This window comes from Schistocerca gregaria, chromosome 2, assembly GCF_023897955.1.
Source record: "Schistocerca gregaria isolate iqSchGreg1 chromosome 2, iqSchGreg1.2, whole genome shotgun sequence".
NCBI lineage: Eukaryota > Metazoa > Arthropoda > Insecta > Orthoptera > Acrididae > Schistocerca > Schistocerca gregaria.
The window spans coordinates 977,786,323-977,930,501 of NC_064921.1; positions in this window are offsets into that span (position 1 = coordinate 977,786,323).

The following is a 144,179-nucleotide window of genomic DNA, read 5'->3' on the forward strand; positions in this document are numbered from 1 at the left end:
CAATGTCAAGCTATATTATTTCGTGACGTACGCTGATGCTATATTGCTTTAGATCCTTACGTGACCAGAAGCAGTGGCTAGTCGTAATAAATCCAGGTCAAGTGAGCAGTAGTGTTTCTAGTAGTATTCTACCACCAGCTGCTGTATACGCTTGGACTTATTCCACAACCTTCAGTGATCCCATGTGGACCACTCACATGCATCTCCACCTAGCTGCATCACCCATTTGCTACTGTGCCGGTCTGTGGGGCACTGCTGGCCCCAATATTACCTGGGCCCGAGCAGCGGCCAACGAGTGATGGCCATCCCTTGAGTGACCCCATGCGGCTCCTAGATCCCCAAGCGGTTTTGGCACCTCCCGTCTGACCCACTGCCTGAGCTTCTGGCGATGCACTGGACGCGCTTCCTGCTGCCGGAGGAACGCCAGCGTGCTACTTAGCAAAGGCCACTTGCCTGGCCAGCGACTAAGTACTTCCTAGCATTCTGCCTTGTTTTATATGGAGTGAACTCTGCTGCACAGAGCCAACACACACTATAGAGACGCCACCTGCGGCTGCTGTGCGAGTATCTTGTTACGTAAAGCAAGATGTAATACTTTTTTAAGCTAGGCTCTAGGTTGAGGCTTCCTGAAGAACAGTGGCCAGACCAGACGACTCGCAGACGTCGAAATCAGACCGCGTTCAGAGTAAAAACGCTTCGATTATCAAAATTTTATCAGTCAATTCTCGAAGTATTCGTAACAAAGTTCCCGAATTTACTGATTTACAGGAAACTTCTCGTGATCAAATTACTCTCGGGACCAAGGGCTGACTGAAACCCAAACTACAAAGCTCCGAAATATTTGGCGATTCATGGAACATATATCGAAAAGACAGTTGAAAGGCTACAGTTGATGGTGCGATTACTGCAGCTGACAAAAATATTGTCTCTACTGGGGTCGAATTTCAGTGTCACAGTGAAGTTATCTGGTCGCGTGCCGCGCGGGATTAGCCGAGCGGTCTAGGGGGCTGCGGTCTTGGACTGTGCGGCTGGTCCCGGCGGAGGTTCGACTCCTCCCTCGGGCATGGGTGTGTGTGTTTGTCCTTAGGATAATTTAAGCTAAGTAGTCTGTTAGCTTAGGGACTGATGCTCTTAGCAGTTAAGTCCCATATGATTTCACACACATTACCATTTTCCATTTCCATCTGGTCACGTGTAACAGGTCTAGGTGAAAGCAAGTTAATTGTTCGTTTTTACCGGCCACCCCATTCCGCTGTGACGGTTTTAGAGACATTGGCCGAGAGTCTAGGGAAATACCCAGATCGAACAGTACTCATGGGTCCAGCGCGGCAAATTTCTAACCAAAGGGACCCGAGTTGGACTCCAGGCCGGGTCCCCTCGGAGGCTGGGTATTGTGTGTCCTTGTTTTCGTATCCTCGTTAGTCACACGAGAATCGCACACAGGGCGTCACGTGACAAGATTAAGCCTGTTTAGCGTCGTACCAGGGTACGGTTTGGCCCTAATGATTGTTCTGAATCGTCAAAAATACACTGTCATTTCGTCTTTCCACTGCTTATATGACTGTTTGAGCACGTATCGATATTTAATCCGAGTGGGACGTCTATGTGTTCATTGCAGGGGGTAGAGACGGACAGTCTTCGGAAGTTCTTTTGAATTCGTTCTCCAAAAATTGTCTTGAGCAACTCGTTCGACAGTCAACACGCATATGGAAATATTTTAGATCTCGTAGCTACAAATAGGTCTGACGTGGGATTAGTGATCATGACGTGATTATAGCGACTTTGGTTACTAAAGTAAATAAAACAATCCAAAACGCTAAGACAGTATTTCTGCTAGACAGAGCAGATAGACAGTTGTCCCATTTAAGCCATAAATTGGCATCATTTAGCTCCAGTCGGCGAGTGTAAAGGTATTACGGTGGCCGACCGGTGTGTCCGAGCGGTTCTAGGCGCTTCAGTCTGGAACCACACGACCACTACGGTCGCAGGTTCGAATCCTGCCTCGAGCATGGATGTGTGTGATGTCCTTAGGTTAGTAAGGTTTACGTAGTTCTAAGTTCTAGGGGCTGATGACCTCAGATGTTAAGTCACATAGTGTTCAGAGCCATTTGAACCATTTGAATTACGGGGAAAGTTTAAACGGATTGTAAATCATACTCCGGAGATATGTATTGCGAGTTAGACTAAAGACGGAAAAGTCCCACTAATTACGAAGAATGATGAGGAAACAAAGGCCATTGCACTTTCGCTTCAAAAGAGAACTCGTAAGTGACAACAGGCGAAAGTTAACAGAAATTCGTGCGTCATTGAACAAACTGATGCGCGCAGCTTACTACAACTAGAACCGTCATACCTTATCAAAAGATCTTTCCGAAAACCCGAGAAAGCTCTGGTAAAGTCACTAAGAGAGTCTAAAGATTCTGTCCAGTCACTCGTTGACCAGTCTGGTGTGGCGTAAGACCCAAGTTTGAAACTTTGCATTTAAGAAATCGTTCGCGCAAAAAATTTATACAAACATACCGTAATCTGACCATCGGCCAGACTCCCGCGTGGAGGACATAGTATTAAACACCGCTGGTGTTGAGAAACAAATGAAAGAGTTGAAAGCAAATAAGTATCTAGGTACTGACTGAATCCAGATTCGGTTTTACAAAAAGGAGTCTACAGCATTGGATACTTGCTTAACTTGCATTTATAGCGAATCTCTGGCGCAACGTGAAATCCAAGGCGACTGGAAAAAAGCTCAGGTGACTCCTGCATATAGCAAAAGTAAAAGGACGGATCCACTAAATTACGAACCTACGTCTTTAACATCGGTTTGCTGAAGATTCCTTGGAGATGTTCTCAGTTCGAACACAATAAATTTCCTTGTAAGGGAAAAGTTTCTGTCCAAAAATCAGCACGGTTTTAGAAAGCGTGCCTCGTGTAAAACAGCCTGCCCTTTACTAACCTGAAATCCTGCGAACTATGGATGAAGGGCAACAGGTGGATTCCATACGGGTAGATATCCTTAGAGCATTTAACACGGTGCCGCACTGCTGACTGTTAACGAAGGTACATGTTAACGTATTATGTTCCAAGGTAGTGGCTCGAAGACATTTTAAGCAACAGAACCCAGTACGTTGTCGTCAACGGCGAGTGTTCACAAGAAACAAGTGTATTGTCAGGAGAACCCCAGGGAAGTATTGTATGACCGCTGTTATTTTTTATATTTATATATGATCTGGTACACAGGGTGGGAAGCAATCTGAGGCCTTCGCTCATTATGCTTTTTACGGGAAGATGTCATTGTGAAACGTCCCCTTTGAAAAGTTGTACATGACTGTGCTTAAACAGACACACAATATTTTTTAGCGCAACACAATCTGACTTCCAATAATCCCTACAAAAGAATGGCCCTGACTAACATTAACCTATATGTTTCACAAATCGCTTACCTCACAAAAATCTTTGTTACTCAAACTACTGCAATACAGCAAGCGCCACTACTGCCAGCTAAATAAAAGATTCAAACTACTGAAGGCACTAACTACTGACAGGCATTGTTAGCAAAACAAAGATTTTAATACAGAACAAACAATGTATTTACCTTAATAGTAATAATATATATAGCAGTTCATGACATCCAGTCTTACAAATTTCAAAGCTCAGCCATCTCTCTCCCCACGTCCACCACTGCTGGCGGCTGACCTCCAACTGCGCAACCCTACACGCTGTTAACGTCCAGCTGCCCAACACTACAATGGCGAGTATTACAACAATGCCAACCAGCCACTGACTGCACACAGCATAGCCAGTGATTTTCATATGGAACGCTACGTGCCGTTAACAATAAGAAAACCTAAACAGCCTACTTACATAGCCCCCATGCTCCCCACAAAAAATTTTACAAATTGTTTTGGGCAGTGGACAATAATGATTTGATAAAATTTTTCATAATTACAATAACAAAGATATCAAGTGCACACACTTATCGATGTAATGTTGGTCAAAAGCTAAAATTTTCTTACAGTCCATAAAGACAGTCCTGATCATTCATCAAAGTAAAATTGCAGTGTTTTTCTCAAAGTCTGAGTAGTAAAAGAAAATGCACACGGAAGTAGTGGATTTCCATGCAGTCTTGATGAAGTAGTGTTGTCCTTCCAATGGAAAGTCGGTGCTGACTCTTGACATGCTGACAGGTAATAGGCCACAACAGAGCAAACCCACAGCAGAGTCAGTCGAAGTTTTGAAGAATATTGCTAGGTTGGTCATCACAGAGCAGACCCAATGTAGTCCTGGTAGAGATTATGTTATTGGTGGGCCACCGAAGGTGCAGACCCACTGCAGTCCTTGTGAAAATAATGGTATTGGTGGGTCATCAAAGGTGCAGACCCACTGAAATACTTGTAGAGACTGCCAGCAGCCATCTGTTGCGATTGTGCAGGTGTACAATCACCATCAAAGAGTCTTGTGGACAATATAGCAAGTCCATAAACCACTACTTGTCCACGCACAAAGAATTTGTCTGAATTGTCCTTAGAACCAGCAATGCTGTTAACCAGTCCCTTGCTGAATTATCAACACACTTGCAAACACTAACAGTCCTTACTTCTCACATATTGTCCATATACTATGACCAAAGGTACAAAATACGTCATTAAAGAACATAACAATGCAGATAACATTTGTAGTAAAATGGGCTTTACAAAAGAATAGAAATAAACATATACATCATTGTTACAGGAATTATGACATAAGTAAATACATAAAAGATCAGAATAACTTTTGAAACATCAACTTCACATATGAGCATTAAAACAAAACAGAATAAATAATGTCTAGGAATATTTACAAAGAAAATAACACAGTATTTGAAAAATTCTAAAACATAAATCTTATTAGCTAAACATATAAAGACAGGAAAAAGACAAATACTCAAGGGTACATAAACACATAGAAGAATAACACAGGAGGAAAGGACAGGGTTTGTTTTCAGTGTAACATTTGGTACTGCAGTCCAACCCAAAACTTCATTCCGTAGATGTTTCGTCTTATTTCAACATTTGTTCCGAGCAAAACAATTCTCTCCAAACATGCTTTCTGTATTTATATGTTCACATATTTCTTACCTCATTATTTATTTTCCATTATCTTACCTCATCATTTATTTCCAAGAAAAGCCTACCTAAACCTGTCGTCCCTAAACCCTACTTACTTTTATTCTTATCCTCTTTCAAAATACTTTTTTTTGGCCAAACCATTTTCTTACAGCTTCTCAATGCATTTCTTCCAATTCATCGCAACTCGTACTGAGCTCAGATGCTTAAACTAAGGGACGAGGCAATGCAGCAGCACAAAACAATTAATACAAACAGCAATGACAAAAAAATACAAGGAAGCAAAGCAAGTAGCAATAAATGTAATAACTTATTTCTAAACATGACTAAGCTGAAGCAGAAAAAATATTACAGTAAAAATGTTTAATACCTATGTCACATCTTAACACTAGAGTGATGCATCACGAGAACATACGCTAGCAGATAAGTTATCAAATCGTAAAAACATTATTTTTGCAGTTCCTGTGAAGGGAAATGTCTATTTGTGCTCTCTTTTCCAAGAAAGTACATCATAAAATGATTCTTTACTGGGTCTGTAGACAGAAAATAGTGATATTAGTACACCTATTAAATTTTATTTTAACCAATGCCGTAGTGCAGATACAAACTGGATATTAAACAACATGAGCAATCACTCAGCTAGAAAGACAATAGATATAAAATGTTTCTCATCATTTCATTTCAGTAAATATCATAAATTAAGAACTCTACAGTGTAATCATGTTTTCAAGTTTGAGGGTGTCGTATTTACGATGCTTTCTACAAAGGAATGTCAATAGCGAGGATAATGGCCTCTTTTTTTTCTCCACCTGTGCCTCTGACAGGGTCACACTAATGGCTTTCTTTTGTTAGGTGGTTGTCGCGCAGCTGGGTGCCCACGAAGCATTACGTGCAGGTGGTCACTTAACTGTCTTATCGAAATATTTACGACACCACTTTCCGCTACAGTGGCAGTCTCATATAAAAAAATTCACAGGTCAAGAATTTGCGTTACAAATCTGTAGAAATAAAATCATTTAAATATAATAGTGTCCAAAAAATTTTCGCCAGCATAGTGATACATTCATGCATATACACACATTTCATAACTCTTAAAGTACGATTCTTGGTTTCCAAGAACCTTTTTCACAAACCAGAGTCCCTAACCACTATTCATCATTCATTACCTTATTCGTCGAACTTCTTCAATATTTCATCATAACAGATATGTAGCATAATCAAATAACTCATATAGCATCAGCTTATTGATCATAAACATACCGCAACAGCATAATACACATAGTCATCGTAATAATAACATCATAACACCTCTGTCAAATTCTCAAAATCGTCGTAGCTTCCTCCAATAATTTGCAAACCTAAAAAAATTCTCTGCTCATGTCAAAAGTGTCATCTACCTCAAACATACTTTAAAAATCATGATTCCATACCAAATACATCATTCAAAGCTCTCATAGTATCACAGTGGTTATGAAAAAAATATGAACAGTTCACAAAGTACAGACAAAATACAATTTCGTAAATGTGAAGTTATCCAACTGTATAATTACGTAAACATCTGTCACTGATGTAGTAAAATAAATGTTTGTCTCTCCCAGTTAGATGATCAGATAGCTGTGTAATTCAGTGTTAGAGAAATATGGTACCGATGTGTAAAGTTGTATAAGCAAATACTATATTAGCTAGGGCTCCTTGTGCTTGCCATACACATGGTACACAAAGTAAGCGTGTACCCCCCTGAGGATTAATGTAATTATATCCTCAGATGTTACAGATGACAGCAATGGAATGAAATGTATCACGGAAAAGCTTTGTATCATTGTACTTCAAATATCTTTAAAAATAAATGTTTTAAGTACAAAATTAATCACTCAAATACACGTACTGTAGCGCTAAACTGTGCGTCGTGTTGTAAGATAATCTCTGTGGAAGTGTAGTAGTTATCGTCCTCCGAAAGCTAGGTTCTACAGAAGTCAATGTACTTACCTCATGATAAACAAAAGTGAAATACTTTTCGTATAGATATCGTAGTTACTACGCTTATTGCTGTGATGAAGTAAGTACTGTACTGTAACGTATTGTTGTGCTACAGAAAAGGCTGTCTCATTGTAGCTATACCACATAGTTACTACTAAAACATGTTTTACTTTCCAGAAGAATTCAGAAAAACTGTGCAGATATAAAACAGATACACCGCAAAAGCACAATGTAAATTGTGTCACACATTAGTAGCATCGTGATATAATCGTGTAGCTATCAAAGAAACCAAATGTTAAGTCATCTTTAATCTCACAGAAAGTACTTCAAATAAAAAATATCTTTTCAACTAAACCAAAATTTTGCATTAAATTCTCATTAACAGTATATATGTTCTAAGTATGTAAGCCTTATAGTCGTTACGTAATCATGCAACTAACAAGCAAGAATGTACAAATAACAACACTGTGTCGTCTGTTCACTATAACAATGCATTCGTAGCTTCTGTTTAAATATGTTCCCTAGGTTCTAGACTGCATAGTTAACTTCAAACATTGTTGCATGTTAACAATTTCTTAAGTCTGACAAAGCATACTAGTAATGTAAAGTGAAAAGTTATATGGCAAAGACAAAGTTAAAAAGCAGATTATCTTTCAATAAACGGTTTTACATGTGAAATGTGGTGTAAACCTTTACTCTTCCTAGTAAGTTTCAACTTCAACGCAATTATCATGTGGTATATGTCGGCAAAGAATACTGGAAGTTTTTCTCAAGGTTAGCGTCTAACTTATTTTTCTGTGATCCAGCCGGAGCACGCGGCTGCCTGCGGTGCGAGTCATTGTCTGTTTCTTTGTTGGCGTGCGCCGTTAATGGGATTTGGAGACCTAACTTCTACAAATTCACCTTGACGAGAAAGCCCTGCCCTGTTTGAATCCCGCCAGTTCTGATCAAATTCAGGTCTGTCGTTACGATCATACCGTCTGTCGTAATGTCGGTAATTTCTGTAATTTCTTACTTGTCGGTCACGTGGTGGAGAATTTCTCCCTGAATCGTAACTGCGTGCTGGACCGTTGCGTCTGAAGTTATTCTGTCTCTCTTGATAATAACTATTTTGGTTGCCATATTGTCTGTTTCTCTGATTGTCTCTGTGATAGTCATTACCGCGGAGAGACGACCTTTCCCTGTAATTATTAATACTCTGCCAACGGTTCTCACACGAGTGGTGTCTGTTTTGGTCACGATTTACGTTGTACGAATAGCCTTGTCGTGTATTATTTCTGTCATCGCGGAATTGTAACAGGTGTGACCTGTAATTCTTGTGCTCCTGTTTCCGCGTTCCGCGATTGTCAGTGTCAATTCCCAGTTCTTGTAACAGTCCCTGAAAAGCTTCAATGTCGTCTTTGCATCGTCCTGCTAAAATAATCTGTCGTAAATGTTCAGGTAATTTGATTAAGCAAATGCGGATGAGTTCTGAGGGGCTGTATGGGTTTGAAAGATACTGATTCTTATGTAACATGTCTTCGAAATATTTGACAAGACTGGAAAATTCAGATTGTTCGAAATGTTTCATCATTATGATGCTATGTTTTACTCGGTCTTGTGTAGATTGAGATCAATATGCTGAGAGCAAGGAATGATAAAATTCTCCTTCACTTTGACAATCGTGAATGACCGATCGCATTCTTACAGTTGGTTCATGCTCCAAGTAGCCGCACATACATTCTAATCTGTGCTCTAATGACCAGTTGGGAGGAAAACAATGAGAGAATTGATGGAGCCACGCTTGTGGATGAATGTCGTTGCCAGAATTCTTAAATGTTTTGAATTTACGTGCAGTAATGAACAGCTTATAGTCAAAATCATCGTGTCGGCGAGTAGCATATCGGTCATTGTTACGTCGTGTCGGCGGTTCCATCTCAAAATTCGGTGCACGTTGCCAATTTATTTCATGATTTCAGAAATGTCCTGTGTTATTATTTTGTGGTTGTTCTGTATTTCTAAGTTCCTCTTCCCGCGTTGGAGCGCGAGTGTCGTCTGCAATTGTAATTTTTGTATTACCTGCGTCAACTGATCTTGTACTTCCCGGATTTCTCTTTTGTATTGCGTATTAATTTGATTCTGATTTTGTTTGAATTTCTTAATTTGTTCATACTCTTCTGTGTCAGTGATGGCTACAGGTCTTGTGTCATTCAGATCATCATCTACCTTTGCAGATAAATTAGTGAACTGATCCGAAAGTTCGGCTACTTTCTCTGATAGTGAACGCATTTCCTCAGTGTGTTTTTCTGAACCAAGTTTCAGAGTGTCCATTCGTTTTGAAATTGAATCTACTGTGTCCTTTAAGTTTTCCTGAGTTCTTGCAAGTTGTGTAACCGAATCGGTGGATGCAACTGAGTCCATTTTAGCTTGCGAGGTGCCGTGATTTTCACGAACAATAGTTTGCAATTCTTTTATGGCTGCTTCGTGATTCTGTAAGGCGTTTTCATGCCGCGAAAAAATAGATTGAAAATGCTCACAAATTTGTGTTTTTACGTCATTACAGATTTTTTGACATTTCGATTCAATGTTATGTAACTCAGTAGTTAAAACTTCATGTGTTTGTTCAAGTGTGGTGTCTAACTTCCGAAGATTTTGTTCCATAGTGTCTAACTTTTGAAGATTATGTTCCATTGTGTCCAACTGTTGCTGTGTTTGTCTCTGATGTTGTTCCATTGTGTCTAACTTTCGAAGATTTTGTTCCATTGTGTCTAACTTTTGAAGCTTTTGCTGTGTTTGTCTCTCTCTGATTTTGTTCCTTTGTGTCTAACTTTTGAAGCTTTTGTCCCATTTCTTACATTAATTGTAATAACAATGCACTGGTGTCTGAAACATGTTCCTCAGTGCTATTCAGCAATGCATTTGAACCGACAATATTCGCAGTTTGAAAAACAGAAAATGTGTCTTGACTTATTTGAGAAAACGGTTAGGACGCAAAACCTGAATCTACAGTATTTGCAAGATTATGTTCTGTCATTCCCGATTCCTGAGCCGAGCTGTTCCCGACCGATCGATCGATAATGCTTCCCTGTTCACTACCTGTTTCACTGTCTACACCATTATTTGACGCCTGCTCCATTTCCCTATGCACTATTACCAAATTACTACTTTGAACATTAGTGAATTCATTAGATTGTGGCGCTAACACACTGCTTTCGTCTTCACTGTCATTTCTCAATTTACTTTGGAGCCTAGTATTACGTTTTTCACACGCCATTATTGTCACAATATTTCACACGACAACATAGAAAAGCACAATTTGAAGAGCAAAAATAAGAGAACACATTAACGTAGCAATGAAAATAATATCTAGTTAATTGCAAGCGCAGCTGCGAAATAATTCGTGCAAAACTACATGCATGCCACAATTATTTTACTGTGCAACAATGAAAGACTGCAACTACAAAGGAAATTCTCTCTACAATTACGCGCTAGCAATAAACAAAATCTACACTAATTACACAAACTACAAGAAAAAATCAGAAGATTCCAATGAGGTATCCTCGGCTAAGGGTCGACATATGAAACGTCCCCTTTGAAAAATTGTACATGACTGTGCTTAAACAGACACACAATATTTTTTAGCGCAACACAATCTGACTTCCAATAATCCCTACAAAAGAATGGCCCTGACTAACATTAACCTATACGTTTCACAAATCGCTTACCTCACAAAAATCTTCGTTACTCAAGCTACTGCCAGCTAAATAAAAGATTCAAACTACTGAAGGACTAACTACTGATAGGCATAGTTTGCAAATGAAAGATTTTAATACAGAACAAACAATGTATTTACCTTAATAGTCATAATATATATATAGCAGTTCATGACATCCAGTCTTACAAATTTCAAAACTCCGCCATCTCTCTCCCCACGTCCACCACTGCTGGCGGCTGACCTCAAACTGCGCAACGCTACGCGCTGTTAACGTCCAGCTGCCCAACACTACAATGGCGAGTATTACAACAATGCCAAACAGCCACTGACTGCACACAGCACAGCCAGTGATTTTCATACAGAGCGCTACGTGGCGTTACCAATAAGAAAACCTAAACAGCTACTTACAATCGTTAAGTGACTGTAGGGGCATACAAAACAACTTACATCAAATTTTTAATTTATGTGATGAATGGCAGCTAGTTGTAAAGAAATAAAAATGAAAGTTAATGCAGGTGAGCAGGGAACATGACCCGACAATGTTCAAGCACAGATTAGTAGTGTTGTAACTTCAATACCCAGTAGTATTTATTGAACTACTTTGTAGTACGTCTCGTAGCTTTGGAGCCGTTGGCGGTGATAGAGACAGCCGCTTGCATCTTAGCATAACTCATTCGCACTTGTCGCTAGCCCAGCCGTGGGAAGCGGTACATGTGTCAATTCGAGCGACAGAATATTCAAGCTCCTGAGAATCTAAATAAACTATATTAAATATTATTGAATTTAGTAAAAAGTCAATATACTGCCCTTTGTTATTAAAAAGAAGATTGAGTAAAAATATCAGCTTTCTAGGTGGCATACTTTCAGAGTTAGGGAAAATTACCTAAAACACCCATAACCGACACTCAGTTAGTAATGATAACAGTTTGTCTTTTAGTACCATGTGGAATCATTATTGAAGCTCACAGAACGTTGGTCAATTTTTTTAGAGTTTCGTAATTAAAAACGTTAACTATTTGTCATTTTCGTAATATAAAATTCAGGAAAGATAAGTATTTATTTAATTTCCTGTTGTGTGAGTAAATGAGTGGGAGTGTGTATGTGAGACATACGTAAAGATTCGACATTATATGATGTACAGCATTACGTAACTGTGTCATGAGAAAGCTGTGTTTTCACCACTTTTCTCATGACGTATGTCCAAGGGTACCTGACTTTGTAAGAAGGCAGTCAGGATAGTCGTTTGTAGAGTAATAGCTTTCTACAGTTATTTCAAGATTAGTTTTCTTTCCGTTTGGTTTTGTTGAACATTTTATTAATATTTTCATGATGAAGTGACGTAAAAGCATTTGTGAATAATGATTGGCGTAGGACAGTTTAAGTGCGAAAATGATCGGGAAGGATTGTTTTGATAGGCTGGTCATTTTGAACAACCAATCAGAGTTAAGCATTTGTCGCGCATAGGGGGTACTTATAGGCTATGGGAAGAACGGTATTAGTCAGTCGGTAGTCAGCTATCAGACGTGCAGGTCATGTTGATCGCTTCCATCTTTATCACTTCTAAAATAAAGAAATAATTGGTTTCTCGCATGCAGATTGTGTGGCCGTAATAGCAGTGACATTTACGGACAGTTTTGTGAAGTTTGGAAGTTTTTAGATTTTTATGTTGGAAAGAGAACCGGGTGTGAACTTTCGGCCTTCGTAAAATTTTGTGGCACGTTTCATATTAGTCTATGGAATATCTGGCGAGAAATTTCTTTATTAGATAAACTAAACTAAACTCCTCCCGAACAGGCCAAGAAGGCCCAACCAGCCGCCGTGTCATCCTCACCCCACAGGCGTCACAGGATGCGGATATAGAGGGGCATGAGGTCAGCACACCGCTCTCCCGGCCGTACGTCACTTTCCGAGACCGGAGCCGCTACTTATCAGTCAAGTAGCTCCTCAGTTTGCCTCACAAGGGCGGAGTGCAGCCCGCTTGCCAACAGCGCTCGGCAGACCGTATGGTCACCCACCCAAGTGCTAGCCCAGCTCGACAGCGCCTAACTTCGGTGATCTGACGGGAATCGGTGTTACCACTGCAGCAAGGCCGTTGGCACTTCTTTATTAGATAGCCACTGAAAATGGACCGAATGTGAAACTCGTAAATTGTGGCAGTGTAATGACTGTAAACCGCGTGAAAATTTGGGTTGGACTTAAGTACATTCCTGGCTGCCTGGGTTGTCTGAACTGTGAGCTGAGGACAGTGAGATTATTCGTTAATGTGGGCTGATGGCAAGTTTTATTTTGAACCTAAAGAAATAAAACAACTTGTTGAAGAATTTTGATATTTTTCTAAAGAGATGAAGCAATCGCCCTAGACCCGAGAATTGTTATAAGATATTACAGGGTAGCTTGCCACCAAAGTTTAGGTGGACTTATCAAACGTAAGTATTGACGGTGTTTATATTCAACGCTGCTTTTAACATCGTCTGTGTGGTGTCACTGCCAGACACCACACCTGCTAGGTGGTAGCTTTTAAATCGGCCGCGGTCCGTTAGTATACGTCGGACCCGCGTGTCGCCACTATCAGTGATTGCAGACCGAGCGCCGCCACATGTCTAGAGAGACTTCCTAGCACTCGCCCCAGTTATACAGCCGACTTTGCTAGCGATTGTTCACTGACTAAATACGCTCTCATTTGCCGAGACGATAGTTATCATAGCCTTCAGCTACGTCATTTGCTAAGACCTAGCAAGGCGCCATATTCAGTTACTATTGATATTGATATTGTGAATGATGTACCGTCATCATTAATGGATTAAAGTTAAGCATTAAACTAATTACGTCCACTTTCTGAATTCTAATTCCTTGTCATATTCCAGACCTCACGTCAGTATAGTTCTTCCCTCCTCACGCCAGCCTGCGTGAGCTAAAATGCGAGCATTTCGGCCTCCTCTAGTAACACGGTGTTGTCTCTTCAGCCAACACAACAGTCTGGACAGTGTCTACGTATGCATAGAAACGCGCTGGTGACCAGACGCCGTACTGAGGTAGGTGGAACTTGTGTACTGCACAGCACGACGAGAGACAGTGATCAAACAATTACACCACAATCCAAACCCCTCCCCTCCGCAGTCTGCTGCTTAACAGTCACTTCTAGGGGTTTCAGATGGAATGAGGATGTCAGGAATGTATTAGGGAAGGTGAATGGTCTTCGGTTTATTGGGATAATTTTTAGGGAACTGTTTTAATATTTTTGTGGGATCTAAAATTTAAAAATCTCTGTTACAACGGCCTGATTTAGCTTCACTGATCAGGATAGTAAAAAACATGCGTATATTAAGGGAATTTCCTTTCACAAAGCAGGCTTATCACATCCACACAGTTCAATACTGTTCTATACTGATTAAATTGAGCTTAACTTAAATTCCATAAGACAGTGAAGCAATTTCGAAGTCTCGGTGCGACGAAAATTGTCAGTCGATCTCCTAAAAACATTTGTAATAATTATTAACTTTCGGTGGTCACATGAGGAAGACCGGAGATCTGCTCGTAAGTCCGTGTTAGCCTATTTATTTGAAGTAATAAGCTGGATATCTTGAGCATACAAAACGACAGGTTCGTCCAGAGTAAATCAGACGTTCCCCACTGATCCTGTGCAACACAGGGTCGTAAGCAGACACTGTCAATAATAATCAGTTAAATAATACGCGAACACACTTACTTTAGTTTAGTTGATGTATTAAATTCCTTCTCAAACAGAATCGCATCAAGATGGCGACTAGCTCAACAATACATACATATACATCCTCCTTCATTCACGGCTAATCGGCAAGCACTCCTTCATTCTTTTCATAAGAGAAAACAGATATCAGAGAAGCTATTCCGTGGAGTAAATGGACGCTCCAAGGAATAATAGGGCTTGAAACTACTTTGCGTTGATAATCATCGTATATTAAAGTTTAGGAATCGGCAAGATGAGAAGAGATATTACGAGATATGTACCGAGTTATATAATTTATAGTTTCTAGAAACTAGTGCAATCTATTGTTGATTACTGTTCGAGTGTTTGATATCGGCACCAGGTCGGATTAAAGGAAGACATCGAAGCAATTCAGAGTCGGGCTGCTAGATCTATTGTCGGTATGTTCGAACGACACGCAAGTATTACGGAGATGCGTCTGCAACCCTAGTGGGAATCACTGGGATGGTCGCTAAATAAGGACTCGCTGTTGTCACCCTCGTGCTGCCGATGTCATGACGAGCCAGGCAGCCTCAGCGCTTCGGTTGCAGAGCTCTGGAATATCCAGTGCTGCTGCGAGGCGTGGGTCGCCGGCGTGCCGTGCAGCCGGAGTGCTGCGAGACGAGCGCGACGCCGCACCCGCCACGCTGCCTCCACCTGCTGTCAGCCGGGCCCACGCGCTGTCCGTCACGCTTCCTTTCGCATACGTGACGCCGCCCGAGCCTGGCTTACGCCGTGCGTGAGTGCAGTCACTCGGCCCTGGCGCCTGCCTGCCCGCTCTCCCTTCCCACGCCGCCGGCCGCAGTGGCCGTGCGGTTCCAGGCGCTACAGCCTGGAACCGAGCGACCGCTACGGCCGCAGGTTCGAATCCTGCCTCGGGCATGGATGTGTATGATGTCCTTAGGTTAGTTAGGTTTAAGTAGGTCTAAGTTGTAGGGGACTGATGACCTCAGAAGTTAAGTCGCATAGTGCTCAGGGCCATTTGAAACATTTGATCCTTCCCACGCCAGCCGTCCGTTAACCCTCCCACAGCATCCTATGCGGCTGGGTCAGCTAGTCCAAGAAAACGTACTAAAAATACTGACCGGTGGGTTGAGCATGGGAATTGTGGCGGGGGGTGACGGGTGCGGGTGCCTTAAAGGCTAACACTTTTAATAACATGAATACTGCAGCTTCTAACAAAAATGTTTCCCAGTGCAAAATTACACTACAATTAAATTTACTAGAAAAAATATCCTATTCATTCTATGTCCAGGACTTATAATTTTCGCATTGCAGGGGGTGGATGAATCTCAGACTATTAAGAATAGTGTTCTAATGATATACACTACTGGCCCTTAAAATCACTACACCACGAAGATGACATGCTACAGACGCGAAATTTAACCGACACGAAGAAGATGCTGTGATATGCAAATGATTAGCTTTTCAGAGCAATCACACAAGTTGGCGCCGGTGGCGACACCTACAACGTGCTGACATGAGGAAAGTTTCCAACACATTTCTCATGCACAAACGGCAGTTGACCGGCGTTGCCTGGTGAAACGTTGTTGCGATGCCTCGTGTAAGGAGGAGAAATACGTACCATCACGTTTCCAACTTTGATAAAGGTCGGGTTGTAGCCTATCGCGATTGAGGTTTCTCGTATCACGACATTGCTGCTCGCGTTGTTCGAGATCCAATGACTGTTAGCAGAATATGCAGGAGGGTAATACGGAACGCCATGCTGAATCCCAACGGCCCCCTATCACTAGCAGTCGACATGACAGTCATCTTATCCGATGTCTGTAATGGATCGTGCAGCCACGTCTCGATCTCTGAGTCAACAGATGGGGACGTTTACAAGACAACAACCATCTGCACGAACAGTTCGACGACATTTGCAGCAACATGGACTATCAGCTCGGAGACCATGGCTGTGCTTACCCTTGCGCTGCATCACAGACAGGAGCGCCGGCCCTAGTGGCCGTGCGGTTCTAGGCGCTACAGTCTGGAACCGCGCGACCCCTACAGTCGTAGGTTGGAATCCTGCTTCGGGCATGGATGTGTGTGCTGTTCTTAGGTTAGTTAGGTTTAAATAGGTCTATTTTCTAGGGGACTAATGACCTCAGAAGTTAAGTCCCATAGGTCTCAGAGACATTTTAACCATTTTGAACTCAACGACGAACCTGAGTGCACTAATGGCGAAACGTCATTTTTTTCTGATAAATCCAGTTTCTGTGTTTGGCGACATCGCGCTGCACATACATTGGAAGCGTGTATTCGTAATCGCCATACTGGCGTATCACCCGGCGTGATGGTATGGGGTGCCATTGGTCACACGTCTCGGACACCTGTTGTTCGCATTGACGGCACTTTGAACAGTGGACGCTACATTTAAGATGTGTTACGACCCGTGGCTCTACCCTTCATTCGATCCCTGCGAAAGCCTACATTTCAGCACGATAATGCACGACCGCATGTTGAAGGTCCTGTACGGGCCTTTCTGGATACAGAAAATGTTCGACTGCTTCCATGACTATCACATTCTCCAAATCTCTCACCAATTGAAAACGTCTGGTCAATGGTAGCCGAACAACTGGCTCGTCACAATACGCCAGTCACTACTCTTGATGAACCGTGGCATCGTGTTGAAGCTGCCTGGGCAGCTGTACCTGTATACACCATCCTAGCTCTGTTTGACTCAATGCCCAGGCGTATAAAGGCCGTTATTATGGCCAGAGGTGATTGTTCTGGGTACTGATTTCTCAGGATGTATGCACCCAAACTGCGTGAAAATGCAATCACATGTCAGTTCTAGCATAATATATTTGTCCAATGAATACCCGTGTATCATCTGCATTTCCTCTTGGTGTAGCAATTTTAATGGCCAGTAGCGTGCAATGAATGTTTATTGTTAAATGAATTGGTTAAGAACAAATATTACGTGTGTACCAAATCAATGCGCAACTGATTCATCAGTCTCATGACTGGTTTGATGTGGCCCGCCAAGAATTTCTCTCCTGTGCCAACCTCTTTACCTTAGAGTAGCACTATCAACCTACGTCCTCAGTTATCTGCTGAATGTATTTCAATCATTGTCTTCCGCTACAGCTTTTGTCCTCCACAGCACCCTCTAGTACTGGACAGCGATGACCAATACCTTAAGTCATAAATTTTTTATAATTTTTTCACAATATAACCTAGAACTTCGAGACAACACAGAGGAAGGGCATTTTGTAGACTTATTTAACAAAGGAATTTTGTCATCATTAGGTAGCAGTGTCGGTTTTTATATAAGATACGTTGCAAAGGAGCTTGGAGGTTCCAGAGTCCGATGGAGTTCTCTACAGAATATGCACGTGAAATAACTCCACTCTTGACCATGATTCACCAAAACTCCCTTGAGTAACGTTCCCCGTGAGTGTGATAGAATACCAGTCACTCCGGTCTAAGAGAAAAAATTTAGTTAATGCTTAGAACTACCGTCCTAAGTGACTCACATCTGTTCCTAGCAGCATATCGAAACAAATTCTAAGAGGAAACTTTATGACCTACCCGTACCAAAACATTGTTCTCTATGGAAAACAGCATGAATTCCAGAAATGTCGATCATATATTCGTTCTCTTGCCACTTGTTTTCTTTGGCGCCATGGATAGAGAAAACTTTCAAAATGGAATGCCTACAAACAAAAATACGTCCTGTCCAGCTAGGGAACGATCGAAAATTTCCTGACAGACAAAACGCAGCTCATTATCTTGGATGGACAGTTAATTCTTGAAGTAATGTCTAATGTGCCCCAGGAAAGTGTATTGGGTATTTTGCAATTTGTTTCATACATTAATGGGGTACAGGAAACCTGTAAATAGCAATCTCGCCCTTTTTATAAGTTACGCAGTTGCTTATCCGAGAGACGTTCAGTAATATATTTTTTTTTATCTTCACAAAGAAGCGACCTCATACAAAGAGTTGTAACTGTCTCTTAAAACTGAAACTAAACTCCGTCCTAACAGGCCTTGAAGGGCTAACGGTACCGACCGGCCGCCGTGTCATCCTCAGCCCACAGGCGTCACTGGATACGGATGTGGATTGACATGTGGTCAGCACACGGCTCTCTCGGCCGTATGTCAGTTTATGAGACTGGGGACGCCGCTACTTCTCAATCAAGTAGCTCATCAGTTTGCTCACAAGGATTGAGTGCACTCGGCTTGTCAACAGCGCTCGGCAGACCAGTTGGTCACCCATCCAAGTGCTAGCCAGCCTGACAGAGCTTAACTTTGGCTATGTGACGGGAACCGGTGTTGCCACTACGGCAATAACTGGCTCTTAGTGCAAGGAAATGCAAAGTAGTGTACTTCGGAAGGCTTAAAAGGTGACGTTTGGAAGGTAGGAGACGACGTATTGGCGGAAGTAAAGTTGTGAGGGGGAGTCCTGAACCGTACTTGGGTAGCCCAGTTGGTGGAGCACTTTCTTCCTAAAGGCAAAGGTCCCGTGTTCGAATCGCGCAATTTTAATCTGCCAGGAAGTTTCATTCTCAAAAGGTGTCGTTTGACAAAGGGTTATTGAATGACGGACTGATCATGTCATACAAATATTTGGAAGTAACAGTATGTAGAAGTACGAAGTGGAACGACCACCCTGCTCAACTATAGCTAAGCAAATGGAAGAGCACGATTCATTGGTAGGATACTGGTAAATTTCATTTCACGTTGAGAGGGAATGCCTATTATGTCAATAAATTGGTGCAGGTGTGAAGTGAACGTGTCAGAGGATGGAGTAGTGAAGGGTGAGCCGGAAAACACGTCAGTCGTCTACTAGAGACAAAAAAAATTGCTCTAAGCACTATGGGACTTAACATCTGAGGTCATCAGTCCCATAGACTTAGAACTACTTAAACCTAACTAACCTAAGGCCCGCATCTCGTCGTCGTGCAGTGGCGTTCTCGCTTCCCACGCCCGGGTTCCCGGGTTCGATTCCCGGCGGGGTCAGGGATTTTCTCTGCCTCTTGATGGCTGTGAGTTGTGTGCTGTCCTTAGGTTAGTTAGGTTTAAGTAGTTCTAAGTTCTAGGGGACTGATGACCATAAGATGTTAAGTCCCATAGTGCTCAGAGCCATTTGAACCATTTGAACTAACCTAAGGACATCACACACATCCATACCCGGGGCAGGATTCGAACCTACGACCGTAGCAGCACCGCGGTTCCGGACTGAAGCGCCTAAAACCGCTCCGTCATACTAGAGACAAGAGGACTATGAGCGTCCAAATCATTTATTAACTGCAGTGCACAATAGTAAGACCCTCCGCTTTTGTGTGAAAAGGTGCAAAGTTTTGAAATGACACAGGCTGGCCTAAAACAGCGTCATTTCCACCTCGGAAGGAATTCCTTCCATGCACAGACGAAGAAGGGAGCTGGGTGCTTACCAGTAACTCAGCCCTCTGTACCCAAACGACAAAAGGTTCGAATTTCCGTGTGGATCAGCATCCGCTATCATATAAATTTTGAACCACCGCCACAAAACTAGACGGGGCATTAACAAAAATGACTTTACCTTTTCCAAGAGCGACGTGACTTTCATACCTTCCCACGGTAGCTCACTTTGTGTAGAACCGGGTAAGTAAATCATCAATAATATACAGCGATGGTATAGTATATAGTGTAAGACCGTAGGTAGAATCATTCCACAATATAATTAGTAACTACCTTAGTGCCTGCAGCTACGGCAGCAACTGTGAATGCAGTAATTCACTGTAGACTTAGGCTAATTTAGCTCGATTTTTAGTCGAGTGTGTCTTATGCTTGAGTCATACAACGCGGCCTCTTAGACGTACGGAATAAACCCTCACTTAAAAGCATCAACTTTCTTCCACGTCATATGCTATAGCTGGACTAACGAACAATGGTGGTCGAGCTTAAGTTCGTTCGGCACATGTACGTCACGCATTTTCCGATAGCCAATGAGCTTTCAGTAGTGTTCTGAGCACTCCGCTGTGAATTTCGTAGCCAGTGCGAGCTTTAAAGGTGAAAACAGAGAGTTATTTAACAATTTTTTTTCTATTTTTTCCGAATTATCATTCTGGTGGTGGTGGTAAACAACAAATTATACATAAGCAAACCAGAGGATAATTTGTAAGCTATACGATTTCTTCAAGGGTAAAACACGCGTATTTGCATACCGCAACTCGCTTGGAACTGGAAACAAAGCAATCCTCGTCCGTACCTTCACATGCGCAAACCGCCATAGTTCGTGAATCGGACTATAGCCCTTTCACTTAGTTTGTACCAGTTGATATTACATTCAGACATCGTTAAGGGCAGGCCTTTTGGGTCGGCAAGCGTTAATGTGATTTTCGGGAATTTACTACTCCCTCCATTCATTGCTTCATTGCTTCAAAGTGATCAGAATTAATAGACTTACTAGGAATTAGTTGGGGCGGAATACCTAGAGCCGCAACGTAACAACGACTCAGGTGCGAAGCTCCCTGACTGTGCAATGTACAAAATAGTAGTGGATGTAACGCATTTGTGCGGATCATACATAAATATTCCTCAGCTGTAGGGGATCCACATAAGATCGAACTATCGGGAGTCATCAAAAGAACAAACAGAAATACCACTGACTCTAACGCAACTATCCCTTATACTTCGCGCAGATAAAATCAGGCGAATAACAGCTCGTACGGAAGTGTACACGCAGTCATCCATCCTTCCTCCATTCCATAAATAAGTGAATCTGGATGAAATCTTAATTCTGTATGTGATACAGTAAAGTGTACGCTCATCGGCGGCCTTCACATAGGTTTGTAGGTTGTACAGGGTGTCCATAATTAAAGCTACAGTTCCAAAACGCTGCAGAAAGGGAATTTATGATCAGAATGACGGCAAATTTGACGAGCATATCACTGACGCAAGGAAAAACGTCATAATAGAAAAAAAACGTAATGAAAATATAAGCAATACATAGCGCTGTAAGTGTCAGAATATGCACACCAATAGACGCAAGGCACTCGGTTGTTCCTCAGCCTGCGTCCGAGAGGCCCTGCATGACTCTCCCCAAAAAGGGTGGCGAGCTGCTGGTAAATCTCCTATTCATCCTTCTGAATCTGCTTAGTGTAGTCATCTCTCGGTCTCCCTCTACGATTTTTACCCTCCACGCTGCCCTCCAATCCTAAACTGGTGATCCCTTGATGCCTCAGAACATGTCCTACCAACCGATCCCTTCTCCTGGCCAAGTCGTGCCACAAACTTCTCATCTCCCCAATCCGATTCAATACTTCCTCGTTAGTCATGCAATCTACCCATCTAATCTTCAGCATTGTTCTGTAGCACCACGTTTCGAAAGCTTCTATTCTCTTCTTGCCGAAACTATTTATCGTCCATGATTCACTTCCATACATGGCTACACTCCATACGAATACTTTCAGAAAAGACTTCCTGACACTTAAATCTATACTCGATGTTAACAAATTTCTCTTCTTCAGAAACGCTTTCCTTGCCATTGCTAGTCTACATTTTATATCCTCTCTACTTCGAGCATCATCAGTTATTTTGCTCCCCAAATAGCAAAACTCCTTTGCTACTTTAAATGTCTCATTTCCTAAACTAATTCTCTCAGCATCACCAGACTTAATTCGACTACATTCCATTATCCTCGTTTTGCTTTTGTTGATGTTCATCTTATATCCTCCTTTCAAGACACTATCCATTCCGTTCAACTGCTCTTCCAAGTCCTTTGCTGTCTCTGACAGAATTACGATGTCATCGGCGAACCTCAAGGTTTTTATTTCTTCTCCGTGGATTTTAATACCTACTCCGAATTTTTCTTTTGTTTCCTTCACTGCTTGCTCAATATACAGATTGAATAACATCGGACAGAGACTACAACCCTGTCTCACTCCCTTCCCAACCACTGCCTCCCTTTCATGCCCCTCGACTCTAATAACTGCCATCTGGTTTCTGTACAAATTGTAAATATCTTTCCGCTCCCTATATTTTACCCCTGCCACCTTCAGAATTTGAAAGAGAGTATTCCAGTCAACATTGTCAAAAGCTTTCTCTAAGTCTACAAATGCTACAAACGTAGATTTGCCCTTCCTTAATCTTTCTTCTAAGATAAGTCGTAAGGTCAGTATTGCCTCACGTGTTCCAGTATTTCTACGGAATCCAAACTGATCTTCCTCGAGGTCGGCTTCTACTAGTTTTTCCATTCGTCTGTAAAGAATTCGCGTTAGTATTTTGCAGCTGTGACTTATTAAACTGATAGTTCGGTAATTTTCACATCTGTCAACAACTGAATTCTTTGGGATTGGAATTATTATATTCTTCTTGAAGTCTGAGGGTATTTCGCCTGTCTCATACATCTTGCTCACCAGCTGGTAGAGTTTTGTCAGGACTGGCCCTCCCAAGGCCGTCAGTAGTTCCAATGGAATGTTGTCTACTCCGGGGGCTTGTTCCGACTCAGGTCTTTCAGTGCTCTGTCAAACTCTTCACGCAGTATCGTATCTCCCATTTCATCTCCATCTATATCTTCTTCCATTTCCATAATATTGTCCTCAAGTACATCACCCTTTTATATATATATATATATATATATATATATATATATATATATATATATACGTATGGTCCTAGTATAGACCCTCTATATACTCCTTCCACCTTTCTGCTTTCCCTTCTTTGCTTAGAACTAGGTTTCCATCTGAGCTCTTCATGTTCATACAAGTGTTTCTCTTATCTCCAAAGCTGTCTTTAATTTTCCTGTAGGCAGTATCTACCTTACCCCTAGTGAGATAAGCTTCTACATCCTTACATTTGTCCTCTAGCCAAGACATAAATTCTAGCAACAGAAAATTACTTTCACCACCAGGATTTTAACCGACAACCCCGGGGAAAATCCGGTAGCACTTGATGGCACAGATAAACCTAAGAAAAGTAGCTTCAGTTCTTACTGGTCTCAGCAATGGTGATTTCACTGACTCTGGCCAGGTCTCTGTGATGGCCATCATGTGGCCCTACTTGTCGGCCTCGTCTAAACACCATTACCGGCGAAGCTGCGCGCTGCCGCGCTGCCCGATACGTCTTTCCCCTGGAATATTTACGACTACGCGGCCTAGAGTTACAAATTGGCCAAAACGTTCCAGCAGTCTTTCCGCGCCCGCGGAAAGCCTAATGGAAAAGCAATCGAGCCGTCTGCAATAAATTCTGGTGGAAGTCTGGAAGCAGGCCAGGCGGACGGGGCGTGCTAATTAAATAAGGCTCACATATGGCGTATAAAGCTCCCGACCGGTCTCACACGCTCTTCCGCGCTATGCGTTCTGCAAATATAGCTTTTCATGAGCATGTGCTTCATCTGCGACGAGCAGTCCAACTGCCTTTTTTAGTCATCAGTATTCTGACCAGTTTGATGGGGCGCTCTCCACAAATTCCTCTCTTGTGGTGGCCAACCATTTCATCTCAGAGCAGAGCCTACGTCCTCAATATAACGCCAAGAGAGTGAATAAACCTGCAGTGGTGCTGTCTTCACTACAGGAGCGAATCAGCAATGGTGAACGCGATGAAGATACCTAATGCGTTAAAAGCACACAGTCTCCACCCACAGCCGGCCGGACTGGCCAGGCGGTTCTAGGCGCTACAGTCTGGAACCGAGCGACCGCTACGGTCGCAGGTTCGAATCCTGCCTCGGGTATGGATGTGTGTGATGTCCTTAGGTTGGTTAGGTTTAATTAGTTCTAAGTTCTAGGCGACTGATGACCTCAGAAGTTAAGTCGCATAGTGCTCAGAGCCATTTTGCACCCATAGGGCAAGTGACCTATGATTGAAGAAGTGCCGTGATATGACTCTCAATTGGAAAAGATTACAAATCAGTCCCCCATCCGGATCTTTATGAAGACACTGGCTAGGGGAAGGCACCCATAAGAAAGATATTGAATAAACAGCGACCAGCGAATCGGAACGGGGGGGGGGGGGGGGTGAGTACAATGTTGTACGGAAGCTTGGAAAACAGAAAAGGGAAATTTAGATGTGCAGTCTAGATAGATTGGCGGTCAAGGAAGTGAAATGGCAAGAAGAACAGCAGCTGAAAATGGTATAATGGGAGTAGGGTTTCTTACGAATAGGAAAATAGAGAACAGGATCAGTTTCTGTGGACAGTTTACTGATAGGGCAGTACGCATCATAATCGATCGCAAACCAACGCTAACAAAAAGAGTTCAGGCATACATGCCAACGCTCCAAGCAGACGACGAAGTATTGGAAAAAGTATACGGGGATACTGAAAGGCATATTCAGTGTGTAAATATCTAATTCATGTGTTGGATAAAAAGCAGTGGTAACATTGTTATAATTCACACCAGACTTCATTGACAGACCTTACCGTGTTACATGTCGTCAGTAACATCATCCCACATCTTGATCACCCTCCCCCACACAAATGGGAAGCGTTGTACACCGAGCACGCCGATCTCTGTCGACATCTCACAACGACCACCCTATGGCACGGATGATGCCGTCTCTTGTGTTATAGTGAAGGATACGAAGAGTTTCCTACCCTTTGGCTAATAGGTCATAACTGCACGGGCTCATATCAAGTGAATATGGTAGATGTTCCAATATCTCCCATCCTCCCATACATAGAAGCCCCTACGCGGGTTTCGCTGTGTGGCGTCGTCCATTGTCATTAAGGATGTTGGGATACAGTCCATCGGCGATCCACATACAGCAGGAAGGCAAGGAGCTCAACTGTCGGGTGGCCCATAAGCGTTATGCCAATAGGGCTGATCTTGAATGATATCACTGCCATCCTGAAACTCTTTCACCCATCTCGCCACTACACAATATTACAACGCTGCATCACCATACTCCTCACGCAATTCCTGAAAACACTATTGTGCTCTCTGATCACGTGCCACTTCAATCTTGATCCATGCATGTTGTTCGTGTTGCGTAAGCATACTGTTAGGGAGCTTGAACTGGCCTCCTACATTTCAGGTAATACACATTGAAACTGACTGAAACACAGCCATTGCCGCTCACTGCAGTACTTCAACTGACATTCTCCTACCAGCTACAGACAGTGTGCGTGACACTGTGTTACTGCATCGCCATACTCCTCACGCAGTTCCTGAAAACACTATTGTGCTCTCTGATCACGTGCCACTTCAATCTTGATCCATGCATGTTGTTCGTGTTGCGTAAGCATACTGTTAGGGAGCTTGAACTGGCCTCCTACATTTTCAGGTAATACACATTGAAACTGACTGAAACACAGCCATTGCCGCTCACTGTAGTACTTCAACTGACATTCTCCTACCAGCTACAGACAGTGTGCGTGACACTGTGTTACTCGAGTCTTGTCACTGCTTTTTATCCAACGTTAGTATATCGTGCAGCATTTGATATGGATTTGGCAGAAGGAATGAGAAAGGAGAAAGACTAACTGAGTTTCCTCCATGGTCAGGCACAGATTCCGAAATCAGATATTGCATTTTAAGGCTTACCCAGGAGCAGATACAGACTGAAATCACAATTCAGATACGATGAAGAGTATTCTTTGTCTTAAGTATATCGCAAGGAAGAAATGGAGTACAGTAAAGTTAAATACTGTACTCTGAGGAATTATAATATGCGTTCTAAGATTGTAGACACTGTATAAGTGATACCATAGTAGATAATTCAGCTGTGGCGGAATGGTCATCTCTAAAACGGGTAATATCGGAAGTAGCAGGCGCAGATATACGTATGAGAGGAAAACTGTGTATAAAAGAAGAAATCAATTGGTCGACGAAAGAAGAAAATGAACACATAATATGTCACTTAGAAATGAAATCAATGTCAGGTGACATAGGTAAAGTGAAATGGCTACAGGAACAGTGTAAAGTAATTGAAAGGGAAATGGCCGACAGAAGGATGGAGTATGCAGAAAGGCAAAATAATCTTAAGGGGCGTGAACATGAAGCGTGGGAGAGAGTGAATAGATAGATGGAATAGAATGAGAAGATCTACAAGAATGAGGAACTTTTAGTAACGGACATGTCCGAAAGAACATACCATACATACAGGATAGGCCATTTTAATGCATAATGGGCAATAACTCGGAAGACAGACGAGGTACAGCAAAATGTTTTATACAGAAGTTGCAAATAGCGAAGAGGGTCACGCACTGCTACTAATGGCCGTGACCTTGAACGCGATTTTCAAGGTGGTTTGAAGGGCTAAGGGATTTTTTAATGTAGGAATACTAATATTTAATTGAAGTTTTGAAAACAGTGGCAATTTTTACGTATAAAACGATACATAATTCAAGGTCATGGCAAGCTTCCGTCAGGTTCAAGTAAGCAAATATTTTTTAGTTGTGGTAGGGATTAATTCGGAATAAAGGTGAGAAACAGCAAAATGTACTGTTACATAAAAATTGGAAGAGGCATAATGGGCCATGTATCATTCTTTTAACCAAGATCTTAAAGGTTATTATCGAAAGGGATTCGGAAGTTGAGTCTTCTTTCATGGAAACCCCTATTTCTGACGTCGAATTGGCAATGAGCGAAGGGAGATTTGAACTTTAAATTTTAATTTACGTGTTTATTGGTAAAAATAAATGCATCACAACGCATAAACACTTTTACATTTGTAAGACAGAATAAACTTAATTAAAAGTAGATCCTTCATTTACAAGTGAGTGAGTTAGTCCCCTGGCCTCTCTTTCCTCTGGATGCACTTTCCAATTTGTCCTTAACATTGTATTTTTTTTATATCCCTCCTCTGTTTCAAGTTAATTCCTACTAGAATTAAAAACATATTTGCTTATTTGACCTTCGTTGAACCTCCCCATCACCTGGAATGATGTATAATTTTATCCATAAAATTTTCCGCTCTTTTAGAATCTTAACTCAAATATTAGTGTTCTCAATTAAAAGAAAATTACTTTAACCTCCAAGTACGTTTAAAATCATGTTTAGGAACACGGTCATTTGTACAAATGCGTGGTCCTCCTTTCCATCAACAACTTTAATCGAAAACATTTCGCTGTGTTTCTACATTTAAATCTACATGGATATTCTGCAAATCACACTTTAGTGTCTGACAGGGGTTCATAAACCACTTTCACAATAGTTCTCAATAATTCCACTCTCGAACATCGCGCGAAAAAAAAAATCTATATATTTCCGTGCGAGCTCTCATTTCTCTTATTTTATTATGATTAGCGTTTCTCCCTATGTAGATAGATATCAAAGTTGACGACTGAAATTTCGCAGGAAGATCCCACCGCAACGAGAAAAGCCTTTACTTTAATGATGTCCACCGCAAATCCTGTATCATGTCCTTGCCCCTGCCTCCCTATTTCTCGATAATACAAAACGTCCTGCCCTTCTTTGAACCTTCTTGATGTACTGCGTTAATCCTGCCAGAAATGCGTCCCACAACGCGCAGCAGTACTCCAAAAGAGGGTCGACAGAAGGGTGTGAAGGGTAGGGCAGGCCAGACAGCCGAGCACTGGCATCCATTGGATCCCTGGGCCAGAGCCGATGAGGTGCGGTGCTCCAAACCTCAAACTGGGCAATGAGTCCAAAGTGATCCACCTCACAAAGAATAGTAGAAGCTGTCTTTGGGCGTGAAACGTAACACTAGGTCAGCTGCTTTAGAGCCGTCTGTTAGCACCAGTGGTGCATGTCCGGAAGGTTAAGAAATGCCTCAAAGCATTCAAATTTGGTCAGTTTAGTAGGATGTGGGCAACCATCAGGTGGGCACCACAGCAACGGTAAGGTGGGTCCTCAAGTCAGAGAACGTAGCTGTGGGTCAGCCATGAGTAGCCAATGCATAGCCAACAAGGGACAATAGTTTCCATGCAATAACTGTGAAGGGAAGACTGCCACATGGTCGAAGTCTCCTTTTTCGCTCTCATTTTGTTGGAGAGTCCAGGGCGAATCAGTTCCAGACATCCAACAACTGATGGCGTAGAGTCGACCAAATGTCTAGTTCTGGGAACCCTATTTCCAAAATCGGCGTCCAGGTAGTCAACTTTGCCAAGTGGTTGGCATGTCCAGTCCCTGAGACCCCACCATGTCCAGGAGTCCAAACACAGATGACTGGCTTTCCAGTTTGATGGGAATCAGGAAGAAGATCCTGGACAGTCATGATTAATGGGAAACTAGAGTATCACTGGTCTACAGCTGCTCAGGGAGTCGCTGGAGATTAAAAGCACCTTGCATGTGCGAGAACAAGCATGGCTAAGGGTTTCTTTGATGCCACTAGTTCAGCAGTGAACACAATGCTTCCATTGGGCAAGGAGTGCAGCTTACAGCATTTTGCATGTGTGGATGCAAAACCGGTTCATCCATTGACCACTGAGCTATTAGCGTATACCACTTGGAAATGCATTGAGGACAGCCAGGTGCAGGTAGTGAAACACCAAAGTATAAAACGAGACATATCAGAGAGCTGAGTACACGCCATGGGGATGTCTGCTCCCCGAGAAGTGGCGACAGTGGGGGAATTTGGAGTTTAGAGCAGAGGTGCTGGTCAAACTGCAGTTGTGACCCCAGTTCTGAGTCTCTGTTGTGGGAGGTGGACCTCCCTACTAGTAAAAAGGTCGCAATAGGTTGGGTGCTTAGGGGAGCTGCAAACATGTATACATAACTGAGCAGCTGTTGTTGATCCCTTATCCACAGTGGAGGGACCCCAGCCTCACCGAGTAGGCTTTTCACAGAGCTAGTTCGAAAAGCTCCTGTTGCGAGTCGGACACCAGCTGTGTATCAGGACCATTGACCACAATACTGAGAGCGGTACCGAACCATATGCCAGACTCCCATAATCAAGATGGGAATAGGATCAGGATTTCGTAAAGCTGCATAAAGGTAGTATGGTCTGCACCCGAGCTGGTGATACTGAGGCAGCAAAGTATATTAATGTGCAGCCAGCACCTTTGCTTCAGTTGGCAAAGACGGGGGGCCCACGTAACCCAGGCATCGAAGATCAGTCCCAAAAACCGATAAGTTTCCACCACATTGAGTGATTGGTCTTTGATCAAAAATTCTGGTCGTGGATGATATACATTGTTGACGACAGATGTGCACGAGGGGAGTCTCGGCGGCGGAAAAGCGAAAGCCATGGGCAGGGTCCCATGACTGCACCTTTCGAATACCACCCTGCAATAGGCCTTCAGCAACACCCACATCAAAGGAGCAATATTAAAGATAAACAAGTCAAATACAAGAAGGGTGACACTGAAGACGACACAGCTGCTGCTAGGCCGTTGATGGCCACTAAAAACAGAGGTACACTTAAAGTACGGCTCGAAAAGAAGTTCTGGTCAAAAATCAGAAGCAGGCTCCAGAGGACCCAGTCATGCAATGTAGCAAGGATCTGGTGCGGCCATGTAATGTCATAAGCCTTTTTTTGGTCGAAGAAGACAGCAATGAAGTGATGACATCAGACAAGAGCTGTCCAGATGACAGACTCCAGGCAAACCAAGTGGTCAACAGTGGAACAACCTTGGTGAAAACCGCCCTGAAACAGAGAATATTGGTGAGATTAATTGAGGATGTGTTTGATGGCGATCAGTTTAGCTTTAGGAAAGATAAAGGCACGAGAATGGCAATTACGACGTTGTAATTGAAAATGGAAGCAAGATAAAGGAAAATCAAGACACGTTGATAGGGTTTGTCGATCTGTAAGTAACGTTCGACAGAGTAAAATGGTGCAAGATGTTCGAAATTCTGAGAAATATACGGGTACGTCATAGGGAGAGCCAAGAGCCAAGAGGGAATAATAAGAGTTGACGGCCAAGAACGAAGAGCTCGAATTAAAAAGGATGTAAGACACGGATGTAGTCTTTTGCACCTGCTGTTTAATCTGTACATAACAAGCATTCATGAAAATAAAAGAAAGGAGTTGAAGTAAGATTCAAGGTGAAACGATATCAGTAACACAATTCGCCGATGACAATGCTATCCAGGGTGAAAGTGAAGAACAATTTCATGATCTGTTGAATGTAATAAACAGTGTAATAAGTACAGAATATCGACTGAGAGTACATCGAAGGAGGACGAAAGTAATGAGAAGTGTCAGAAATGAGAACAGCAAGAAATTTAACATCGGGATTGATGGTCACGAAATACATGAAGTTAACGAATTCTGGTACCTAGGCAACAAAATAACCAATAACAAATAATATACGCCTTAATTTGACGAAGAAATTTCTGAGAAGGTAAGTTTGGAGCACAGCAACGGTAGTGAACATGGATTGGGAGAAAACCGGGACAGAAGAGGCTCGAAGCATTTTCGATGTGGTGTTACAGAAAATGTTGAAAATTTGTTGGATTCATATGGTAAGGAATGAGGAGATCCCTGACAGAGAGAGGACAGGATGATAGGATGTCTGTTAAGACATGAAGGACTGACTTCCAAAGTACTAGAGGGAACTGTAGAGGGAAAAAAACAGTAGAGGAAGACAGAGATAGGACTACATCTATTAATAATTGAGGAAATTGGTTGCAAGTGCTACTCTGAGATGAAGAGGTTGGTACAGGAGAGGAATTCGTGGCGGGCCGCATCAAACCAGTCAGAAGACTGATGAATCAAAAAGTGTTTTCCACCTCTAGGGGATGCTTACCCAGTTTATATACCAGGATAGAGATCAGAACTCACCCTCGCTCAAGATATGGTTGAGGATATGATGTTGCAGTGCCTATATTATTCCAAAATACGATGCAAAGTTCCTTCGGATATGCATGCATGCACGTCTGATGAAACTTTGCATCGTAATTTGCAATACCGTTTTTATCTGTCATCAATGGGCAAGCGACTTTCAGGTAAAATGTTTCCCCTATATGGTAATATACATAATCGATGTATGAGTTTAGGTTGTAGACACATGGTTGATTACATATGGAAGTTTGAATCTGGCCATGAGTTATGCTTGGGTAGCCAAATAATAAGACGACTGTTCGCAATAAGCGGGAAATCTGTGTTCGAGTCCCTGCCCATCACAATTTTTCATTGTTATCACACCATTATACAGATGATGGTTGTCCATATTCGCAACTGCGAATACATTTCACGGTTAAAGATGGTATGGAGATGTTGCAAACAAATCATTGATAGTTGTTCCAGTATTTCTTGAAGATGGTAAGGAGATGTTGCAAACAAATCACTGATAGTTGTTTCAGTATTTCTTTGTGAATGTGGTCTGGCCCTCGCACTCTAACAGGTCAAAGGGCTAAAGCACTGATGAATTTCCACCACGCACTCAATGGAGCATAATAGAGCTCCAGGTGGCGTGTAGTGAAAGATAAATGTAGTCGCTGCATCAACAGTTTAAGGACACGAAAGGCAGGTTGATAGTTGTGACACAGGCCCCCAAGCAGAATATTTAGCAAAATATTCTGCTACAGCGAATTGATCAGTGAAAACAGAACCATTCAACGAAATACTAAGTACACTAGTGGAGGACTGGTGTCCAAAGTGGCCTCTGATCTCCGCCTAGATCTGCAAAGGCAGAGTACATGGTGCATTGGTTGAAAGGTACCGTTCCCAGCATTCTTGCTTCCATTGTTTTATTAAGCAACAGACGCAGGCATGGACCTGCTAAAGGCCAATGAGCTGCTTCGTCGATGGTTGCCAATAATGGCGTCGTAGAGCCTGTCTCTGATATCGAATGGCCGCAGCGATATCCCCTTTGGGGATAGAGTGGCTGCTGTTGCATTCTTTACAGCCTCAGCAATACCTCCATTTATTGGGGATGTCAGATCGACAGTGGAAGTGAAAGTACCCCAGTAGGTATTGTGAGAGCCCATTTAGGTGGGCACAGAGGAGAGTGATGCTGACGGAAGGACAGGTAGATTATGATATGGTCGCTACCACACAGGTCGTCGTTGATCCTCCAGTGGATGAATGAGATAAGGTCAGTGTGGCAAGTAGAAAGATCAAAGGCAGAGTAAGGTCCACCTTTCACACTGAAGTGCATGGAGGCACCAATAGTCAAAAGAAAGAGGTCTAGATCTACCAGTATGTGTTCGATGTCTTCAATGCCATCATCCATCGGAGTCTTGGAAGAATTCATGTTGCCTTTCTTTTCTTTAGGGGGGTTGGATGACTGGGAGAGCTACTCCAAATTAGTTTCAGGGACTTTCGAGGATCATGAAGCTCTACAACCAACAGCCTGTGGCTCCTGCAGCCGCCAGCTGGTATCCAATAGCAGACTAGAAGAAACCTTGCAGGGGAACTATCCCCAGAGACCGCTTCCTGGCATGAAAAGCCAGATAAGGGTACAGCTGGGAACGTCATCCCCAGTAGGTGGGGAGCAATTGCTCCCAAAGTGGGTTTGGGGGAAGCAGCCATAGGAGAGTCTACAACCATCAGAGAGATGGGCATAGTCAAACAGCCTTGAGGGTTTGCTGTGGGAACAATAACAGACGAGAGTGCAGTCTGCAGGAATGGTGATGTCTTCATAACTGTAGCGTACGACATTGTCGTACATGCAGGATGTAGAAGCTCATACGTTTTCTTGGTCTCTTAATATGTCAGTCTGCCCAGTGTCATAAAATATTGTACTTTTTCTCTCTTTCTGAAAGACAGTGCAGTTTAGTGAGCTGGGAGAATGGTGCTCTCAACAGCTGAACAGATGGGATGGGAAGGCAGTGGGGGGGGGGGGGGGGGGGGGGAGGCAGAGCACAGGGAATGTCTGTGTGCAGTGGTTGTCCACAATCCCTACAGACTGGCCTGGCATCGCAATGCAAAGACATTTACCTTAATTTCATGCATTTGAAGCGCCACAGGGGGGGGGGGGGGGGGGAGGGGAGGGGCACACATTTTCACGTCACATCAATATGCCAACACCTCGACTTTCAGGCAACGAATCGCCCTCAAAAGCCAAGATGAAGGCCCCTAGTAGTAGTCCTATTGTCATTTAGCCCTCTATGGACATTCTTTTTAGAGACTGTAGAGGACAAATCTGGGAAAGTTGTAGTCATCTCCAAAATGAAGAGTGGGTCAGTTTTGCTTAAAACAGCATTCCATGCTCAGTCACGGGCGTTGCTTGCTTGACAATATGAGTAATATTCCGGTGACCATAACACTCCATGACAGTCTAAACATGGTTCATGGCATTATTTTCCATTGTGACCTCCTCTTGCAGTCTGACGATGAGCTAAGCACCAAATTGGAGTGACGTGTTGTACACACAATTATAAAATATCCGGTTACTGCGCAGGTAAATCAGATTAACAAGAAGATAAATCCAGTGGAGTAACTGGTTGTTTCGCCCCATATACTGTCAGACATACCTATTTGTTTTGACATTCTAACTTCAGGAGTCACAAATTGGTTGCGCAGTGGAGTGTCATCTATATTACGTGTCAATACAGCTTCATTTGCAAATTAGTTGATTCGACGTGTGCGAATGATGAAGCGATGTATAACAGAGGTTAGAAGTAATCAATTAACAGATATGAAATTTCTATAGAATTTGTATCCTGATTTCAAGTTACTCGCAAAAATTAAGTATGTTCATCAACAATGACCTCCATTACACATTCACGCTGCTGTAAGAAAACGAAACAGCCGAAGAAAAGCAAATTTGACGTTCGCTTGTTCGTTTCAACATTCCAGAGTTTAAGCGAGGATGTATAAAAAGACAACGTAATTATTCGCCAAGAATTGTCAGAACATCGTTTTTATATCATTTGCCTTTGATGAAACAGGTCTCTTGGTTACAACGACATAGCAGTAAAATGAGCGAACAGTCTACAAGGGCCAAACGCCGTTACGATAACATCAGGTGCTTCGCTCAAGCTTTTCTTTTAACGTTAGGTTTCGAAATCGTTACTCTACACACTAATACGTTTTTGCAGTTCCCACAATGAAATATAATATGCTCCTCACTCATGATGGAGGTGCAGTGCGCCGTTAGCAGCAATTGATGTCGTAAAATAGCCTCCCGGTCGGTGGAATATTAATACATTGCTCCCTTGCGCCATATAAATATAATACTGCGACACGCTATGTGAATTCGATAGGAAATTTGTTGAGCACGTCGACTCACTGAACTACGCTGTTTTCAAGAGAAACCTCTGACGTTCTTTGTTCTTTTTCCTGAGGCTTAAGCGTTGTGGGTAACGTTTGTATTCTGTGTTTAATTCCAACAACTGCAAAATAAGTGATATTATGCTTCAGTGGATCGCGTCTGTCCTTTAATGTCGTTGAGATGAGCTAGAAGCACAGTTGGCACACAGCCTGGAAAGTAAATTTTTTAAGATATTCTTCAGTTGGTGAGAAGTACTATTATTACAAGCTGTCTGTGAAATTAAGATGGAAAACTTTGCACTTCCATTGATATAAAAAATCTGATGATTAAAAATAAGCTTCTAATTATATTCAACAAGAATTAAGATTGATAGCTTCAAGCGCTATGGTAAACGACGTCTTCAGCTACATGAGCTGATACATTCAATTATAAATAATCGGATTCACAAATACAGGTACATCAGAATTAACCGTTGTTGATAACAAAAATAAACTTTTAATTAAATGTCTCAAGCGCATTGGTACTACAGTTTCACGTCTGAGTCTGTCGGAGGTTTTACTCAAGTGCTATAGACAAACAACATGGAGACCACCGAGAATTTTATCGAGCATTTAGTTACCCCATAACGGAGACTGGTTAGCAGGAGAAAGGTGTCAGCTGCCAGCTGCGATTGCTGCGCTGCTCGTCCAAGATTAATTTTTAAAACTTAACAGTTATAAAATATTGATAGGTTACAGTGATAAAATAGCTGGTAATCAAAAAGTCAGTATAAATTTGAAAACTTAATAAACCACGGAATAATGTATATAGAGAGGTGGAAATTGACACACATGCTTGGAATGACATGAAGTTTTATTAGAACCGAAAGAACCAAGTTCACAAAATGTCCGACAGATGGCACTTGACAGCAAAACGTCAGTGACTGCGCATGACAATCGTGTATAAAAGGAGTTGTTATGAGAGAGAGAATCAGATGCGCCAGCAGTCGCAGCGTGTTGACGTTACCTGAAAAGGCGCTTTTAGTCAAGCTGTATTATCAGAATTGGGAATGTGCTAGTTCAGCGTTACGATCCTATCGCCATAGGAAGCGGATTCGAACGGGTAAAAATCCGTTGACAAATACAGCTGTGGCGAGAATGATTTCGAAGTTCAAAGCAACGTGTTGTTTAGACGATAGACTCCGTAGTGGCCGCGCACAAGGCGTAATGCTGCTGAGACAGTTCAGGAAGAAATGGAGACTTAGCGGCTTCGTCTATGCACGTGGAAGTCAACACTCGTGCAGTCGCACGTCGCACCGGCATTCCATACACTAGTGTTTGGTTGGCACCCTCCCATGCTATCCGTACGAAATACATCGGCATCATGAACTGTTACCTGGCGATTTTGTGAAGCGGAGTGCATTTGCGGTGTGGGCGTTTCAAAAGATGGCGGAAGATAACGATTGGTTGGGTAACGTGTTGTGGACTGCTGAAGCTCATTTAACGCTCCGAGGGCTTGTCAACGCCCACAACTGCAGAATTTGAGGTACCAAAAATCCTATAACTGTATGGAAACTCCATTGCACGACGAGAGAGTCACGGTATGGATTGGATTTACCATATCTACCGTTATTGAGCCTTTTTTCTTCGAGGAAATGCGTGATTCTGGTTTAGTAACTGATACCGTGACGGGTGAGAGGTACGCCGCTACGTTACAGAATCGCATCATCCCCAGCCTATCTGATAAACACCTGCTGAAACGTACGATGTTTATGCAGGTTGGCGCTCCACCCCATACTGCTAGACGCGTGAAAGATCTCTTGCGCGCGCCGTTTGGTGACGATCGTGTGCTCAGCCGCCACTTTCGTCATGCTTGGCCTCCCAGGTCCCCAGACCTCAGCCCGTGCGATTATTCACTTTGGGGTTACATGAAATCGCAAGTGTATTGTGATCGACAGACATATCTAGGGATGCTGAAAGACAACATCCGACGCCAATGCCTCACCACAACTCCGGACATGCTTTACAGTGCTGTTAACAACATTATTCCTCGACTACAGCTATTGTTGAGGAATGATGGTGGATATATTGAGCAATTCCTGTAAAGAACGTCATCTTTGCTCTGTCTTACTTTGTTATGCTAATGATTGCTATTCTAATCAGATGAAGCGCCATCTTTCAGACATTTTTTGAACTTTCGTTCTTTTTTTTTTTTTTTTTTGTTCTAATAAAACCCCATGTCATTCGAAGCTTGTGTGTCAATTTGTACGCCTCTATCTACATAATTCCGTGATTTATTAAGTTTTCAAATTTATACTGACTTTTTGATCACCCGGTACGTAAGATTTGCCTTTGCGTATGGTAACGATCGCGATTTCGTGGCTACGCATTGCCAATACTCATTGCTGTTTCTGTTACGTTTAGATGAGTGGAAGAGTGAACACGTGATATGCAAAGTAAAATATTTGATCTCAGTTTGGTACGAGAGAGTGGGAAACAGAGATCTGGGTATGTTATTTTTTAAGTTGTAGTATTTATGTGAAGTTGCAAGGAATAATTTAACATAATTTAATTTAGACACAGAGCTACATTCACTGGTATGGCTGTCGTACCCAAAGAGATACTACTACCAATACAACATGGTAAGGATTCCTGAACGTAAAGTGTGGGAAACTTTCAGTCAATGGGCGGTTTTGTCCTTGAGAAACTCCTGTATTAAGATGACGACAATGTGCTTAACTTCAGATGATGATAATTAAAAAATAACTTACCAATAAAACAAAGCTAACCATAGTGGAATCGTTAGCATACTGCCGTTTCATATCTGCAGTTTTATTGAATCAATTTAACGCAACAATTGTCGTCGATTTCTGACAGAGGGCATTGCCTGTGATCATGAACCAGCGTAATTCACTATCGAACGAAAACGTTCCAGTTTAGCAGTAACAAGTGATATAAAGGTCAAAAGTGCATCTGCCAACGGTTGATGCGCTATTAAATGACACTCTAGAAAAAGATGATGATTTTAGATATAATAGTTGTGGCGCCCGGTATTTTGATCAGACTTCGCTATCGTAACATTGAATCACAGACTTTTACTGGCTCTCATGTGACATTGATTTCTCACACAACGGAACAAATTAAGGTGGCATCCGATTCTCATAAATCAAATACTTTACAGATTACTGTACTGACAATAGTAGCGATCCGAATGACCACACTTTTGATCACTGTCGAAAATAGCTATGTCAGAAGCCTCGACCCACAGACACGAGTTCCAATGGGGACAAAGAGGAATCTTTAGGAAACGTGAGGTAAGCAGTCCCTCTTCAAACAACAGCGAACCACCAAGTGCAGACTGATAAGATTTACCCCCGTAGTTTATCGAATGTATTCGTGTATATGCAATTTCACGTAGGGAATAGCTTACAGAGTTTGTATTTAACGGATGCATCTCTGCAGATACAGATTCCACTCTTTTTACAAGTCTAATCTTTCAACTCGTTTGATGTCGATTTTTCTCTACCTTCAGCTAATCTTTTCATCTCTACCTACTACATTCAATATCGTCTATAATTTTCATAACCTACTATTTAGGCTTACACTCTTCTGCTGTTCCTTCTAATGTCATGTTAATTATTTCTGGATGCCATAGCTAATGTCTCACCAACCTGTACCTTCTTCTGGTAGAGATCTCCCATAAACTTGTCTCGTCATTTATTCTTTTTAGTACTGCTCCATTTCATACCTCACCTGTCCACTTAATTTATAGCATTTTTTCGATATGTTACGGCGCAAAATAGTTTCAGTGTACATGCATATTTTTTTTTAATTTCTAGCCGACCTGTGTGCAAAAGCACATAACAGAGTATTATGAATTAACACTCCGTACCTTCAAGCGCCAGAGTGCCACTGCTATAGTCAAACGTGGCAGAAAGATCTGATCTCAACGAGCCAGAAAAATTATTGAACTACCGCAGGGAGGCAAGGAGCGCTGACAAGATCTATAAAAGAGGATAAACTCTACCACGCAGTCAGAGCCAACACGTCGTAAGCGCAGGCTGGGCTCTTTAAATAACTAGGTTTAGGTAGCTCAAAGACTTTAGAAGCTCAAAGGAACGTTCGCTCGTGATATTCTGTCCGTGTCGTGTGATAGGGAGAGAAAGCCTGTCTACTGAGATTCACTGAAATCACAAGTGAATACGGCCCTAAATATGAATAGAAAATAAAAGGCAGAAACGCCTTTCTGCTTAAGAAGAGCGACAAGAGACAAATTTCAGATTACCTAACAGATCATCAAGGAAATTTTATTTCTAGCACTGACAATGTTGAAAATCAATGGACAAAGTTCAACATAATCGTATGACACACTTTAGAAAATACGTAGCGAGCTGAATTGTAAACGATGAAAGACACCCAGCGTGGTTTGAAAATTGTGTTAGGAAGCTGCCCCGAAACCAGAGAGCTTCGATGCCAATTTAAACATAGTCAAAACCTCACATAGAAACAAAAATATGACGAAGCGAAAATTAGCGTCTATGAGTGAAGCGTTGAGCGAATCTGAAAGTGACGACACAGAATAGACTGAAATACTAATCTCTTTCATCATGAAGGTTGTATACATGGAAGAAGCCTGCAGATACTCGAATGTTTCAGATAGATGAGAGTGTTTTGGTGAAGTGAAAAGTGCTTTTATGACCTTGTTTGCGATTGCATGTGCTTCACAACAGCTCACCATGATGAAGCAGCAGAGGATCAAGTAGGTAATAAGACGAGAGCTAATAGAAATCCTTGAGTAACAGAAAAGATAGAAATGTCTCAAAATGATATCTACAGGAAGTGCAAATTGGCTAAACAGGGATGGGTAGAGGATAAGTGTAAGGATGTAGAGCCGTATATCACTAGGAGTAAAATAGGTACTGCCTACAGAAAAATTAAAGAGACCTTTGGAGAAAAGAGAACTGCTTGATTGAATATCAAGATATCATGTGGACTCCCAGTTCTAAGCAAAGAAGGGAAAGCAGAAAGGTGGAAGGAGTATATAGAGGGTCTATACAAGGGCGATGTTCTTGAGGACAATATTATGGAAATGGAAATGTTGATGGAGATGAAATGGGAGATATGATACTGCGTGAAGTGTTTGATAGAGTTCTAAAAGACGTAAGTCGAAACAAAGCCCCGGGAGTAGACAACATTCCATTAGAACTACTGATGACCTTGGGAGAGCCAGTCCTGACAAACCTATACCATCTGGTGAGCAAGATGTATGAGACAGGCGAAATACGCTCAGACTTCAAGAAGAATATATTAATTCCAATCCCAAAGAAAGCAGGTGTTGACAGATGTGAAAATTATCGAACTATCAGGTTAATAAGCCACGGCTGCAACATACTATCACGGATTCGTTACAGACGAATGGAAAAACTAGTAGAAGCCGACCTCGGGGAAGATCAGTTTTGATTCCGTAGAAATATTAGAACACGAGAAGCAATACTGACATTACGACTTATCTTAGAAGAAAGGTTAAGGAAAGGCAAACCTACGTTTATAGCATTTGTAGACTTAGAGAAAGCTTTTGACAATGTTGACTGGAATACTCTCCTTCGAATTCTGAAGATGGCAGGGGTAAAATACGGGGAGCGAAAGGCTATTTGAAATCTGTACAGAAACCAGATGGCAGTTATAAGAGTCGAGGGACATGAAGCAGTGGTTGGAAAGGGAGTGAGACAGGGTTATAGCCTCTCCCCGATGCTATTCAATCTGTATATTGAGCAAGCAGTAAAGGAAACAAAAGAAAAATTCGGAGTAGGAATTAAAATTCATGTAGAAGAAATAAAAACTTTGAGGTCCGCAGATAACATTGTAATTCTGTCAGAGACAGCAAAGGACCTGGAAGAGCAGCTGAACAGAATGGAAAGTGTCTTGAAAGGAGGATATAAGATAAACATCAACAAAAGCGAAACGAGGATAATGGAATGTAGTCAATCTAAATCAAGAGATGCTGACGGAATTAGGTTAGGTAATGAGACACTTAAAGTAGTAAATGAGTTTTGCTATTTGGGGAGCAAAATAACAGATGATTGTCGAAGTAGGGTATAGAATGTAGACTGGCAATGGCAAGGAAAGCGATTGTGAAGAAGAGCAATTTTTTAACATAGAGTACAGATTGAAGTGTCAGGAAGTCGTTTCTGAAAGTATTTGTATGGAGTGTAGCCACATATGGAAGTGAAACGTGGACGATAAATAGTTTAGACAAGACGAGAATAGAAGCTTAGAGATGCTAGAGAAGAATGCTGAAGATTACATGGGTAGATCACATAACTAATGAGGAGGTATTGAATAGAATTAGAGAGAAGAGAAATTTGTGGCACACCTTGACTAGTAGAAGGGATCGGTTGGTAGGACACATTCTGAGGCATCAAGGGATCACCAATTTAGTATTGGAGGGGAGCGTGGATAGTAAAAATCGTAGTGGGAGACCAAGAGCTGAATACACTAAACAGATTCAGAGGGATGTAGGTTGCAGTTGGTATTGTGAGATGAAGAAGCACATGATACAGTAGCATGGAGAGCTGCATCAAACCAGTCTCTGGAATGAAAACCACAACAAGAACAATATGCCGCCGGTAACTGCAGCTCCGTTGAATCTCCCTGAAAAGCGTTTGTCGAAAGTAGGCCATTTCCAGTTATTGCAGGTTTGCAGCTGAAACACGTTAATTACACTTTGCTGTTGAATAATGTACGGTTTATGGCCAGATCGAGTCTGATTTATTATGATTTATGCACTGCTAAATGTTTAGCCGCTGTGTTCATGTCTGTAATGAGGCTGTTCGAGCGCAGTAACCTAAGACTGAAGAGATACAAAAGTTCACGTATGGGAAACAAATAATCAACACAGTCACCGAATTATTCTCTTAACTCACGGTCTTTCAGATCTGTCAGTTAAATCAGTGCTACAGCGATGTGCGCAGTTGTCGATAACACGAATTACTCTCCTGTGCGAACCTCTTCATCTCAGAGTACCATTTGCTCCCTACGTCCTCAGTTATTTGCTGGATATATTCCAATCTCTGTCATACTCTACAATTTTTAGCCTCTTCAGCTCCCTATAGAACCATGGAAGCTATTCCCTGATGCCAGACACAGATATTCTGTCGTCTTGTCCCTTCTTCTTGTCAGTGTTCTCCATATATTCCTTTACTCGTCGATTCTGTGGAGAATCTCCTCATTCTTTATGTTATCCGTCCATCTGTACATAATCTTATGCAACTGTCACAGAAAGATTACTCAAGTTTAACACACTCCAAAATAGTAATTACACATGCACTGTCATATTATTGATTTAAAAAAGTCACTAAATTATTTAGTAAAGTCCCGGACGCGAAACTGAAATGAAACGTGGTACGTTTTACAACTTGTGATTTGTGCTACATCGTCTGGGGTACATTTTCTTTACCGGCGGATATAGATGTTACACATTCCACAACCTTCCAGAGACTAGCTTTAATGATTGCCAACAGCCTCTCTTTTATAAGTCTGTAATAATCACGACTGAAGTTAGCTATTGCTGTTGACAGAATTTTCATAAACTATCCTTAAAAATTAACATTTCTGAGCAAATGAGTATTAGAACAGCATTTTTCTGAATTAGGACTTTTAGAAAGAGAAATGATTTCTATTGAATTATGTTGCCTAGTTTTAATATTAGATTCTATTTCAGTAAGAATATTTTAGTTAAGAATGTTTAATGTATTTACCGCACCTGTGTAAATGCTGCACTTATTTATATAGAAATAAATTTTTACCTATTTTATCAGGAATTTAATAATCAGGTGTGTGTAAAATTTGAAATTTTCCCGGCGAATCAATTGTTCAAATAGATTTCGGGCTTGCAGCAAGTCGTCGTAAACTTCTTCGCACGATATTTCGGCTGGACAACTGCCAGCCATCTTCAGGTGAGCCGAACGAGGACTCGTGCGAAGAAGTTTACGACGACCGGCTGCAAGCCCGAAATCTATTTGAACAATCAGGTGTGTGTTTGCATATGAATAACGATAAGGAAATCTAATATTACTAGTGTTTGTAATTAGGGCAGATTTCAGGTAAATTAACTAGACTAATCGATTATATTTACCCAAAATAATGTAACACACGATAAAGTTAAGTTTGATAAGCCTGAATCCATAACGATATTTTAGGTATTGTGCACAAAAAAATGGCTCTGAGCACTATGGGACTTAACATCTGAGGTCATCAGTCCCCTAGACTTAGAACTACTTAAACCTAACTAACCTAAGGACATCACACACATCCATTCTCGAGGCAGGATTCGAACAGGCGACCGTGGCGGTCGCGCGGTTCCAGACTGAAGCGCCTAGAACCGCTCGGCCACAAAGCCGGCTACTGTGCACACGCCATATAAATGATCATAACGAAAATATTTGCCAAAAAGAATTACTTCGGTGGGGGAAGAAAAACGTAACAGGAGGAAGGAGTCCACATGATTTCTTACATCAGGACTAATAGAAGAAACAGAGATGACCAAAGAAGAGCATCACGTTTCGTTACAGGTCCATTTAAAGAGTACGAAAGCATCACCTAGATAATCAGGTAACTCTAGTGGTAGATATTGCCAGAGAGGCATTCTGCATTTCGGCACGGTCTACCGTTAAAGTTCCAACACAGTGAATTCCTAGAAGAGTCAACCAATATATTCGTTCCTCCTAAGCACATCTCGCAGAGAGACCAACAATACAAAATTAGAGTGATTTGAGTCCACACAGGGAATTGCAATTAATCCTTCTTCTCACGAATCTTACACATCTGAACAGTACAAGGAGGACCACGAACCACCCTCCGCTATACATCGTAGGTGGCTTCCAGAGTATGGGTGTGGATGTATATATAGAACCAGAAGCTGATCTATGATGGTCCTCCTGCTGCCTGCACGTTGTCTTCAGCATAGAGATGCATCCCACCTGACGTAAACCACAATCGAGGTCTGCCATTGCTGCCCACTGGGACACCGCAGATGAAAAGGCAGCCCTCCTCCTCCGAGGTTCAATTGAGGATGATCTGCAAGCTGCAATCTCCACATTATCCAGGACTGGCGCAACCGCACTGTCTCCTGGCCGTTTTGTGAACGCCTTCTGCAGACTTGGTCAATCCATGGTAAGTGATTGGACCCAGTCTTTACGACAACTGACAGCCTTGCCCACACAGTCGTTCATACTCACCTAGGCGCGGGACAGGTTGCCTACGAGAGTGCTGACGTGTAAGGGTCGCACGCACTGGACTTCAGAGTCGTCCGAGGCAAGCACGGTCAACGTGTGTAACCCCCCCCCCCCCCCCCCCCCCCCCGTTGCCGCCGGCACCACCCATCGCCGCATATCACTGAATCACTGAACCGCCGCTCCGACGTCACGAATCACTGACGGGACGCGGCAGCATTTCTTCGTAGCTCACGCTTGTCTTCGGCCTCCATTAAACGTAGTGATACACTTTATAGCTCTGTAAACAGATACTGCTAAATAAATGTTATTGAAGATAACATGCTTGACCACTCTCCCACACTCGATACTCAGCCTCCTGCACACAGAGCGACCCCAGCAATGAATTCCAAATGCTTCCGTTTCATCTTCTCCAGATTCCCCGTGGTCATAACTTGCCTTTCTTTGTATTTAATATGGAGCAGGCGTGAGTGGGGTCCTGGAGTACAGGGCCTACTTCCTATTTATTCTCCTTCCGAATACGATACGTAAATACTTCGCCATGGCGGTCAACAAAACAACTTTTCCAATTGTGAACGTGAGATATGGCAGTATTGTACGAATTCATACAACCATGAAACATATCTTTGATTACGATGACAAAAATCATTAATGTTATTCTTTGACATATTCAATAGGGGAAGATATACTATCCGTTAATTTAAAACATATATGGATACAAATTGTGGCAGACAGTCTGCACACAGACACTTCCTTGTTCTTGGTATGAATGTTAGAAATGATATCTTGCTTATATCCTCCGATAGGCGATGCAACTATTATTTCTGTCTATCGCATATATATATATATATATATATATATATATATATATATATATGTGTGTGTGTGTGTGTGTGTGTGTGTGAAAAATCGGAACTGTTACAACATTTGATTAGTGATTAACATTGTCAATTTACGTAACCAACTAATATTTTCATTTTAGGGCGACCTAGCTCTAGAAAATACGACGATTTGTAGTGAAAGTCACACTGAACAACATTTTGGATTGATCTGAAGACGGCTCTGTAATGATGTGAAACCAGTAATCAGCAAAGAAAATCTGAGATCTTGGCATGTAATATTTATCGACAAATGTTTTAAAAATCATTGTAGTTATTTTTATCATGCAATTAAGTTTGTCAATGCAATTACATTGAAAGTCACATAGGAATATACTTAACAAAAAGTAAAAATAAAATTCACGTTATTATTATGAAGAAGTATGTTGTGCTGTTATAATATGCAGGTGATTATGTAAGAAGTACGCCTGCTCCCCTCCCTTGCCTCAAGACGTTAACCGCAAATTTCCTACAGGGTGTCCCATTCTACGCTCTCTGAATGGCAAATCATGACAAATAAACTGCCAGTTTTGTGCCATAGTCACAAACTTATGAAATAATTCATTCAGCTCTCCAAAGACTGAGTGAAAGGTCAATTGTCTTTATCTATGACTCTGGTAATTACAACATTTGTAACCACCTAAATAATTTAGTAACATTGCCCAGCGCTAACAGCTGTTGTAATAGGGCCACAGAAGGTGGATTATTATCACCAAAGGAAGACACCATTATGCATAATGTAAGAAGCCAATAATGCCAATTCCTTTAGCGACGTTTAATCGTGGATATTTGTCTCTTCTTTTCTTTCAGAGCACTTTATTATTTCCTTAGTTCTCAGCCACAAGATACATTACTAAACGAAGGTTACAGTGTTAGCTTGATTTCTTGATGATCCACTTCGATTTCCAGGAGACGTTTGTGGGGCGCTCTAGGAGGTGAGTCTACCATTTTACCCCACAACAGGACGCGACAGTCTCGACAGTCATCGCAAACCTCTAAGAACTGTCCTTGTCAGGCCTAACACCATAATCTGCAGTAGACCAGACGCCATTTGTCCATCACTGTCAATTAAAATGCTTGAACAGTACCTGGGAAACAAAAGACTCAGTGACAAATTTGTAAATTATTACATCACCTCGACTCTAAGTAAGATGTGCTCCAGTAGTTCGTTATAACAGACTGGCTCTAAATGTAAGCGTTATATTCGGAGGAGTACTGCAACAGGTATATCTTGCAATATTTCTGGATCTCCTACTTCACCTCTTCTAGGTATATCAGGGATTAAAGAGTTCAACCGTTTTCGTATAGAATTAACGTGTAAAGTTCCAGAATATGTAAAAGATAAATGCAAAGTCAAAAATATTGAAATAAATAGTTTTTGTGTTGATGAAAACCTAGATGCATAAGTTTGTGAGCTGTTACAGCACACTACTTGTCTGATAACTGTAACAGTCTACAGATCTCTCTAGGAGACTTTCAGAGATTTATGAGTAATCTAGATGAGTTATTGAAGCCGGTATTACACTATCAAATTTCTTTGTCAAAGATTTGATCATATATGTGATCAAATATTTCGTCAAATATATTTGACAAAGATCTTTGACATAGTGCTAGAAGGGGTATTACACTGCCATCATATTTTTCGTCAAAGTTGAAGGTGGCTGACAACAACAACTTGTTATTAACCGCAGCAGTTGCATGTACCACAACTTCACTGTGTGCACATGTGGAGGAGAAGCGAGGGAAAAAAGGAAACATACCGGGGTGAAGCCATGGGTTTTACGAGGACACGATAACAGCATTCAACAAAACTTGTTACATGAGCTTGTAGGGGAGGACGTCATTTCGTACATTAATTACTTAAGAATGGATGAGCACACATTTCTGTATGTGCTCAATGAATATCACAAAGAACAATATTCACTCAAGAACTGCTACATCTGCAGAAGACAGGCTCACTGTAATACTCCGATTCCTTGCTACAGGAGAGGGTTAGGTTAGGTTAGGTCAGGTTAGGTCTCCAATCGTTTTAATCTATTTTTGTATTCAGCATGCCTCACATTGTAAAGCACCTCACCGGCTTCATACATCTCTATTAATTTTGTAGTTGTCGGGACACACCAATTGTATTTACCGGCAACGTTTATAAAAACACTACAGACGACAGAATGCTGCAGCGATGGTAGTGCTCCATGTGGTAACATGTCACATTGCAGTAAACAGAAGACAAGCGACTTCTTTGATCAAATCTACAGTGAGGCCCTAGATTTGATCAAATATTGGACGACATCTGACAAAGTTCCCTATTACTCCATCAAATACCTTTGACAAAGATATTGGATAAAGATATTTGACAAATAAATTTGATAGTGTAATACGGGCCTCAGCTCCTTGTCAGACAAGAAGAAACAGTTGGCAGTTTGTGTGATTTCAGTGTAAATTTCTTAAAATATATGGACAGGTTAATGAACTAGAAGTCTTATATGGGTGTTTCATTCTAATTTCATCAGTCACTTTTCCAGCTTATGTGCAGTGAAGTAGTGGGACACTGACTGATTAGATTTTTGTAGGCAGTGCTCAGGCTGAAACAATTAATGTGTATCCAGTTGTTGATGGGTTATCTGATCATGGTGCAAAATAAATGGAAATAAACAATACGGCACCTTATGACCCTGAGATAGCTTCATACAAAGCAACATGGCTTATTAATGAGACAGGATACACAGCTTTGAGAGTGTGTAGTATGCGATGAGGAATATGTGGAAAGAGTTGATAATGTGAAATTCAATTTATTCCCTAGTAAATTTATGTCAATATTTGGAAGTTTCTTTCCTAAGAAATTAATCCAGAATGGCCACTAAAAAAAAAGAAACAAGTAAGCTACAAACAATTAAGGGAAATAAATCTCATGTAAAATGAAGAGGGAGATTTATATAGACATCAGAAAAAGTCCAGACCTGGTATGATTTGCATACTACAAAAAATCCATAGTATTTTCAGGAAAGCCATTAAAATGTCCAGAAGTATAATTGTCCTGACATAAATAAATAATTCAGCTAATAAGATTAAAACTGCATGGTACTTTATCAAATGGAGGACAGGACAGCAAGTCAGTGTTCAAGATTCCATAACATTTAAGCTAAATGACACTGCTGTAACTGATAATTCACAACCAGTTTCTAAATGTAGCAAAAAATACAAGATTAAATGGATCAGTTGAAGAAGTAAGAAAATATATTGAAAATGTCATTCCACAAAGGTTTAAGCAAGTAGAGCTGGCACCAATATCGGTTATCATAAAAATTCTAAAGGCCAAAAGTTCTTGTGGGGTTTATGGAATTTCGATGCGAATTCTGAGAAGTAGCTTCAACATAATAAGTAATCTCCTTAGTGATATATGCAATTCATCACTGGCACAGGGAATTTTTCTAGACAGGTTAAAATATGTAATTATTAAACTGCTTCATAGGAAAGGTTCCATAACCAATAATCGATAGATTTATGTATATTCTGTATAAGGTTTCTACTGACATCGTACACTAGTGTATTTGCGTATTCAAAATCTTTGGTTGTGTAGATATGTAATTATTTTATTAATTTTAACATTTTAAGAAATTATATTGTAACTCTACCTCTGGTTTTATATGTAATGCTCTGTGAATGTAATAATTTTTAAAAACTTAGTGTCATTTACTGGTCCATAGAGAGAGAAGCTAAATGTACAAGCTGTAGTAAAGCCCCACAGGACTGGAACAGCTTGACTTAGCGCGCAAGGCGCGTGATTCCTCTGTGGCGAGTGGCAATTCCAGTTCTGATTGTCATACTGAGTTGGCAGTGACATCCTTGGTCAGCTGTTGTGATTAATTTGAATCTATGAAATGAATAAAGAATGCTTGCGAGCATGTAAATTAGAGCATGTAAATTAGCCTCGGATGGAATGTAGAGTGGTCTATCTAGCATGATATCATTATTGGCCCTGTCTGGTAAAATTTAAGACTCCAAGAAGAGTTGTATCAGGGTGTGGTTAACATGAACAACCATAGATACTTTACCCCCAGTTTTATAGCCACTGTAATTCGCCATAAGCGCCACAACCTTCAGCAGAACTGTTTTCTGAAGATGTACAGCCAACGGTCTATTTATTATGTTCTGAATAATAACTTTTTGTTGAACTTCTAACATACATATTTACACACGTGAATTTCTACAGTCTTGTTTCTAGACAGGGTCTTTTCGAAGTGAATTAATTCCGACAATCCCATTTTTATTAAACTGAGAATTTTAGCAGTAAAGTATTTTGTAGTTTTATTAACTTTGTGGAGTATGATGTTTGGTTAGTTGTCTTTACAGTAATGCATGATTTATTCCACATAATATTTCATCTTAAAGTTTCCTAAAGTGTGTTAATAAGAAAAGATTTTCATTAAATAAGAAAATATAAAGTTATTATGGCTGTCTGTCAGTAAAAGATATAAAAAAAGAGCAGTATTGTTTCACTTTGAAGAGGTCTATAAATTTGTAATTGCTTGTTTCTCTGTGTATGATGTTTTAAAGTAGTTTTTCAAATTGTGTACTCATTTACAAAGCCAGTTTGACTGAGTCCAATGTGAGACTAGTTACGAGGTCCTATTGTTAACTGTGGACCTAATTTTGTATAATTCATTAAACTTAAAGTTGTCACTAAATTTTGTGTGATACTATTTAGAACTGGTTAAGTTCTTCAACCCCATCAGCTACTTAACTTGTGTGATAAATGAAAGTAATGGCTCCCTTTGCGCAACAGTAGCAATCAGTACAATTACTTTTTTCTGCACCAAAACTTTTTCTTAAAAATAACAATTGTACTGCGCATTTGCAAAGAGTAACTTCATGTGCAAATTTCTGAAGTCCATAGTAATTAGTAGTGTTCCAGATCATAATCTTTTGTGATAGTTAATTGAAATAATAGCAGTCCATGCTGCTGCCAGTCAAACTTTGTTAGTAGTTTCACACGCCCTTCTGCATTTGTTCATTATACTTCATACTAGTTTTTGCCAGTAGTAGCTGTTATTGTGAGACAGGTTGTACTGCTGCGTTTATTGACTGTTCTATATCCTACGTAAGGGTTACCTGTTGCTTTGTTTGTTAGGGCAAGTTGCTGTATAATATTGAAAGTTACTGTGTTATAACACATTAGATAGAGTATCAAGTGAGGTTAGTTTTTTTAGGTGAAGTTTATTTCCACCTTGTTATAAAACTTGAGACCACATTGCAAAGTGTCTCTCTGAAGATGGACTCTTCCCTATATTTTGATAAAACACACTGCAGTCATTTTGTACAACAAATAGGGTCATACCAAGAATCGATGTAGCACATAAGTAGGAGTCAGTAAATAGAGTAAAATGCTTCAAATTTTGGGTATACGTATTGATGAAAACTTGAATTTGAAGAAGCATATTACTGAGCTCCTCAAACTATTAAGTCTTGACACCTTTGCCCTTCATAGAATTGCTAATCTTGGAAACAAACATACCAAGCTCCTGACAAATTTTCAGATTGCAGTCAATAATGTCGCACAGAATAGTTTTCTGAGTTAATTCATCACTTAGAAATGAAGTATTCACTGTACAAAAGCGAGCAGTAAGTATAATATATGTTGTTCACCGAAGATGTCAAATAGATAGCTGTTGAACAAACATTTTAACAGCATCGTCACAAAACATATATTCACTAATGAAATTCGTCATATGCAGTCCATCACAATCTGAGAGCAATATGTACATTCCTACTACGATAAACGGAAAAATGTCCATTATTACCCATTACTGAAACTGTCAGTGGCTCAGAGAGGAGCTCAATATGCAGCAACAAAAAATTTTTGATCATTTGCGCCATAACATAAAATTCCTCACAGATAATGAAGCAAGTTGGAAATCTAACTTAAATTCATTTTGCCTGGATGAGTCTTTCTATTCCAGTTAAAAAAAAGTATAGTTGTATAAGTAGGACTAAACATAATAATGCGCTCATTATGTTAACAATAATTGCATATATATTTCCTGTAAACTGACCCATTTCACATCACTTCGATAAAAGAATCGTTCCAATGGTCCATGAAACATCTAACTAACTAACTAAGTTAAGATATTCCTCTCACTACAGAAGATAACATCCAGCTACAGCTTCGTTTGTGATGTGGTGCCGCAACTGTGATGATTGTAGTAGAACATGAGACTATTCTCTGTAAAGCGCACATTAAATTTCTTCACTAGGATGCCTTTTCTTATTTTGTACCTTAATTATTGAATTATTGATGAAGGGCTGTTAAATTCATGTTTGAGGAATTACATAAAATGTAGTATTGACAATCGTGAATAATACACTAATGGTGAAATTAACACTATAAAAAAAGCGACACTGCTTAGGAAACAAGCCTGGCAGAAACGGCATGCCACCAAATGAACTAAGATTCTATCAGCTTTAAACAACAAAGGCGTCATGCATAAAATATGGTAAGAGCAGCCAAAGGAAGTTTGAAAGAAAAACAGCCGTTACTAATTAAGGAAGACTTACAAAAGGAAAATACCAGGAAATTCTCTGAAATTTTTAAGCAAAGCCTCTAAACTTACCAACAACCCAATTTGAGCTTCAAAAATGAAGATGGAAAATTAGCATTAAACAACAAAGACTGTGAAATAACAGCAAGCTATTTAAAGAAGTTGTTAAATTGCGAGGAAGCAAGAGCAAATTTTCTAGGACAAAATCCAGGATGCACTAACACCAATTCTGAGCTCCCTAACGTGGACAAGGTCCAAAGTTTCATTAAAGATATGAAAATGGTATGGCCCTGGGGAAGATTCAGTAATTGCTGAAATGTGGAAAATATCAGTTGCTATAACTGTCAAGAAGCTACATGGAGACTTTGAAAAAGACTGGGAAACAGCAGCTGTAGCAGAAGACTGGTACACACCATTATTTCACCCAGTAAACAAAATATGTGATAAGAATGATTTTAACAACTGTAGAGGAATTTCCTCTTTCTCAGTGATTTACAAAATTCTTTCAAAAGCAGTACAAAGGAGGGAGGAAAGCCAGTTGGATCAGAAATTTGGAAAGTGCAAAGGCTTAGAAAAAAACGATCCTGTGTTGAACTATTTTTAAATCTGGAAGTTTGTGATCAGCTAAAGAAGAATGATATCTGAAACATTTATGACACATTTATGGGCTTCAAAATGCCTGTGATTCGATTGACAAGAAAACATCATTAGACCACTTAACAGACTTTGGTGCTGACAACAAATCTGTGGCAATCATAAAAGATTTCTAGGTGAACCCTGCAACGCTTTTGAGAACAAGACTGGGGTAAGACAAGAAGATGGACTGTCCCCCACCTCTGTTCAACTGTGTACTACGAAAAGTAACCAGCAAATGAAGGAAAAGAACAGACAAAAAAAGGGATTTGAACCAAACACAATTGGGAGAAAAGAGGATAATCTGAATTTTAATTGTTTGGATTTTGGAGATGGTCTTGCCCTCTTAGTTGAACAAGGCAGATAAATATCCTAGAAAAGACAGCTTCACAAACAGGGCAATGTGTATCTTTTTACAAACTGATTATATGAAAGATGGAAATGAGGCACACTTGAAAACTGGTTATAAAAGAATAGAAAAAGACTACATAATTTAAATATCTTCCTGAAATAATACAACCAAATGCTTTATACAAAGAAGCTGACTTAGAAAAGACAACAAAAATGGAGCTTTAATTTCAACTAACATGTATTACACGAAATCTGTTTCAGTAAATGCAAAACTCTGGCACTACAACACTGTTATGAGAGCAGAATGCCTTCATATTTCAGAATGTATTTCCTTAAATACAGCTCAAGAAGAATGTGATACAGAAAAAAAGAAAGAAAAATAATCTGGAAAGTCCTGGGAGCAAAATATGAGAATGGGAAATGGAAATTAAGAAGAGATAAAGTTCCTTATGAAAAGTTGGAACGAATATCAGACACAATGAGGAAAAGAAGAATCGTATTCTATAGACACTTAAAACGACTAGATGAAAAGACAGCAACAAAAAGAGTTTTTGACAGAAGCCCAAAAACAATGTCGTGGATCACAAGCAGACCGGAGAGAAATGTAACTAATGGAGAGAGAAGTAGAAGGAAGAGAAACGTTCAGATCAAAAGTAAAACCTTTCAAGAACTTCCAGGAGAAAATAAAAAAAGGACAGGCACGATATGGAGAGAAGAAAGAATTGGAAAACATGGGGAAACAATGAAAAACTACTGGAAGAAAGAAAGAAGAAAAAAAGAAGTTATATGTTATGCTCAGACGAGAATGCACTCGCTAGTATAACGATAGGTTCTTTAGTTTGCTCCAGGAGGAGATGGAGTGGAACTGTGACATGTGAAATATTAGTTCTCTTTATTACAATTCACTTTATTACAACACAGAAAAGAAAATTTCCACAGCAATGCTCTGCGTATTTACAACTGTCTCTGAAAATTATGGTATCAATTGATACAGACAAATTTACAAGACTCTTCACTTGAAGAATAACTGACGTAGTGCTCGCATCTAGTTCTACTTAAGACACATTCTTTTTTACTCGTCTAATTCCGTAGGAACACATTCAGGAGCAAATCTCCAAGGTCATGGAACGTGTCAGTACATGAAATTACAACATAAAAGTAATAACAGTAAAATAAAAGTTTATGAACACAAAAAAACAATGTGTGTGAAAACTTATGGGACTTCACTGCTAAGGTCATCAGTCCCTAAGCTTACACACTACTTAACGTAAATTATCGTAAGGACAAACACACACACCCATGCCCGAGAGAGGACTCGAAGCTCCACCAGGATCAGCCGCACAGTCGATGACTGCAACGCATCAGACCGCTCAGCTAATCGCGCGCGGCCAAAAAAGACAAGACATAAATTTATCTAAACACGATCAGCAATGTAATGCTTAATTTTTCAAGGAACTCCTCGACAAAATAGAAGGAGCGAGTCCTGAGGAAACTCTTCAGTTTCAATTTGAATACTCGTGACTAACTGCTAAGATTTTTGAATCCTTGTGGTAGGCTATTGGAAATCGATGCAGAAGTATACTGCACACCTTTCTGCACAAGAGTCAAGGAAGTGCGATTCAAATGCAAGCTGGATCAAAATGGTTCAAATAGCTCTGAGCACTATTCGACTTAACATCTGTGGTCATCAGTCGCCTAGAACTTAGAACTAATTAAACCTCACTAACCTAAGGACATTACACACTGTAAGTAGGCTGTTTAGGTTTTCTTATACTGGTAACGCCACGTAGCGCTCTGAAAATCACTGGCTGTGCTGTATGCAGTCAGTGGCTGGTTGGCATTGTTGTAATACTCGCCATTGTAGTGTTGGGCAGCTGGATGTTAACAGCGCATAGCGTTGCACAGTTGGAGGTGAGCCGCCAGCAATGGTGGACGTGGGCAGAGAGATGGCGGAGTTTTGAAATTTGTAAGACTGGATGTCGTGCTAAAAAAATATCGTGCGTCAGTTTAAGAACTGTCTTGTATAATTGTTTTAAGGGGATATTTCATATGTCGACCCTTAGCCGAGGATACCTCACTGGAATCTTTTGATTTTTTTCTTGTAGTTTGTGTAGTTCGTGTAGCCTTTGTTTATTGCTAGCGCGTAATTGTAGAGAGAATTTCCTCTGTAGTTGTAGTTTTTCATTGTTGTACAGTAAAACAGTTGTAGCATGCATGTAGTTTTGCACGAAGTATTTCGCAGCTACACTTGCAATTAACTAGATATTATTTTCAGTGCTACGTTAATGTGTTCTCTTATTTTTTGCTCTTCAAATTGTGCTTTTATGTGTTATCGTGTGAAATATTGTGACAATAATGGCGTGTGAAAAACGTAACACTAGGCTACAAAGTAAACTGAAAAATAATACTGACGACGAGCGTCGCTTATCAGCACCAATGTGTAGTGAATTAACAGACATTCGAAGTAGTAATTTGGTACCTATGCATAGTGAAATGGAGCGGGCGTCAAATAATGGTGTAGACAGTGAAACAGGTAGTGAACAGGGAAGCATTATCGATCGATCGGGAATGACAGAACACAACATTGCATGTACTGTAGACTCAGGTTTTGGGTTCTCACCGTTTTCTCAAATGAGTCAAGACACATTTTCCGCTTGCCAAAATGTGAATGTTGCCGGTGCAAAATCACTACCGAAAAGCACAGAGGAACAGATTCCAGACAATAATACATTATAATTGCAATTAATGGAACAAATGAAACAAAATCAGAGACAAACACAGCAACAGTTAGACACAATGGAACAAAATCTTCAAAAGTTAGACACAACGGAACAAAATCAGAGACAAACACAGCAAAAGCTTCAAACGTTAGACACAATGGAACAAAATCAGAGACAGACACAGCAAAAGCTTCAAAAGTTAGACACAATGGAACAAAATCAGAGACAAACACAGCAAAAGTTAGACGCAATGGAACAAAAGCTTCAAAAGCTAGACTCAGTGGAACCTACGCTTGAACAAACACGTGAAGATTTAACTACTGAATTACATAATATCGAATCGAAATGTCAAAAAGTCTGTAATGACGTAAAAACACAAATTTGTGAGCATTTCGAACCCATTTTTTCGCTGCATGAAAATGCATTACAGAATCACGAAGCAGCCATAAAAGAACTGCAGACTATTGTTCATGAAAATCATGAGACCTTGCAAGCTAAAATTGACTCAATTGCATCTACAGATTCGGTTATGCAACTTGTAAAAACTCAAGAAAACTTAAAGGACACAGTAGATACTCTGAAAACTGGTTCAGAAAGACACATGGAGGACATTAGTTCATTATCAGAGAAAGTAGTTGAACTTTCGGATCAGCTAAATAATTTATCTACGAAGGTAGATGATAATCTGAATGACACAAAACCGGTAGTCTTTAATGACACAGAAGAATTAAACGATTTCTTCTCAACAGCTGTAAACTGCCACGCAGCGACAAATTACCAGCCCCACGATATCAATCTCTCGAGAGACAAGTTTTTCCTATAACATGTCACTACCGGCACAGTACACAAGGCAATTATGAGAATCTCTTCCGAAGCAGTAGGAAATGATGGAGTGAGCATTGGCATGATTAAGAAAGTTGTAGAAACTATTATTCCAGTTATCACAGACATCTGCAACCTGTCTCTTGTCAGTAGTACATATCCTACTGAATGAAAGCAAAGTTTAATTCAGCCTATACCCAAGACTGACAACCCTAAGTCGCCAGGTGACTACAGGCCGATCAGCATACTACCTGCAATATCTAAAGCCCTAGAATACATCGTCCATGAACAGCTGACAGAGTACCTCAAAACTCATAACATCCATGACGAATATCAGTCAGGCTTTCGAAAGCACCATAGTACAGCAACTGCATTAATCAAAGTAACTCATGACATTAAACATGCTATGGACAGACGTGAAGCTACTATCATAACACTGCTTGGCTTTAGCAAGGCTTTTGACACAGTTGACTTCGATATATTACTAATTAAAATGAAACAGCTGAATTTCTCAAACAGCGCAATACACTGGTTCGACAGCTACCTCAAAAACAGAAGTCAACAAGTCATTTGTGGGTCACAAAAGTCATCATGGAAAAGCGTGCGCTCTGGAGTTCTCCAAGGCTCCGTCCTTGGTCCACTACTCTTCTCACTGTACATTAATGACATTTCTTCAGTGATTCACTCCTGCAACTACCATCATTATGCCGACGACATCCAACTGTACATAAGTGCAAGCCCCAAAAACATTGCTGGCGCAGTAGCAAGTATGAACGCAGATCTTTGTTCTTTCGATGGGCGCAGAACCTAGGTCTGAAACTAAACCCCAAGAAATCCCAGGAGATACTTATATCTCATCCAAAGTTAATCAGCCGGTACTTTAGCGAAACAGTCCCTAAAATACTGCTCAATGGTACCCAACTACCATACCAAAAAACAGTAAAAGACCTTGGAATAATCTTGAATGAACACCGAAACTGGGAAGAACAAACAGTCACAGTTTGCTGTAAATCGCTCTCCTCCCTACATGCAATTCAAAAATTTAGAAAAATATTTCCAACCCATGTTAAACAAAAATTAGTCCAAACACTAGTCTTGCTTAATGTTTACTATTGCGATGTAGTTCAACACGGCACAAATAGTGAAAATTCTAAATGCCTCGAGCTAGTGATGAATGCTTACGTTAGATACGGGTGCAATATTCGGTTGTACGATCACATCAGTCCTTCATACTCCCAGCTAGGTTGGATACGTCCACATAAGGCACGAGATCTTCACACGATGTGCTTACTTCATCGATTTCTTAGCCACTGGTGCCCCAATACTTATCTTCTCACATTAAACACCTATCATCATTCCACAATCGCAGTACCAGATCGGATACGTCTATCATCGTGACTGTACCTTTACATAACACAAAATCCTTCTCCATGTCATTCTCCATCTCAGCCATACGACTATGGAACGCGCTCCCCTGTGATCTGCGTCTTATCCAGAACTACTCAATATTCAAGAGGGAACTCAAAACTTATATATTAGGAACGGTATAGCCACCATTGTTGTGCCCCACCCATCTCTTTCTTTCTCCTCTCCATCACAGCTTCGAATTTTACCGTTCTATTTCTCTTCCTCTAACCTATCTACCTCTTATATATCTCTTTCACCCCATTCTATCGTCTTATGTCTCTGCTCTATGAGAATAACTCACAAGCTGCAAGAACATAACGAGAAAATTCCCAACTAACAATGGGACTAACATTCACAAAAGAATAGTATGTTTACTTTCTTATACATAGTCATTATTATTACTATTATTATCATTAATATTCTTGATTGTTATAATTATTTTTTATTGTTATAATTATCATTCTACTACTGTTATAATATCTATTTTTTTCTTTAACATCAATACTGTATAATACGTTATATGTCCTTAATGTTATGTAGAAACTGTAACTCGTTCAATCTGAGTATGCCCGGTTAGGTGTAAGAAAGGGCCTGAAGGCCCTAATCTTGCCAGGTAAAATACATGCATAAACAAATAAATAAATAAATAAATAAAAGTTCGAACAAATTAGAAAATTCAAACAAAATCAGAATCAAATTAATACGCAACACCAAAGAGAAATCTGGGAAGTACAAGATCAGCTGACACAGGTAATACAAGAATTACGTATTTCAGAGGACACTCGCACTCCAATACGGGAAGAGGGACATAAAAATACGGAACTGCCACAAAATAATAACACAGGGCATTTTGAGATGGAACCGCCGAAACGACATAACAATGACCGACATGCGACTCGCCGACATAATGATTTTGACTATAAGCTGTTCATTACTACACGTAAATTCAAAACATTTAAAAATTCTGGCAACGACATTTTTTGTGCACTATTATATTTAAAGGATTTTGTTTCTACACATTTGTAACGCAAATTGTCAATGTGTGAAATTTTTTTATATGAGACTGTCACTGTAGCAGAAACTGCTGTCGTAAATATTTCAGTAAGAAGGGTAAGTGACCTTGATGTAATGCGTTTTAGGCGCCCAGCTGAGAGGTAGTCGTCTGGCAAAAGAAAGCCATTAGGTGAGGAAAAAAAACAGGCCATTATCCTCGCTATTGACATTCATTCCTTTGTAGAAAGCATCGCAAATACGACACGCTCAAACTTGAAAACATATGATAATACTGTGGAGCTTGTAATTGATGATATTTATTAAAATGCTTAATGAAACGACGAGAAACATTTCACGTCTATTGTCTTGCTAGTTGAAAGATTGTTTACTGCATTATGAAACGCCATATGGATAGTGAATGACATTTCACGCCTTGCTTTGCCTATTTTGTTTAATACCTAGTTTCTAGCTGCACTGCAGCATTGGTTACTATAAAATTTAATGGATGTACTAATATAAATATTTAATGCCTACAGATCCAGTGAAGAATACTTTATGATGTATTTAAAAAAACGAAGGAGCACAAAAAGACATTTCCCTTCACAAGAATTGCATACAGAGTTTTGTTTTCAAGTACATGGTAATATTTTTTACAATAAGTTTTTCTGGTGCACCATTTTAATTATATAGGCATTAAGATGTGAATATACAGTTCCCCTATCTGCATTGTTGTCTTTAGTGTACTATTTTTTCTGCTTGAGCTTTGTCATGTTTAGATATAAGTTATTGCATTTGCTGCTCCTGTTTGCCAGGCATAGTGTTACTGACTTTGACTTTGTATGACTCTGTTAAGCCAGTTTTCCTACGGATTTATTTTCTTGTTTGCTGCACAGTGCCTTATATTAGTTGTAATATTCCAATTGCTTTGCTAATTTCGATTTTTTTTGCATTGCTGTTTGTATTAATTGTTTTATGCTGCTGCATTGCCTCGTCCCTTTGTTTAGCATATGAGCTCAGTAGCTTTAAGTTAGCTTAAGAGGGGGGAGACTATATAAGAAACTAACTATGATGAATTGGAAGAAAAGCTTTGAGAAGCTATAAGAAAATGGTTTGACCAAAAAAAAGTTGTGTACAGTGGAGAAAAACTATTTTTGAAAGAGGATATGAACAAAATACAGAAAGCATGCTTGGATAGGATTCTTTTGGTGGAAACAAATTTTGAAATAAGACGAAAGATCTATGGAATGAAGTTTTGGGTTGGACTGCAGTACCAAATGTTACACTGAAAACAAACCCTGCCCTTTCCTCTTGTGTTATCCACTATGTGTTTGTGTACCCTTGTGTATTTGTTTTCTTCCTGTCTCTGTGTAATGTTTCATAGAATTTTTTCTCTTCTAATACTAAGCTACGTTCGCTATGATGAGGAATAGTGTTATCCTCAAATATAATTTGCATTAATAAGATGTTATTTACTTCATAAAGATGTTTACACATTATTTGTTCTGTTTTGTTTTAATGCTCATGTGTGAAGTTGTTTTTTCAAAAGTTATTCTGATCTTTTGTGTATGTATTTATGTCATAATTTTTGTAACACTGATGTATTTGTTATTTCGATTCTTTTGTAAAGCCCATTTCACTACAAATGTTATCTGTATTGTTATGTTCTTTAATGATGTATTTTGTTACGTTATAAAATTGTAATTGACATCAGTTGATCAAATTAAGTAATTTGTAAGTTACATTTCACTGCACACATTTCTGTTGGTCATAGTATATGGACAATATCTGAGAAGTAGGGACTGTTAGTGTTTGCACATGTGTTGATAATTCAGTAAGGGACTGGTTAACAGCATTGCTCATTCTAAGGACATTTCAAAAACAATTTTTGTGAGTGCACAAGTGGTGGTTATGGTCTTGCTATATTATCCGCAAGACTCTTCAATGGTGATTGTGCGCCTGCACAGTCAAACAGATGGCTGCTGGCCATCTCTACAAGGACTACAATGGGTCTACACGTTTGATGACTCACCAATACCACTATTTCTACAAGGACTGCAGTGGGTCTGCACCTCTGGTGGCCCATCAATACCGTAATCACTACCAGGACTACAATGTGTCTACTCTGTGTTGACCTACCTACCAATATTCTTCAAAACCTCGACTGACTCTGCTGTGGGTTTGCTCTGTTGTGACCCATTACCTGTCTGCATGTCAAGAGTCAGCACTGTCTTTCCGTTGGAAGGACAACACTACTTCTTCAAGACTACTTAGAAATCCACTACTTCCAAGAGCAATTTCTTTTATTGCTCAGACTTTGAGAAAAACACTGCAATTTTACTGTGATGAACGATCAGGACTGTCTCTATGGACTGAGATAAAATTTTAGCTTTTGACCAACATTGTATCAATAAGTGTGTGTATTTGATATCTTTGTTACTGTAATTATGAAAAAATTTTTCAAATCTGTATTGGTCAGTGCCCAAAACAATTGGTAAAATTTTTTGTGGGGAGCATGGGGGCTATGTAAGTAGGCTGTTTAGGTTTTCTCATATTGGTAACGCCACGTAGCGCTCTGAAAATCACTGGCTGTGCTGTGTGCAGTCAGTGGCTGGTTGGCATTGTTGTAATACTCGCCATTGTAGTGTTGGGCAGCTGGATGTTAACAGCGCGTAGCGTTGCGCAGTTGGAGGTGAGCCGCCAGCAGTGGTGGACGTGGGCAGAGAGATGGTGGAGTTTTGAAATTTGTAGGACTGGATGTCATGAACTGCTATATATATTATGACTATTAAGGTAAATACATTGTTTGTTCTCCATTAAAATCTTTCATTTGCTAACTATGCCTATCAGTAGTTAGTGCGTTCAGTAGTTTGAATCTTTTATTTAGCTGGCAGTAGTGGCGCTCGCTGTATTACAGTAGCTTGAGTAACGAAGATTTTTCTGAGGTAAGTGATTTGTGAAACGTATAGGTTAATGTTAGTCAGGGACATACTTTTTTAGGGATTACTGAAAGTCAGATTGCGTTGCGCTAAAAAAATACTGTGCATCGGTTTAAGCATAGTCTTGTATAATTGTTCTAAGGGGACGTTTCAACACATCCATGCCCGAGGCAGGATTCGAACGTGCAACCGTAGCAGCCGCACGGTTCCGGACTGAGCGCCTAGAACCGTGAGACCACCGCGGCCGTCGCAAACTGGATTTCTATCTAGCATTAACTGAGCGAAAGCTGATAATTCTTGGGAATACGCTCATATTGCCGACAAGAAATGGCAGTAAACAATATATATATTGAAAGGCAATGTCAGTATATCCATAGTAATGAACAGGGGTCGACAAAAGGTTCTTGAAGTTACACCACTTATTGCCCAACCGCCTGTTTCTGAGCCAAAAACATCCTTTGAGAATGGGAAGAATTACCCCAAAATATAATGCCATACGTCATAAGCGAATGAAAATAAGCAAAGTTTATTAATTTCCGTGTCGAACTATCATTACTTCAGACATCGTTCGAATTGTAAACATGGCAGCATTATGTCTTTGTACAAGATCCTGAACGTGGGCCTTCCACGACAGTTTACTTTCTATATGCACACCGAGAGATCATATGCCCATTCTGTAAAATTAAAACGTCGCATTTTGTTGAATATTTTGTTAGAAACTGTAAAAACTGAGTCTTACTGTGATTTTCTACAAGCCCTGAACTATTTTAAACAGTACCAGTGTTGCACACAAACTCCTTTACTATCGAGCTAGTGTCATAAGCAAACAGAAAATTTTAGAATCACCTCTAATAGTAGAAGGTATATCATTTATATAAATGAGGAACAGGAGTGGCTCCAACACTGATCCCTGAGGACCCCCATTTGACTTAGTCTTTTTCAGGCCCCACATCATAGCCAATCTCAACACTGGCAGTAATGACGTTTTTCTGTCTCTTGTTGAAGTGGTGAACCAATTGAGAGCTGCTCTCCGTATTCCATAATGGTCCAACTTCTGGAGCAATATTTCGTTATCTACACATTCAAACGCATTTCAGTTAAGTCAAAAAAGATGCCTAGTGTTTGAAACCGCTTGTTTAATCCATCCAGTAACAACACAGAGAAAAGAGAATTAAGCATTTTCAGTTGTTAAATCACTTCGAAAGGCGACCCTTACATTTGGTAGCAAATTATATGATGTAAAATGATCAAGTATTCTTACATATACAGCCTTTTCAATAACAGTTACAAATACTGATGGCATAGAAATAGGTCTATAATTGTCTACATTATCCCTTTCTCCCTGTTTATAAAGAGGCTTTACTATTGAGTACATTCATGTAACTAACCATTTTTAAAGGAAAAATTACAAATATGGCTAATTACAGAGATAACATCTGCATAATCTGTGCATAATCTGCTAGGCACTCCATCATATCCACGAGAGTATTTAGTCTTCATTGTTTTAATTACTGACTCAATCTTCTCCATGTCAATACCGCAGAGGAGTATTTCAGACATCAATCTCAAAAAGGCATTTTCCAACAGAGTTATATGATACCCTTTAGAAACTAAGTTTATATTTAATTCACCAGCAATGCCCAGAAAGTGGTTGTTAAATACTGTACATATATCTTTCTTATCAATAACAGAAATATTTTTACTATGAACTGACTTTATATTGTCGTTCTTGTACTTCTGACCAGACATTTCCTTCACAATTGACCACATGGTTTTCATCTTATCCTGTGAATTAGCTATTCAATTTGCGTACCACATACCCTTTGAATGCCTAATAACATTTTTAAGCACTTTAAAATACTGTTTGTAATGGAGTACTGTAGCTTGATTGTGACTACCTCTAACATTTTGGTAGAACTCCCACTACGTTCTACATTATATCCTTGTCCTACTAGTCAGCCACCCAGGCTGTCTTTTACTGCCAGTATCCTGTTTAGAACATTCTAATGGAAAGCAGCTTTCAAAGAGTATGAAAAATGTTTTACGGAAACCATTATATTTGTCATATATGTTATCAGTACTACGAATATCCTGCCACTCTTATTCCTTAAGGAGGTTTAAAAAATTCTCTGTTGCCTTTGGTTTAGCTTTACTACATAGTTTGTAATTATATGTAACATTTGTTTACGAAAAAAACCTTTTAGTGTTAAAATTTGAGCATCATGGGATAAAATGCCATTCACCCTTTCACTAATAAAATGCCCATCTAGTAATAAGAGTGAAAAAAAATTATCTATGGGTGTGCTACTGTTCCCCTACATCCTGGTTGGAAAAACATTGACTGTATCAGACCACATCAATTTAGGAGATCTTCTAACATCTTTTTCTTGCATAATCACATACAAAATTAATATCAAAGTCACCACATAAAACTAATATTTGGTGCTTCCACTAAAGTAAATCAATAACCCTCTCTTGCTTTAGCTGAAATGCTCTGACGTCAGAGTTAGGGGACCTTTAAACAACAACATTAGAAGTTTAGTTTCACTAAATTCATCTGCTCCTGCACAACATTCAAATACCAGTTCAATGCAATGCCGTGATATGTAAACGGACTCAAATGGAATGCTGTTTTTATGTACAAGGCCACTCCCTCACTCCACAAAGAACACCTTGAAAAATGATATAAGTTTTGTATGCGTTACATTGTAATTCTACACTTTATAGATTGGAAGCTTTGGAAAAGTGGCCTGTGATACCAAAAAAGAAAGCTGTTTCATGTGCAATTGGATAACTGATGAAGAGGTAAGAATATTAATTTGGAAGAAAGGAATCTGATGGCACCATTTGGCTAAAATAATGGATTGGTCAAGAGAACACATCCTGAGGGATTAAGGAATCATCCGTTTGGTAATGGATGGAAGTGTGTGTGGGAGATTGAATCACTACAGATGAAAGGGTACAGTACCACCCAACCTTGAAAATAGGTACAACATCTTCGTTATTCTTGTCAGTACAACATACTTTTTCTAATAATAACTCAACTTCAATTAATACAGCGAAGCTGGATACCAGTGTGGGAAAGAATGACAATTTATTTATTTAATTGATCACAATTGCACTCCTACAAAATAAATCCCTACATCCAGTTTGGTGAGATCTGTGAAATGAATGAATGTAAGGTCGTCTGCTAACTGCAGATAGTGAATGTGAATATTTGATCATCTTTGAGATGATCTTTTGGTCACCTTTGGTGGAACCAAAGAGATGAAATTTACCAGAGCTTTGAGTGCTTGAAATGTGGCTGACCAATGGGTAGCATGGTCTTCCCCCACCTCGATGGAGGTGCGAGATGACCTGAAGAACAGCCATGTTTCAGCACTCTGCCGCTGGATCTAGTGTTGGTAAGACCTGTCTTAGGTGTGCTCCGCAAAGACAAAAAAATGGAGACGTGGTATGCATGTGAAATACTTAAGAGTACTTTAGAATAATAATTTCTCTATTTCAGTAACTTTTGTGGGGAGACTTAAATGTCAGGCAGGTAATATTAAGGGGATTGCAGTAATCTTCGGAAGTGACCAACCGTCATAAAGAAACCATGTCTAGCAGTAAGTTGAAATACTTCCGAGTGCTTAAGTTAATCTGAATTACTAGCGTATGTACTAGAAGTTGGAAATTTTTAAGAAATGGCATGTGCAGGACTTGAAATTAGAGACGAGTACTTCCACATGAAGAGTACTGTGTGAGTCTCAATCTGTGTATGAGACAAAGGATAAAGAGAAGTACTCGTCCATGGTTTCAGTTGAGGACTCGCGTGTGTGACGAATATGTTCTTAATGTTACTTTGCGTGTTATGTTTCCGTGTGACGCTTGATTCAAACTATAATACTCTGAGAGAGAAGCAAGGTGAGTCAGCCGTCTATCCAGCAACTCCACTTGGCTTCCATTGCACTGGAAGAGGTGCATATATCCTCCAGAGTTCGCAGAACTAAAGAAATGTTACGAAGTGGGGCAGTCTCGTATGAAACTGGTATGAATACTAATTGAAGTGGGAAAGCTGAAAGTGATAATGTTGTGACTATTTCTTGTGTTGTATTCCATGTTGTAGTGTGGTGTATGTCATGTAAATTAAGTATGTGTGGTTTTCATGGGAGAGGAGCAAGGTAGTTTCAGAGGTAGTGGATTATGCATGTTCCTTTTGTACCGCTCGGTCTGGAGGAGAGTTTCGTGATGATGGTTGTGAGAATCGAAGTGTGAGAAATAGCAAAAGATCCACCATCCTATCCAGAAAGTGAACTGTAGCGTTAAATAATTACGATACCATAAGATAGAGAATCACCAATGTAAAGACATGCCCACTCGGCGGAATTTCTCATGTGTTATTGTTATAGGTTATAGAATTTGTGTGTTTAGGTTATAGAATTTATCGGAATAAATAAGATAGTGAAAAGAAAAAAGATTGGTGGCCTTTTCCTTCGAATAGTATGTTGTCATGATACCCAGAATTTGTAATGTGTGCGTCATTCATATTCAGTGTGATGGCCACGTGTTGTTCAAAGCCGTTGAATGAGAAAGAAAATGTGGTATTGCCAGTGCGTAGTGAACAGTCAGAGTTGTGTAAATTACTAATAGTCAGATGTGCGTATCCGTTTCCGTTGCCTAATATTCATACAGGAGGATAATTTGTATCTTACTTGTGAGTACGAGAGTTCATGTTACTCGATAAATAAGAATGAATCCACTCGCTTAGCAGACCACTCATCTTGCAGGCCTGACTGCTTGATGCCACAGTATGAGCGACGCATGTGGGTGCCTCTCACAACAATAACGACTTTGTAGCATATAATAGTTCTTGATACATACACTCCACTTACTTCTATCTGTCGAGTCTATTTCGTTTGTTATAGCTTGATTACTGTATCCTTTTCACATTTAGGCAAATGATGCACATTATGTCGATCCCACTGATTAAAATTAAATAGAAATAAAATGTTTCATTTACTGCAGGAGTCCGTTCACAAAACACACATACAATTCCCCTGCAAATTGTTTGCTAGATGAATTTCAAATTCCATACAAGCGAAAGCGAACTGCCTGGTTAGTATATCTGACTGCAGGTATCTGGAGGGCTACTTCCAGCAACCACACCGCGCGCGCAATGCGCGATGAGCGATCTGTCTTCATCCGTCTGACACAGTAGTTACAAAAACTCATTAATCACTCCCAGATGTCACCAGATAACTGAAACTGCAGACTCTCGTGCATTTGTAATAGAAGTAGTACATCTTCGCTGATGATCATGAAGATGTTCAGTAAATATAAACTGGTGCCTGTAGGAGCTGCTAAACCCCATATGCTGCCCATCCGGTATCTGCTAGATTAGGAGTACCCAAAGTAACAGTGGCAAAAAGTGAAAACTCAAATAAACTCCGCTGTGGCATCACCACACTGTAAAGTGCGAAAGACACAATATCATTTGCATTGTTGTAGTTGTCCCTTTTGTAATGAAAGTCTATGGGTTGCAGTGCTATGACTCATTTATGACACAAATTAAGATATTCCTCCTCCCTTACAGCAGAGTAGTATGAGTGGAGAAAACGTCATCCCTGAGCATTCCAAATATCATCACTAAGGCCCGGACGACAAGCCATATTTTTTCCTGGATTTTAGGATGAATTTCACAACAACCGATGCAAGAATACAAATATAGTAGCGTAGAAAAATGTATTTTTATTGTGCATATAGTCATATGTAGCCATTTTTCAGTAATAGCTCACTTTTCGACGCACTTTTACCACAACACGTCATATTTCGGCAAATGTTCCAAAAAATTCATATATGCATACATTGGTCATGTCTTTAAGAACACAAGAACCAAAACACAAATATGTTCCTCTCATGACGGTAGTTCAGGTGGTACTGTCACATATAAACACAACAATTACTGCAGGGTTTTATTTATCAGGATTTTGGTAGACAAGCAGCGTCATACAAATCACTCATGCTACCGGTTTTAGAATACTGCTACAGTGCGTGGGACCCGTAAAAAATGGGGCTAACAGGGAATGTTGAGCGTATACAGATAGGCAGCACGAATGGTCACAGGTTTGTTTAATCCGTGGGAGAGTGTCACAGAGATACTGAAGGAACTGAACTGGAAAAACTCTTGAAGAAAGACGTAAACTATCAATAGAAGGTCTATTAACGAAGCTTAAAGAACAGGCTTTAAATGATTACTCTAGGAACATACTACAACCCCATACCTAGGGATAATGAGGATAAGATTAGAATAATTAATGCATGCACAGAGGTATGCAATCGTTCTTCCCCTTCTCCATATATGAATGGAGCAGGAAGAAACCCAAATTACTGGTACAATGGGACGTACACTCTGTCATGCAATTCGCTGTGGTTTGCAGAGTACAGATGTAGATTTAGGTGTAGAATATATTAATCGGTTCGCTGATGTAAGACATTTTTGCGCAGTGTCGACAAAACGCCCTCTATGCCACAAAAAGGTGTATTTCGACATAATAAACGTCATACATGTGGTCACAGAATTTAGATTGAGTACCAATGTTGCTAAATCAGCTTTTTAAGAGCTAACCTTGTCTCTCTTAAATACTATTTAGCTGGCAAATGAGTCATTTATTTGGGGTCCGAAAGTATGGCCTTTTTTTTACAATCATTTGGCTTCTTTTCTAGCTTTTTTCCTTAACAGTAGAAAACCATTAAATTCCAGGTTAATTAAAGGAAAATTACTGGCTTCAGTATTCCATAGATTCAATTAAAAAGCACAACAAAGCAAACTGAGGCTGTTGTGGTGTGCATTCTGGGCTCGTCAGCATACAAACATAACTACGAAAAATAATCAGACGAGACCCTCACTGGAAACGCTGTTGCAGCACAGCTAACATCATCGAAGAATCACACATTTACAATGATGGAGGCTGTTCTAAGTAGTGCAGATAGTTTTTAGTTTGTCCTGTAAAGTCCTATCGGAAATATTACTTATATTTTATTGCCAGATAAACAAAGCTGTGAGAAAGAAACTGACATGAAGATGTTCATTTAAATTCATTTACGCATCAAAATATCAAGATTTTAAAAATAGGCTGATATTTAAGAAGTATATCACAGAAATAAAATCTCAGATAATCTAATCTGCATTCCAAGTATTAGTGCATCTACAAATCATTTCTCTAATGTGATGTACAAGGCACACCTCCAAATTTTTATTGTTTTGCGATTTTTTCTTCTGCTATTAAAGCCATTAACTTGATACCTCATACAACCATTTAAGATATAATGCAAAAGCCTCTGGAACTGCTATTTTCTGAAGAAAGTTTAAACTGAATTACATACCTAATTTGAGTAAATCTGAGTAAATGATTTTTCAAGAACACGAATCCAAAGAAAACATATCCCTCAAAGTAATATCAGCTTTGCTTACATTTTAGTTTGTATGTGCATAAAATTCTATCAAACCGTTCTTCATAAACTTGGAGCTATGTAACAGTATTTACCTTACTGAATTTTTGTATAAGCGCCTCCTACACTTACATATCTTACACAATATAATTACACCAAATTAATGTTGCACAATATTACACCTTGTTTTATTTCAGCTTTTTTCTGGCTTTTTGGTAGACATATTTAGCTTATTTCGTCTTGGAGAGTTAGCATCACTGATGAACACAAACTCAGTAGTGTTTAACACAGTGAAAGGATAGGACTCCAACAGCAAGAAGCTATGAAGTCATGTTCGTCATTTAGGATATAAGGTTGTCAGTACTGACAGGAAATAAACATTCATGCTGGTGTCTGTTTGTTCTATACCGTGTCTCCCTACCACATTCGCGCAACGACGCTCTGAGCGTGTTTTTTAGGGAATTTTTTAGTTTGAACCTGGGACCTGTTGCTGGTAAGGAGACACCAGACCACACATGACATGTAGAATTCAGAAGAGTTCAGTGAGACTAGCGATGGTATAACCAAATATTACATGATCTCAGCGTCAGCTCCACTACACTCCCTGTAAAAGAATCTTAATAGTAACTAAATATAGTGGAAGGGGTTCAAGGCTTTCCTATTTTTAGTTAGCTGGTAAAATAACATCGAAAAAGCAGTTAAGTTTACCATTGGAAATTTTATTCTACTCACAAAACATCGTTTATTAATTGCACTATTGATAAAAGGAAACGTTTTAATAGAGGATGGTAAAAACCAACTGCATTCAACAAAAATGTGAACGAATATTCCCTGAGTGGGTTTCCAAGTTCTACAATCGATCGAAGGATGACCTATGCCATATCACATGTATAATCTAGGTTTAATTTAAGTTTCGCAAAAGAGAAAACTATCAAAATGGTTTACAGTGACCCGCAATTATCTTTAATTACTTATTTAACTTGTCGTAAATTACAGTGGCTGATGTGGCTTCTCAATAACTATATAAAAGAAAAATCATCGCGTTTCAGATCTGTTGTTCAAATGGCAAATGTGAACACCATGAGTTTTAATTAACGATCGACACTAGTATTACACAAAAAAGGGGTGTAACAGATGAGACTTCTGCAGTTCTGAGTGAAGCCTTATGCGCTCAAAAATGCGGAATCGCTTGCGTTCATTACCTTGTCGGTGTTTAGGCAGCGTCAGGGCAGTTGCGGGCAGCACAGCTTCGCTCACCTCGCCATCTTGGAAGCAACTCTCTCCTAACTTCTCCTTACTACAATTTACCGAAGTTGGTTTAAAAAAAAACTATCTGGCTGTGTTTTCATCTGACCAATCAGGGTTTCAATGTTAACCTTAAGCTCCGCCTACAAAAATTCTGTCTATCCAATGAGAAACGTTATACCTTTCATGGTGGGGCAATGTTTTTTAAAGTTTGCAACATAACAGAGACGTGAAAAACCCTCACCCTAAAACCTACAGCTGGTGTGGTCCTTTTAGCATTATCGTAAGATCTATACTGTTCTTCTGGAGGGATCTATATTTTAACATGGGCTGGAGGATGGTCCTAATGTAATAGACATGCGAAAAAGTATCACGCTAAAACTTGCGGGTGGTAGTGGCCCTTTTTGTGTTATCGTAAGATCTATACTGTTTTTCTGGAGGGTTCTAGCTTTTAACAGGGGCTGGGGGGGGTGGTCCTTGATGTAACAGAGACATGAAAAACCCTCACGCTAAAACGTGCGGGTGGTAGTCTTAGAGGTAGGCTGCCGACGTGGGTGTCCAGTCCGTCCCTTCTCGTAGGGCCTTTTAGCTTAACACGGTTCTGCTCTCGGCTTCTGTTCTCGTTTCTCCCCTCGGAACTGCTTCGGTCTCACGGTGGGAAGGTACGATATGCATTTAGGCATTCTTGTGTTAGTCTGTGGTATTCCATTTGCTCAGTCGTTACTCGTATTACTTTGGTTAATTTAATGTCACGATTTATTCGGAGCTATGTGACATACTACTGGATTTGCTTATCATGTCAGGGTTTTCATGGAAGGTGTTGGATTTGCCTGACACCTTACAGTACGATCAAGTTACTCTGACTTGCACGAATTAATTTTCTGTGGAAAGAAAACCAGTGTGAAAGCTCCGCTCTGGGTGCAGAAATTCAAGGTACCAGCACTTTCACTGATCACCACCCCCTCAGCCTGTTTTTACATTTATTGGCTTAATCCTGCACCAGCTACACCAAAATAAAGACAATCTTTTGTGAGCTTGAGAGTGATGAATCAAGTGCTTGTCTGAAAACTTCTCATACATCAACGCCAACTTTTCTGTGGCATTTAAAAAACTGGCTGAAAGTTGCTTGTATTCAAGTGTGTGACGCCCTAGATGTTGTGTAACATGTGCAGAGCGAATTTTGTCGAGCTCATGGTCACGTGGCAGACAAAGTAAACAACGAATTACAAAGCGTTTTTCAGCGGAATTCTGAATATTCTAAAAAGTGCAGAATCAGTGACAGCCTTCCTCGGAATGCCATAACATTTGAAGGCAATGCATCATATCTGGTCTTTGTGGCCTGGCCACCTTCAGATACGCTCCTGTAACCTCTTATGATGTGGAGAGGAGCTTTCCCAAGTACAAAATTGTTCTCAGCGACAGCTGTAGACCTTTGAAATAGGAAAACCTGAGAATGCACCTTATGATCCAATGCAGTTCTACAGGAACTGTAGATTTGCAGGACGTGTTAACTAACTGGAAATACTGCAGACAAGCAATGTTCTGTAGCAAAACCATGTTTTTGTTGTTTGGATAGGTGTTATTGTATCGCTGTGCTTCGTGTTTTTCTCAAACATGTGCTGACATTTCAAAGATAAAGAATGCTAGTTGGTATTATACATTGCAGAGGTAAGTACTACACTTGTTATTTGTACAGAATGGTATATAAAATAGAAGAATGGACTAAATTCGAAACGGGACTCATTCCACTCCAGCCAAAGAGAATCCAGGCCGAAGGCGTAACTGGAGACGTCCTGGAGAACGGTGGAATAGCAACCTGACTCTCACCCGCCGTGCAGGCCGATAACCGAAAGTAATGGTTTGGGGTGACATTTAAGTTTAGCAGGCCCCACCGAAGCACACTTACAGTACAGTAGTACGTCGCTGATAGTCTACGCCCCGTTTTATTACTCTTTATGACAAGCCGTCCTGGGCTTAAAATTTATCAAGATAAAGTGCGTCCGCACAGTGCCAGAGTTTCTACTGCTTGTCTTCATGCTTGCCAAACTCCGCCTTAGCCAGTAACGTGGCCGAATCTCTCCCAAATTGAGAACTTTCGGAGCTATATGGCCAGTGCCCTCCAAACAGCTCGGGATTTTGACGACCTCGAGTGCCAACTGCACAGAATTTTCACATAAATTTCACGATATCCCTCAGGAAGACATCTAACTATCAATGCTCAGCCGAATAAACATTTTTACAAGGGCTAGAACTGGACCAACACGTTACTGACTTGTTCAGTTTGTGAAACTTTTTCTCCTGAGTAAATCATCAAATTTTTAGAAATTTTAATCGTTTCGTTTGTCTTTATTTGTACATTACATTTACGATTTCCTCCCATTCGGATAATTCCTTTGTAATGCGTGGTTATTCTTTTTTCTTAGAGTGGAAATGGGAGTATATACGCGTGAGAAGAGATTTAAAGCGGAGCCACCGTATAACACTGATCGTAGCAAACGCAGATACCAGGCTCAGATTTATTCGAAGAATCCTCAGCAAGTGCAATATACTCACTAACGAGGTAGCTTATAGACCCCTCGTTCAACCGATAATTGAGTAATGCTCGTCTGGGGTCCTTACCAGAAGTGAAGTGGTAAAGCGTCATGCGGTGATCTCCAGCGACAGACGCTAAAATAGTGTCGTTGTACGTACCGGAGTGATTTGCTGTTAAATCTCCTTGAGCTTACATTCCTAGAAGATTCACCAATGTATTTCTCCTACGTATATCTAGATGAAATATCGAAAAATTAAAATTAGGTAGATGGAGACTTACCAACGATCCTTCTTTTCGCACTTCATTCGCAACTGGAACAAGACAGGGGAAAGTGATTGTGGTACTCAAAAAATGGTTCAAATGGCTGTGAGCACTATGGGACTTAACTTCTAAGGTCATCAGTCCCCTATAACGTAGAACTACTTAAACCTAACTAACCTAAGGACATCACACACACCCATACCCAAGGCAGGATTTGAACCTGCGACCGTAGCGGTCGCGCGGTTTCAGACTGTAGCACCTAGAACCGCTCGGCCACCCAGGCCGGCTGTGGTACTCAAAGTATCCTACACTATACGCCATAGGGTGGCTTGCAGAGTAAAGGCATAGACGTAGATGTTGCTGTAGTTAAGAGACTTAACAGCTTCGATACTGTGGGTAGTAACGATATACTGTGAGTCAAGGGCAGGTGAAACGCTGACATATCTAGTGATCCAGTTGTCCCGTAGAGATGCAGACAGACCAACGGGTATGATACACTGAGGTGACAAAAGTCAAGGGCTACCTCCTAATACCGTGGCGGACTTCCTTTTGCCCACCGTAGTGCAGCAACTCGACTTGGCATGGTCTCACCAAGTCGTTGGAAGTCCTCTCAGAAATACTGAGCCACGCTGCATCCACAGCCGTCCGTAACTGCGAAAGTGTTGTCAGTGCAGGATGTTGTGCACGATCTGACCTCTCGATTACGCCCCATAAATGTACAATGGGATTCATATCAGGCGATGTGGGTGGCATAATCATTCGCTCGAACTGACCAGAATGTTATTCAAACCAATCGCTAACAGTTGTGGTCCAGTGATATGGTGCATTGTGATCTACAAAAGTCCCATCGTTGTTTGGGAACATCATGAATGGCTGGTAAGGGTCTCCAAGTAGATGAAAATAGTTGTTTCCAGTCAATGGTCGGTTCAGTTCGGGCAGAGGACCCAGTCCATTCAAAGTAAACATAGCCCACACCATTATGAAGCTACCACCAGCTCGCACAGTGCCTTGTTGACAACTTGGGTCCATGGCTTCGTAGGGTCTGAACCACGCTCGAACCCTACCATCAGCTTTTACCAACTGAAATTGGGACTCACGTAACTAGACCACAGTATTCAGTCATCTAGGGTCCAACCGATATGGTAAAGGGCCCAGGAAATGAGTTGCTGCGGATGTCGTGCTGTTAGCAAAGGCACTCGCGTCGGTCGTCTGCTGGAATAGCTCATTAATTCCAGATTTCGTCGCCCTGTCCTAACGAATACATCCGTCGCACGTCCCACATTGATTTCTGTTGTTATTTACGATGTGTTGCGTGTATGTTAGCAGTGACTACTCTTTGCTGCTGTCGGTCGTTAAGTGAAGGCCGTCGGGTACTGCGTTATCCGTGCTGAGGTGTATTGTTCTGAATTTGATATTCTCGGCACACTCTTGACACTGTTGATCCCGGAATACTGAATTCATTAATGCAGCGCTTCCCAACCTTTTCATTGGCGGACCCCTCCTACAGTCGAAAATACATGACGGACCCGTAGTCAGTCAAGAGCATAGTAACTTCAAATTTCAGAGCGAAACCCATGGGAACTGAACTGAAAGCTTCTTAATGCAAGTGCCATGTTTCCAAGCCCCCCCCCCCCCCCCCCCAAGTATCAATAGTCTTTGGAGCTTCTTGTGAATGTTCTTCCTTTGGTCGTCCTCCCTCCTCATTCATTTCAACTGGAAACTTCCCTTTTTTGTGAAGGCGATGGAGAAACCGCACCCTTCTTCAATGGTCCACACTTCAGCCACGGATCCATGTTAGAAGTACAGTAGAGCGTCGATTACCCGAAGTAATTGGGGGACATGGGTGTTCGGAAAACTGGTTTATTCGGATAATCGGACTGTACATGTTTATTTGCCAAAAAGAAGTACTGTACAGTAAATTTATTCATAAAAACAGGCATCTCTTTTAGTATTACAAAGTAACATACAGAAGCAACTTCAGTAGGAATATATAGTATGTGGCACAGTTTATTAAACAAAAATATATACATATAATAGACCACACGTTTATGTTTAAGCATTTTGCATCGTCAAGTTCACTTCTTCACGTAGCAGCACACAAGTGGTCGTAACAGAGAACAGAAGGTGGCTGTTTGCACCGTGAGAAGCTCTTCCTGTGGGCGTGCGATCCTTGAATCTGCACGGAGCGGCAGGCCTCAACTCTAAGCTGCCGCAGCTTTTGCTGCGAACACCTTTGATGCTGCCGCTACTTCTACCGCCAGTGCCAAGCAGACAGAAGTGTGCTGATTGTTGAAACACAGCGACTGGCGGCTTGGCCTGTCAGCAGCGCCTTGTGAAGGCCCCATTAGAAGCAATGCTCGCCAGCGGTGGCCCACTGCGGCGACTACTGTGGGAAACTTGGTTTGGGAGTGAGGGGGATGATGGAGGTTAGGATGGGAGAGTACACAGTTCGGTTGTTACGCGGTCGTTCGGTTGACCGACGTTCGGATAATCTACGCTCTAATGTAATAAACTGGTCAAAAATCGACTTATGAAATAGGTAGTGCACTGACAAAAGCAAGTTTAACATTTAACGATCCCTGGGGCCACATACGTGCCAGCGAGCGCTGTGATTAGTCGACAAAGCTCGCTCTGCGCATGCGTAAAAGGTTTCAGAACATCTAGCGTCGTGAGCCGGGGCACTTAGACCCCTGTATTGTTGCGAAACAGTCGATCACAGAAGCCGCTAAACCGTGTATGCGTTCTCACTTATGAACGGCTGCTTGGGAATACGACCTGAAGTAAAAGTTTTTCACACGAAAAAAGGTGATTAATTTGATTTTCACATCTTTATTCAATAATTTTACTTATTATTTCACACGATTTGTTGAAAGGTGGCCGCGAACCCTCTAGAAAGAGCCGGCGGACGCCCTGCCCTAATGATTTCCGGATGGAATGTCCTTTGCGTCTATTTCCGACTACGATTCGGCGTTGAATGTCTGTCAATCCATGTCGTGCGGCCATAATCACATCGGAAACGCGAATCACCTACTCAGGTCACAGCTTCGCCAATGCACAACCGTTTTGTACCTTGTATCTGTATACGAGCAAATCGCTATCCCATAAGTGTATTAGCTCGTTCATTTCACTTTCAGCTACTTCCAACTGTGACTGGCGTATGGCGGTCGCTCGCTTCGGGGTAGTCCTATTCACTGGACAGGAAGTGACTCGTATCAGTGTAGTAGAGGCTGCAGCCTGGAACCGGCGAGATACGCATCTAAGCTCGCCGCTCAATTGAATCCACGTCCGCGAGCGAACAACGGCCCAACTTGACGGTACAGCCGGAGTCGGTATCTGCAGCGGGACCGCGCAATTGCTCTGCAGCCGATCTCCGGATGGGGATGAATTAAGCCGGCGGCGGCGAGCATCGGGCGAGTATCACCGACCGCCGCCCGCGGTGTCGCCATTCGTCAGCGGGCAGCCGCGCACGCGCAGGCAGAGCGCAGCCTTTGTGGCGGCGGTAATTATAGCGCCAAACGTCACGGAACAGCCGCCGCTGGCTGCCGGGGCTTTGTGCCGCGCCTGGGGCGGGCGTGGCGGCGTGCGGGGGCGGAAATCCGCCGCCCCCACCCCTCCCCACCCGCCCACACGCATACACGTGCAGCGAGGAATCGGCCTGCTGTCGGCGCACTTCAAAGGAAGCGCCGGTGGCGTGGAGTTTCTGTGCAGTTTAACCGCGGGCCATTTGCATGTAGCGACAGTTGCATTACGTCACACTACAGGTTGTGCGGACAACAGCTTATGCAATTGCCGAGCACAAATTATCCTGATTTACGGTGGCGTAACAAGTGCTACCTTATCGAGAAGAACTGGAAGTTCATTCCAGTTTGCATTCAAATAAAAAGAACTGAATATCAAAAACTCACATACCCTTGTAAGAAGAATGAATAGCCCACAATCGGTAACGAAATGCAGTAGATTATGTAGATGCGCTGTGGACAGTGAAAGGCAGACGCGAGTGCTCACTTCTTATCGATACCTCTGTGTGACGCTCTTATGGTGGATCCAAGACTGCTATAGAAATTTACTAAAAGAAAAACCTGCCAAAGTTTTGCATTCCTTGCTGCAACAAGGCAAATCAATCTTTCAGAGTTGAAAAGCGAGACCAAAAGCTAACAGCTCTCCCCTCGCCAAGTAACAACGCGCCACGCGGTCAGTCTAACTCACCCTTCTTCGACTGGAGCACAGCTGTGGACGCTTCCCGTACCGGCGGCAGACTGCCTCCCTTCTACTTCTCCAGCCTCTTCCACGCTCCGCGTAGCCCGGAAAACCCAAAGATGCCATTTCCGCCACCAACGACAACATCTTTGCCTACTTGACCACTACGAGAGTTGGCTATTCTGTACAACTGCTGCTGAATCTGTATGACTATCGCAGACTTTCTGCAACAGAATACGCCACCGTGTAGCAACATGACACACAACTACATTCATTCAATCGCACCATTATGAGAGTTACACGGAAAGAGAAACAAAGAAAAGAAGGAGAAACGCTAGTGAAAATGTGCTACCCGACTAATGAAAGGTGGCTACAGGATCCTTTCAATAGAAACGTAATTAAAATTCTTTTGGGCGTATTGCTACCTAACAGAAAAGCGCTGCAACAATAAAATATCCGACTTTTCGGTCTACTGTAGTGGGCTTTTTCATGGTGCATAAGGTGCAGCCACGCTGGAAGTACCGCGTGATCAAAAAGTCAGTAGAAATTTGAAAACTTAATAAACCACGAAATAATGTAGATCACAAAATGTCCGACAGATGGCGCTGGACAGCAAAACGTCAGTGACTGCGCATGACAATCGTGTGTAAAAGGAGCTGTAATGAGAGAGAGAATCAGATACGCCAGCGGTCGCAGCATGTTGACCTTACCTGAAAAGGCGTTTTTAGTGAAGCTGTATTATCAGAATGGGGAATGTGCTAGTTCAGCGTTACGATCCTATCGCCATAGGAAGGGGATTCGAACGGGTAAAGGTTCGTTGACAATTGCAGAGAAAGTCACGGTGTGGGTTGGATTTACCACATCTACCGTTATCGGGACTTTTTTTTTTTTTTTTTTTTTTCAAGGAAATGCGAGATTCTGGTTTTGTAACTGCTACCGTGACGGGTGAGAGGTACGTCTATATGCTTCAGAATCGCATCATTCCCTAACGGACTGATAAACACCTGCTGGAACGTACGATGTTTGTGCAGGATGGCGCTCCACCCGATATTGCTAGACGCGTGAAAGATCTCTTGCGCGCGTCGATTGGTGATGATCGTGTGCTCAGCCGCCACTTTCGTCGTGCTTGGCCTTCCAGGTCCCCAGACCTCAGTCCGTGCGATGATTGGCTTTGGGGTTACCTGAAGTCGCAAGCGTATCGTTATCGATCGACATCAATAGGGATGCGGAAAGACAACATCCGATGCCAATGCCTCACCATAACTCCGGACATGCTTTACAGTGCTGTTAACAACATTATTCCTCGACTACAGCTATTGTTGAGGAATGATTGTGGACATATTGAGCATTTCCTGTAACTAATATCATCTTTGCTTTGTATTACTTTGTTATGATAATTATTGCTATTGTAATCAGATGAAGCGCCATCTTTCGGACATTTTTTGAAATTTTGTATTTTTTGGTCCAAATAAAACCCCATGTCATTCCAAGGATGTGTGTCAATTTGTACCTCTCTATCTACATTATTCCGTGATTTATTCGGTTTTCAAATTTATACTGACTTTTTGATCACCCGGTATTTTAATGACTTTGACACTGGCAGCGGAAGCTTACGTACACTGCTCTGCAGAACTTACGAGGGGACTTTCATGAAACTCATCGAAAATGTTAGTTTTCAATTTATTTTTTATTTATTAGTAGAATTCATGGACAATAACTTCCAAACTTTCAGAGATGAAATCGCATCCGGCATGTGTCACGCCACCATCCTGCCACACCCACTTTTCGAATGAATAGTAGCTCGGTGAACACCGATTCCGTGAATCAAGAGTGCTATTCGGAAAGTCCGATCAGGCACGAAGTGGATACCACAATGAAAAATCTGATGAAGCTTTGCACGGATGTCTTGGGCAGTGTCTCTCGTATGTCCGTCGATCGCGTCAGTCGCTCTTTTCAGTTCTGAGTGCACAGTGATCACGTAAAAATGCCTAGGTAAACAAATGGTGTCTACTGTCAAGTATAAGGTCCTGGTGAGGAATATCTCCTGATGTCATGCACCCTACATAACAGAAAATTGATTTTCACATTGGTTCCCATTTTGCGAAGTGGTAGGACCTTACTTTCCGAATAGTCCTCGTACTTCCAAGCAACCCTGTATGTGATACATCTACACTCCTGGAAATTGAAATAAGAACACCGTGAATTCATTGTCCCAGGAAGGGGAAACTTTATTGACACATTCCTGGGGTCAGATACATCACATGATCACACTGACAGAACCACAGGCACATAGACACAGGCAACAGAGCATGCACAATGTCGGCACTAGTACAGTGTATATCCACCTTTCACAGCAATGCAGGCTGCTATTCTCCCATGGAGACGATCGTAGAGATGCTGGATGTAGTCCTGTGGAACGGCTTGCCATGCCATTTCCACCTGGCGCCTCAGTTGGACCAGCGTTCGTGCTGGACGTGCAGACCGCGTGAGACGACGCTTCATCCAGTCCCAAACATGCTCAATGGGGGACAGATCCGGAGATCTTGCTGGCCAGGGTAGTTGACTTAAACCTTCTAGAGCACGTTGGGTGGCATGGGATACATGCGGACGTGAATTCTCCTGTTGGAACAGCAAGTTCCCTTGCCGGTCTAGGCATGGTAGAACGATGGGTTCTATGACGGTTTGGATGTACCGTGCACTATTCAGTGTCCCCTCGACCATCACCAGAGGTGTACGGCCAGTATAGGAGATCGCTCCCCACACCATGATGCCGGGTGTTGGCCCTGTGTGCCTCGGTCGTATGCAATCCTGATTGTGGCGCTCACCTGCACGGCGCCAAACACGCATACGACCATCATTGGCACCAAGGCAGAAGCGACTCTCATCGCTGAAGACGACATGTCTCCATTCGTCCCTCCATTCACGCCTGTCGCGACACCACTGGAGGCGGGCTGCACGATGTTGGGGCGTGAGCGGAAGACGGCCTAACGGTGTGCGGGACAGTAGCCCAGCTTCATGGAGACGGTTGCGAATGGTCCTCGCCGATACCCCAGGAGCAACAGTGTCCCTAATTTGCTGGGAAGTGGCGGTGCGGTCCCCTACGGCACTGCGTAGGATCCTACGGTCTTGGCGTGCATCCGTCGTCGCTGCAGTCTCGTCCCAGGTCGACGGGCACGTGCACCTTCCGCTGACCACTGGCGACAACATCGATGTACTGTGGAGACCTCACGCCCCACGTGTTGAGCAATTCGGCGGTACGTCCACCCGGCCTCACGCATGCCCACTATACGCCCTCGCTCTAAGCCCGTCAACTGCACATACGGTTCACGTCCACGCTGTCGCGGCATGATACCAGTGATAAAGAGTGCGATGGAGCTCCGTATGCCACGGCAAACTGGCTGACACTGACGGCGGCGGTGCACAAATGCTGCGCAGCTAGCGCCATTCGACGGCCAACACCGCGGTTCCTGGTGTGTCCGCTGTGCCGTGCGTGTGATCATTGGTTGTACAGCCCTCTCGCAGTGTCCAGAGCAAGTATGGTGGGTCTAACACACTGGTGTCAATGTGTTCTTTTTTCAATTTCCAGGAGTGTAGAAGGCTGTGATATATGTTCTTTTTCTTTATAGGTCATCTGCGACTCTGTTGCTTATCTTAGAAACAAAAACAAACCAGTTGCTTTTTTTTACGGAGAAGCATCTCTTGTATTGCCTTGTGCTACTGATGGAGATTCTATCATCATTCAGTGTAAGTCACAAGTTGTAAGTGGGTTACATATTTCCACATGTTATCAACACATGAAGACGCTATTCGTTAACTGTGACACATTAGCTGCTGTAAATATCTACAGGTTCAGAGGGATAACAACATTACCTTCTCAAGAAAAGGCTTCCAATTTGTATCCTGGATGTTGTCGAGCCCAGTTCCAGGTTTGTGGCCGATCCTGAACTTCTGAAAAAGTGCGTTCATGACAAAACCCAGAATCCATACGGAAACGATGCCCTAAAAACACATTTTCATATACTGCAGTTATCAGAATTGCAATTTATGGTGCTGTTCTTGTATTGAATGATGGTACGTAAAGAGGATGAAGGTATTAGACAAAATGCGTAAATTTACAGCTCCTCTCTGCAGCTGAAAGGTCAGTTCAAGACATGGTAGTCGAAAAAAGACAGAAAACCAGAAACTATAAGATAAGTCTTACAGGGAAATAAGTCCCTGAGTAGAAATCTAGGGGCTTCTGAAGAGGTGACATAAAAAACTTTAGGTTGAACTTTAAACTGCATTTCCTGTAACTTATGTGTTTTAAAGTTAATGTACGTTTTTCTCGGAGTCTTTGAAGTCTATAATTGTAAAATGTTGTACGCTTGTTTCTAAAAACCCAATAAATGTTGTCTGGGGAGATATGAGGCAAAGTGCATGGAATTTTGCATGTATTTTATATAGTACTTACTGAATGATAATTAAAAAATTACATAATTTACCTACCGATGTATTCAAAAAAGCTCATAAGAGGAAGTTCTTACATGTAAAGGGTTGAAACATAGCAAATTTTGTAGAAATCTATTGAATAGTTTCTGAGAAAGAGGTAGATACATTATTCTTTGAAAATAAAATTTTTTGATTCCATATACGAGGGTTGGAACTATACTAGCGGCAACTATTTATTTACAGCTAGTACAAAATAGATGCCGGCCGCGGTGGACGTGCGGTTCTGGCGCTGCAGTCCGGAACAGCGGGGCTGCTACGGTCGCAGGTTCGAATCCTGCCTCGGGCATGGATGTGTGTGATGTCCTTAGGTTAGTTAGGTTTAAGTAGTACTAAGTTCTAGGGGACTTATGACCTGAGATGTTGAGTCCCATAGTGCTCAGAGCCATTTGAACCATTTTTTGAACAAAATACATATGTGTTTCAAAGTTTTAATGACCTTCAGAGTAGTCACCAACATTGTGTATAACCCGTTGCCAGTTATGTGGAAGTCGTAGGATACTCTTAGCAGTGCCAGTTGTGTTAACAGTTCGAGCGGTGCGGTCTATTGCTCTACGAATTTGTAGCAGTTCTGAAACGATTGCTGCGAAGATTTTCCTTCAGTTTAGAAATCGAGTTGAGCTCACGAGGGCTTAAGTCAGGGGAGTGCAGTAGGTGGTATAGCACTTAGCAGCGCCATCAGTCAAACAAATCAGTAACAGCTTGGACTGTACGTGCTTGAGCATTGTCCTGCAAAATGATGGTCAGGTATTGCAGAAAGTGCTATCACTTTTGTCTCTAAACTGGTCATAGGTTTTGTTCCGAAAGTGAGCCGTAGAGGAGCACGTTTCAGAGCATGCGCGACCGTCCGTTGTGATCACACACCCTATCACGAGCCACGTCCAGCAGTTTGTAATGTCCATGACCATGAATCGCGATGACTTCAGTGTAATGATCGCCTTTCAATAAAAGTGTCATTTCCATCCTCATTTCTTTCAGTTACTTTCCGTACTACAATGCAGCAGTTCTTTCTATGTGCGGTCCAAGTTTCATCGAACTATGTTATCCTACTTGGCAGTGATACATCATGCGAAAGTTACTTTTGTCCTTTAATTTTGCACACCACCGGATTAATATCATCCACAGAATTGTGTATGTACTCGTATATACATTTAAAAAAATAGTATTTAGTGGTGATTAGTTTCCAAGGCTCTGAATATGTCTAGGTTCTACGCCTTTCTAAAGAAACAATATAAATGTTGCGGTCATGTCTAAGCCGTACCAAGTGGAAATGAAAAAACAAAACATTTGAAGAGACGTTATATATAGAATGTATTTACCCTCCATCATATGTTTCACACTGCAGCATCTCCAGCAACATCTGAGCACTACTGATGGCCACTAAAACTGCTAGTCTATTAAGACAGCGTGCTAAGAACGCCAAATTGACGTTAACTATAGGACACGCAAATGATCATCATTTCAAAGCAAACGCATAGAGTAGCGTTTATCACGTCTAGCGCGAGGTTCAAAATCAAATGGCTCTGAGCACTATGGGACTTAACTTCTCAGGTGATCAGTCCCCTAGAACTTAGAACTACTTAAACCTAACTAACCCAAGGACATCACACACATCCATGCCCGAGGCAGGGTTCGAACCTGCGACCGTAGCGGTCGCGCAGTACCAGACTGTAGCGCCTAGAACCGCTTGGCCACTCCGGCCGGCTTGCGCGAGGTTCGCTTTTTTAGGATTTGACAAACTCTGTTTATTATTTATTTTTGCGGCCGAATGCCCTTTCTGACACCACGGTAGTCACATTACGGAATTATGTGCGCCATCTGTTAGTGAAACGCGTAAGCGTTGTTCTGTGTGTTACCATGTTTTAACTATCTGTGTATCTATTTCCTGAGGCGAAAATGAGGAACAGCTTAGGGCAAAACTCAATTCCACAAAAAATGAAGCAGTCAAAAATCATAACAATACTCGAGTACGGCAAAGCATCACACCAACCAAGGAATTATCACCCAGTCGCACTACTAAATAACTTTTGTGATTTCCTTGAAGTAATTCTATACACTTGGACTAGTCCAGTTATCTTTCAGAACTTTCCTACTGGTCATGTTGGATTACGACTAGGACGCAGCTCCGTTGATCAAGACTTATCTTTAACAACGTTTACTGAAAAGGGATACCAAATGAAGCAAAAAACATCAGTTGTTCTCGTTGATCTAACTGCAGCACAGGACACGGTTTGGAGGCATGGACTGCATGATAAATTATTAAAGTTTGTCCCATGCTGACTGACAACAAAAGTAATTGACAACATGTTAGTTGTAAGGTCATTTACTGTTAACTGCAGTAAAAGATGCTATCCGTCCAAAAGTATTGTGTAATGGCTTACCACAGATATCTGTTGCTCCTCTCTTGTTTAGACACAGCTAATACTTCTCCAATACAGTCCAGAAAGTTTGGCTATACGGACAATTGAGCCATTGATACCTACCACGTAATCTCTGAAATGACTGAAGAAATCCTAACCCCTGATCTAGACTTCTTAAGCCAACATTTCCGTAAATGGAGACAAATTCAAATAAAACAGAAGTTGCATGTTTTCATCTGTCTAATAGGTTGGCCCATAGGAGGACTTTATCATTACATGCATCCAAAATACCTTGGGATCATGTTAGATAGGACACTTTCTTTCAAGGAACTCTTGACACAAACATCTACTAAGCTCAAAATCAGAAACAACGTTCTCCATAGACTCTGTCGCACTAGCTGAGGATCGTCAGCATATACTATTCGAGTATTAGCACTCAGACTGGTATACTCTGTAGCGGGGAACTCTGCGGTTGTCTGGCCTCAAGTCCATATGTGAAAAATGATAGATTACATTTTAACGAAGCCATACACATTAGTAGTGGGGCAATACAGTCTTCTCCCACATACCGGTTACCTATCTTGACCTACATTCCTCATCCTGATATTAGACCCAAGAATGCACTACTACGTGAATACCAGAAGACTGCTGATAACCCCGACCTCGCAATACCGAACTATGTATCCTCTGTGGAGCGAAAATGATTAAAATGAAGACATCTCACTCCTATCAAAGCCAGGATTTTCACGGCAGTTGAATTCAGTATCATCGATGAATGGAAACGCTGCTGCCAATAAAACTGTCCTACACAATGCCTGAAACTGTCACGCATGCAGAAGAAACCCCCCTAGGATGGGCCAGCCTTGGGCAATCTGGACTACCGTTAACCTCATCCTGACGGAGCATTGAAGAAGGGGAAGGACTGCACAGCAAATTCCTCATTCAGAAATCGCTCATGTGAGGAGACCGTGTCGTGTCTGGTGTAAGAAGTAAGAGCATCTACCAGTAGCTGTCAGAATCCGATAACAGCAGGATCGTTGCCTATCGCAGCTATTATTTATCCCTCCGCGATATTGTTACTGACCTTGACCTGCCAGATTAACCTACAGCGCTAATGGCTGCTTCCTGGACTCGGGTAGGCGTGCCGGGCTCCGGCTCGAATCCGCCCGGTGGATTAACGACGAAGGCCGGTGTGCCACCCAGCCCGGATATGTGTTTTTAGGCGGTTTTCCACATCCTACTAGGTGAACACCGGTCTGGTCTCTACGTCCCGCCTCAGTTACATGCCTCGCAGACATTTGAAACATGTTCACAATATTTCATGGCTTACACTAGACACTGACACCTGGGGTACACTAATTCCGTCCCAGGGGGTATGCCGTGGCGACGGAAAGGGTACTGGCCACCCTTTCACACTGACCTTACCAACTCCGACCTTAACCGTGCCGACCCTGTGCAGAATGTGGGACAAAGGCACTAGCAAAAGAAAAAGAATAAGATGTTGCTACCGACCTTGATTGGGATCCCATGATAAGCAAATGTGGAATCAGTGGATTCAGAGAGGCAATGTTTGATGCCAGAGGATTGGTGATCATCACATCAGGCAATAATACTAGAACAGTTTCACACAAAATGTTACAATATAGCAATCAGAGAATTGAGTGCAAACAGCATGAATGCCATCAAACCTACTGAATGATACCGTCTAGGCTAGCAGGGTGAAGCATTTATGGCGTAATTTGAAATGACCATATCGTCAGTTTCACTACCATAACTGCTTCGTTCAACTATTTATAGGTATTGTTTGGTCCTACCTAATGCTTCTTACGTAATGTTATGAGAGTACTGCGAGTAGGCTGTTCTGCAGTAATCTTAAATTTTTACACTTCCTCGCTTGTACTCTCACACATAAATGTTGATGTCGCACCCTCGATGACCATCTAAGCATGCTGGAATATTTATGTCTAGCGGCAGGCTCGTGTTTCAACTTCCATGTGCTTGAGCAATGCCAGGTTGTTGTGAATCAGAAAAAACGTTTTTCTCCCTACCTTCTCTTGCTATCTTGATGTATAACAAGGTGTAGTTTTCACTCAACAGGACAGGATCATGTAACCACATCATGTATCATCAGTCAGGAAACCAGCTAGTTTGCAGCAAGTCAAGAATGCTTACTGACCCTGAGGTGATGCCTGGAGCACAACGGATTGTTAGAACGACGACCGCTGTTGCAGCTTCCCTTGACGTAGCAGCAGAGAAAGGCACGTCGACAATGGTGCGTCCAACAATAACACTGACAGAGTCCCAGTTAAGCGTATTGCATTATAGTGGACATATTTATGTGTGGAGGCTCCGAGGAGAATGAACGTTGCCCGATTGTATTCGTTATCATCATACGGTTCCAGCATATGTGCAATAGTATGAAGTGTTATAGTTCACACAACACGATCACCGCATACGCGGCAATTCTGACAGCGGGCATTACATTTTTGAGTGTTAAGGCTGGTGACTCTTCCTTGTCTTCGAGGTTCCTCTGATGTTCTGTTTGCACGAAACACCAGATCCCGAGTTGTTCATCTTGTCATCACTGTCACGATACAGAGGGTGTTGCAGTGTTGGTTTGGACAGCATGTTATCCAGGTCTTTTGCACTGAAGACATCTAGTCGTCGGTTTTCAAAAGACTGGGACACCGCCACTCATTAAGCACAACGAATATTTTACTATAAACGAAAGTATGTGTTGCATGAGTAAATATAAATTTTGTCTACAGAATAAAAGAATAGTTTTAACTATGTTATAACAGTGACAAATTAAGAAAATGACTAACGAGTTTGTCTTCCAAGATTAACAAGAAGCCATGAGAATACAAAACAATTTATCATGAGTGTGTCACATACCCAGTTTCTATATGGTATAAAACTACCATGTGTTAGATGAGTTAATCAATAATAAAATTTAAAATAATGTATACTGAAGGAAGTACCAAAGATATATTGTTACGTAAATACAATAAGAATTATACGCGCAACTCAATCATGATATGCAGAACAAAGTTGAAAAACAGTTGGTATGGCATGTTAACACAAAGAATACAAGACCTAGCAGCTGCTGTACCAGAATTATGTCACACAGGTAGACAGTGTGTACATCCTACCACTTAACAGTTCGGAGCTCACTACCACTCAAAGCTGTCTGGTGAAGCTGGGCTGGAATCATACCTCTGGGTATAGAACAGCAGTAGACAGTACCAGACATCCTTGCTTCGTGGTAGTGGCAGCTGAACCAAGTGTCTTTCATGAGCATAATGGCAGTGCGCAACATCATAGAGGTACAATACTGACAGCCTGGCGGAGAGCAGGGATTGCTCAGTATACAGTCTCTTTGACAGTAATGCTACAATGCTGCAATGGTGTTGTTCTCGGTATGGACCTCCTTGTCTGTGGTTTAGATAATAACATTGTTGCTGAGCTGTCAGGTGACAGTGATATATGTGTGGCTCCGCTATGAGCAAAGTGGAGGAGGTAAAATATCATTACTATTTAAGGTATAATTGAAAACGAGGTTATAGGCACTTCAGTCCGGAACCGTGCTACTGCTACCGTCGCAGGTTCGAATCCTGCCTCGGGCATGGATGTGTGAGATGTCCTTAGGTTAGTTAGGTTTAAGTAGTTCTAAGTTCTAGGCGACTGATGTTAAGTCCCATAGTGCTCAGAGCCATTTGAACCAATTTGAAGATGAGGTAGTGCTGACCAGTACCGTGTTTACGAACGATACCAGATTGGTATTCAAACGAGAAAAAAAATATATTTGACAGACTGTTACACACCACAGAACTACATATGCCTACAGTCTGACTGACTGGTCGAATAATGTGAACTCTAAAATCAAGAATGTATTACTGTGGGCTGCCGAATGTCACTACTGGAAATGTTGCTGCAGCGGACCACTGGTAGTATATCGTGTCAAAGAAGAGTCAAGTCTCATTTTTATTCCCTGGTCGGTGTTGAAGCGCAGGGCTTTGTTTGAATTGGATCAGCACCTGTCCAGACGCCAGGAAGTCTGCCGCCATTCATGCTTACAAGCAGCTGATCTTTGCGCAGTTCTCAATCCTTTGGTCGGCTCTCTACAGAACTGCCCAGGTACGCGAGGGTTATCCACGCCACTGGGGACTCCCTCTGCTGAAGGCTTCCTAAGCCGCCTGGTGTTCAGGTATGTAGGTCAGTGGCCTTCCCCCAGCTGGGTTATCGACCATTCCACAGTCTCCAAACACTTCTGCCATTCTGTGTCTTCTTAATACTGAGCGTGTAGAGTGCACATACTGCATAGCTTTTGGTCTGGGTCTGCACATGCCTCATACAGGCCAAATCAGGGGTCGTCCCACAGTGAAATTACGAAAGATACATATGAAGAACAGTAAATATAACGTAAAATGAACACATTCAGTATCTCAATTAACAACACACATACATGCAAGTGAACGTATAACGATGGTTTGTTTTGATTATTCTTGTTTGTAGTATTTATGACTCATTTAGATTTTTCCACATGTACAAAGAAAATATATATTGGCTAGGGCGGTAAAATTGTGGTGTGTGAGTGTATGTTAGTGGGTTAGCGTACACAGATGATCCTACCAGAGCCAACTACAGGCTCTGTAGCACATGAAATACCTCGTACAAAATTGTTACCATCATCTCTAAAGAGAACGTAGCTTAACTATTTCCCATCACCGCTAAGTATGGCTTAGCCTAACGTGCTAAATAATTCAACGAAATTAGAAGATAAGTCTACTACCAAATATGATGCAGGATACCAGAGACTATCTGTGTGATTACCCATCTTCTTTCTTCAGTCACCCATTATGTGTCGCATGGACAGATTCCAAAGCATTGGCTGGATTATCAGTGAACTTCCCTTTCACCACACAAACATTTGTCATATCATTATTTCTGTATGACGTCTCGTAACGGTTTCATGACTTCTCCTCTTTTCTCTTGCATTATATGCCTCAAATGTGGACTCTAGCTCACAAAGAACACTCCTGAAAGCTTCCATGTTATCTCTGCATCTGCCTGCAAGTACCGGTTGATAGTTAATGGGTAGCTTCGTATAATGCGATCTGATTACTTCACTTGCACAACACGGCGCGTCCAAGAACACATTCTTGTTAACCAAAGAAAAAAGTTTCACTGGACTTCTGAACGTCCTTTCTCCTATTTTAAGTCACCCGTCTTCTGAGTGGTTTGATGCAACCTGCTCGAAAGTTCCCTCCTGCTCCAATATCTTCATCTCAGAGTAGCAACTGCATCTGAGATACTCAATTATTTGCTTGATGTACTCCAATCTCTGTCTTCTCCTACAATTTTGTGACTGGTCGGTCTCTATGTTGCCCCTCATGGCCTGTAGCACTGATTTGTGGGGAAACTGCACGTACAGACCACTGCTAAAACAGGAACAATACATGGTACAGAAACCGCCAAACAAATACATCTAAAATTTAAAATAATGAGCTGAAAAGTGAACACTTGAGTTAGGTAACTCTTTCCAGGATCTGTAACTATTACCACTGCAGATGTAAGTCTTCCCAATGCTTGACATAAGATAACTTGCTGGAAACCACACTCCCGTTGGTCGCCTATTTGTAGGGAATCCCATGGTGGTTTGCTAATGTGGGATTTACCTGCCATTAATTTCTGCACCAGAGTGACACTTGACACAGAACCATCATTAAGATACATTACTGCAACTTGTAGACAATAGACTATCTAGATGCGTATTAATAATGGGTGGCCCTAATGGTAAATTATAAGTTCGTAAATTCTTTATAGAACAATAAACGGATCAAATACCCCACAGAAAAAAATCGAAAGTCAGCAAGTGAGCAAGGCATACCATCTACTTACCATCTTCTCCCTAAACTTACTCCGCCAAAAACGCCCCATATGGAACATCTCGGAAAACTCTACCTACCTATCGACATGCAGCAGGATATCTCCACGCCAACTGCTTGATCGTATTTCAAAGATTCTCCTTCCACGAGATGGCCAAAAATCACTACCCTAATTAATTGGCTTTCTGCCAAGAATTATTGACGCCCCCGACGCATCTTCTAACGTCATCGTCTGAAACAGTAACATGACGCTTACTTTCAGCATGCACGGATAAGCACTTATCGTGGAAACCAAAGAGCTTAAAAAATATATCAACTGCGCTGAAAAAAAATCGGTCAGGCTCCTGGCAGTGTAGGGCTATTTCAGACTTTGAGGACAAACGTTTTACAATCCTCGCAGACACGAATCTCTCAAAATAGGTCCTCTGTAAGGAGGCACACAAATACCTACAGATTCCAAAGAAGTTTCTCTTCCAAGAGGGAACTGTTCCAGGGCGAAAGACTGTCATGTGGAAAGTCCTGAAAGTTGTAAAAGTCCTGCGGTTAGCATTGGGGACAACATACGGTAGTGCATTAGTAGCAGGGCAATGCTCGTAGCTATGCGACTCCTAAGCAGCACTGGGGTCCTCGCGGGCTTCCGCCGTGACATGGAAGTAGCGACAGGACCCCACACGATCCCTGGCACTCTGCCAGCAGCCTGTCGCTTCTGTCTTCTCAGAACAGTGGCCATTAAGGCGGCCCTGCGGTAACTCTCCGAGCAGTGTGTCTCTGCGCAAACAGCGGCAGCACAAACAGTACTCAGGATTTTACTCAATAAAAAGAAGGGCTCACCGCCTTTCAGCTTATAGCCTAACTTCAGAGGAGTGTCTACAATTATTAAACGCAAAATAATAACAATAACCGACTTTCATACCACACAGAATGAACCATAGCTTTTATACAAAAGTAGAAACGAAATACGTCCTGATCCATTATCTGCTCCAGTAATTGATAGTCTGCTACTGCCAGTCACATCTGTAATGAAAGCAAAATTTACTTTATGCTCTTGTCTTCCAACTTTGCCACACACTATCAAGATTATCGTCTGTGAAAATAAATCCAGATAGGCAGCCAATGTTTGGCTGTGTAGCATAGCCTCCGGAAAAAAATCAATGTAAATTAACTTATCGATATTCATTAACAATGGAAGCACTCTCTGCGCCCTTGGATGCGCAATAATTACTGTCTCTGTATCGTAGTATATAAGAAAAGGATTTCTTTTCTTACAAGCTGTTGTCGTCTTCTTTGTCCACCTGGTCTTGTTGTTTCTGATGTCTTATCTGACGGTCGCATAGAGATCAGGGTCTGTAAATAGTTAATATAATTATCTGCAGCGTTATTATTAATTTTGTGAAATATAAACGCAATTATTTATGATATAATGTTTTTTATTATTTATTTATTTATTTTTATTTTTTGTAGCAAAAAGTACCTTCGTTGACCCATGATTCAGCTACGTAGTAATTAAATGCCCTGGCTATTTTGTGCAAGTTAATTGTTGTAGCGACGCCATTAATGATCAAATGATAAAAACGCTTTTAATAGTCATTTCTTGCAACGAGTATTAAAGGTAATCTTAATAAATAGAGACCGGCGTATTTTAATATTTTCCGTTTCATTTTTTTAGGCCAGAGATATAGTTTTATGAATACTAATTTTTATTCATGTATACGCTGCCATTGCACATAGGCAGCTATACTAGAGCATAAAGCCACACAGAAAAAGAAATAATTAAGTAGTTTATTTATCTGGTTTATAGCCTAACATAAAGGAAAAATGGTTTTTTAATCCACCGTGAGTAAGACGGAGGTATTCACGTTGGAATACGTATGATATTTCTGGCAATAGCGCCCTGAGAAACAATTAGCCGTGGCTTTTAACCAACTTAAAAGAGAATTTTTAACTAAACATTTTCATTTTCAATTATTAGAATAATTTTGAAAAAAGATTACGCGATAACAGTTGTTAGGCATTGAAACACCAGAGCGATAATGATGATGTTTGGTTTGTGGGGCACTCAATCAGCGCCAGTACAAAGTCCCAATTTTTTCACAATTTCATTCTGTACATAGTCCAATCTATTCACTCTCACGAATGATGATGATAATGACGACGATGATGATGATGAAACCAAAGCGACATTGTTCCTTTCATGAGCATAAGCATCAACCAGGCTAAATGTATTCTGGCAGGTTTAGTGCTCCAGCTGCGCAGCGGGAAATGTTTCTCTTTTACCCTTACACCAATTTTTTGTTTATAAAGTGGTATAAATAAATATTATGAAACAAGATTCTTCTACAGTCACGTTACATGCGCAGCTAGGGATACAAGTTCACTAACATAGTTATTTTAGAAGATGACTGCGGAACCATGGTACATATCAGTGGACAGAGCATCTCACCAAGCACACAATGGCAGATTGGCAAAGCGCACTGCTAGGGAGCAGGCATGCCAGTACACTAGACAAATCACCGACTGTGTACATTCGCATCGAATTTCTTCACGCCTGCAAATAGGCAACACAATGAACTGATTTCCAAAGCAGGTTTCTGCCGTTGTGGTTTGCCAGGAAGTGGCAGCAGCGGCGACTTCAATAAACTGCTCACACATATTAATGGTTGCCGCAGCGGAAACAGTGTCCATAATGAGTACCTGTTATTTGGAGTGATTGTCCGATGGTATTTCCGCACGTCTTGCAGTTTTCGCTCGCACAGTTGTCTTCTGAAACCACACACGTACTAATGAACAATCATTTAAGCTAAAGTCGTCAGCTGCTCCTACGCATGCTTGCGTGTTTTATAATGTTCATTGTTAGCTATATCTGACACTTACTTGTGTCAGGATTTTTTTCTATCGGCCAACTTTGGCCATCTTTTGTTTTTTTCGGTCCCAATGGTATTAGGTTTCGAAGCCAGAGGATGTCTTACTTTGCTCTCCACTATTTACCTCCGAGAGTGGTGGGGAAGGAGACCCCGAGGAACTAAAACCTGGTTCTTCACCATTTTATGAAATGCAGTTTTAACCTTGTCTGGTTTGACAGTTAATCCTGCCTCTCCAACTCAGGTGAACACTTGCCTCAAACACTGAGCGTGTTCATCCCAACTGTTACTAAACTTCATCATATCAGCAATATAATGATAGATGAATTTAAATTTAGTGTCAAAAACCGGTAAGTGAACTAATTGAGATAATACGTCAGCAACTGTGGCAACACCAAGTGGCACATGATTATATTCGAACAGGTTACAGTCGATGACGCATGCTGTGATGTATTTTGACCCGTCATCCGACGGAGTACAGCACCAACAGTACAAGAATATAGGATTAAATTGAGTATAAATAAGAGTGAGATGATTGTCACAACAAGAAAGAAGGGAAGAGGAATAACCGGAATAACAATTGATGTGGAAAGACTTAGGAGAGTGGAGAGTTTAAAGTACCTAGGAAGCCTGATACAGGAAGATGGAAAAAACGACAGACACATAAACGAGCGGGGCAGAAAAGCAGAAGCATTTCGGAAGAGTGTCAGAAGCCTGATATGGAGCAAGGATGTACCTTAAATCAGTTAAAAGGTTATATACCAGTCATACTATGTCCTGATCCTGACATATGCATCAGAAACCTGGGTTATGAAAGGAAGAGATAAAAGCAATGTACAAGATAATGAGATGTAATTGCCGGCCGCGGTGGTCTCGCGTTTCTAGGCGTGCAGTCCGGAACCGTGAGACTGCTACGGTCGCAGGTTCGAATCCTGCCTCGGGCATGGATGTGTGTGATGTCCTTAGGTTAGTTAGGTTTAAGTACTTCTAAGTTCTAGGGGACTAATGACCACAGCAGTTGAGTCCCATAGTGCTCAGAGCCATTTGAACCATTTGAGATGTAATTCTTGAGAAACAGTATTGGAGTGACAAAGATGGACAGGTTAAGAAATGAGAGGATCAGAGAGTTAATGAAGGTGGAACCGTTACCGGAGGAGATAGAGAAAACAAGGCTCAGATAGTATGGACACGTTAAGAGAATGTAAGAGAAAACTATACCCAGGAGGATAGACGAGATGAATCTGGAAGGAAAGAGACGAAGAGGAAGACCGAGAGACAGTTGGCTGAAAGGAGTACAGGAATGCGTCCAGAAGAAAGGAGAAGACTGGACCAAGGTGAAGACGGAGAGATGGTGGCAAAACAGAAAACGATGGAGAGGCCTATGTTCCATACAGACCTGGCCAGAGGTTGCAAACTGGCCAAGATGATGATGATCCAACGGAACTTGTTCCTAAGGTCCAAGGTATTAGATATCTATGCACCAGAGAAGCAGCTAAAACGGATGCGCAAATCTAGTAGTGGTATGGAGCAGAGGACCACCCTCTTCTCAGCTCCCTGTAGTCTGTCACTACTCTTCACTTCACTAAAAATATGTGTAAAGAGTACAGTGATTTAGATGGAGGATGAAACCCTGTTCTACCCCGTTCTCACATTTCCTCGATTACTCAGTTTAACTCCTTCATCCAGGGTGGAGACAAAGGACAAGGTGGCTCAGTGACATTCACTAAATCTCTCACCTCAACACAATATATAATAAGGCTCGTAAGTCCCAGCCCGTCCATCAAGCCAGCTGTGAATTAGCTGCTCAACTTAACCAATTGTTCCCTTTGTCCTCGAGGTAAATGATTTAACTGGGCCGAATTTCCCCGTTTTCCTTATGTCAGACAACTGCTGTGTTGTTTGGTTTGGTTTGTGGGGCGCTCAAAACTACTGGGAACTCGCTAGAGGAGGACGTGCTATTCCTGCAGAACCGAAACGTAAAATTGTCCTCACTGCAACTAGAGATTAACCCGTCATCCAAGTGATATCAGATCCCAAGATTAGAGAAGCAGAAAGTCCTTCATCAACCCTCAATACAATTATCCATGTAAAATCACGAATTCGTAATTTCATCTTCACTTGGCATACGTAGCTAACTAGAATTAGGAGCATTTTACTCGTATGAGATGTCCTCCTGACTCAATTCTGCCTGTTCACACATCCTCGTTAGGATGCTTACTGAGCTACCAGTATTGAAGGGCACAATAGTGGCTCATTATCGATCTTGCAGCACCCGTAGATTGTGTTGGTGCACAAACATGGTCCTTATTCCACCTGGGACCCCGATGTAACAAACTCCCTGAGTCGCGGCCATGCGAAACCGTCATTTACTCATCCTTCATTGCTGACAATTGCGCCTAAATTGCCCTGCGGAACCACAAAGGAGACAATTTGGCCTCACCTTGCGATCTCTCGAATCATTTCCATAATATCCATTACCTTCGTCTCCTTCTGTACCCGACTTTCATGAAAGAAGCTAATGGGCTCGATTTTTCAGGCTAGATCTTTCCAAAACTCGAAATGTTTAGGAATGTTGAGAAAACATTATGAGGGAGGTCTAGTCTAACTCTGTATCTGAAAGGCATAATGCCCGTGTAGCTGTTCATATCCCACTCATATATACTCTGAACGGTTACTTCACTACATATTGACACACATAATGTGTATCTGTTAACTTTCTCATGGCCCTCTCCGGAATCACCTTCATACACAGCCGTTCATGGTAGCTACTAATTGAGACTTCAGAAGTTACAGTCTCAGCAACCCTATAACGAAACTTCCCCTAGAAAGCGGGAATTATAACCTGTCGTCACTGCGGCTGCTACACTACTAGCAATTAAAATTGTTGCAGATGATAAACGGGTATTCATTGGACAAATACATTATGCTAGAACTGACATGTGATTACATTTTAACGCAATTTGGGTGCATAGATACTGAGAAACCAGTACCCAGAACAACCACCTCTGGCCGTAATAACTGCCTTGATACGCCTGGGCATTGTGTCAAACAGAGCTTGGATGGCGTGTACAGGTGCAGCTGCCCATGCAACTTCAACACGATACCACAGTTCATCAAGAGTAGTGACTGGCGTATTGTTACGAGCCAGTTGCTATGCCACCATTGACCAGACGTTTTCAATTGGTGAGACATTTGGAGAATGTGCTGGCCAGGGCAGCAGAAAGGCCTGTACAGGACCTGCAACATGCTGTCGTGCATTTTCCTGCTGAAATGTAGGGTTTGGCAGGGATAGAATGAAGGGTAGAGCCACGGGTCGTAACACATCTGAAATGTAACGTCCACTGTTCAAAGTGCCGTCAATGCGGATAAGAGGTGACCGAGATGTGTAACCCATGGCACCCCATACCATCGCCAGTATGGCGATGACGTATACACACTTCCAATATGCGTTCACCGCGATGTCGCCAAACACGGATGCGACCATCTTGATGCTGTAAACAGAACCTGGATTCACCCAAAAAATGACGTTTTGCCATTCGTGCACCCAGGTTCGTCGCTGAGTACACCATCGCAGGCGCTCCTGTCTGTGAAACAGCGTCAAGGGTAACCGCAGCCGTGGTCTACGAGGTGATAATCCATGCTGCTGCAAACGTCATCGAACTGTAGGTGCAGATGGTTGTTGTCTTGCAAACGTTCCCATCTGCTGACTCAGGGATCGAGACGTGGATGCACGATCCGTTACAGCCATGCGGATAAGATGCCTCTCATCTCGACTGCTAGTGATACTAACAGTCATTGAATCTCGACCAACGCGAGCAGCAATGTCGCGATACGATAAACGGCAATCGCGATAGGGTACAAACCGTCCTTAATCAAAGTCGGAAACGTGATGGTACGCATTTCTCCTCCTTACACGAGGCATCACAACAACGTTTCACCAGGCAACGCCGGTCAACTGCAATTTGTGTATGAGAAATGGGTTGGAAACTTTTATCATGTCAGCACGTTGTAGGTGACGCCACCAGCGCCAGCCTTGTGTGAATGCTCTGAAAAGCTAATCGTTTGCATATCAGAGCATCTTCTTCCTGTCGGTTAAATGTCGCGTGGTGTGGCAATTTTAATGGTCAGTAGTGTAGCTTGTTGATTACGGGTGACACTGACGCGGCGCAGCTGTTGATACCAGTACCCTCTTGATAAGATGAGAAAGCCACTGTAGCCTTGGCGTCACCTACTGAGTGAGCGGAGTGAAACTCAATCCATACCGCTTAATCACGGAACAGTAATTATACTCTTAACATCGATCCGTCTTGTATGCTTGTATCGCGACATTCGGGTCCTTGCCCCACCGATTTTTTAAACCCTCAGTCGCTGTGACCCGATTTCCTGCAGACGATCTGGCAACACTAGACGGGGTAGAGCGGAAGGTCAGAGCCGATACACGTGGCGGCCTCCACGTGGGCCAGTGCGCCGCCGAAGCAGGTGAGCGCTGATCGACCAGGAGCGGGGCGGGCTTCCCGGTCAGGCCATCGCCGGTCTGTAATTATGACAGATGGGACGCGCCGCCGGCCGATTGATTTCCAGCGCACTCCCAGTGCGGCACTCGCCGCGATGTCGCTCACGTAGCCGCAAGTCAACGAGCGAGGACTTTGGGGAAACCACTACAAACATTACCTCACCTAAGAGTCCACACTATGCAAAACCTAAGTACAAGCTACACTCATGCACATAAATTAAGGATAACTGCAGAATGTGGTGCCACATAACGTGGCAACAAACAAAACTGGCGCTCACAGCATAGGCACACGCGACACAGATCTGTAAGTCCATGGTATTGGTGATAAGTTGAGAAAACCGTCCCGGAACGCATGTGCTACAAAACACCACTGTTTCCTGCGCATGTACCACGACATTAATATGGGATATGATCACGATGCACACGTACACAGGCCGCACAACGGGTTGGCATACTCTGGATCAGATGGTCGAGCAGCTGCTAGAGTATAGGCTCCCATTCTTGCACCAGTGCCTGACGGAGCTCCTGAAGTGTCGTAGGGATTTGAAGACGACCGAAAGCATCCTAGAAGTGCACGATAGGGTTTTTGTCTCTATAACAGCTATCCTGAGTGAAAGTGAAGAAGAATTCAATGATCTGCTGAACCGAATAAACAGTCTAATGAGTACACAGTATAGTTTGAGAGTAAATCGGAGAAAGACGCAGTAGAAACGAGAACAGCGAGAAACTTAACATTAGGATGATGGTCACGAAGTCAATGAAGTTAAGGAATTCTGCTACCTAGGCAGTAAAATAACCAATGACGGACGGAGCAAGGAGGACATCAAAAGCAGACACGCTATGGCAAAAAAGGCATTTCTGGCCAAGAGAAGTCTACTAATATCAAATACAGGCCTTAATTTGAGGAAGAAATTTCTGAGAATGTACGTCTGGAGTACAGCATTGTATGGTAGTGAAACATGGAATGTGGGAAAACGGGAACAGAAGAGAATCGAAGCATTTGAGATGTGGTGCTATAGACGAATGTTGAGAATTAGGTGGACTGATAAGGTAAGGAATGAGGAGGTTCTAGGCAGAATCGGAGAGGAAATGAATATGTGGAAAACACTGATAAGGAGAAGGGACAGGATGATAGGACATCTGCTAAGACATGAGGGAATGACTTCCATGGTACTAGAGGGAGCTGTAGAGGGCAAAAACTGTAGAGGAAGACAGAGATTGGAACAGGTCAAGCAGATAATTGAGGACGTAGGTTGCAAGTGCTACTCTGAGATGAAGAGGTTAGCACAAGAAAGGAATTAGTGGCGGGGCAGTATCAAACCAGTCAGTAGACTGATGACCACGATGGCTGGTCGGTGGGGCCGTGAGTTATCATCCATCAGGAGGAAGGTGGGACCCTCTGAAAAGGCGGACATACTGGTGCTAACTGACGTTCCGATACACCTGACCAGTTACAATTCCTCTGTCAAAGACATTCAGGGGTGTACGTGTACCAATCATAATCCCACCCCACACCATCAAACCACAACCTCCATACAGGTCCCTTTCAAGGACATTAAGGGGTTGGTATCTGGTTTCTGGTTCACGCCAGATGAAAACCCGGCGAGAACCGCTGTTCACACTGTACCTGGACTCGTCCGCGAACATAATCTGGGACCACTGTTCCAATGACCATGTACTGTGTTTTGACACCAGGCTTTACGGGCTCTCCTGTAACCACCAGGGGTCAGTGGAAAGAACCTTGCAGATCTCCAGGCAAATAAACAATAACTGTTCACTCGTCTGTAGACTGTGTGTCTGCAGACAACTGTTCCAGTGGCTGCGGTAAGGTCCCGAGCTACCTGCAGTACTCCGTGGCTCTATGCGGGAACTGATGGTGAGATATCGGTCTTCTTGTGAAGTTGTACACTGTGGACGTCCCGTGCTGTAGCGCTTGGGCACGCATCCTGTCTACTGTAATCGTTGCCATAATCATGAGATCACACTTTGCGGCAAACGGAGGACCCGTGCTACGACCTGTGTTTGACCAGCCTCCAGTCGCCGTAGTACTCTACCCCTCATAACGTCCTCAATGTGTGTTCTTTGAGCCATTTTCAACACACAGTCACCGTTAGCGCGTCTGAAAACGTCTGCACACTTACTCGCTTACTATACTCTGATATGCACCAACACACCTATTCGTGTGTGGACAGCTGCCAGCGCCACCGTGCGACGACCGCAGGTCAGATGCATCGCATGGTCATACCCCGAGGTGATTTAAGCCCGTAAACCGCCCACCAGAGCGTTTTTCACCATGTATCAGCATATACTTATATGGATATGGTGTCTGTTCTTTCGGACATGTCCGAAAGAACAGACACCATTGGTAACCTGCAGCCGTCTAGAACGAAATTAGAATTGTATATTAATACCTTCAGCGTCTGCCATGCAAGCAGGAGATCCCGGGGTCGAATCCCGGTCGGGGCACACATTTTCACCTGTCTCCGTTGTTATATATATATCAACGCCCGTCAGCAGCTGAAGGTATTAACATATAATTCTAATTTCGAATGTATCAGCATTATCCTTAATTTATGAGCATGAGTGTAGATAAAGTAATATTATACACTGAAGCAACAACGAAATTGGTACAGGCACGCCTATTCAGACACAGATATATGTAACCAGACAGAATACTGGCCTGCGGACGGCAAGGCCTATACAGGACAAGAAGTGTCTGGCGCAGTTGCTAGATCGGTTCCTGCTGCTACAATGGCAGGTAATCAAGATTTGAGTTTGAAGGTGGTGTTATAACCGGCGCAAGACGATGGGACAAAGTATCTCCAAGGCAGCGATGGGATTTTCCCCTACGACCATTTCACGAGTGTAGCGTGGACCTCAGCAGTCCAGTAAAACATCAAATCTCCGACTTCGCTGCGACCGGAAAAAGATCCTGCAAGAATTGCACCAACGATGACTGAAGTGAATCGTTCAGCGTGACAGAAGTGCAACCCTTCCGCAGATTTCAATGCTGGGCCACCAACAAGTGTCAGCGTACGAACCATTCAACGAAACATCATCGATATGGGCTTTCGGAGCCGAAAGCCCACTCGCATACCCAGGATGATGACTGTACCACACAAATTTTACGCTCCACTGGGCCCCTCAACACCGAGATTCGACTGTTGATGACTGGAAACATGTTGCCTGGTCGGACGATTCTCGTTTCACATTGTATCGAGCAGATGGACGTTGGAGGATATGGAGACAACCTCATGACACCATGGACCGTGCATGTCAGCAGGAGACTGTTCAAGCTGGTGGAGGGTCTGTAAGAGTTTGGTGAGTGTGCAACTGGAGTGAAAGGGGGCCCCTGATACGTCTAGATAACGACTCTGACAGGTGACACGTACGTAAGCACCCTGTCTGATCACCTGCACTAGCTCATGTACATTGTGCATTCCGACGGACCTGGGAAGTTCCAGCAGGACAATGGGACACGCCATACGACCGGAATTGCTACAGAGTGGCTCCAGGAACACTCTTCTAAGTTTAAACACTTCCGTTAGCCACAAAACTCCCCAGGTATGAACATTATTGAGCAGATCTGGGATGCTTTGCAACGTGCTGTTCAGAAGGTATCTCCACCCCTCGTACACTTACGGATTTACGGACAGTCCTGCAGGATTCGCGGTGACAGTTCCCTTTAGCACTACTTCAGACATTAGTGGAGTGCATGCCACGTCGTGTTGCGGCACTTCTGCATGCTCGCAGAGGCCCTACACTATATTAGGCAGATATACCAGCTTATTTGGCTCTTCAGTGTATATTAACAACTCGGTGGAAACGAACGGCAGTGCGGGAGCGTGTTGCCACAGGTCTTCCTGTCGTCCACCGCACACTGAATGAGGTCACGGTAACTATAACGCCAAATAGGGCTGGCCATGCAACACGAGGCACGGGTAGGCACGGGGAAAGATAACGTGTTTGTCACTCAGCGAGCAGTTACGGTGCACTATGGTGGTGCTTTTCGTTGCAACACACTGGAAAGAATCATGGGGATCTTCGAAGTAGGACGGAGTTTGACGAGTGTAGCCCAGGGGGTTGGGTATTACTCACGGCATTTTTTCACGTACGTGAAGAGCGTTCCGATCTACAGGCACTGCTGCTCGGAGGAGAGATGTTCGACCACGGTCAGCTGCAGCCTGCACGGCACGCAATTTTACCTTACACGGTGGTACGGCGACTGCATGGGGGTGGTCTCTTTGCCCCACCTTGTGTGTTTCGCTGACACGCGCACATCTGTGGCCTCGTTTGCGAGGTGAAAGTGCATAGAGACTGGATCAAAGAAGAGTGAGGTTGCGAATTCTTCTCTAATGAGAGCAGATTCATTCTGGATAGTTATTTGGCACGTGTCCTCGTAGGCGGGAGTTGGTTTCATGTGATGCACATGATTTTCTTGAGGGTCCAAGTGTTCGATGTGAGGACGCATAATGTTCGATGGGCGCACTGACCTCCAAATCTTTGAACACGGTTTCTACACGAAGTCATATAACTCTCTTAGAAAAAGCCTTTCCGTGACTGGTGTCTGAAATACTCCTCTGTGATACTAACAGGAGGGAGATTCAGTCAATACTTAAATCACTGAAGACTGACTCTCATACTTATGATGAAATACCTGGTAGAATATTAAAGTACGGTGCTGCACATAGTAGCCATGTACTTGGCCATATGTGTAATTTTTCCTTTAAGAATGGTCTGTTTCCTGAACTATTAAAGCACTCAGTGGTAGAGCCGCTTTAAAAAGGGGGAAAGGGATTCTGTAGACAATTATACACCTATTCCTATGCCATCAGTGTTTCATAAAGTTATTGAAAAGGCTTTGTATGTAAGGAGAACTGATCATTTTATTTCGCATAATTTGCTGTCAGATGTACAGTTCGGTTTTAGAAGTGGTTTAACAACTGAAAATGCTATATTCTCCTTTCACTGTTAGATACTGGATGGATTAATCATAAGGTTTCGAACGCAAGGCATCTTTTTTGATTTAAGTAAGAAGTTTGACTGTGTTGGTCACAAAATATTGCTCCAGAAATTGGACGATTATGGAATACGAGGAGCAGCTCACAGTTGGTTTACCTCTTTCTTTAACAGTAGACAGAAAAAGGTCATTATTCACAGTGTTGAGAATGTCTATGATGTGGGGCACTGTCAAATGGAGGGTGCCACAGGGATCAGTGTTGGAACCATTACAGTTCCTTATTTATTTAAATGATATTCCTTCTAGCATTACAGGCAATTCTAAAATATTTCTGTTTACTGATGACACTAGCTTGGTAGTAACGGATGTTGTGTGCAACAATGGCTTTGTTTCAAATAGTGCAGTACATGACATAAGTTTCTGGGTTGTAAAAAATAAACTAACACTAAATCACAGAAAGACTCAATTTTTACAGTTTCTCACACACAGTTCAACGAAACCCGACTTTTCAGTTTCACGGAATGTGCATGTGATTAGTGAAACTGAACAGTTCAAATTTCTAGGTGTTCAGATAGACAGTAAACTGTCGTGGAAAGCCTACGTTCAGGATCTTGTACGAAGACTTAATGCCGCCATTTTTACTATTCGAACGGTATCTGAAGTAAGTGACAACTCGTCACGAAAAGTCCTCCACTTCCCTTATTTTCATTCGCTTGAGACATATGGTATTATATTTTGGGATAAGTCTCCCCATTATCAAAGAATATTTTTGGTTCAGAAATGTTGCTATTCGCACAGTAAGTTCTGTAACTTCGTGAACCACTTGTCGACTCCTGTACATTAGTCTAGGTATTCTGACATTGGCCTCTCAATATATATATATATATATATATATATATTCCTTACTATCAATTCTTGTTACAATATGAGCTTATCTCCAAGAATTGGTAGCTTTCACTCAGTTAATATCAGGCAGATATTCAATCTGCATTTGGGTCGCACTCCCTTGACTCTTGTACAGAATGGTGTGCAGTATACTGCTGCATCTGTTTTCAGTAACCTATCAGAAGATTTCAAAGATCTTAGCGGTAAACCACGCGCTTTCAAATCTAAACTGAAGATTTTACTCATGGGTCACTCCTTCTACTCTGTCGAGGAGTTCCTTGAAAAATTAATCTGATTCCTGTGTTATACAAACTTCAAAAAATGGTTCAAATGGCTCTGAGCACAACAGGACCAAACTTCTGAGGTCATCAGTCCCCTAGAACTTAGAACTACTTAAACCTAACTAAGCTAAGGTCATCACATACATCCATGCTCTAGGCAGGATTCGAATCTGCGTCAGTAGCGGTCGCGCGGTTCCAGAACGTAGCGCCTAGAACCGCTCGGCCACAGTTTTGCATCACATCGGTTCCGAGAGTTCCGGAACCTGTACGGAAAACTGGAATAGAGATCAACATAAACATCGTTTCCGCCCTTTTTATTGCTCATGAAAACCACACACTGCATGTTGTACCAGCATATAGCGAGACCTTCAGAGGTGGTGGTCGAGATTCCTGTACATACCGGTACCTCTAATGCCTAGTAGCACGTCTTCTTGCATTGATGCATGCCTGTATTCATCGTGGCATACTATCCACAAGTTCATCAAAGCACCGCTGGACCAGATGGTCCCACTCCTCGACAATGATTCGGCGTACATCCCTCAGAGTGGTTGGTGGGTCACGTCGTCCGAAAACAGCCCTTTTCAGTCTATCCCAGGCATGTTCGATAGGAGTCATGCCTCATGAGGCGATATCGTTATCCTGAAGGAAGTCATTCACAAGATGTGCACGATGGGGGTGCTCATTGTCATACACGAACACGAATTCCTTGCCAATATGTTGCCGATATGGTTGCGCTATCGGTCTCAGGATGGCATTCACGTATCGTACAGCAGTTAAGGCGTCTTCCATTACCACCAGCGGCGTACGTCGGCCCCACATAATGTCACCCGAAAACAGCAGGGAACCTCCACCTTGCTGCTCTCATTGGACGGCATGTCTAAAACGTTCAGCCTGACCAGTTTGCCACGAAACACGTCTCCGACGATTGTCTGGCTGAAGGTATATGTGACACTCATCGGAGAAGAGAACGTGATGCCAGTCCTGAGCGATCCATTCGGAATGTTGCTGGGCCCATGTGAACCGCGCTGCATAGTGTCGTGGTTGCAAAGATGGACCTCGTCATGGACGTCGGGAGTGAAGTTGCGCATCGGGCAGCCAATTTTGCACAGTTTGAGTAGTAACATGACGCCCTGGGGCTGCACGAAAAGCATTATTCAAAATGGTGGCGTCGTTGTCAGGGTTCGTCCGAGCCATAATCTGTAGATAGCGGTCATCCACTGCAGCAGTAGCCCTTGGGTGGCCTGAGCGAGGCATGTCATCGACAGTCTCTCTGTATCTCCTCCATGTCCCAACAACATCGCTTTGGTTCACTCCGAGACGCCTGGACATTCCCCTTATTGAAAGCCCTTCCTGGCACAAAGTAACAATGTGGACGCGATCGAACCGCGATATTGACCGTCTAGGCATGGCTGAACTGCAGACAACACGAGCTGTGTACGTCCTTCCTGGTGGAATGACTGGAACTGATCGGCTGTTGGACCCCCTCCGTCTAATATCCTCTCCTCATGGATGCATGGTTGTTTACATCTTTGGGCGGGTTTAGTGACATCTCTGAACAGTAAAAGGGATTGTGTCTGTAATACAATATCCACAGTCAAAGCCTATCTTCAGGAGTTCTGGGAATCGAGGTGATGCAAAACTTGTTTTGACGTGCGTGTTGTTGATTGCGTTTACATAAACGTATGGCTTGTCTTTTTTTGGGTACATAAACATTTTATTTTACCTGTTATTAGTTTTGTGTTGTAATTTCATGTACTTACATGTTCCACGACCTTCGAGGTTTGCTCTTCAATTTGTTCCTACAGAAGTAGACGTGTAAAACAAAAATACACTCCTGGAAATTGAAATAAGAACACCGTGAATTCATTGTCACAGGAAGGGGAAACTTTATTGACACATTCCTGGGGTCAGATACATCACATGATCACACTGACAGAACCACAGGCACATAGACACAGGCAACAGAGCATGCACATTGTCGGCACTAGTACAGTGTATATCCACCTTTCGCAGCAATGCAGCCTGCTATTCTCACATAGAGACGATCATAGAGATGCTGGATATAGTCCTGTGGAACGGCTTGCCATGCCATTTCCACCTGGCGCCTCAGTTGGACCAGCGTTCGTGCTGGACGTGCAGACCGCGTGAGACGACGCTTCATCCAGTCCCAAACATGCTCAATGTGGGACAGATCCGGAGTTCTTGCTGGCCAGGGTAGTTGACTTACACCTTCTAGAGCACGTTGGGTGCCACGGAATACATGCGGGTGTGCATTGTCCTGTTGGAACAGCAAGTTCCCTTGCCGGTCTAGGAATGGTAGAACGATGGCTTCAATGACGGTTTGGATGTACCGTGCACTGTTCAGTGTCCACTCGACGATCACCAGAGGTTACGGCCAGTGTAGGAGATCGCTCCCCACACCATGATGCCGGGTGTTGGCCCTGTGTGCCTCGGTCGTATGCAGTCCTGATTGTGGCGCTCACCTGCACCGCCCAAACACGCATACGACCATCATTGGCACCAAGGCAGAAGCGACTCTCATCGCTGAAGACGACACGTCTCCATTCGTCCCTCCATTCACGCCTGTCGCGACACCACTGGAGACGGGCTGCACGATGTTGGGGCGTGAGCGGAAGACGGCCTAACGGTGTGCGGGACCGTAGCCCAGCTTCATGGAGACGGTTGCGAATGGTCCTCGCCGATACCCCAGGAGCAACAGTGTCCCTAATTTGCTGGGAAGTGGCGGTGCGGTCCCCTACGGCACTGCGTAGGCTCCTACGGTCTTGGCGTGCATCCGTGCGTGGCTGCGGTCCGGTCCCAGGTCGACGGGCACGTGCACCTTCCGCCGACCACCGGCGACAACATCGATGTACTGTGGAGACCTCACGCCCCACGTGTTGAACAATTCGGCGGTACGTCCACCCGGCCTCCCGCATGCCCACTATACGCCCTCGCTCAAAGTCCGTCAACTGCACATACGGTTCACGTCCACGCTGTCGCGGCATGCTACCAGTGTTAAAGACTGCGATGGAGCTCCGTATGCCACGGCAAACTGGCTGACACTGACGGCGGCGGTGCACAAATGCTGCGCAGCTAGCGCCATTCGACGGCCAACACCGCGGTTCCTGGTGTTTCCGCTGTGCCGTGCGTGTGATCATTGCTTGTACAGCCCTCTCGCAGTGTGCGGAGCAAGTATGGTGGGTCTGACACACCGGTGTCAATGTGTTCTTTTTTCCATTTCCGGGAGTGTATAATAAAATGAAAGGTTATTGTGCCACTGTATTTGTACCACAAGTGCGCCTGTTGAGCTGTCCATTTGACCTGGCCCTGACTTTTTTCATGAATAACAGAACGCGACCACATAGAACTATGGAGACGAAGGAGCTCTTGGAACGAGGGAATACTTGCCGAATGGATTGGTCTGACCACTGCCCCGACTTATATCTCGTCGGGCACTTGTGGGGTAGGTTGAGGGTAAGTACTGCTGCACGTCCACGTGCACCAACGAGCATCCAGCAGTTGCTAATTGCGCTGGTTGAGGAATGGGACGCCCTGCCGCAAGAAATCTTCACCACTCTTGTGGCCAGAGCATGCACTGTTCACTGTTCGTAGTGATCACACCCTACTATGAACTATGCCCAGCCTTATGTAATGTCCAGAGGGCCACCATAAATCGCGGAGATTTCAGTGAAGTTATTGTCTTTCAACAAAAGTCTAATTTCTGTTTGCATCATTGCATATTTATTTCAGTTCCTTTCCTTATTACGCTGTACCTATTTTTTCTATGTATAGTGAAAGTTTTATCGAGCCATGTTACTTACCAGTGACTCATCATGCGGAAGGTACTTCCGTCCTTACGTTTTGCGCACCAGTGTCGATACACTCTTCATTCATGATAAAAACGGGCTGAGCCAACTGACATTGGAAAGGACCACCTCAGATACACATGGTGTTGCGAAATTTCCGTTTCAGACTCATAGGACGTGTTGAGGGGAATCAGTACATAATATTATGAATAGGAAATCATGTCCGGTAACGTACCATTTCCAAGCCACAACCATTTGAAAACATGTTGGTAAGTGACTACTTTTACAAGTAATTTATTAGGCGTGACCCAGTAAATCACTTGTTTTACCGTTCCAATCATTAAGAACCAAATAAACTGCTCGCCTACTAGTTGGCGGATGTCTTCAGCATGATGCAGTACTGCCTCTTGCATTTCAGGTGATCAGCGTGTCCTTGGAGCACCACAGTAACGTCTGCTGACGGTGAAGATACCCCTTTCTCCTAGCCGTTGCGTAATTTTGGCGAAAAGTGTATGCGATGGAATCGGACACTGTGGAGAACGATCTTGATGAAAGCGACAGGTAACTCTTTCATTACCGCGAACTTCGCCATACAGAAGGATCATGTCGGCGTATTCCCCAATACCCATAGAGACGTGAAAGAGGCTCGAACCAGATCACAGAGGTAATACAGTTGTCAAATGACATCAGCCAATCCATCGTTGCCTAGCATACACGTTTTCAAACGGCTGTAGCGCGGAAACGGTACTGTCTACGGTATTGTCTACTCAGTCTCCTCTACAATTGCTGGCGAACACCTTGTGTCAAGAACGAGTGTTATTGCATACATTTTAGAAAATGTTTGGGGTCTGGAAGTGATTTTAACATTCATTTACAGCGGCCGAATTATGACACGAGATTTATAAACCTTTATTTCTTTTCCTATCATGTCTCGTACAGCCAGTTACGTCTCTCAGATATCTCATATCTCACTTCGTATCTTTTTATCTGTCATTTAGTAAGTAGCCAACATTCACAGCCTAACAATAACATTGGTACGTCCTTTACTAAATAGTTGATGGATTTGTTAAGACGGAACGCCCAAAATATATTCAAAATCGCCGAATATATCGAGGTGTGATTTTCGTTAAGTTATGGCGTATGTGGTATCGTTCTTTCAAACGTTCGAAAGCAACTTTAAACGTTCACAAATAGGAAATTATAACACCGACGTTTCTTATTGAAACTTTATGGTTTTGTGGAACTAGATAGAGTTTTCGAAGAGATCGTATTGTGCGTGTAGTTTGATCGTATATTAACAAGGTAACAGCCCAGTAAGTCACCGCCCCACCGTTAGCAGAGGAAGTCCCTCGACACTTACGTACGGTATCGGTTATTGGGAGAGACCATACGATGACACATCATGAAAATGATTGATATTTGGCCCAAATAAATGGTTATAACATTAGGTGCAGATATAGGTCGCAGTAAATAGTATCAGGTTTGACTTAATTACGTAACCATATAAACCAAGACCTCCAGCTTTCTTCCTTCCCATGCTATGGCATTTTTTCTTTCACCTTGATGTATCCAATTACACAGCTCTTCGCAGGTTTTAAAGTGTCCTCGATTATCTCACATTTTGTCTTTACCTCCTTAACATTGTTCATACTTCAAAACATTCTGATATCGAATATAATAAACGAGAGAGAAAAGCCCTTCTCTACAAATCTTCCCAGGTTTAGAAAGCATCGCTTGAGCGATTATTAGCCTTTTTTTTTTAAATACGATATCTTGACACCCATGGATTAAAGGCAAAAGGCAGACTCCATATTCCTCCATTTTTGGAAAGTAACCCATTGCAGACTGTTAACGAACGTACATGCATACGAAATAGGTGTCCATATATGTGGTGACTCGAAGACTTCTTAAGAAATATAACCCAGTATATTGTACACTTTACGTTGTAAGTTGTTCGTCTGAGACTAAGGTATCCCCGCGAAATCGGATTAAAGGAGGACATTAAAGCAATTCAGATGCGAACTGCTATATTTGTTACCGGCAGGTTCAATCAACACGCACATATTACGGAGGTCTTTCTGGAATCCACATGACAATATAAGTGTAGGAGACGTTTTTTCGAATTGTCTAAATTAATTTAGAGAATCGACATTTGAAGCTGGCAGCAGAATGATTCTACTGCCACCATCCTACATTCCCGCGTAAGGTCCACAAAGATATGAGAGAAATTAGGTCTCGTACGGTGGAATATAGACAGTCGTTTCTCCCTCGATCTATTTGCGACTGGAAAGGGAAATGATGAGACTGGTTGTAGTAGGTACCCCCTGCCACTTACCGTATGTAAAGTATGTATGTAAAGTTATGTAAAATATTCTGATTGTCTATAAAAATTAAAACATGGTACATTCGCTACACATCAGAATTTATACCCTGGTTTCCAATTTCAGTACAATTTTCATTTTAGGGTTTTATAAAACAGCAACAGATTTAGTAATTGTGTCTATAATACAAAGTGTTTCAGAAATATTATTCTGATTTCACAAGACATTCTGTATGAATGAAGATAGCAACTTGTGGTGTTTTTTCCCGTGTGGGTCTAAATTTGTAATTTTCAAAATAATTATCCGATTTTCCAAGGATACATCATTTGCATGGAATCACATAAAACCTTGGAGTACGTTACACGATTACCTTTAGGATAAAAGTTTTCGTTCCCTTTTAATAAATGTCCAATTTGTCATCCACCGGACGCACCACAATATCCAGATTATAGTGAAACTATCAGAATCGTTTGGTTGTTTTGCGAGCGTGAGTTCCAGCATTGTTGCTGCTCTGCGGTGTTCGAAAGTGGAGTCTTATAGAGTTTTAACGAACCTCGCAAAAACAGAAGCATAACGTTTGATCAGGTGATCTTTGACGAAATTAGTGCAATGCGAGATCCGAACGCCCTGTAAGGCCCATCCATCGTTGATGCAGCTCGATTTCAAGAAGAGCTCTCACCTGCAGGTAGCAGAACGATGGCTCACTTTCAGTTGTGGAGAAGACAGATTTGCACCACCTCCAGGTACGTGTTTTTTGTAACCTCGAACGATACAGCTAACTGCACCAGAGCGTACAGGCACGCACGCTAATTGATCCTGTATTGAAATTCAAGGGTCTCACAGCCCCTTTTGAGACTGTATATCGACAGGGGAACAGCAGGCACTGCACCTGTCGACCCAAGCCAACGGTCGGTTCTGTAGTACACGTTGTAGAGGTATCAGCCAGTTCGTTTTACAACTTAGAGTGCACAAATTATCGTCGTATCTCTTGTGCTCAAGGCCTTGAATGTTCCTTCACGTATGATGCAAGGTGGCTATAATTGGCTATAATATCGCACCTTACAAGCAGTCATCCACATACTTTGCTGTGAACTACAGCCACAATTAGATATCATTTGATATGTATATATGAATATTTAAAGGATTCTAACATTGTCACGGACGTCTTGTAAATAATCGTTAACGCTTATTGCATGAAAGGTGACAGAGTTTCTTTATTATAAAAACGGTGTAATGAATGATGGCTACTAGTGGTTGGAACGCCAGTGAGGACGAAACGGCAGGGAGAACTCAAGCGCTGGGCGGAAGGCCCGCACAGGTGTTGGTCCTGCTTAAACACACGAAGTAGCTACACGGACGTCGTGGCACCTGAGCTCTGGAGCACAATTGGATGACGGCTGGCCGCTGTTGTCGTAGGGGTCGGAAGGATAACCACATAATACTTCCGAACGCTGAAAATCTTGGACGCAGGTGAGAGGAACGAAGAAGCGGCACCTTGGAAACCACGCAGGCTGGGTTATTTCCAAGGATTTTTACTCATAAGCGTACCATTGTATGAGTATATGTTTTCCCTTGCAAACTTCCCGCGTTGGACGACGACTAAAATATGGTTGGTTGGCGCTCAGAAGAATCTGTAGAGATGAAGAATTTTCCCTGGTTTCGGGAATATGATTCGTTTTCGGAATTACGATGGTGGAGAACCGAGTCTTGTTGGGAAGCCAGCGGTGGAGAGACATGGTCTTCTGTTGAGAGCGCCCGTGTGTGACGGTCGCTCGATATCAGCTTTGTTGGTTCAGACGGACTTGCTGTCTTTGCTCTCAGAAAAGTTTATGGTTAGAACTGTTAGGCACTGTACTGTTGCGAACCTATACGATTCTGGACCTCACCTACAGGTTGAGTACGCAGCGTTCAGTAATTGAGAGAACTTACTCTGCCTATACTTACGTTGAGACGTTATCTGAACTCCGTCCTTGTGGCTGGGAGTTTGCGCTTCCCGTCTGTAGAGCACAGAGAGGAGAAGACAGTATTAGAGTAGTAAGAGGTCCGCCTTCTGCCGTCCTAGTGTTTGAAAGAGTTTATCTGTGGCTGGAGTTCTTCCATCGTCGCAGACTAGAACGAGAACCATCACTTGGACACACCGGACGCACTACATACGGTGATGTCGCAAATTGCTTCGGCTTATTAGGGCTATAAAGCTAAACAGCTGTGATCAGGTTATTTTATTTCCACTGAGGTTCCACACCACCGTAGATCATATTTGAAAGTAGTGTCTTCTTGTGATTGTTACGTAAATGATGTAAGTCATTTCGCGTTATTAAAATTAGACCGATGTGATTCTTCAATTTCTCCAGGTGTATTTTATGACGAAATACACTCCTGGAAATGGAAAAAAGAACACGTCGACACCGGTGTGTCAGACCCACCATAGTTGCTCCGGACACTGCGAGAGGGTTGTACAAGCAATGATCACACGCACGGCACAGCACACACACCAGGAACCGCGGTGTTGGCCGTCGAATGGAGCTAGCTGCGCAGCATTTGTGCACCGCCGCCGTCAGTGTCAGCCAGTTTGCCGTGGCATACGGAGCTCCATCAAAGTCTTTAACACTGGTAGCATGCCGCGACAACTTGGATGTGAACCGTATGTGAAGTTGACGGACTTTGAGCGAGGGCGTATAGTGGGCATGCGGGAGGCCAGGTGGACGTACCGCCGAATTGCTCAACACGTGGGGCGTGAGGTCTCCACAGTACATCGATGTTGTCGCCAGTGGTCGGCGGAAGGTGCACGTGCCCGTCGACCTGGGACCGGACCGCAGCCACGCACGGATGCACGCCAAGACCGTAGGAGCCTACGCAGTGCCGTAGGGGACCGCACCGCCACTTCCCAGCAAATTAGGGACACTGTTGCTCCTGGGGTATCGGCGAGGACCAACCGCAACCGTCTCCATGAAGCTGGGCTACGGTCCCGCACACCGTTAGGCCGTCTTCCGCTCACGCCCCAACATCGTGCAGCCCGCCTCCAGTGGTGTCGTGACAGGCATGAATGGAGGGACGAATGGAGACGTGTCGTCTTCAGCGATGAGAGTCGCTTCTGCCTTAGTGCCAATGATGGTCGTATGCGTGTTTGGCGCCGTGCAGGTGAGCGCCACAATCAGGACTGCATACGACCGAGGCACACAGGGCCAACACCCGGCATCATGGTGTGGGGAGCGATCGCCTACACTGGCCGTACACCTCTGGTGATCGTCGAGGGGACACTGAATAGTGCACGGTACATCCAAACCGTCATGGAACCCATCGTTCTACCATTCCTAGACCGGCAAGGGAACTTGCTGTTCCAACAGGACAATGCACGTCCGCATGTATCCCGTGCCACCCAACGTGCTCTAGAAGGTGTAAGTCAACTACCCTGGCCAACAAGATCTCCGGATCTGTCCCCCATTGAGCATGTTTGGGACTGGATGAAGCGTCGTCTCACGCGGTCTGCACGTCCAGCACGAACGCTGGTCCAACTGAGGCGCCAGGTGGAAATGGCATGGCAAGCCGTTCCACAGGACTACATCCTGTCTATGTGCCTGTGGTTCTGTCAGTGTGATCATGTGATGTATCTGACCCCAGGAATGTGTCAATAAAGTTTCCCCTTCCTGGAACAATGAATTCACGGTGTTCTTATTTCAATTTCCAGGATTGTAAATCTCGGGTGAACAGCCTGGTATGAGTGTGCATAAGACACAATATTTCGGCCATCGACCACGTTGCCATCATCAGCGCACCTGACGATGGCAACGTGGTCGATGGCCGAAATATTGTGTCCTATGCACACTCATGCAGGGCTGTTCACCCGAGATTTATTTCGTAATATTAGACCGCGCAGTCATAATAATGGGCAGAGTTGGGCAATTGATCAGTAATTTTACTTCGAAAATGTTTACTTTGTAATGTAAAAGGTTTTTTTAATCTACAATAAATATAGAAGTAGGAACAATGCTTATAATTTAGTAGGATTAGTTCCCTTCACCATTCGTATATGTTTAGATTGTAATTTATAGAATTATGAGATTCTAAGATCTGCTTCAGGGGGTAGTCAGACAGGGCCAAATCTTCATTTTAGCGTTTATTGTGTTTCGTTGCTCACATTCATTTTACACGCGCCTGGAGTATCACCTTGGAATGAACGTACGTCGTTGACCCTAATCATTATGACCACTGTGCACCGCCATATTGAATGCCGCCTGTGGCTTTCCAGCATCGTGACGCGGCAAGGAAAGTAACTACGCAGAGCAGAGACGAATGGAAAGTTATCCTAGCGATGACACAGGCCGCAGTCCACGGACTCTGGCAAAGAGCAGATTGTTTTGCCTCGGCGCCTGAGAACGAGATAGTCGGACACGGCAAAGCTGGTGGGCCCTTCTCGTAGTCTTGAAGCGACTGTCTATGTAAAGTGGTTGACGAACATTGAAATGGCGTGTAGGGAACAAGGTGTCGGATGTCCAAACCTCATCACAGAACGTGAAGTTCGCAGGCTTGCCAGCTCTGTAAACCAGGGTTGGCGGAGCGACATACAGCGTTTCTGACGACTCAGTTGTGCAAGCACAATTGTTTTCCAGCACTCCGTTCAGCGCAAATTGTTGAACGTGGTGTTCCGCAGCAGTCTCATGGTATGGACGACATTCGCGTGAGCTTCCATAGCATCTGCGGTACTAATGTAAGGCACTGTGGCAGCTATGGGCTAGGTAAAATAAATAAGTGTGAGCATCACGGCCTGGGTCAAGTCTTTCAATTGGACGCCGCTTCGGCGACTTGCGTGTCCGTAATACCGAAGTCACCCGGTCTGTCATCCAAGTACTAGCCGGCAAACGTTGCTTAACTTTGGTGATCGGGCGGAAACCGGTGTGACCTCCGTGGCAAGGCCGTAGACTTCTGGATTACGTGAAGGGCAGTGACTCCTTGCATCCGTTCATGCTTGACTTCTTCCCCAGGGCCGATAGCATGTTCCTGCGGAATGACTGTCTGTCTTTCGGAAGGCCAGAATCATTATACTGTGGTTTGAGGAGCGTGATAATGAAGTCACGGTAGTGTCTTGGCCCGTAAATTACGCCGGCCGCGGTTCTTGGCGCTTCACTCCGGAGCCACGCGGCTGCTACGGTGGCAGGTTCGAATCCTGCCTCGGCCATGCGTGTATGTGATGTCCTTAGGTTTAAGTAGTTCTAAGCCTAGGGAACCGATGATCTCCGATGTTAAGACCCATAGTGCCTAGAGTCATTTGAACCATTTCCTTTTCTCTTTTTTTTTAAATTCCTTTGGTGCCGATGGGACACATAAGGTACGCTACTACCAATTGAGCGCCCATAAACCACCTGCCCATAATTTAAGGGAATTGCATGACTTGGTCGTAGACATCACGTGGAAACCGACCAAGAACTTGAAGAATCGATGTGACGCATACCAGCTGAACAACACGCTATTGTATACGTTGTCACATTGTTTTAGCTCATCAGAGAGAAGGAGAGAGAGGGGAGAGGGAGGTTGTGTGTGTGTGCGAGCTCGCGTGCGCGTTCGGGCGCATTGTGTGTGTGTGTGTGTGTGTGTTTGTGTGTGTGTGTGTGTGTGTGTGTGTATGTGTGTGTGTGTTTGTGTGTGTGTGTGTGTGTTTGTGTGATCACATCACCAACTACATACATTCACTGAAGGTATGTTTGAATTATTTCAAGAAGAATTTTGCTATTTTTTTTATTATTTACGGGTGAATCAAGCATCTCAGGAAACTCGCGTTCTTTTATGATAGATAAATGGCCACATCTTTAACATTATTTTACGTGCCATTGGAAGATCAGTGAAATAATCTTTAGAATGACAAGACTGAACAAAAAAGCAATGCTGATAGCCTTAGGCCACAATAGTAAACCCCTTTAAAATATTGTAAATTTCACAAATATAACTATGGATTTTATGAACTGTAGTATCAATATTTTATATAGATATGTACGTTGATCTGTCTGGAACGGTAGACAGCTGTGGAAGAGAGGAGCAAATTGACATAATTAGCACTCCCATTTTCACAAATGAGTAATGTTTCATGTTGAATTCTACGTCAAAATTTAAGCTCAGAGAATTTATCACACGGTGAATATTAATTAGCCTCGAATGCCTCTGTAAGCAGATTGCATGGTCCCAAATACGGCGTCAGGTACGCAGAATAAACTAGCAGCTACGTTGCTCGAAACAATAATTATGCGATCAATCAAGCTACCATAGGGAAATTGCTGTATGGAACACATTACAAGCGTATGGTATTGGTACAAGAACAAGAAAAGCATCGTTTCGCTCCTCTACACTCGTCACCTTGATACGTGACTAACATTGTAGAATAGTTTATTGTTGGTCTCTTAGTGGATCAAGAGAGGTAGTCAGCATTCGGTGCTAGTGGTAAGTTCAATAAAAGAACAGGTAATGTAATTTCTCATTAATATGATTTACTGGAATCTTTCCTGTTGTATTGGTGGATGTCAGTGGAAGTGAAATTATAATGAAACCTAGACCTTCCGCTACTTACAGGTGTTGATAAATATCAACGGAGAGAGTTGAAAAATATGTGCCCAAACCGGGACTCGAACCCGGGACCTCCTGCGTACATGGCAGACGCCATACCTCTTTTTTTCTTTTTTTCTTGGGAAAGATGTTCAATTTATTGGTCACAACATTCTACAGTAGTACATAATTTTCAACTGACGTTTAAAAGTAATAAAACAAACTAAAATTAATTGTAGGTTCCTTGAAATTTTAGAAGAAACCCAAGTTTAGACCAGAAAGTGATGTTCGTCGTTTGATTCTTTTTCAAAGATCAGATTGTCTGTCGTTTCTCTATGTTCTGAATCGCATAATCGAAAATTGGAGTTCACATGACGGTTCTTCTGAGGAAGTTGGTGTATGTATCATAGTAATTGTTGATGCATGGTAGCTTGTGATGTTGGTCGGAGGTGTACGTACAGAAACTCCTTCGGTCCTTTCTTTACTGGACAGTGGGTAAAATACCGCGTGTCCTTTCAACCAATTGACGGCATAGTTCTTCGAGGCGGGGTGTAGTTCTCCTTCCGAGTATAAAACCAAGTTGTCGTTATCAAATATGGCGGTTTTCTTTGCAAAGTTGCAATTTTTTTCTGTTAACAACCATACGGAACACGTCCGAAAAAACAGATACGGTCTTCATATAGATAAGGCTTACCGGTCAAGGCTTTAGCGCGTATGCACTCACATTGCCCGAACTCTTACGGGATTCGGTAGGCTGACGGCCTCGAGTATTGAGTATGGTGGACAGGGGCAGTACAAATGCAGTGGGTGGACAGTAAGTTGGAAAGTGTGGGACTCACGGGGAGCGTGCCAGAGATAAGTCCCTGCAGTCGCACCGTCGTCTCTGTCCTCGGTGGGAAAGAAAAAAAAAAACAGATAGAGCGTATGCCATCTATGTATGCCCGGCCGGGGCACATATTTTTTAACTGCCCCCCGTTGATATTTATCAACGCCTGTGAGCAGCGAAAGGTCTAGATTTCATTGTAACTTCATTCTTCGAGAGCTGCAAGATCACCAATGTTATCTCTACAGATATATGCTTCATCAGCGGAAGTGAGTTACTAACGCTGTGACGTTGTGAACACTAACGTAGGGACATAAATGCTTTCACAGGCCGCTTGTCACACGAGCAAAGTAACTTCTCGACCGTGGAATAGTTTTAAACAACGTTTCGTGCATGAAGATGATTGTATTTTCATCATCTATAGACAATTAAAGACACAGGCGAAATATTCTTCTTGATCCCAAATGGACTGAATAGCGGTGAAAACGCAGCAGAACTATGTTGAACCTTGGAAATACTGAATACGCAACAATAGCATGTCGGCAATCACCTGCATTTAGATCATCAGAATGAACTCAGATGTATTCTGTGTCTTCCAACGAGACACCATTGTTTCTAAGGATATTGAGCTAAGAAATGTTGTTGAAGAGAGTGCATCTAATACAGTCTAGATAGATTTCTGTTTTGTCTGACGAAAGCTTTTTCCACGAGTAACAGTTTTGCTTAACATTGTACAATTCACATTTGTGCGCGACACATCGTGGAAGCATTGTGCTTTTCTGATGCTGTAGATAGGACAGGGCGTTGACAGACTTACTGACTTACATTTCATCTGAAACGGTTAGTCTGACGTCTCGAAGGTAAGGAGAAATTCCTTTGTCCTTTTGTTCTAGCGAGTTTATTATTTACGTACTTACAGCATCTTGGAGTAACTTGTCAGCAACCACTGTTAATCAACAGAACGAAACACCAGTCCAAGTTGCAAATACTTTATTTTTCATTCGATGGCTAGTTTCGGGCCGAGACCCATTTTCAAATCGACATAACAAAGTCGCAAATACCATTTCCGAAGATGTCAAAAGATGTGTAATGTACATCTACAGTGCTGATTATTTCCTATTTTGTACGGAAATGTTCGCTCTCATATGGCTGTGGTGGTCAACGGAATTCTGTATGGAATGCGATCGTGTGAGTGCAGTGGCCGGAGTGTTACCTGTACTTGAATCTAACTGCCAGTATTTCATTTGTCAGACGTATTGCAGCTAGAGTGGTACCTGCCAAGGCTGCTGTACTGGAGAATGCAGAATCAACATGAGCAAACCAGTGCTGTCTTCGTATGTAGCTTTCTTACAACAGTTGTTTGATGAATATGAAAATCAATTAAACACCCTTTATATAAGTTCTCATTCAATATTTTCTCAATGTTTCAAACAGGACAAACGGAATCGAATGGATGATGGTTTAATGCCAGCGAATCGTAAGTGGGTAAAGAGAGAAAAGTGAATGTATTTTGCTCAAGCTGAAACCCTCATAGTACACTCATTGTTCAGGCTAAAACAGACACAAACAGACACCTTTCATAAAATATCACGTGTTGTATACACCAATAATTTGGGTGTCCAACACAAAGGTAGCCTCAGCTACAGAATTCCTTGCCTATAGAAAACTGACCTACTTGCACGCTTAACACGGTCACGTTACGAAATACACTGATCAGCCAGAACATTATGACCACCTACCTAATAGCCTAACAGCCTTAGCCCTTGGCACGAGCCTGCCGCTGTGACCGAGCGGTTCTAGACGCTTCACTCCGGAACAGCGCTGCTGCTACGGTCGCAGGTTCCAATCCTGTCTCGGGCATGTATGTGTGTGATGTCCTTAGGTTAGTTAGGTTTAAGTAGTTCTAAGTGTAGGGGACTGACGACCTCAGATGTTAAGACCCGCAGTGCTTGGAGTCATTTGAACCTTGGCAAGGAAAACAGCGTCGGCACGTCGTGACATGGAAGCAACAAGGCCTTGGTAGGTCGCTGGACGAAATTCGGCGCCACATCTGCACACACAAGTCACCTAATTCCCGTAAATTCCGGGGAGGGGGACGGTGAGCTCTGTCGCCACGTTCAATCAAATCCCAGATGTGTTCCACAGGGTTCAGATCTGGCGAGTTGGGGGTCCAGCACATGAACTGGAACTGACCACTGTGTTCCTCGAACCACTCCAACAGACTCCTGACCGTCCGATATGGCGCAGTATCTTGATGAAAAACGCCCCTGCCTTCGGGAAACATGATCATCATGAAGGGGTGTACGCGGTCTGCAACCAGTGTACGATACTCTTGGCCATCGTGGTGCATTGCGCGCGCCTCACTGGAACCTTGGACGACCATGCGGTTGTTCTCCAGAGAATAGTAGAGCCTCCACCAACTTGCTCCGTTCCGCAGTACAGGTGTCAAGGAGCCTTGGAAGACGACGTATTCGCGCCCTGCCGTCAGCATGATGAGAAAGGTATTGGGATTCATGAGACCGTGCAACACTCTGTCACTGCGCCAACGTCCAGTGCCGATGGCCACGTGCCCATTTCAGTAGTAGCTGGCCATGTCATGGGTCTTTGGCTGCGGAGACCGTAGATGGGACTGTTTGGTGCAGCGTGTGTTCAGATACACTTGTTCTCTGAGTAGCATTAAAGTGTGATGTTAGTTCCACCAAAGTTCGCTAACAGTCCTGTTTTACCACTCTGCCCAACCTATGACGTCGGGAAGTGGTTTCAGCAAGACTTCGCCAGGTGCCTAAAACATTCACCACACCACTGCTCGAACACCCAACACGTCCCGCAATTTCCAAAATGCTCGTTCCGAGCCTCCAGGCCCTCGACCAAACAGGCGCGCCTTTCCTGTTCTACACACGGACAGCACTCTCAGTGATACTACATGCACCGACCGCTTGTCTGACCAGCAGGCACTCCTCGCCAGATGACGCTGCTATCGCCTGGACTGGTTCATATCGATAGTAGGTCGGTGGTCATAATGTTCTGCCTGATCAGTGTATATGCAGCAATAGGGGAGAAATAAGAAGCATTACTGCCTTTATTTTTACTTTTAAGAGCTTCTCCCCTCTTCATCAGTTGCCCTTTATTCCCCTTCGGCATCATTCACGATCACTTCCTCTTTAAGATCTCTCTTCCATATCTAATTATTTCTTCTCGCCGTGCTATACTCGGCAGTCCGCGCTTCCTGCTCCCCAGTGGCGACCATACCAGGACTGCTATTGGCCATCGTCCTTGCTCCGTCCGAAATACATGGTCATACCATTGAAGAGCTCTGTTCTCATTTCTTTGTGCGACTGTTCCATATCCATTACCTCCGTAATTTCTTCACTTCTTCTCCTCTCTGTTCTGTACATCCTGACTGCCCACCTTATTCCATCCAGCTCTACTGCCTGTTCTCTAATTCTCAGTCACTCTCGCAGGATCGTGCTTTCTGAACAATATGTTGGTATACTTTCAACTCCTGTTTGCAGAATTCTCTTCTTTCCTCCTTTTCATGTTGCCCTGCTCCACAGCACTCCATTTTACCATCTTAATTGGTCCTCCCTTCCACATCTGCTTTACAGCTCCCCGAATATTTAGATATCCTATCCTAAATATTGAAACTGCTTTATTGTTTGCGGCAGCGCTATATCCCAACTATGACCTCCAACTACTGATCGTTCTGGTTTGCTCGTACTTATTCTAAGCTCGCCTCTTTCAGATGTTTCCATTAATGCGTTTAACAAAAATTTGACATCCTCCCTACTTTGTTCTGTTGTATTTTGCATAGCTTCTGTTCAAATATTTGATAAATGATTCTTCAAGAAACTGATTAACAATTGAATGAAGTGTTTGCTTTCGACTTATAGTTTCCAGCAATGTGAATGAAAACATCTCAGATATGCAATCATTTATTCTAAGCATGAAAGAGCAATTGAAACATTCAGATCAGCAGGCAAATGCTGCTACATAGGTCCTCAGGACGGTACATGCAAAGGTGAATGTTACAAAGAGTAGTTCGCCATAGATGACACTTATCAGGGAGTTCGAAAACCTTATCGACGTCATCATCGACGGCCAATCTGTCCGGACGCCAGCCGTCTTAGTGGCTTCCTTTCGGCTGAAACGGGAACAGTGTAGCCACTGTCGATTCGGCATTGTGACTGTGCTTCACTGCTATACGCTAATGTCCCTACGTACAGTTTGGTATCCTAATCGTCAGGCAAACCCTGAGCACATCGACCAACGTCTCATTAAGGTGTCGAATGCTTATCGGCGCCAGCTGAAGAACGCCATCTTCCGTGATCCGAAAGCGATTTTACTGAAGGTCGCAAATGGGGTGACGATGAGGATGTCTGGTTCCTGGGGCGCTCAACTGCGGGGTCATCAGCACCCGTAAAAAGTCCCAATTTTTACGCAGTCCAATTTCTACACAGTCCACTCTAGCCACTGTCACGTATGATGATGATGATGATGAAATGATGAGGACAACACAAACATCCAGTCCCGGGACAGAGAAAATGACCAACCTAATCGCAAATGGGAAATGCATCCAGCCGACAGGAACACTTGTTGCAAGAACAACTATCAATGACAGAACGCAACCCTTCGAATTTATCGTTCTAACAGAATGTGGTGAAATGCTATCCTTGGATGAGCTTTTTGCAAGCATCACAATCTGTCATAGATTACGGAAGATGAGGACTCCATTGACCAAGTTATTCCAAGAAGCACACACAACGAACATTTCTCCTGGCGGTTGTCTACTGTTGAAGACGGTGTTATCCAGTTGTTATTAACGGGACTGGTTCCTGTCGGCAGTGTAGGTGCTCCTTTATACTGTGGAGCTTCTGCAGATGGCAAAAAGCTACTCAAGCTCACAGAATCAATCCATTTACCAGAGACGATTACAAGCATTGCACGTGGTCAAGAAGAACTTTGTATGCCGTCATGGGCATCCACAATTCCTGTGTAATACCCTTATCCACTTTAATGAGACGTTGGTCGATGTACTTGCGATTTCCCTGACGACTGGGATACAAAACTGCTCGTCGGGTCCCACGTTCGATTCCCGGCGGTGTCAGGGATTTTCTCTGCCTCGTGATGACTGGGTGTTGTGTGATGTCCTTAGGTAAGTAAGGTTTAAGTAGTTCTAAGTTCTAGGGGACTGATGACCATAGATGTTAAGTCCCATAGTGCTCAGAGCCATTTGCTCTTCGGGACATTAGCATACAGCAGTGAAGCACAGTGGCAATGCCGAAACGACAGTGGCTATACTGTTCCCGTTTCTGCCGAACTCTACTCAAGGTAACTACTTGAAACACACCACCAGGACAGAAGAAGAAAGACAGTTGACTCCTACACGCCCCTCTGAAGGATCTAGAGCGCTATAACGCCAAACACCGGTGACTGGAAAACTGCCGGGTTATAGGGCTTTACGCCTGTGCGGAAAGTGCAACTATCGGAAAAGTTACTAAAACGCTACCTCAAACCGTGGAGCATCCTCCGTCGCTTATCGAACTTTACATATGAAGACGAGAATATAAAAGCACAGAGACGCCCTGTCCTCCATATAAAAGCCCTACTACAGTTCCGAGGAGCAGATCGACAGTGGGGTTTTCTAGTTCAAATAAACTGAAGACACGCTCGATGATCGCGAATCTTCGACGGGAGATGCCAACTTCAATCCACATCATTGTGAGAAGGATGTGAGACCATAACCCGACTCGAGGGACCTCCAGAGGACTATTGACAAGATCTTTGTCTATGATGCTGTAGTCTCTTCCAATGAATTCTGAAACAGTGCGTAGCTTTTTTCCAGGAGATGGAGCAATGCCGCGAGCTACGCTGCTTGCAATATGGAGTAGCAGTTAGCGTAGCATGTTGCTGTGGTCTGGGTCGCCAGTTCAAACCCGATCACCATCAAATATTTATTCTTTAGAATTTATCATTCCTAGAAAGTTCTACAAATTTTCTGTGTTTGTATTGTTTGTATGTTCTGGATTTTTAGATGTCTGTGTAAACAATGCTCCGGCCACGAGTTCAGTTCTGTTCTGTCTGTTTGTTCGTGTTCTCAATATACGCGTTAAGTGTTGTTCTCCAATGACGGCCCTGCTTTCGGATTCAAACTTGATTGTGGTTATGACATGGAAATATGAATATAATTCTCACTGCACCAATGGAAGTGATGTCCGCCGTAACATCTACATAAAAACTTTAGTGGTTATGATAAGATATCAATAACATAAATTAAAGAGTGTTCTCATTACTCCAGTAACATATTAAGTTTCAGACACATTTACCGAGTTGGCCGCCGGACCGTATTGTGTAAATCCCCCAATATTTCATCGATGCAACTGCTCGGCATCTTCAGGTGGTGATAGTTGCTTCTGTCACTGCTACAAGACGTTATTCAGTGGCGTCTTGTAGCAGTGACAGAAGCAACTATCACCACCTGAAGATGCCGAGCAGTTGCATCGATGAAATATTGGGTGATTTACACAATCCGGTCCGGCGGCCAACCCGAGAAGTGTGTCTGCAACAGATCCGTCGGGAAAACCTGAAACGTGACATGTACTAAGTTATTCGTGTAGACAATCATTTACGAGTGGAACATTTCCTGACTGGTTGAAATATGCTGCAGTTAAGACTCTGTATAAGAAAGGAGATAAATACAGTGAAACTTTAGTCTAACTTAACAAGAAAAATCCCCCCCCCCCCCTCATGAACCGTGGACCTTGCCATTGGTGGGGAGGCTTGCGTGTCTCAGCGATACAGATGGCCGTATACCGTAGGTGCAACCACAACGGAGGGGTATCTGTTGAGAGGCCAGACAAACGTGTGGTTCCTGAAGAGGGGCAGCAGCCTTTTCAGTAGTTTCAAGGGCAACAGTCTGGATGATTGACTAATCTGGCCTTGGAACAATAACCAAAACGGCCTTGCTGTGCTGGTACTGCGAACGGCTGAAAGCAAGGGGAAACTACGGCCGTAATTTTTCCCGAGGGCATGCATCTTTATTGTATGATTAAATGATGATGGCGTCCACTTCAGTAAAATATTCCGGAGGTAAAATAGTCCCCCATTCGGATCTCCGGGCGGGGACTACTCAAGGATGTCGTTACCAGGAGAAAGAAAACTGGCGTTCTACGGTTCGGAGCGTGGAATGTCAGATTCCTTAATCGAGCAGGTAGGTTGTAAAATTTAATAAGGGAAATGGATAAGTTAAAGTTAGGTATAGTGGGCATTAGTGAAGTTCGGTGGCATGTGGAAAAAGACTTCTGGTCAGGTGACTACCGGCATATAAACACAAAATCAAATAGGGGTAATGCAGGAGTAGGTTTAATAATGAATAGGAAAATAGGAATGCTGGCAAACTGCTACAAACAGCATAGTGAACGCATCATTGTGGCCAAGATAGATACGAAGCCCACACCTAGTACAGTAGTACAAGTTTATATGCCAACTAGCTCCGCAGATGACGAAGAAACTGAAGAAATGTATAATGAAATAAAAGAAATTATTCAGATACTGAAGGGAGACGAAAATTTAATAGTCATGGATGACTGGAATTCGAGTGTAGGAAAAGGGAAAGAAGGAAACATAGTAGGTGAGTATGGATTGGGGATAAGAAATGAAAGAGGAAGCCGCCTGGTAGAATTTTGCACAGAGCACAACTTAATCATAGCTAACACTTTGTTTAAGAATCATGAAAGAAGGTTGTATACATGGAAGAACCCTGGAGATACTAAAAGGTAACAGATAGATTATATAATGGTAAGACAGAGATTTAGGAACCAGGTTTTAAATTGTAAAACATTTCCAGATGCAGATGTGGACTCTGACCACAATCTATTGGTTATGACCTGTAGATTGAAACTGAAGAAACTGCAAAAAGGTGAGAATTTATGGAGATGGGACATGGATAAGCTGAAAGAACCAGAGGTTGTACAGAGTTTCAGGGAGAGCATAAGGGAACAATTGACAGGAATGGGGGAAAGAAATACAGTAGAACAAGAATGGGTAGCTTTGAGGGATGAAGTATTGAAGGCAGCAGAGGATCAAGTAGGTAAAAAGACGAGGGCTAGTAGAAATTCTTGCGTAACAGAAGAAATATTGAATTTAATGGATGAAAGGAGAAAATATAAAAGTGCAGTAAATGAAGCAGACTAAAAGAAATACAAACGTCTCAAAAATGAGATCGACAGGAAGTGCAAAATGGCTAAGAAGGGATGGCTAGAGGACAAATGTAAGGACGTAGAGGCTTATCTCACTAGGGGTAAGATAGATACTGCCTAACAGGAAAATTAAAGAGACCTTTGGAGATAAGAGAACCACTTGCATGAACATCAAGAGCTCAGATGGAAACCCAGTTCTAAGCAAAGAAGGGAAAGCAGAAAGGTGGAAGGAGTATATAGAGGGTTTACACAAGGGCGATGTACTTGAGGACAATATTATGGAAATGGAAGAGGATGTAGATGAAGATGAAATGGGAGATACGATACTGCGTGAAGAGTTTGACGGAGCACTGAAAGACCTGAGTCGAAACAAGGCCCCATTAGAACTACTGACGGCCTTGGGAGAGCCAGTCCTGACAAAACTCTACCATCTGGTGAGCAAGATGTATGAAACAGGCGAAATACCCTCAGACTTCAAGAAGAATATAATAATTCCAATCCCAAAGAAAGCAGGTGTTGAAAGATGTGAAAATTACCGAACAATCAGTTTAATAAGCCACAGCTGCAAAATACTAACACAAATTCTTTACAGACGAATGGAAAAACTAGTAGAAGCTGACCTCGGGGAAGATCAGTTTGGGTTTCGTAGAAACACTGGAACACGTGAGGCAATACTGACCTTACGACCCATATTAGAAGAAAGATTAAGGAAAGGCAAACCTACGTTGCTAGCATTTGTAGACTTAGAGAAAGCTTTTGACAATGTTGACTGGAATACTCTCTTTCAAATTCTAAAGGTGGCAGGGGTAAAATACAGGGAGCGAAAGGCTATTTACAATTTTTACAGAAACCAGATGGCAGTTATAAGAGTCGAGGGACATGAAAGGGAAGCAGTGGTTGGGAAGGGAGTAAGACAGGGTTGCAGCCTCTCCCCGATGTTATTCAATCTGTATACTGAGCAAGCAGTAAAGGAAACAAAAGAACAATTTGGAGTAGGTATTAAAGTCCATGGAGAAGAAATAAAAACTTTGAGGTTCGCCGATGACATTGTAGTTCTGTCAGAGACAGCAAAGGACTTGGAAGAGCAGTTGAATGGAATGGACAGTGTCTTGAAAGGAGGATATAAGATGAACATCAACAAAAGCAAAACGAGGATAATGGAATGTAGTCGAATTAAGTCGGGTGATGCTGAGGGAATTAGATTAGGAAATTAAACACTTAAAATACTAAATGAGTTTTGCTATTTGGGGAGCAAAATAACTGATGATGGTCGAAGTAGAGAGGATATAAAATGTAGACTGGCTATGGCAAGGAAAGCGCTTCTGAAGAAGAGAAATTTGTTAACATCGAGTATAGATTTAAGTGTCAGGAAGCTGTTTCTGAAAGTATTTGTATGGAGTGTAGCCATGTATGGAAGTGAAACATGGACAATAAATAGTTTGGATAAGAAGAGAATAGAAGCTTTCGAGATGTGGTGCTACAGAAGAATGCTGAAGATTAGAGGGTAGATCACATAACTAATGAGGAGGTATTGAATAAGACTGGAGAGAAGAGAAGTTTGTGGCACAACTTGACCAGAAGAACGGATCGGTTGGTAGGACATGTTCTGAGGCATCAAGGGATCACCAATTTAGTATTAGAGGGTAGCGTGGAGGGTAAAAATCGTAGAGGGAGACCAAGAGATCAATACAATAAGCAGATTTAGAAGGATGTTGATTGCAGTAGGTACTGGGAGATAAAGAGGCTCGCACGGGATAGAGTAGCATGGAGGGCTGCATCAAACCAGTCTCAGGACTGAAAACCACAACAACAACAACAACAACAAGAAAATTTTAAAAAAGGCAATACACAGTCGATTTCTTTAGCGTTTGTCTACAAATGACATATTGTCAAAGTCACAATTCGGTGATTCCGATCGTTAAAAGGGTATTTACACATAAACTGCTTAATTCATTCGACAATGTTTCACATGGCTCTGAGCAATATGGGACTTAACTTCTAAGGTCATCAGTCCCCTAGAACTTAGAACTACTTAAACCTAACCATCCTAAGGACATCACGCACATCCATGCCCGAGGCAGGATACGAACCTGCGACCGTAGCGGTTGTACGGTTTGAGACTATAGCGCCCAGAACCGCTTGGCATTCGACAATAATTTACAGGCTACTGGCATATATTGCGATCTGTGGAAGGTATTAGACTGTGTAAATCACTATGTGCTAAAAAGATGTGACAGTGAAACGGGAAATGCTGCAAAATGGTTCAAATAACATCAATCTGATATTAAAAGAAGAGTGTCAAGAGCTAGGTACTAAGTACATGCGATCTCCCACAAGGTTCCATCTTAGTGTATTTACTTTTTCGAGCGTATATATTTTCGTCAGTAATACTACCGGGTGTGAAGTTCGTTTTGCCTGAAGATGATACAAACACTGTATTTAATAATCGACGATAATGTTTAAAATCCGTTAATGAAATGTTTATAGAAATTTATAACTCTTTAGCTAGTTTTTGTTACTAAACTATGAAAAAACGCACTATTTGCATTTCAGAACTTTTAACATATGTTCCCCGCCCCCCTCCCCACAGAATACGCCTGAAACAAGGTGACAAACAAATAGGAGAGTTTGACATTGTTAAACGAGTTGGTATTACAGCTTGATGACAAATTCAGCAGGATAGACCACAACACAGAACTCTTGAAGCGTCTAAACAAACTTCATTTGCAATCTTGTCAAAAATAGGTGATATAAAAATTAAAAATCTACTTCTTAACGAAATCTTTCATAAATAATTTCTCTAGTACTACTGTATATCTTGAGAGCAGGAATGTGTTTTATGTAATCCATATTAATATCATAAATGCGAAAGTAACTGTCTATCAACTGTAAACCGCTGAATCGCTCTTGATGAAATTTTGTATGCAGATGGCTTCAACACTGAGGAAGAACCTAGGCTGGTTTAGAAAGTATGTAGTATAACATATTTATTGATTTGAAGAATATAACGCGAAATATCGAAGAATAATTACTCTTTGAAAAAGCTATGCGTTCTCTTTCTGAACTTTGTCGCATTTGCAAAATGCTGTTTTTTGTTCATATGATCTACGTAATATGATTCAACGTAATCAATACATGCTTACAGAATTCTCAGCATGTTTAATACATACTCCTATGCTAATATCAGTATTATTAAATGAGAAAACAACTCTGTCTGTTATGTTTCCATGATTCTACCGCTGAACCTATCAAATTTGGTATGGAACTAGCTTGAACCCGAAGGAAGGTGTATTTCCTTTCTGAGTATTATCAACATTTTTTAAATATGTTACATATGGCCCACCCTCCGCCACACACCAGGTGGCTTGCGGAGTATGGATGTAGATGTAGATGAGCGCAATGCAGACAACGCTGGTGCGACTATCGGCGACTCTTAGTGTTTATAGATTATACCGTAACAGTGCATATCCAATGTTAACGTGAGCGCGGTTTATAATACTGACTTGCTACACCCCCTGCCATAGTTGGGCAGTTTATGAAGAAACAACAATAAAATTCAACGGTAAGCCCGACAACCAATTTTAAAACTATTACCATGTACCTCTGAAACGTAAATCTGATTTCACGCATAGCTCGAGCTGCGATACTTGCTCGAACGCGACAAACGTTGGAGCAATCTCAGATCCGTCTGACCTAAGATGCAGAACTTCAAGCTGTCGTAAGAGGTACAGAGACAGTACAACAGGCACAAGCCCGACGCATTTTTTATGCTGAGCGTCAGCGTCTCATATAGCTCTCTTGAACACTCACAACGACGACATCATTTAAAGGCAAGGCTATACGACAAAAGTGGGACGTCGCGCCTTTGCATGTAGAAAGTGGGAGGCATTCAGTAAGGCCGCGTATAACTGTGGTGCACTAATTCATTATGCTGATCATCGATTAGTCATCTTAGGAAGAATGTAAAAAAAATGTAGGCATTGTCATGCTTTGAAACGAAAGGAAGAAACGATTGCTATGTGTTGCTCTGGTGGCAAAATTTCCCTAGTTCCGGCTGGCCCACAAGAACCTCCATAAACTCTACTTTTGTACGAATATAATGAATTGAGGCGTACTTGAATACGATACTAATTTTTGAACTACTCGGAAATATATATATTCGTGTCGCCATACTAGAACCATGTGTGGGGATAAGTGGTGTGTCAGTCACTGGGAATGACGGGAGCCAGCCGAGTGGTTCTAGGCGCTTCAGTTCGGAACCGCGCAGCTGCTACGGTCGCAGGTTCGAATCCTGCCTCGGGTATGGATGTATGTGATGTACTTAGGTTAGTTCGGTTTAAGTAGTCCTAAGTCTAGGGTACTGATGACCTCTGATGTTAAGCCCCATAGTGCTTAGAGCCATTTGAACCATTTTTGGGAACGATGGGCTGTCCAGATTTGTACGTACTTCCGCGTACTTTTTAGTATAAAATATCTAGTAAACTCCTTCCGAACAGGCCTTGAAAGGCTTAGTGGTACCCACCGACCGCCATGTCAACCTCAGACAACGGGCGTCACTGGATGCCGATGTGGAGGGGCATGTAGTCAACACACCGCTATCCCGGCCATTGTCAGTTTTCGTGATCGCAGCCGCTTCTCCTCAATCAAGTAGCTCCTCAACTGACCTCACACGGGCTGAGTAGTCCCTGCTTGACAAGAGCGCTCGGCAAAGCCGGACGGTCACCCATCCAAGTATAAGCCAAGGCTGACAGCGCTTAAATTGGGTGATCTGACGGAAACCGGTGTAACCTCTGTGGCGAGACCGTTGAAAATATAAAATGCAATGCTTTCAGAGACTTCATTTAGCAGAAATGCAGAGGGCAAATTGCCAGGGTTTTCGACGACTTTTACCATACAAGGTCAAATATACTTCCTCCACATACTCAGCACCAACGGAGCAGACTGTAGATGTAATAATATATAAGGCGTGGAAAAAGAGACACTTTTGAATATTCAGAGATTTCATTCATTATGTACCCATATACAAACACTAAAACATTTATACATACATACACACACACACACACACACACACACACACACACACACACACACACACACACACACAAACACACTCACATCTATACCACTATCTATCCAGATATTTATAAATAGCTAACATTCTTTCTCACCATCACTCATCATAACAAAACTAGTGACATGCGAGTGCAGCTTCGGTCGCACCTTGTAAGTATTATTAAGCGATTTATCTCTTTACTGACGTATGGCTATAGTAGCATAAGAACTATTGTAGGCATCTCAGTGTATTGTACATTTATGGACTGTGTGACGAGTTTGATATTATCTTTTAAATGGAAATATGTTTGAGATTTATTGACGTTTTCCACATCCTTTTACTTGCGATTCATGGAAGAGACATTAACTAAGCCTTTTTTTCTCATTAAATATGTGTTGTGTATTTTTGTTATTTGCCAGAATGAAACAACTGGTGATTTCCCAATAAAAAGTGGGCTTAAACAAGGATGCGTTCTTGCACCAACATTATTTGCATTGTATCTGGCAGCTATGCTTTACAAGACATCCGTAAACAATGCAGGCATAGAACTAAAGTACAGGTGCGATGGAGGATTATTCAACCAGTCCATACTCCATTCAAACAGGTTCACCAGTACCACTCGCGTGACAGAGCTGCAGTGCGCTGATGACAATGCTTCTCCGGCTCATTCACCTGCAGAGTTGCAGCTGTCGGTTGTTTCCTTCAGCAGGGCGTACGAACGATTTGGTCTCTCCATCAATATTCCAAAGACAAAGGTGATGGCGCAGTCATCGCCTGGCTCCTCCGTTCCTGATTTCAGCATATCCATTTATGATACACCCTTGGAACAAGTGGACCATTTCCTCTACCTAGGAAGCTTACTGTCATCTACCGGCTCTTCTAGGAAAGATGTGGAGAATAGATTACGTGCTGCCCATGTAGCATTTGGACGTCTTACAAAGCGTGTCTTCCTGAATAAAGACCTATCACTGTACACCAAACTGATGGTGTACAAAGCTGTAGTCATTTCCACCCTGCTATATGGTTGCGAAACCTGGACGTCATATTGCTGTGATCTGAAGAAACTAGAACGCTTCAACCAACAGAAGCTAAGATATATCATGAACCTGAAATGGGATGACCTCATATCCAACACGGCTGTTCCTGAGAAAGCAAAAATGTATAGCATGGAAGCTCTTATCATTGGGCATCAACTCAGATGGGTCGGACATGTCCAGCGGATGAAAAATGACAGACCTCCATGCCAAATGCTGTACAGCGAAGTGAGCACAGGTAAAAGGCCACGAGGTGCCGCTCTCAAACGTTATAAGGATCAGTGCAAGAAAAACCTGAAAAACTTGAACATCGATCCAAGTAACTGGTCCACAATAGCAGAAGATCGAAGTCGCTGGGGCTCAGTTACCTCAAATGCTCTTCAAAACTTTAAGCTGGAACGTCGAAGAATGGAGAATGACAAACGCTGGAGACGTAAACTCCTCCAGGCTCATCCACGTCCTCCACCTTCCATCAGCTGTAATGTCTGTGGCCGCCTGTTCCACGCTAGTTTTGGATTACTAACCCATCAACGACACTTCCACGCCTGAACCGTGACAAAGGAAATCTCAGAAGAGAAACGAAAACCCGGATACGAGTATCAGCCGACGTATTTTTGTTTTATGACGTTTTCTACATCCTTGAGAATCTCTTAACTATGGTATGAAAAATACACCAAATCTAATCACGAGAATGGGGTAAGAGGTTAGATAGCTTGGTTCTAAGTCAAATCAAAACCGTAGATTTCCCTGTATGTGACTAGGATAACTCAGTTCAGAAGTCTGAAGAAGGCTTTGAATCCCACATCCAATGGTGACCGTGGCTAATAAATCACTGAAGTGTCCATAATAAAATTCGGATCGATACTACCTTACTGTGACGTACACACAGCCTTTGTTTTCCTCGTTCCGTATGAGAGCGAAATGACATAAAATCGTTAAAACATACACAAAGTACCCTCCGCCATGCACTGTGAAGCGTGTATACTGAGACGGTATTGTATGGCTTGTATATTCTTCAAGACTAGGCATTGTAACCAAATTATTTACTTGTTTACAAATGTAGTAATTGTCTGAGGTACAATGATTTACTACTGTTGTTCTATAATACCATGTAGGCTTTCACAGTCGATATTTATTCAGTTAAATCTTCAGAGCATTAAGGCTGCAGTCGATATGTAATTCTGTTCACTGACGTTTCGTCCTCTATTAGAGGGAAATATCTTCGGAAATTAATCGGTAGCTGCATCGAAGGTTTAATGGACTGCCGAATTTATAGAGCTCTGTAGAGGTTACCATCGTTTTCCACGTGCTATCTAGAAGATACCTACATAAGGACCACGGAAATTTAAGGGAAGTGTTGCTCTTTCGCTCAGCAGCACTGTCCAGTGGATGACTCTGTTTTACAAATTTGTTCGTGCTGTACTGGAATGCTCTGACTATACCTATGGATTCCCATTCAAATCACACTTTACTCATCTACCTCAAAAAAATCCTATTTTGTTAGTCAAAACAGTTTCGAGACAGTAAGAAAAAAAAGTTATGTAATTTTAATGCTTCAAGCGCTCTACGTAGTCTCACTCCACTAGAGTACAATGCACAGCATATTCATACAAGCATGTGAAATTGCCAGAAACGTCCTTCTTTAGGATGAAGCACAATCTGGGTGTCACATTGACTTGAACCTCATCACTGCGTTGATCCTTCATGTGAATTTTTGCAGCTTCTTGTTTTGTGATAGGTTCGTAGTGATAATAACAAGTTTCGTCACACATGGTGATTTTTTTCAGAACCTGACTGTCCGCAATTTTCGTTTTTTTTTTTTTTTTTTTTTTTTTTTTTTTTTTTTTTTTTTTTTTTTTTTTTTTGTCATCAGTCTTCTGTCAGGTTTGATGCGGCCTGCAACGAGTCCTCTTCTGTGCCAACATTTCAACTCGGAGTAGCACTTGAAACCTACGTCCTCAGTTATCTGTCAACTATATTCCAATCTCTACCTTCAACTAGAGTTTTACACTCCACAACTCCACATCTCCTTCTAGTACCATGGAAGTTGTTCCCTGATATCATAACAAATGTCGTATCACCCTGTCCCGCCTTCTTGCTAGCGTTTCCCATATATTCCTTTCCTCGTTGATTCTGCGGAGAACGTCCTCATTCCTTACCTTATCAGTCCACCTAATTTTCAACACTCTTCTGAATGCCACATCTCAAATGCTTCAAGTTTCTTCTGTTCTGCATTTCCCACAGTCACCACGTTTCACAACCGTACAATGCTGTGCTCCAGTCTTACCGTCTCAGAAACTTCTTCCTCCTAGTAAGGCCCCAATTTTGATGTTAAGTTTCTCGCTGGTTTCATTTCTGCTCCTTCTCACTACTTTCGTCTTTCTTCGATTGACTGTCAATCAGTATTCTATACTCATTAGACTGTTCATTCCGTTCAACAGGTCCTGTAATCCTACTGCACTTCCGCTGAGGATAGCAACGTCATCACCGAATTTTATCATTGATATCACCTTGAATTTAAATCAAACTGTTGAACCATTGTTTTATTTCCGTCATTGTTTCTCCATTGTATAGACTGATCACTAACGGCGAAAGACTACAGTACTTACCAGAATCTAATTGCACACTTTTTTTACGGCATACAGTTTTGAAAATTAGGATGCGCAAAATATTCGATGTGGACATAAAATTTGAGTACAAACTTGAATTCGTTGTTCACCGGCAATAACAATGAAATTTTGATATTATTCCTTATGTCACAATGCATTGTAGTAATTCTCAAATTCGTTACATTATTGTTGGCATATCAGTGTGTTGTGAGTTTGCATTAGGTAGTCACGAAATGGAAAGCAAGTAGAGATGGACATCAATGATACTGCTTTCAAGCATAAAACAATTGTTTATGTTGAAAAATGCGGTACCAGCAAGGCAGAGCGATTGTTCAATGTAGCAGGGCGTAACGCTTGCTTATTATTTGCAACTACCGTTACTAGAAAGAAATTCACTGACCCTCGTAATGGAAGACATCGTGTCGTTGAAGTAAAAGTTTTGGAATTCCTCCGCGAAAGGAGGAAGAATGATCAACCTGTGACAGTATCGCCATAAGAAACAAATCAAAACAGTTTGCTGCCGATGTTAATGAACCGAGGCAAGAGTTTAAAGCTAGGAGTGGAGGAGTTGATGGCAAAAGCTTCCATAGGATTTTGAGAAAAACTTCAAGAATTTCAGCGTTATGTCACCACATTCCGGAAAGAGAAGAATTATTCAATGGGTCAAATAGGCAACGATGATGAGGTGTCACTTTGGTTTGATACGCCACGTAATTACACTTTTGATGAAAGGAGACAAAAGAAGTTACCATCAAAGCATAATGCTGTGAAAAACAGCGCATAACTGTAATGCTGCCAATCACAGCAGATGGGCGCAAACTTTCCCATTTCTTATTCTTCAAGCGTAAGACAAGCCTCAAGATCCCTAAAAATGAAAAGGTGTTTCCTGATGACCTCATTATTCGAAATCAAGAGAAGGGATGGCTGACTGAAACTTTCATGCTTGACTGGCTCCGACACGTATGGGAATTCTGTTCTGGTGGATTTTCCAAACTGTCATTAATGTATTGTCTTCATGCTTGTCATTGTCATCTCACTGACGATGTAAAAAAGAACATGCACACTCTAGCCACCGACCTTGCTGTTGTTCCTGGAGGAATGACTTCTGTGTTACAACCCCTGCATGTTAGTATAAATAAATCTTCCAAAGGTTACGTTCAGGAACAGTAGAAAAAATAGTTTTGCGAACCAAACCGTGAACTAATTCCGACAGGAAAAACTAAGTTCACTGCACCCCAAATTAGTGAGCACAGGGTTTCAGTAACAGCCTAACAAGGGTCACTTAAAAATGTTGCTTTGAAAGTTCATGCACACGTTCATTGCCCTACAAAATAAATATAGCATACCAGTGATATAGCAACAAACTCTTTTTTATGTTTATAATTTTTAAAATTTGTGTGTGTATTACATTCGATGGCGCATTAGATTCGCGTCGGTAAGGTACATCTCTGTCTGACATCCTCTTTAATGCGAGCGCTATGTTCTCGGTATTGCCCGAATTTGTCATGTGAATAAAGTCATGGCGGCGTCTATGAATCGTTGTTTTTGTTTGGGGGTGTCAAGATGTACTGGACAAACTATTTACTCATTTTTTTTTCAAAATATGTTAGGGAGGGTACTGAAATCTTGGTTTAGACTGGTTCCTCCACCGCTATTTGTGACACAACAATGTTAACACACTACATCCGCACGTCCACTACTTAACACCGCCTCCTCACAACTGCACATCTATTGTTTACAGTTGTTAGTTCAAGCCGCCTGCTGCTTTAGCGCCGACGCCGCTTATACGCCAGAAATAAAATCAGTCCCGAAACTTTTTAGACAGAAGTTGTCCGATTTCGTAAAAGAAATCTGGAAGCACCCTGCACATAATTCTCCGATCTCGAGCACCCCAACAGTGTCAAGTAACATATTTGCTCATTTCGGTGTGTTTATACTTTTTTCTGAGTTACAATGGAAGTAGCTTATTTGTGCTGCAGTATTTTTTGATATAATTTTATTCCATCTAAATTCAAATTAAGATAAATAAGCTGTCAGGCAGCGCAAACAAGCCTCGTGACGTCAGCGAACGTTGGCAGCTTTTGTGTACTGCCACGCGCTAAAACAAGTTAGGCGGCGCGGGCGGGAATGTCAACAAGCTGCCTTGCCGGCAGGGAATTTTCGCCGCCGCTGCTGTTGCTGCGTTGCTCCCAGGTTGCTCCCGCCGTGTTCTGCAGAGAAGCCGAAACACAGGGAGCCGCGGCGGGGTGGAGAATCAAACGGCCCGCTCTGTAATTTACTGAGTTAATTAGAACACTTACAGTGGTCGCTGTCAAAGCAAGTTTTGCTCTGCGGCGTCTGCCGGCTGCTCCCAGGCCGCGTTAATTACATCTCCGGTAAGTTGGTAAACACGTTAGACAGCCCCAGGCGGCGCGTTATGCGCGACTTCCTGGTCGCTTAGCAGCCGGCTGGCTGCAGCCGGCGGCTTTCCGCGGCCGCCGGAATGTCTTCTTTGCCGCAATAACAACAGCCCTGGTGCTAACTCGGTAGCACAACACTCCTCACTCCCCCTCGAAAAAAATTACTTTTCACCTGAAACGTCTGAGGTCAAATGAAGATACACTCCTGGAAATTGAAATAAGAACACCGTGAATTCATTGTCCCAGGAAGGGGAAACTTTATTGACACATACCTGGGGTCAAATACATCAAATGATCACACTGACAGAACCACAGGCACATAGACACAGGCAACAGAGCATGCACAATGTCGGCACTAGTACAGTGTATATCCACCTTTCGCTGCAATGCAGGCTGCTATTCTCCCATGGAGACGATCGTAGAGATGCTGGATGTAGTCCTGTGGAACGGCTTGCCATGCCATTTCCACCTGGCGCCTAGTTGGACCAGCGTTCGTGCTGGACGTGCAGACCGCGTCAGACGACGCTTCATCCAGTCCCAAACATGCTCAATGGGGGACAGATCCGGAGATCTTGCTGGCCAGGGTAGTTGACTTACACCTTCTAGAGCACGTTGGGTGGCACGGGATACATGCGGACGTGCATTGTCCTGTTGGAACAGTAAGTTCCCTTGCCGGTTTAGGAATGGTAGAACGATGGGTTCGATGACGGTTTGGATGTACCGTGCACTATTCAGTGTCCCCTCGACGATCACCAGAGGTGTACGGCCAGTGTAGGAGATCGCTCCCCACACCATGATGCCGGGTGTAGGCCCTGTGTGCCTCGGTCGTATGCAGTCCTGATTGTGGCGCTCACCTGCACGGCGCCAAACACGCATACGACCATCATTGGCACCAAGGCAGAAGCGACTCTCATCGCTGAAGACGACACGTCTCCATTCGTCCCTCCATTCACGCCTGTCGCGACACCACTGCAGGCGGGCTGCACGATGTTGGGGCGTGAGCGGAAGATGGCCTAACGGTGTGCGGGACCGTAGCCCAGCTTCATGGAGACGGTTGCGAATGGTCATCGCCGATACCCCAGGAGCAACAGTGTCCCTAATTTGCTGGGAAGTGGCGGTCCGGTCCCTTACGGCACTGCGTAGGATCCTACGGTCTTGGCGTGCATCCGTGCGTCGCTGCGGTCCGGTCCCAGGTCGACGGGCACGTGCAGCTTCCTCCGGCCACTGGCGACAACATCGATGTACTGTGGAGACCTCACGCGCCACGTGTTGAGCAATTCTGCGGTACGTCCACCCGGCCTCCCGCATGCCCACTATACGCCCTCGCTCAAAGTCCGTCAACTGCACATACGGTTCACGTCCGCGCTGTCGCGGCATGCTACCAGTGTTGAAGACTGCGATGGAGCTCCGTATGCCACGGCAAACTGGCTGACACTGACGGCGGCGGTGCACAAATGCTGCGCAGCTAGCGCCATTCGACGGCCAACACCGCGGTTCCTGGTGTGTCCGCTGTGCCGTGCGTGTGATCATTGCTTGTACAGCCCTCTCGCAGTGTCCGGAGCAAGTATGGTGGGTCTGACACAGCGGTGTCAATGTGTTCTTTTTTCCATTTCCAGGAGTGTATTACGAGGGTCACTCCAAAAGAAATGCACACTATTTTTGTAAAAATTCTGCATGTGTGAACGTCTTACAGTGTGTAGATACACCCTTCCCACTTGTTTTCAAACTTAGTTCAAACTGTTCCCGTGAGTGGCGCCGTCGGAGCATTTCTTCAGGATGGCTGCTACACTTGACGTTCGTCAGAAGCAACGTGCTGTCATAGAGTTCCTGTGCTGTGAAAACGAGACAGTGGGAAACAACAACAAGAGGTTGAAAAACGTGTATGGAGATGCTGCTGTCCATCGCAGTACAGTTAGTCGGTGGGCCAGCAGGTTACGTGATCAAAGCGGGCACGGCAATGCAATATTGAGGATTGCCCTCATAGGGGCAGGCCTCGTACTGCACACACTGCAGACAATGTGCAGAGAGTTATTGGTGACTGCTGACAGACGCATCACAGTGAACGAATTGTCACGCTACGTTGTGATAGGGAAAGAAAGTGTTTGCAGAATACTGAAAGTGTTGGCGTTAAGAAAGGTTTGTGCCCGGTGGGTTCCCAGGATGTTAACAGTGGCTCACAAAGAAACAAGAAAAACGGTATGCAGCGAACTTTTGGAACAGTACGAGAATGTTGTAGATGAGTTTCTTGGAAGAATTGTGATGGGTGATGAAACATGGCTCCATCATTTTTCACCAGAGACGGAGAGGCAATCAATGGAGTGGCATCATGCAAATTCACCCGAGAAAAAAAATTCAAAACCACACTTTCTACTGGAAAAGTTATGGCTACGGTGTTTTTCGATTCCGAAGGACTCATGCTTGTGGACATCATGCCAAGTGGAACCACCATAAATTCTGATAAATATGTGACGACACTGAAGAAACATCAAGCTCGACTGAGTCGTGTTCGACCACATAGGCAAAATCAGGATGTTTTGCTGGTGCACGGCAATGCACGGCCACATGTCAGTCAAAAAACCATGGGAGCGATCACAAAACTCGGATGGACAACACTGAAACACCCGCCTTACAGTTCTTACCTGGCTCCATGTGACTATCGCCTCTATCTCTTTGGGAAACTGAAAGACTCTCTTCGTGGAACAAGGTTTGAAGATGATGACTCATTTGTGCACGCTGCCAAACAGTGGCTCCAACAGGTTTGTCCAGAATATTACCGTGCGGGTGTACAGGCGCTGGTTCCAAGTTGGCGTAAGGCAGTTGAGAGGGATGGAAATTATGTGGAGAAGTGAAGATAATGTTCCTAAAGGATGTATCTACACACTGTAAAACTTTCAAACATGTAGAATGAGAGATGGATTTTTTTAAAAAAATAGTGTGCATTTCTTTTGGAGTAACCCTAGTGTGTGCATAAGCTCGTAGCGCTTTTCATTTTCATGTTGGTATTCCGGGCGCTTTGTGTTTATTTATCGATTGTCATTTTTTATTTATACTTCGCTGTTGCTGTTTGAGTTTACATAGTGCCATTTTTTCATTTGCAGATAGTGAACGGGGCTGTGGACGCTACAAAATGGAGTACCAAGTGGAGATATCGGAACATTCCCGAAATATTCTAATGTTTGAGTTCACTAGAGAGGTTACAGCAGTGGAAGCAGCCAGAAACAATTGCGCCGTCTTTGAGGATAATGCTATTGGACAGAGCACGGCCAGAAAAAGGATTTCTCGTTTTAAGGAGGATCGTTTTAACTTTAGTGACTCTCCGCATTCAGGAAGACCTTCTGCGTTTTATGAAGATCGTTTAGACAGATTATTCCACAATGGCCCTCGTTATTGTAATCGAGAACTCGTGTGATCATTCCACTATCGTGCGACATTTGCGTGCAATGGACACCGTACAAAAATGGGTTGTCTGGGCATCGAATGCTCTAAGACAAAATCACAAAAATCAGCAGGTGTCCATGTGTGCATCTCTGCTTGCTTGTCATCAGCTCGCTCGTGAACAACACCTACCATCTCTATCCTGTACCGTTACTGCTGATGAAAATGGCGTTTTTATTCTAACGTAACGAAAAGAGAGGAATGGTTGAGCCCAAATAAAGCAGATTCTCCCCGTAAAAACCCTGGGCTCAACCACAAAAGATAACGTTTTCACGTTGTGGAAATGAAAAGCTGTGGTGTACTACGAATTGCTTCCCTGAAGTGTAACCATAAGTGCTGACGTTTATTGTCAACAACTGAGATGTCTTGTAGGCGCAATGCCAGAACAGCGACCAAGAAGACTACGTGGAATGATGCTAGTCCACGATAAAGTCCGGCCACATTCTGCTAGACTGACAAAAGCGCTACACAAGAGTTGGGTTGGGTAGTCATTCAGCATCCAACTAATTCGCCTGATCTTGCGACCTCTCATTTTCACCTCTACCGCTCTGTATTGAACAACTTCCTTTCCGGACGAGATTGCATTCCGAACATGGGTCGATGAGTTCTTCGTCTCAAAATCACGTCATTTCTATAGTGGCGGAATCGAGAAGATACCCCAGTGTTGGGCCGGCCGGGGTGGCCGAGCGGTTCTAGGGGCTACAGTCTGGAAGCGCGCGACCGTAACGGTCACAGGTTCGAATCCTGCCTCGGGCATGGATGTGTGTGATGTCCTTAGGTTAGTTAGGTTTAAATAGTTCTAAGTTCTAGGGGACTGATGACCTCTGAAGTTAAGTGTTGGTGTAGTAAAGGAAAATATAATGTTGATGACTAAAGCCTTTGTTATGTATATCTCTTGTGTTTACAAAATGTATGGAAAAATGCTACGACCTTAAACACTAGCCTAATATGAACATATCATCACGTGAAAGATGTACTTGAGCTTAACATTCATACACCGTACATCCTCTATTTCAAAATACAAATTCCGTTATCAGATATATCTGGGATGATAGTGGTGTCTGTACCTATCCAATGCAATACACTGTCTGGTTGAAAGTATACGGAACTGGTGTTTCCAGGATCTCCTGTAATGGCACCCACCCGCCATGTCGCACCGCTACGCGGGTCATCGCTCCAGCTCCACGGGCGCATCAGCCAAAGTCAGATTAACTCCGCCTGGTCTGCAGAAAGCAGGCTAGTTCCGAAGGCGGGCACAAGAAAGGTAGAGACCGCCACATATAAGGACTTATTGGTGCATCAGCCGGACCATTTTCCTCAGCCAGTCCGAGCCCACATAGCTACACCAGCAGCTATGTAGTAGTCATCCGCCACTCAGGTATACCTGCCTTCTCCCAGCGAGCAGCAGGCACTTCTCTCTCCGCCGGCAGAAGTTCCCCAGCACCACGCCGCCGCCCGGACTCGATGTCGCCCTTGCCACCTTGGGAACACCGCGTATCGTGACCCGCTGCTCCGGCTGTGGACTCTTAGGCTGGAATTCCTTGTACGGCTCGTGAGATGGGCCATTAATTTCCTGCCCAGTGTGCAAGTCTAAGAAGATAGGTGTTTTCGTTTGCAAGAGAACTTTTCAGAAGATTTATTTCTGTTGTGTTCCAAGAACTATAAGTTGCCAAAGAAGTCATTCTTCTATTTTCAAGGAGAATTTTTGTTTGTTTACAACTGCTAACAGAGCACAGGACTTACGTTTGTGAACATAAACTGTTTATGTCAATAAACTGATTTGTGAGTCTAATCACTGACTTCTGTAAAATGGTCCTAAGTCGGAACACTTCAAGAACTTTTTAGTGGACCGTAATAGGGCGTGTGTCCGCCCTTAGTCTTTACAACGGTTTAAACTCTGCTGGAAACACATTCAATAAGTTGTCTGAACTTCCGTGGATGAATGGCAGCTCATTTTTCCTCAGGATCCGAAACCAGAGAAGGGAGTGATTTGGATCCCGGTATCTCGAGCGGAGTCGACTTGCTAACTCATTCAAAAGGTGTTTCATTGGATTAAGGTCTGAACTCAGTGCAGGCCAATCCATTCCAGAAATTTTGTGGTTCACCAACCATTATCTTACATATAGTACTCTATACCAACGTGCACTGTGATGCTGATACAATGATCGTCACCAAAATGTACCTCTGCTTTACGCAGTACACAGAACAGTAAAATGTCTTCACATCCTTCAGAATTTAGCGTTTCCATTAGCACAATAACGGTACCGCACCATAACCACGAAAATACCTTCGTATAGTAAAACTACCACCTCCTGACTTCACTGTTCGCAGGTAAAATTCTCCATGCATTCGTCAAAATAAAAACCTCCTAATGGACTGTCACAAGATATACGGGTGATTCATTTGCCAAATCAGTTATTCAGAGTCCATTGGCGTCACTCTTTGCACCACCTCACGGGTCTCTTACCGTTGACTACAGCAGTGTGTGGCCTGTGAGGAGCTACTAGACTGTTCTACAACTTTCTTTGCAACTCGCTACACAGTCATTGTGCTAGCTGGTTTGCTGGCAGCACTCCGGTTCTCGCGTGTGATTTATCGCACTGATTTTACGCGATCTCTGTCAATCACCCTCCGCAACGATAGTTAGTACTCGTACGTGAGATCTGTCTGGTCTTGATTTACCCGTTGTTCTTGCTTTGCCTTCGGATTTTCAGTGACTTTGTGCCGTTTAAAAAGATAGAAGAATGGCGACGATGGATTATCAATTTGTTCGCCTACCTATCTGTTACACGGTGAGTTTCATAAAATGCCCTACCCCCCTTGCACAAATGGCAGGTTCTACCAACACTGCAGATTATGAGGATATATCTTTTCGGTTTCCCTAGCATTACTGACTTTGGTTCGCTTGCTTCGTGTCTTCTTAAGTTGTAGATCTCGTCTTGTCCCGATTAGCTTCTTCTCCATTATAGGTTCAGTATTCGACGTGCAGACAACAGATGAGCTAAACTGGAGTGCAATATGGAAGAAATAAAATTATCAATCCATAGAATGCCACTTGATTTTTATTTATTAACGTTTAGTGATACCCAAAAACGCAACTAAGAGCGTGATTATGTTCAGACATTAAATCAAATTTCGCGGAAGCTTCTTTCAGACACAATCTGAAACTTTCCTGGCAGATTAAAACTATGTGGCGGACCGAGACTCAAACCCGGGACCGTTCCTTTTCGCGGGCAAGTTTTAATCTTTCATATCAGCGCACACTCCGCGGCAGAATGAAAATCTCCTTCTGGAAACATCTGCCAGGCTGTGGCTAAGCCACGTCTTCACAATATTCATTCCTCCAGGAGTGTTAGTTCTGCAAAGTTCGTAGGAAAGCTTCTGTGAAGTTTGGAAGGTAGGAAACGAGGTAGTGGCTGAAGTGAAGCTGTGAGGAAGGCTGGTGAGTCGTGCTCGGGAGCTCAGATGGTAGAACAGTTGCCAGTGAAACGCAAAGGTCCCTAGTTCGGTAATTCTGGAATTGGTCCACCCATAGCCGTAATGACAGATTCCACTCTCGCAGACATACGTTTAGTCAGCATTCTTCACGGAGTGAGGCCTCGTACGAAGTCGGCTCTCCTGAGCATCCCAGAAGTGTTCTATAGGATCCTGGTCAAATCGTTTGCAGGCCAATCCAAAAAATTGATGTTATTGCCTTGTGCTTTATCAACATATGATCTATCGTCTTGAAAGATGAAGTCGCTATCTCCGAATTGCTCTTCAACAGTGGGAAGCAAGAAGGTGCTTAAAACGCCAATGTAGGCCTGTGCTGTGATATTGCCACACAAAACAACAAGGGGTGCAAGCGCCTTCCATCAAAAACACGACCACACCATAACACCACGGCCTGCGAAATTTACTGTTGGCGCTACAGACGCTGACAGATAACGTTCACCGGGCATTCGCCATATCCACACCCTACCATGGTATCGTGATTCGTTACTCCACACAACGTTTTTCCACTGTTCAATCGTCCATCGTTTACGGTCCTTACACCAAGCGAGGCGTCGTTTGACATTTACCGGCTTGATGTTTGGCTTATGAGCAGCCGCTCGACCATTAAATCCAAGCTTTCTCACCTCCCGCCTAGCTGTCATAGTACTTGCAGTGGATTCTGATTTAGTTTGGAATTCCTGTGTGATGGTCTGGATAGATGTCTGCCTATTACATATTACGACCCTTTTCAACTGTCGGCCGTCTGTCAGTCAACAAACGAGGTCGGCCTGTCCGCTTTTGTGCTGTACGGTTTCACCTCACTATCACATCGGGAGCAGTGGACGTAGGGATGATTAGGAGTGTGGAAATCTCGTGTACAGACGTATGACACAAGTAACACCCGATCATCTGACCACATTCGAAATCCATGAGTTCCGTGGAGCGCACCATTCTGCTCTCTCACGATGTCTAATGTCTACTGAGGTCGCTGATGTAGAGTAACTGGCGGTAGGTGGCAGCACAATGCACCTAATACGAGAAAGTATGTTTTGGGGGTGTGTCCGGATACATTTGTTCAGATAGTGTAGTTCTGCAAGGTTCGCAAGAGAGCTTCTGTGAAGTTTGGAAAGTAGAAGACGAGGTACTGGAGACAGTAAAGCTGTGAGGACGGAGCGTGAGTCATGCTCGGGTAGCTCAGACGGTAGAGCAGTTGCACGCGAAACACAAAGGTCCCTAGTTTGAGTCTCGGTCCAGCCCACAGATTTAATCCGTCAGGGAAGTTTCATATTAGCGCACAGTCCACTGCAGAGTGAAAATTTCATTCTAAAGACAGAATCTAATGGGTCACAGTATTACAAGAGGTTCAAAACATCACGCGAACGTTCACCAAGGCACTATTTAAAACGACATATGATTTTCGGTAACTCGGTGCGCTATACCGTCCAAAGCTCATGTTGCATTTGTTCACATCTGATATAAAACTCTTAGCGAGTTATTACACACAAATGTTTTCCGAAGCACTGTTAATTGCGATGAACAATTATCGGCATCATATTCGACTTGTCCGTCCCGATGCATGTTGCCTGGCTCGTACCCTGCAGCAGACTCGTAATGAATTACAGTAACAG